General features: G+C 39.0%; 8 protein-coding genes and 1 pseudogene across 9 annotated transcripts; 4 read left to right on the top strand and 5 right to left on the bottom strand.

The window, feature by feature from the left end:
- The first annotated feature begins 6,439 nt into the window (after positions 1 to 6,439).
- LOC140953378 (uncharacterized) lies at positions 6,440 to 18,061 on the top strand. The gene is made up of 11 exons (XM_073402862.1): positions 6,440 to 7,538; positions 8,085 to 8,273; positions 9,595 to 9,764; positions 10,940 to 11,102; positions 11,683 to 11,831; positions 13,151 to 13,223; positions 13,456 to 13,524; positions 14,129 to 14,358; positions 15,285 to 15,618; positions 16,868 to 17,016; positions 17,656 to 18,061. Exons 1-11 carry the CDS (start codon positions 6,672 to 6,674, stop codon positions 18,059 to 18,061), a joined length of 2,799 nt encoding a protein of 932 aa, XP_073258963.1. The 5' UTR covers positions 6,440 to 6,671.
- A 5,777-nt stretch (positions 18,062 to 23,838) lies between these two features.
- On the top strand, positions 23,839 to 26,103 carry LOC140951801 (octopamine receptor beta-2R-like). The gene has a single exon (XM_073401151.1). The coding sequence runs from the start codon at positions 24,327 to 24,329 to the stop codon at positions 25,419 to 25,421; it is 1,095 nt and encodes a 364-aa protein (XP_073257252.1). The 5' UTR covers positions 23,839 to 24,326; the 3' UTR covers positions 25,422 to 26,103.
- A 17,122-nt stretch (positions 26,104 to 43,225) lies between these two features.
- On the bottom strand, positions 43,226 to 52,215 carry LOC140952366 (phosphoserine phosphatase-like). The gene is made up of 7 exons (XM_073401787.1): positions 51,958 to 52,215; positions 49,247 to 49,331; positions 48,375 to 48,424; positions 46,713 to 46,858; positions 45,398 to 45,494; positions 44,407 to 44,458; positions 43,226 to 44,042 (listed from the first exon to the last, which is right to left on the bottom strand). The coding sequence occupies exons 1-7, from the start codon at positions 52,140 to 52,142 to the stop codon at positions 43,797 to 43,799; spliced, it is 861 nt and encodes a 286-aa protein (XP_073257888.1). The 5' UTR covers positions 52,143 to 52,215; the 3' UTR covers positions 43,226 to 43,796.
- Positions 52,216 to 62,281: 10,066 nt separating this feature from the next.
- On the bottom strand, positions 62,282 to 63,470 carry LOC140953377 (uncharacterized; annotated as a pseudogene).
- A 10,447-nt stretch (positions 63,471 to 73,917) lies between these two features.
- LOC140952611 (uncharacterized) lies at positions 73,918 to 75,948 on the bottom strand. The gene has a single exon (XM_073402042.1). It carries the CDS (start codon positions 75,835 to 75,837, stop codon positions 74,605 to 74,607), a length of 1,233 nt encoding a protein of 410 aa, XP_073258143.1. The 5' UTR covers positions 75,838 to 75,948; the 3' UTR covers positions 73,918 to 74,604.
- Positions 75,949 to 78,453: 2,505 nt separating this feature from the next.
- On the bottom strand, positions 78,454 to 94,814 carry LOC140951753 (TBCC domain-containing protein 1-like). Its single transcript, XM_073401081.1, has 19 exons — positions 94,618 to 94,814; positions 93,145 to 93,206; positions 92,605 to 92,667; positions 92,423 to 92,520; positions 90,570 to 90,681; positions 89,992 to 90,049; positions 89,330 to 89,405; positions 88,566 to 88,662; positions 87,382 to 87,448; positions 86,681 to 86,804; positions 85,828 to 85,966; positions 85,263 to 85,311; positions 84,701 to 84,780; positions 84,215 to 84,337; positions 83,425 to 83,603; positions 80,982 to 81,082; positions 80,817 to 80,872; positions 80,476 to 80,569; positions 78,454 to 79,169 (listed from the first exon to the last, which is right to left on the bottom strand). Exons 1-19 carry the CDS (start codon positions 94,702 to 94,704, stop codon positions 79,098 to 79,100), a joined length of 1,737 nt encoding a protein of 578 aa, XP_073257182.1. The 5' UTR covers positions 94,705 to 94,814; the 3' UTR covers positions 78,454 to 79,097.
- Positions 94,815 to 94,889: 75 nt separating this feature from the next.
- LOC140951845 (coiled-coil domain-containing protein 42 homolog) lies at positions 94,890 to 101,434 on the top strand. Its single transcript, XM_073401204.1, has 11 exons — positions 94,890 to 95,021; positions 95,130 to 95,235; positions 95,922 to 96,026; positions 96,134 to 96,219; positions 96,784 to 96,898; positions 97,330 to 97,386; positions 97,773 to 97,847; positions 98,331 to 98,366; positions 99,354 to 99,475; positions 99,965 to 100,049; positions 100,751 to 101,434. The coding sequence occupies exons 1-11, from the start codon at positions 94,966 to 94,968 to the stop codon at positions 100,841 to 100,843; spliced, it is 936 nt and encodes a 311-aa protein (XP_073257305.1). The 5' UTR covers positions 94,890 to 94,965; the 3' UTR covers positions 100,844 to 101,434.
- Positions 101,435 to 102,553: 1,119 nt separating this feature from the next.
- Positions 102,554 to 106,207, top strand: LOC140952592 (uncharacterized). Its single transcript, XM_073402020.1, has 2 exons — positions 102,554 to 103,744; positions 105,267 to 106,207. Exons 1-2 carry the CDS (start codon positions 102,676 to 102,678, stop codon positions 106,139 to 106,141), a joined length of 1,944 nt encoding a protein of 647 aa, XP_073258121.1. The 5' UTR covers positions 102,554 to 102,675; the 3' UTR covers positions 106,142 to 106,207.
- A 2,332-nt stretch (positions 106,208 to 108,539) lies between these two features.
- Positions 108,540 to 140,372, bottom strand: LOC140952033 (kinesin-like protein KIF22-B). Of its 2 annotated transcripts, XM_073401433.1 has the most exons (19): positions 140,179 to 140,372; positions 138,291 to 138,418; positions 136,457 to 136,611; positions 135,425 to 135,511; positions 135,249 to 135,307; positions 134,748 to 134,811; positions 134,215 to 134,324; positions 126,002 to 126,077; positions 125,342 to 125,386; positions 124,041 to 124,185; positions 120,008 to 120,060; positions 119,809 to 119,859; positions 117,652 to 117,719; positions 116,808 to 116,926; positions 115,234 to 115,379; positions 114,341 to 114,401; positions 113,434 to 113,558; positions 110,905 to 110,964; positions 108,541 to 109,202 (listed from the first exon to the last, which is right to left on the bottom strand). In XM_073401433.1, the coding sequence occupies exons 1-19, from the start codon at positions 140,361 to 140,363 to the stop codon at positions 109,170 to 109,172; spliced, it is 1,770 nt and encodes a 589-aa protein (XP_073257534.1). In that variant the 5' UTR covers positions 140,364 to 140,372; the 3' UTR covers positions 108,541 to 109,169. The 2 variants fall into 2 exon arrangements, with proteins under 2 accessions (XP_073257535.1, XP_073257534.1); XM_073401434.1 differs by lacking the exon at positions 135,425 to 135,511 and having other exon boundaries at positions 108,540 to 109,202.
- Between the last annotated feature and the right edge of the window lie 3,338 nt (positions 140,373 to 143,710).

Below are 143,710 nucleotides of genomic sequence, written 5' to 3'. Positions count from 1 at the left end.
ACGGCAAGGAAATGTACAAGAAAGTGTGCTGCAATTAGACCTATTGTTGTTTTTCACAGTTCTGGTCAAGGGCATCCAACTTTTAATTTTTCACATTTCACTCACCGGGTTAGGCTATTTTTCTTAGAGAGTAAAATGGAATCCTAAAATTTTCGGATTCAAAAATGTGATGAAAGAAGGTATCTGAAAAATTATCTCCTTCGTAATACGTTAAATTGCATCTAAAATTTTCGGGAAAATAATTCTGAATTCCTCGTAATTTCGAAAAGACTCAAGTTCCTCTAGAATGGCCGAACACTGAGATGCAAATTTTATAGCGCCACTTAGAATGCATTTCTATAGAGCTAAAAGTACTTTATGAATAGCTACAGAAGTGTTTTCAATTGAAAGTATTTGAGGAAACAGTCGTTGGGTGGCCCTGTCTCGTTGCCTTCTCCGCTTAGCATTACACGATATATTTTATATTTAGTATGAGCAAACTATAAATCATTAGCTTCGCTTTTAGCCCTCCTGACTAAATTTATGTAAGCGCTGTTTAGAATACATTTTTCGATCAAAAGTACCCTGGACAGCCTTAAATGTGTTTTCGATGCATTTAGGGGGAAATCATCGTTGGGTGCCCCTGAGTTTTGAGAATAATAATAATAATAAAAAAAGATATCGCGCACATAAATTTTACCTTACGATATCTTCAGCTGTATCTTCTATTCAGCTGCATAGCGGGGGCCAGATTTTGCCTTTTTCCTGGGCGGAAAATTCTCGTCCTCCTTCACCAGTTTGGACAACATATTATGGAGTAAGACGTTGTTAATCTAAGCAAATAAGTCTGGTAGAGTCAAGAACCTATGCAAGCGGCTGGACGAACAATGTGACAGCAGCTGAGACAGCGAACGTTAGAAGAATTCGAACATGAAAACCAGGGCTGCCCTGTTGAAAACTTACGGACGGTCCCGCGATCGCCTTTTGTTTTCTGGTCAAAACTAACGCAGCGAACCTTCGGTCAGTCGATTGACCTGGAAGCAATAGTACCATCCCTCCCATAGCAAGTGCTGCATTGTTGCGCGAACGCGGTCGCTAAGCTTGAATATTCACGTCGCGTATTAAACCTGGTCGTTTGCGGTCATATCGAAGCGTAAAGGTCAACAGTGGTTGTTGATGAGCGAGCAATTATTGTGCAGTTGTGATGGGTTTTGTGGAACAAGCGAGCCAGAAGCAGGAGCACACGTTACCTGCAGATTAGCCGATGGTTATTTGGAGCGGATTCGTCGATTATTCTCGAATTTATAGCGCTTCGTGTGAAGGCGCGTGGAGATGGTCTGTTTGTTTTGTAGCCAGCCTTTAATTCTTCTTTAGTGGATAGTACCTACAATTTCAAAACTCAACAAAATGCCACTTAAACCGGCCAGGAAAGACAAGGATACGTTCAGTTGAAGGTATCTTAGCTTTGTTTTGTTATATTTTGACTTTTAGACTATTTTAGTCCATGGGAGTTTCGACGACTCATCGCATTAATTTGTCCATGTGGATATTAATATATTCATTCAGTGACACATACTACGTCTGGGCCGCCTGTGGTACATGTAATACCTATATTTAACACAAGATAATCATTTTCTGTATTTAGCAAAGAATAAAGCCTCCTTATTCGGTGGATTGGGACAACAACTCACACAGTGTAACGTCCGTGACATTGAATGTAACGTCCGTGACAACACTTAAAAAGGATTCTACAAAAGGACCTAAGAGAAATGAAATTGCCCACTACATTTTTAGTTAACATGTTCCCAAAGCTAAATATTTATGGAGAACTTCTTATCAAGAACATTCAAAATTCACAGGAATCTTGATTTAATGGAAATGTATTTATAGGAGTAGTTGTTTTTATGTAACGTCCGTGACATACCTTTTTCTGTTTATTTTCTCTTTATCAAAGAGGTCAAATTGGGAAACAAAATTACCTATTCAACCAACCAATGTTTGTAAACACATATATTGAAGATAAGTTGCAAAAAATCATTTTCATATATTATTAGTAAAAGTTTAAATGTATAAAACTGAGTCTGAATGTAACGTCCGTGATGGTGGAATTGCCCCACTAACATTGCCTTTTGGTAAATTTATACCACAACAAAAACATTTTGACAAACCTGATTTATACTGATGTGAAACTCCTATTTAAACCAAACTGTGGCACAGGGGAAGTAAATAAGTACATGTAGACCATTTGAGTAAACAAAATGAAACTAGGCTGGCGCTTCAGTTGGTTGGACAATTTCTTACGTATTAATGTAATTTGTCACCACAATCCTCCAGTTGGTGTTTTTGTTCACAAGAATTTGGGAAAGGCCTATAAACTGCAGGCCATAACATTACCTTTTGCGAAGAAACAAAAAAAGATCTGTAAAATAGCAAAATTTCGCCAATACTGAATAGATTTAAGATAGCATTTTGTTTGAAAATCCATATAACTCAACCTAAGTTCTCAACAGTTACTGGTTAATGAAAAGTTCATTACGTGATGTAAAAAGAAAGTTAGTTGGATATAGTAATCAATTTTAGAGAAAAAAAATGGCTTAGATAGCATATTAAAGTTTTTGTTTCAGTTTGCAACAACAAAAATAATTGTAATCTGGATTTCCATGCAAAATTATGCCACTTCTTGTGTATCGAATAAGACCCTAAAAGATTCCTCATCTAATCTAACAGTTTATTAGACATTGGTTGGGGCTTTATTTCAGGCATCTCTTCAATTTATTGCAGTAACATGCAATAGAATGTTGTATTGGCAACTCACTAGTCAACTGTTAAACTGATTTTGAAATTAAATTAATGTTTTTTACCGGTACTCACTTTGACCAGAACTTAGATTAGATCTTTTTCACTCTCCCTTTTTTTAGCCTGACCTTGGAAAACTTTTTTCTCTTACTATCAAAAAACCTGATATATTAAATACATTGAAATTTGCGTCATGGGTTACATAACCTGTCTGTTTAGAATTCAATAAGTTGATAAATAGATAGAGACTTCGCTACATAGTATCTTATACAGAGTATAAAACTAAGACATGAAAGGTCTAGACAGCAGAACAATATCGATAGCCGCACAAACACAAACTTTCTTTAATTTACCAGACATGTTTCGATGGTACATCCGTCATCTTCAGTGTTACATATTTTGAAATCACCATTGAATTTAAATTGCACGCGATGTTACAAAGTTCATTACATTGTATTGGCAATATTGCGTACTGAAAAGTTTATTAGTATGCTTAGCTACTTACTGGGAGAGAGTCAGGTTAATGTGTTTCACCTGCTGGTTGAGGTCAAGTTTCTCCCATTTTATGAACATAGATTCATTGATTCATAGATTCATTTACAGGACCCTTGTGGTTTATAAATTTTTGTGTACAAGTTGTAATGCTTGTTATGTTGGTGAAACCAGCCGACATTTCTCCACATGAGTGCGTGAGCACTTACTTTCCGACAGGTCTTCAAACGTTTTTAGACATCTGCAGAGTTCAGAGTCTTGCCGAACATCCTGCACACCAGACTGCTTCCAGATCCTGGATTCTGCAGCTACTAAATACCAAGTGAAGCTCAAACAATCTATGTTCATAAAATGGGAGAAACCTGTCCTTAACCAGCAGGTGAAACACATAAACCTGACTCTCTCCCTGTAAGTAGCTAAGTGCCACTAATTTTAAACTTTTCAGTACACAATGTTGCCAATGCAATGTAATGAACTTTGTAGCATTGCACGCAATTAAAATTCGACGGCGATTTCAAAATATGTAACACTGAAGATGACAGATGTACCGTCAAAACATGTCTGGTAAATTAAAAAAAGTTGTTATGTTTATGTGGCTAAGACATAAAACTTTTCAAGTCATGACATATTATTCCTCTTTATGTGTTGTTATACTTCTGGATAAACTATTAAACACTGCATCTGGTGCTCCTAATGCCCTTAGCATTGCAAGACACCTTCTTTCAACTGCAATTTGACGTGGTGTCTTGTGAAGAGTGTTCCAGGTTTTCGACAATCTCTGAGCAGTTATTCCAAAGTTCTCAACGAAATACAAAACAGTGTTAGCAGAACTGTCATCTGAAACAATGAGGTGGAGAAATGTGTCCCCCCTCTTGTTTGCTGCTGATAAGATTTCATCCTTTTTTTCTGGTGGTATGCAAGAGGTCTCTTTGATCTTAACCAACAGAACATTTAAATATAGTCGAGAACAAGGGTTCATGTTGCAACGTCTCGCCAAAAAATGCAGCAAAGTGTCGTGTGATTTCACATCTTTCTCTGACAACACTTCAGGCATATACTTCAGGAATATGGCAAAGACGTTAAGAAAAATGTTTCCAACATACTCAGAAGAACTTCTTGGATTCAGGCTACTGCCAAGATAGCGAATCATAGAATGCAAAGGCCCGTCCTTGTGTCGACCTATTTTCTTTGACAAGTCAAATCCTTTCTCTTTCACAAGATACTCCAAGACTCTGTACTTTCCAAGAATACAGACCCAATGTATTAATGGGAAGCGAGGTTTGCCCTTTTTAGAGGGAACGCAGCTAGAGTGAAGCCATTTTTTAGCCGAATGCTTGTCCAAGCATTTCTTAAAGTCTGCATTTCCTTGTTCCTCTGTATTTGAGCATTTAATTAGAGAAGCAATTATCTCATGGTGTCCTTCAGAAAAGGTAAATCCTGACCAACAAGATTCTGAAGATGAAGGTGAGCAATCCATGCACCAATAAGGCCTTTTATAAGGCCTTGGTACCTGATAAACAAAGTATTAATAGCATGTGAGTATGTCAATCCTGGGAATTTTACTCCTACGTTAACATGGTGTGTGACATCTAAGGACTGTACCTCTAACCCAGCAGCACCTGGTGGTGCCTTGCAACTTACTTAAATAATTAGCAATATTAGTCCCCGAGCCCGAATGGGCTCTGAGTCAGTAGCTTATCGAGACAAAACAACTTAAGCTAGTGAAAGCTAGACTTTAATCCTTGTTTGCAACCAAAAAGCTAGCACTTTTCGCTACTAGTGGGCTATAAGTCTAACGAACTGTCACAGAGTCTGGGCCGCCTGTTGTGTCAGCGAAAAGTTTGTTGTTAAGAAGAAAAGGGGAGATAGCGGTCCAGCTGTGAAGGTGTTACCGTCGTTAAGCAGTTTGTACTGCCTGTTATCTTATCAAGACAAAAAAGCAATAAAGTTGTGAATTTTATCGATTTTGAATCGCTTTAACAATAAAGATTTTAGTTAACTCCAGGTTAATTAAAAACTGCTTCACATTTATACTAGAACGTTCGAACAACAATCCGACCGACTGGGTTCGATTGATTTTTGTTTCAGTTTCGTTCGATTAGCAACCTTGGGACTGTGCAGGTCTTTCCGCCGACTTTAAACATGTTCGCATATAATTTTTACATTGTTGAACTCGCAAATTGAGAATAAGTATTGCTCAACATACCTGTGGCATGTTCGGCGTGTAACCCGCAGTAAAATAAGGAAGTGCTGTCGACATTTATACTCATAGGCAATAACAATGAGAATTTTAAAGGTAATCCAAGTCCAGCTATCCCATAAGACTTTCGGCGTCGGATTATGAACGCTGGAGATCTGGGACCAATTTTCCTAGGTCCAGGCCCCTGAAAACACTGCAGCAACTTCGTCCCCAGGGTTAGGGTTAGGGGTGGCTCTGACCGTCCTTATTGTATTTATCTCTGCTCTGTGACTTCTCGCCGCACTCATGAACGCCTGCCATGTGGAACAGGCTAAGTAATAATTTGCGGAAAAGGATTGACCATTTCAGAGTTTTTAGAGCTGTATCATTTATAAACTTACATCAGCAAATACTTTTCCTTTTTCAAAAATCAATGGTAAGTCTCACTTACATCTGATGGATATCTATTTATACAGTCGGCCTATAAAATGAAATACTTTTGATGAAAAGCCAGTGACAATAACTCATTATGAAAAGTGTGTCAAATTTACATTCAATATTAATACAATTGTACAGAATTCTCCAGAGACTATCGGAGAATTAGTTAAAAGTACCACTTTTATGTTAAGAAGTCCCTTACGTACCGTCTTTGTTTTATGGAAGGATGCAAATCATTCTTTTGTGTTGTAGTATTGAGGGCAATGTAATTAAAACTTTAGTCGTTAGTATTGTTGAATCGATTCCCTCTTAACTCTGTTCAGTTTAACTGACAAGTGTATCGTCAGACTTCGAGTGCTTCAAGTGACATGAAAAACTAAACAGACTGAAAAGCAAACTCTCAGATGGGATGGAATCAGTGAACTATAGGTATATGGAATACTCTTGTTCGACTAGACCAAGTTTAAAACGCGGTGAAGTAATCAATTCTACTATACTGGATTTCAAAGAGACACGAAATACAATTTCAACAGGCTATAAATCCATGGTGATGCATGTTCCTGCCGGATTCACGGTAGTTTGAGACCGTGCGATGCAAGTCTTGAAAAGTCGCCGTACAGAAGTATTGGGAGGTACAGAACTTTCAAAATTCCAGTACAAAAAGAATTACTTCTAAGATTGTTTACTAAAACACAAACAAACAAAACAAACAATATCATTTAGCTGCTGCTCATCAATAATTGTAAAGTTATAATGATGCAAAAGGTAACATCGGACAGTTAAGAATATGGAACCAAAGCTTGTAACAAGGAGAAGTTTATCTGCTGTTCCGATTATAACTGTTCCTCCCCAATACAAAGTAACTAAGGGAACTGAAAGATCTCGACGAGGCAGCCGAGTGATGTTCTTGGACGAAAATGGCAACGAAATCGTTGACGAAGAAAGCAAGGATCCTTACCAGGGACATGTCAAGGGGTTTTCCAAGGAAGGACGGCTATTACCTAGCAGCGCTACGCTCAATTTGAGAAGAAGAAGCACTTCTCTCGACGCCGCAAGGTTCACGGCTTGGTACAACAGCAGAAGGAATAGTAGCTTACGGCGAGATCAGTTTTTACAGTCATTTGGTAAAGCCAGCATTAGATACCCAAACTTAAATGATGAAGATATAATGGAAACTACGGCTCATGTGGCAACAAGGATAGACGTTTCTGCATTTGAGGCAGAAACTCTTGACGGTGATGTTCTCGACTGCAGAAAAAGGTCTCAATCTGCCGGACCGATTTTGCATCGCCCGTCCTCCAGCATGAAAAGTGACTTAAAGGCGCACAAGCATGTGCTTGAAATTCGCGGTACGGAATACACGGGTGATCTACCAGATCTCGCCGACTTAACAGCTAAGATCAGACAGCAATCTGCGAAACGACGCATCAAACGTATCATGGAAGCGGACAAAGAAAAAGCTGAACAAGAAAGACTAAGTAGAGAGGAGGAGGAGAGGCGAAAAACTGAGGCACTCAAAAACAGAAGACGGACTCTCAAAAGCGCCACGTTCGCTGTCATGGCTATGAACGTTTCAGCTGCAGGATTTAACTTTAAGAGTTTTACAGAGAAGAAAAAATGGCTGGCTGAGAAGAGATCGTGGACCAAGCAAATTGTAAGTAAACTGGAAACAACCTTTTTTTTTTTACCTCGACATAAGGCTGCTCTTCACGAAGCTAATTCAATTAATACTGCTTTTTAACAATCTAATTTATATTTTTTGAAATCCAATAACAATTTAATTTCATTCTCAACTTTAATTTTTCTTTAACGCTCGCATTTTGCAATAACAGTTTTAAGAGAAGATTTTATCTCAACTATATTAACTGAATTCAGTCCATCCTAGTCCATCCTAGACCTGATAAAGGTGTCATGGTTCTTTCTTTTCATTGATAACAGCAGTGCAGAGTGTCAAAAAAAGAGAAGAAAAAAAGGCCCCGCCTTGCTTTTCTCTCATAATGGCCGGGGGACAGATCATCCTCTTACTGTTAAAGGCCACCCGATAAACTCCCGTTACTAGCCCCCCCTTAATTTTTCAGTCGTAGTTAGCCCTAAGATCAAGCATAAAAAAACTTTTTTGGGTAGTTTTTGCTTGCTCTATTACTTCCAATACCTCGCTGCGTCCGATCAATTGTGTCATAAAATATCTTCCTTCTCATAGGCAAAATCCAAGTTTAGTTGGGCTATTCGGGTGGTGATGGTTCTTGGAAGAGTTCTCAAGGCTCTGATGTCATACTCCGCTGACATGACACCGGAGACCGCGGCTCAGAGGTCATTTCGGACATTGAGAGATAATTCTGAAGTTAAGGAGATGCTATTCAACAAGTCATTGTACCAGAGAGGAAAATCAGTAAGAACATACATATTGTTTTCTGACCGTGGTGACCGAATACAGTATCTGCGAGTAAATTGCACCACACAGAACATGCATCAGTTTCTTTCAATAATAAATATCAAATGTACAAGGAAAACGTTAATGTCCCAAAAATATTGAAGTATGAATACAGTTTTTTTGCCCAAATGCCCAATACTTTAGTCAACTAGCTATGAGAGATCGGGGAGGTGATATACTGAGAGAATAAAATGAAAGGTCTAATGTATGGAAAGATAACTTCAGTTCACACTAAAACTGAAATCCATAGAAAACAGTACATGAATGGAACGGTCACTAGAAATTTTTAGCGTTCCTCCAGCTATAGAAAATTCCATGAAATTTTTGCTTCTCCGAACAGTTTACAGAAAACAGTCGTTGGTTGCCCCTGATTTGCGGTATACAGTCGAGCCTCCCCTAAGCGACCACCTAAAATGCAAAGGGTTGGTGGTCGCTTACGAGAGTCGGATCGGCGAAGGGGCGAAACTGTTAGGTCAATCTTGAATGGAGTGGCATATTTATTCTAAAAGAATAATGAAAGTTTACTTTCCCCTGCCCATTACTGGTAGTTTTATTGACAAAAGCATTCTATATGACACTTCATTTATAACGTGCGTTATAAATTTGAGGTGAAAAAATTTAACTTGTAATCTTGTACAGAAATGTCCCTAAAACGTCTGAGGAACAAAAACTTAACTTCTTAAACTGAAACCTGGAAACCTGAGTCTTTTTCTCAAGGGTCAAGGTTAATATTGTTGATCTAGATGTGTAGACAAAAATGACAGCCAGAAAATAAGTTCCTTTAATTTTGTCCATTTTCACAATGTACTTCACTGCAAGTTTAGTAAGAACATGTGTCAAGTGGTCGCTTACCGCAGCTTGAAAATAATAGAAAATTCTAAAACTGTCCGCCGAAAAAGTGGTCGCAGTCGCTTACGGGAGGTGGTCGTAAGTTACGTGAGGTTCCAGTATAAGGCCTTGACTGAGAACATTTTCGGTGTTTTGGGAAGGTGGTCGCTTATAGGAGGATACGAGGTGGTCGCCTACGGAAGGTGGTCGCACGTGGAGGTTCGACTATATATCATATCATATCATGTTAATTGTATAGGTAACTTCATTCTAGGTCCCGTAGTTTTCCCAGGTAGCGGTTTCTACCTGCGTGTTTAGCTTGAGTCAACGTTTCGATTTCTGAACATTTTTTTCTTTCCTCTTTCGTCACGTTTTTTTTTTTATGGGCATTCACTGTTTTGCAAATTTTTATTTACTGACCAAAACGTTTCTGTATCATATTCCCCCATAGCAATACGCTTATGTTCCCTCGTGGGCCAAGAAGATCTTGGACAAACCAGCAATGGAAAGGAGCGAGAACGAGTTGAGTCAGTTACACTCCATGCTTAAAGGACTGGCATCATATGATAAATTTACCTACCGCATTCAGCTGGCTATGTGCAGAGCAATGACATATACCAAGTAAGGCTAAACTACAAACTGAGCTATCACAACAACAACAAAACTGACTTGAGGGATGCTATCGCTTCTTCTATTGGCGATGACTTGCAAGGAAAACTAGGTCAAATTTTGTTCCCTTAAATTAATCTATAATAGTGCAATTTAAGACTCAAAAAGAGATACCGTCATTTCGAGGTCCCACCAGCATTGACAGCCATTTTCTGGTCTTGTGCCTCTCCTGATTATTTGCTTTCCACTTTACATAAGGCCCCTCCCCGGGGTGCTACCCAACGACGTTTGATATAGAATGTTTCCCTTTTGTTGGATACATAAACAGACCATGCAAACATCATGGAACAGCACCATCTGTTGCGAAAATTCTTTCATTCAAATTTTTTCATGAGCCCTCTCTTCTATTAAAAGCAAGTGAAGTGAGCACACCTTTTTTTTCTCTGTTAAGTGCTTTCCATCGCTGCGCCAAATCGCATGAATCCTTAACTTTCTTGGTAAAAAGATTTTGGGAAAGTAAATGTAGTTCCAGCTCGAGTAAAATCTCCTTTGTGGTTGCGCTCAGGCACGCAACAACTCGAAATAAACCATATCGATCGACTCAATCGCTAAGACGCACAGTGAAAACAAAGCTCTTGATGCCTAACTATCCTCGCTTTTGCGCAACTAGACCCGGGCCTGCTGAGAGGTTCGCCATATTTGCATTCGGTGTATGCGCCGAGTTCCAGCCCCTTACCCTTTTATATGCCATTTTTGATCGAAAAGGTACCGTGGCGTATACCTTCTACGGACCAATGGTATTCCTTTCACATACCTAAATTAGAACGCTGCATTCCCTTTAACTGCTGAGAATACAGTCTTTAATGACTGCTTTAAAATATGAAGAAATCACTATAACGGGAAGTTTACTTCTTTTTTTTTTTTTTTACAGCCCTAGAATGTGTCTGTTAACCCTTTTAGTCCTTTTATAGATCGAAATAGCAGATTTCTTTATCCTGACATATACCTAAACTCTTGGAATCCCTACACTTTGATAGACCTGCAGCCTGAAAAAGATACTCCTTTCAAGCGGAGCCTCCCCGTATATGACGTTACAGGGAGTACCCCCTCAGGGATAAAGCCTTTACGAGCAGGGCTCCTTTAGGTGATAATGATTCAATGCCATCATATATAATACTTCCTTGCAGAGTGGAACACCCCCGCGTAATATTGCGCAAAGGACATACAGGGGTGAGTTTCTATTTCATCTTCTCTGGCTCTGTGTTTGTGAACGTCGAGGAACTTTTACTCAAGACTGGTCACGTGATGTGGCACACAGCAATCACGCTACAAAGAGGGGATAGTTTTGGGGTAAGCGCTTACAAATTACATATTAGAGAGTTTAAGAATTACGTTTACGGTAAACGGCAAACGGCAAACGTCTGATTCAAGTTGATATTCAGATTAGGAAAATGAGCAGATACAAATTGTCCAAAATGATAATACCTTTTCGTAAAGTCATATAAAGAAGACTAAACGACTCTGAAACGACAAGTGGAGGCGGAAAACTTGATTACACAAGTGATATAAATTAACGTTTACTGTTTTGCCATACAAGTGATTCTAAATCTCCCTTTTCATGAGGATCACTGTTATCAATAGATCTCTTGATAGATAAGTGCAAAGGTTCAAAGGTAATCGATGCCATGGCCTGTGGACGAAGCGTGCAACAGGTGGTAAAACCATTTGTATTTATTTATTTACATTCGCTTCCAGAATACTTTAAGTATTAGTCACTTGCCCATGTCCAGGATATACGGGCTTGGTTGTTCTTGTTTTTTTAAAAATTTCACGTCACGTTCAACAATAGAAAGCTTGTAATGCGTCAATAGTTTCTTTCCAAAGGTTGCATAAGCACTTGCATAATTTGCCTTATCTATGTTTTCTAAAGGAGCTTGCTCTTCTAAGAAATATCAAAAGAACGGCTTCAGTTGTGGTGAGAGAGGACGCCGAACTTCTCGTCGTTGAAAAGGACGTGTTCTCCAAAACATGTCCCAAAATTTTTGACAAGGAGCTTGTAGACAAGATCAAATTTTGCAAGTAAGTGGCAACAAAAAGCATTTAACGTTTTATGAAAGTAGTTTTATAATCAGCTTCAAATTCGTATTTTTTGTCAGTTTTTCAAATAGCCCAAGTGTTTTAAGCCTTCGAATTTTTTTATAGACATCAAGGTTTCCATTTGCTAGTAGGAACAAGTTTGTTTCAGTCGTGAAACTTAAAATTAAAATTCGAAGCGTTTGATCGAACGAAAGGGTTATATACCGTCACGTGATTTTACGCTCCTGATGACATCAATTATCGTACTTGGTCAAATGGGGGTACATTTGCACATTAAATATGTCAAAGTTTTCGAGGTTAAAATAATCTTAGATCCCAGTTAACATAACCCCGCCTTTTAAGGTGGTATCAATTGGTACATTTGTTAAGTCACGTGACCTGTTTTACTTAAATGACCGCTTCCGATAACACATGGACATTATCAAAACGGGCAACAAAAGGAAATACAGTTTGACTAAGTATTCCCCATTTTCGCTACAAGTCGACTGTGAGTCAGGTGACTTGGATTATCAAAGAAAAAATATCAAAAGTATGCAAGCGTAAACTACTTGTAAAGTTTTACAAAAATGAGAGAAATAGTTCTACAGTACTTGAAATCAAAATCCACTAAATCTGTGGTTTACAAGCTTTTTACTGATACACACAATAATTTGACTACTGTCAGTAATAAGAACCGGCACCGTACAAACGACCGTATTGACGGGATCAAGTAAAACTAACTACGAGAGAACGACTGGACAACTGACAATTTGACTAACAATAAACGACTGTTTAACTGTGATAATAGACGGATTGAAACGCACCAATGACATTAATTACGAGTCATCATAGCCAATAACATCACGGCTTAACTGAAAGACGACCAGTAACATTGCGACTTAATTGACCAATCAAGTCAATAACCAGAGTTTAATACCGTCAACTGACTTAATACAACTCACTATGACTCTGAAGATGACTACCGAACAGGTTGTTGAAACGTTAGTCACTGTCAACAACGGTTCTATTCAGGACTATAAAGTTCACCCGGACGATCATACTCAACCTACTTATGAAAAGACTCCTAGGTTCAAAACTTTCACAGTAATAAGAATATTGCTAACATGGTTTCCAACAGGATCCAGTTTAATTAAAGCCAATTCTTGAGTCCTTTCATTGCGCACTTAGTAAGGGCTGCCTCGACCCCCTTCGTAGGGACCTTCCCGATAAAGGAGATGAGGTTGGATAGAACTAAGCGTGTTTTCATGTAAATCCCTAAGAAAACAAAGTCAAATACTGATTCACGTCAATTGGTTTTCTAGGAGTTTGTCTTTATTTCGACAATGGACTGATGATGCCCTTAAAAATGTTTGCATTGAGGCACAAATTCAGGAGGTAAGAAAAGTTGTTGACAAATACTCGGTATGGAACTAGCAAACGAAATTCTCATGTTCGGGATATGGTAGTGTAGTGAAAGCGGTGTTGGACTTCAGTTCTGATTGTTGGGGATAAAAAAAACTCCATTTGATCCAGCATTGTCCCTTCCTACCTTCTTGCCAACTTACATTACATGCTATTTTTACCATTTTAGTCCTATGACTGACTGGTTAATCTTTTCTCTTTTCAGTGGAAGGCAAATAAAATTATCGTAAAAGATAGCAGCAAGGAGGTGGAATGGATTAATCTTTGCATGCAAGTAAGTTTTACGTTTACTCATGTGATGTGTTGATGATAACCTGTTCCGATTTTAAAGATGTATTTATCGATAAAATACTGTACCCTTCGAATCCAGCAGTCAATTTTTGTAGTCATATATATATGAAAATAAAGATTAAGTTAAATAATAACAATACATTAATAAATAGAGAATGCAAGATCTTTCACTTTTGAAGCCAGCCAGCAAGTAAGACAATGAGCTAGTTTGTCAGTCGGTCAGCCAGTCAATCAGCCAGTCAGGCAATCATGTCAGTCCGTCAGTCAGTCAGTCAGTCAGTCAGCCAGTCAGTCTGCGGGTCAATCCGTCACTTAGTCAGCCAGCCATTCGGTCAGTCAGTCAGTCAGTCAGTTAGTAAGTCAGTCAGCCAGCCAGTCAGTCAGTCAGTTAGTCACTCAAGCACGCAGTCAGTCCGTCAGGCTATTAATCAGTCAGCCAGCCAGTCAGTCAGTTAGCCAATCAATCAGTCAGTCAGACAGTCAGTCAGTAATTCAGGCAGTCAGACAGTCGTTCAGTCAGTCAGACAGTCAGACAGTCAGCCAGTCAGTCAAATTGGCATTATTACAATGTTATTTTTCTTTTCAAGGGGAAGTGTTCAGTTATTAAAGCACTTGATCTGCGAGCTCAACTCAAGCTGCCTCGACCAAGACGAGCTACCAATGAAGAATATTTTCCAATGGGTCTAATTGGAAGGAAGCGAAGAACTCAGTCTGACACGTCGAAAATCTGGCTCAGAGAGTTGGAGGAGAGCTTGAAGACACCCTACAGCTTTAACGACAGTAATAAAGTGGATGAACATCGAGATGAAAATGAAAGGTAAAACGAAAAAATATACTACGATACAGAACTATACTATAAAGAAATAAGGCATGTCACACCATGATGAAATCACGCGGTTAGGCAAAAGATTGCGTTGAATTGCAATGCTATGCAATGCAATGCAACGTAACGCTACACAGCTCAACTCAAAGTACTTCAACGTATGAGAAGTAACAATAATTTAATTAGGGAGCTTAAGCAAGAATCTACGACGACGACAACAGTTAAAACGTCGCTAAAAAAATTAATTTGCGCCCTTTCAAACTTTATCGCGTCTGTTTGGACCCGCCAAATTTGTCAAACGTAGGCGGCTATTCTTAGAGGTGAATTGTTAAGGACTTCAGTTGTCCACGGGTCAATTTAATAAAACTTTTACAAGTGTAGCCATTGTTTTAGGGTCCGAAAACAATAGCTACACTTGAAAATTACTGAATCTTGTGAAAGTTTTATTAAATTGACCCCTGGGGTCAAAAAGAGAAAGGAGAATTCGTCGTGGTATGTTCACGTCCTCCATAAAACGTCGCATTAGGAGATTTCGTAGTCGTGCAGGTGACGTCACAGAAATATACTAAAAGGGTTTGCAAATGCAGAGCTTTTTTTGCTCAAAAAACAAATTTTTTGACGTTGTCATTGTCGTCGTCGTAGCGCGTGGTTGCTTGGCTCACTAATATAATACCGACATGAAAGCGTATTGTGATCGGTACTACCTCGCTGCAATCCAGACCAACAGAACAGCAATATGAGCACCATGCATGCGATAAAAGAACCGAACGCAATGCAAAATGATACGATGCTGATGAGCGTATAGCAGATTAATATGTTTGATTGATTTTTGCTGATTTTAAAGTAACTCAACCACCAGAAATGACATGTCGGCAGAAAAATACTATGGCGTTATTGCTGACTTCATTCTATATGTACAGGAATACCTGGTCTGAATCTGAATACGAGTCATCAGACGATGAAAAAAACGGTGCCGAGAAGATTCTTGAGGCGATGGACCTTCCATATAAGGATCAACCGCACGCCAAGGGAGATTCGAGTTACATCCTTAACGAAGATGACGAGGACGAGGAGGAAGAAGAAGAACCAAAACAGACCGAGGCCGCAGAAATCCTACCTGCTGAGCTGGAGAAAAGGGACAATAATATATTCGAGGATTTTTCTGAACTGATTAAAATTGAGTCCAGAGCTGGAAAATTAAATAAAGATGTGGTATATCTAAACATTGCTTCGATGAAAAGTGGCGATATATTTGTAAGTACCAACAGTCAAACAGAAATGTTAAAAAAGCTAATATATGGATTTAGCCGGGGCTAAAAGCAAAGCTCTCAGTTGACTCAAGTAAAAAATAAAATCGTGTAATGCTAAATGACGACGGCAACGAGAAAGGCAAAAAAATAATAGGTAGCAAAAAAACAGCTTTGCACGTGCAGCACACTTTCTTGTACATTTCTTTGCTTTTTTTTGCGCGACAACAACGTGAAACTTCCTAGTTACATGTTTTATAGAGGAAATGTCGTATATGTTCCTGCTTGTTTTTTTTCCCCTGCGGCTCATTTTTACCTTGGTGGCCTCTAGAATTTCTCATTTTCTCACTTTCAGTTTTTCTTCCAACGAAATGCATCTCCTTTGCTTTTTTATCTCTCGTTCTCGCTTATTCTCTGTTATCCACGTCTGGGTAATAGTAATGTGACATTTGACATCGACTTACATGTGGACGAACGAACGGACGGTCACGTGATTACTAAATTTTCTTTCGTCTATACGTTACCATTTTCTTACTAATGGTGCTGCTCCTAATCAAGAAGTCGAAAAGTGAAACAACTTTAACGTATGACTTTGCTATAGTAGGATTAACAGATGGCTAACCCGCCGCGGGCAGAAAAGCGTAGAGCTTGTGTTCCACCGTATCACTATGGCAGTCGGCTAGGTGTTGATGTTTTGTATCTCATCATGTTTAACTCAGCTATCTCCCTAGCTGATAACTGATATAGGCCTAGACTGTATGTGCCTGTCGAACGGATACAACGTGTCGCCAGATCCCGTGCCGTCATTATTTATGTAAACGAGACCGAAAGTTTTAATTATTAAAACCTGATCCAATATCGTCCAACAAAATTCAACACCGTCCAACAAGGTGTTTAAAACGGACCCAACACGGTATCCAAGACTGTTAAATCATAAAGTTCAGTGGACTATGTTATGTGGGATCATCTTAAGCGATAACACATACTGAGATTGCTAGGACGCGCACTAATTATTTGAGTTTTGAGAACACTGCAAATAATAAGTAGGTGGAACATAATTGTCCGGGTGAGCGTGCAGTCCTGAATGGGACTGTTGCTGACAGTGACTGACGTTTCGACAACCTGTGCGGTAGTTATCTTCAGACGTGACGTGAGTTGTAATACGTCAGTTGATGAATGATGATGATGATGACGATGACGATGACGTTGTCCGTCGTGATTATGAAGATTATGATAATTATGAATTTCATTTGCAGGATGTATCACAGGTTCTCAGACCAACAGGGCGAAAGTTGATGTTGGTCAGCAAGGGGGCAGTCATGTTACGAATAAAACGAGACGACTTCTTCCGGTACTCTACCAAACATACACTGAGGCAGGCCAGGAAAGCAGTGCAAGAACTTGAGTAAGACAACGCAGATTACGTTAAAAGAATAATTATTGCATCAGAGAAAATTAGTAACAGCAAACTTGTAGCGAGGAAATATTACAGACGCGGGTCTAGAAGTATCGGTTCGACCAGAGGGGGGAGGGTAGTGGTATACTAACATGTCAATTTTCTCCTCATAAACTGCCAATTCAGCTTAAAATTGAAAAATCTTTGATACCGAATACCTAAACTTGCCTTGCAAAACAACTAAAAATGATTTGTCAAGTTACTGAGGGAGAACACACCCAAATACAAAGTATAACTTTTTGCAGTCGTTCACGAGCTTTTTCCATTTTCTTCTTGACACTAAAAATTGTACAAATCTCGCGTCTAAATACCAAAACTTCAGGAGAACGAGATACTCTATGCCGTATTGCGATACTAGAATACCGTATAGCTGAATAATTAAAAAAGACCTTGGATACCCTAATGCCCTAACCCCCAGCTGGGGGAGCTTCATATGTAGTTTTAAGTCGCATATATATATACTATTAAAGAGTAGAATTAACTTTTGATACAAACTCTTGCTCGGCTAATTACTATTCATTAACTTTGATACAGATGATACTCTCTGTGCTTTAAAATGTTCTTGATGTTTTTTCATTATTATTTCAGCTATCCACCGGAAGAAATAATTTACCGCTCGTACAACGAGCGTTGCGCCTGGGAAAAGCTTAAAAGCACACAGCTACAATCAGTAATGAACAATGTACAAGAGAAATGTATACGCCATAACATTTCACTTACTGAAAGCACATCAGAAGTCAAGAGACCGCTAACACCTGCTAGAGTCGATAGCGCCTGCCCATCAAGACTTGAGAAATTCGATCAATACTTATCATTCGTGTACGGTAGCCATAAAGTTCCAGAGGGCGGGCCTACTTCAACCTCATCTGTAACTAAGACTTGCAGTACTTTGCAGAACTGCGTCACCAAGGAGAAAAACTGCACGTTAAGTCATCAACAAGATGAAGGAAAAAGTGTGACATTTGCTTTTGGTACTAAGGAGAAATCGGAGTGACGGGGGTATACTGGCTCCAGCTTTAATAAAATGCATGTACAAAATCCGGGCAGGATTTAAACTAGTCACATTTCTTTTCTTGCTTCTTCTTAGCTTGCTGCTGAGAGAAGGACACTAAGGAAGAATTTGATGTAGGATAGGATGACGCGATGACCTAACAGATTAAAAATTGTAATTCGTATACCGAAACAACTCATATCAAATTTTATTTCTTGGGAGCAGGGCTAAATCAGCGCTTTAGGGCTGAAACAGACCTTTTTAATTTTCATTGTAATTTTTATTGAGCAGACGTAAAATGCTAGATACTCCCAACAAGCTTTCGTTTGAAAAATCGTAAGAAAAAATTACGGAACGTAAAGTCTAATTACTGTTATAATTTTCCCAGTTTTAACCCAAGTAAACTCAGTAATATATAAAAACGTACTTTGTCGAAATCCACGAGAAGAAAATAAAGTGTGTGTAAATCCTGAATCAAATTTTGCTGGTTGAGAGGAGATGAGACAAAAGTAAAAAGCAACCAATACCTAGGAAAATCGTAGCTAATCGTATCAGCTTAATGAAATTTGTTCACATTTTCACCAACTGATTTTAGTAAATTTCTAACTGACCATGAAACAAAGCTCTTTGCGTTAATTTCAGTTTCACGTACTCACAATTAAATTGTGCTCTAAGTTTTTTTTTTTTTTCAGATATAGAAAAAGCTTAAATAGAAAACATCTTTCAGAACTGCTCCTTGTGATAAAATTATATCAGCTCAAAATTTGTTTGAAGTTTTCAGGGACATCAAGGCCCCTGGCGGCGAATTTTAAAACCATAGGACGTTGTCCTACCCAAAGGAGAGGCTCAGCCCCGAGTTTCGCGCTAATTATAAAGAGCGTTTTCACTTGACGCCACGACGGCCATATTGGTGTTCCAAAACAATGGAACGGTGGCCCACATGTTGGTGTACCAAGACAATCCTGTGAGAGTTGAAATCTTTTCTAAAAACTTTGTTTTGTTCAATAAATTAGCATAGATGCTGGCCACGTGATTGAAAACTCTCTATACGGAGACTATGAACATAGATCTGTACTCAAAAAATCATCAAAAATAAAATAAACTGAACTGAAAGAGAATCAGTGTCATCACGTTTTAACAGAAAAGCAAACGTACTTTAAGTGAAAATGGTAAACGGGTTAGTTATGTCGCGCTATTTGCTAAAACGTGTCCTTGCATCAATTGAATTCCAAAAATAATGGTCGAATTTATTGTTATTTAAGCCAATATTTAAGTGTTGAAACTGTTTCCTGTCGTCTGTTTCCACGGATTGTACGGATGGTCGGGAAAAGGCACTAAAGTAATGACTTCTACTCAGAATTGAACTAATATCCTTGTGACACAGGCCCTTTTTAAAATAGGCCAATGAATTGGTCAATGATTCGTCGAGCCATGTCATCTAACAAAAGAAAGAAATTCTTTACTTTCAAAATCCTTTGACAACATATAATTACCTTATCACTTCCAGACCCTTAAGAAGAATAAAAACAAAGAAAAAAATGTCATCCAGTGTTATGGTGAGTTGCCGATGCGTGAGATCCACAGTAAATGATACGGATTTATTTACCGGTCGTGTTAGACGACTGAGACATCTATCCAATTAGATGATCAAAGGTTTTTTCGGGGCTTTGATGATTTTTTATTGCTTGTTGGTAGCTACGTGAAGCAGCAAGGGAAGATCTCTGGTTTTGCATAGAAGTCGACGAAGAATAACTGAGGTAAGCCTGACTTTTCTTCAGAGGTAAATTTCTCAACAGATGTTGACTTGCAGATGTCGTTGTTCACTATTTTTAAATATTCGATTATGTACATATTAACGTTTACATTCAGACAAAATATCAATCATTTTGTAAACTGTTAAATAGAAGATTATGAAAATAATCTGCAGAGTTTTCCAATGTCATAACTTAGTTTTTTGATAGCCTCATGACCGTTCTTGAAAACATCCGTCTTTTTGTTGAATGTTCTTGTATGGGGGGTCTTTATCAGTTCAATCTCGCATCGAAATATGCAGAAAACGTCGTTCAACTATCGACAAGGGAATGAACATGAATAAAGAAGCGACACTTAATTAGCCTGTTTGAACTGATCGAAGCTAGTAAACGCGCCTTTTTACATAACATTCTAGGTGAAGGCAAAGTTTATACAAGAAGTTTAATTTTGGCATATTTAAGAAGCAGAATTTAACGAGCCATCTTTGAGGATACGTGCTGCGGATGTGATTCATCGTAAATTGTCGTAATAAAATATGTGCTTATGTCACGCGTGGTAGGCTCGATTTCCTCCATCTGGCCTCTCGGTCCTCCTCGAGGAAGGAGGGCGGGCTCATTTCTCGAAGAGCGGATGGTAATCGAGCCTAATAAGTACATCTGACAAATGCAAAGTAAATGTAAGGGTTTATCTGTCGTCGCCCTCACCTGAAACGAGCAAATTTTAAGCACAAAGCTTGTGGGGTCGTGTCTAGGGTTCGTTACGCGTAAATTCAAGTTTTAGATATTATAGCAAGAGACAAGTAAAAGAAATGATTACTCTTGGGTGGGGAGGGGGGAGGGAGGAGAGAGGAGGGGGCTACTCAACAAAGATTCGTGCTGTCCCGCTGTCTAACCCCTTACCATCATTTTTATAAAACATTTCTGACAAAACATGTCCCCCCTACGCCAATACCGTCCATTAAAAATCCTCAAGAAACCTGAGTCTAATCGTAATGACAAAGGAAAATACGGATAAAAGGTACCGGTACAGTCAACTAGCTTAACACCGAAGGGGCCCTTTTGGTATAAGTTTAACTAATTGCTAGAGGAAAACCGGAAAAGGCTTTAACAGCTTTAAGATACCGGATTAAACCTCCAGTGTCGGATCAAAGAAGTCTTTTTCTTACTCTTAATTCTTTTGCTTTATCAGCAGAATGGCTAAAAATGACTCAAACTTCCTGTGTTCCATAATTGCCAGGAGCACATTGCCAAGCAACAATACAGCCTTGCTGATTAGCTAGGATATTTATTGTTTTTTGACCTCAAAAAAAGAACTTTTGTTAGCTTGTGCTCCCTGTCCCAGGAGTACAGTTTTTGAACAAAGGAAAGTGCCTTTTTAGGCCAAACGCATTATGTGATTAAAATTCAAACCTACAGCCAATATCTGCAATCCTGAATTTTATGTGTCATTAATTTTTATGTGTGAATTTTATCTGTCATTAATTATATATCCCTACCAAGGGAAGTGACGAGAAATATGATTTCTTGCAAATGTGAGGTTTCCATTTGCAGTACATTACTGAGACACTAGTATTTTAACCACGCATTTTAAAATTCTTTCGCTATCTTAGCCGTAATCGATGTAACAACGTAACAATGGCGATTTCAGATCTTTAACCAAGTGAGCCCGGCCACGAAAATAATTTTCTTTGGCCCTGTGGACTTTAGTTTGCCTTAAAATATTATGGGGTTACGGCCCCCCCCCCCCCCCCCACCCCCTCCTCCTCCCTTAAATCGAGCCGCGTAATTAAGGACAAAACCGATGGCCTATCATAGAACACTTCATCTGAGTTATCCCTCTCATTTTTGCTTCGAAGGTCTTCAAAATAATTCAATTATTTCAGTGATTTCGGATTCCAACATCAAACTGACAACAGCAAGAATGATATAACAATGCGTTGTTGTTTACAGTGCAAGCAATGACCGGATATAAAGAAGTGACATACTCTGACGCATAAATTTAGTCCGAATCCGCTTCATTTTAAACCGGTTGCACCTGCGGCTAAACGAGACCTTAATCCGAATTTAAAAACTGTTCTTTCTCTATTTGCAAATAGGCTGATATAGAGCATTTGAACGTGTTTCTAAGAATAGATGTTGGAGCCTACACAAACATAAACACTTTTAAGATAAAAGTGGTCAGGATTTGTGGGAGTTATTGATGAGGTACCACTGCATGAAACTTTAAAACGTCACTAGCGATCAGGGATTACTACCCCGAACAAACACACAAAAGAGGCATAGAGCAATACAGGTTCAAAGTAGTCCTAGGAACAGATGTTGGAGCCTGCGAAAACAAAAACACTTTTGGGATAAATGTGGTCAGAATTTTGCGAATTATTGATGAGGTACCAGGGCATGAAACCTATTACAACGTCACTAGCGATCGCCGATTAACCGACAAAGACAATATTGGCAATCCATATCCAACACCACTGATCACTTTTGTCCAACTTAAGTTTGTACGTGCTTCTGTCCACCAATGCGCTCGATGATTTCCGTAATAATTTTCCTAAAAATTAAGGTATTAAGGAATTACTTTTATACAGGAAGGCGGATAGAATACCGTTTTAACATGAGAATTTTGCAGAAACATTACTGATGAGAGGAGCGCCATGACATTTCCTTTTTAATTTGTCGAGGCCACTCTCGAATGATAATTTGCACCTTTTAAAAAACCCAGTATCTGTTTTAACTTTTTATCAGTTGAAACCATTATTGGGAGCGAATATATATCTATATTAAAAAATAAATATATTCAAAAAGGTGAAAGAGATATTCTGCGTAAATTAAAAATACTCCGAACTATCGCATTTAAGTGGTTTGAAACAAATATGCAATTATTTTTTGTAATTAGTGAGCGTCGGAGTCAGGGTGATATGGGCCCAATCAGATAATTTCCTCCTGCTTAATTCACCTTGAGGCAAATAAATTTTACTTAGCTTGATCATAACCATTTCAACTAGTCAAAGTTGCTAAAGTAAAAACTTCTATATGCTCACCAAATGAGAGTGGGCGGTAAGTCCTCAGGGCACTTATCGATGAATTACAGTTATCACTTTTTATTTCTGTTTTCGAAGAATGAGTCAGTTGTAATGGCTGTTTCACTCAGCATTCAATTTTAGAGGCCATCAATATCTTTGTTTCTTAATTTTTACCCAGTCGTAAACAATGTTCTTTCCGTTCTATTTGATACGTAAGTGAATCATCTCAAGGAACATTCATAAATAAGATATTTCTACGTTATAAACCTTTCCATAGAAACAACGTAAAAGTTTGTCGCCCTTCTATAGATGCAAATAAACTTCTGAACTAAGTGAATAATTTATGTAAAGGTTCACTTCAGTTTTAAAACTCTTTCGTCTCTAATCTTCGTAAGTGGGTTTTCACCCGAAATATCAAATTTGTGTATTCAAGAGAGAGGGTATGAGAAACGCTTTATTAAAAGTAAAAACAGAAAAGACGACCCGAAAAAAGACTTTCAACTTATTCGATTTCCTGTGACGTGGTTTCTCTCTTGTTTCGACAACGGAAACATTTCTTTAATACATAATTGCTATGCATTAATAAAAATACTATTGATGCAGCAGGGCAAAAATTATTGTTTATCTTGCGCTGTTTTATTGGAAGAAATGTTTCCTCCCCAAGATAACTGCCTTTATTGTTTTGAAAAGTCAATTACACTGTACGTTATTTTTTCCGACACAGAAAAAAGGTTTTAAAACATGCTATTAAACAGAGAACTGAAAAACGTGACCAGCAAACTAGACAAGTCGAAGAGTCTTTGCTTACGTTTTTTGACACTTGTTTTCGAGTTTTTGAAATCTCTTATTTGCAACATTATACGTTTTCCTGGAGGCTTTTGTGTATGGCACCCAAACATGGCAGAAACCGGCGCCAGCTGCCGTTTAATTATATCCCACTTATTTTTCTACGTGCGTAAACAATTTTTATTTAACAGTTCTTACACAATTTATGAATTAATTTTTGATGTGCTTCAAAAGCCTAATGCCATGTTATTTTCCTTTTCTTCCACGTTTCCTTCAGAAAGTTACCATTCCGCAAGGTTGTGACGTTAATCTCAGCACGTGCCTAGCCGCTCGTCAGTCAAGGAAAGGAGAATCAGTTTCATACTCAAGGATTTGTTATCTTGTCTTAAAACAGTGGCGGAAGTAGTTTATTTAACGTGCCACGTTTGTATATGCATTCAGGCATTCACCGAGCAACAGAACTGTTATAAACAAATCTGCCAAGCTTTAAGGTTTTCGCCATTTTCTGTGAACTGCGCCGAACGACAGTGTTCTCTACGAAGCGGATTGAACACTTTCAAGGTAACACAAACTCGGGATAACAACTTACGCGCAAAACTCGTTTATTGACGAGCTTTTAATATAACAAAAGAAAAAGGTTTCATCTGCCCAGGTATTAAATAAAGGAGTGATTTCGTTGGAACTGAGTTGGTTTCAAGGCGGGACAAGATGTCAAGAGAAAACGCCAACAACACAACAAACGCCACTAAAGAGATTGAAGCGAATCTGGAAGCTTTACCGCAACTTATCCCTATCGGGGTATTTATCATCCTCACAAACTGCTTGGTGTTTGTTCTCTATTACTCCAGACGAAGTCTACGAAAAGCTTCTAACTATCTACTGCTAAGCCTTGCAGTTTGTGACTTTTTTAATGGTTCTATTAATATTCCTCTGTTCCTTTGGGCGTTCGCAGTCGTACCACTACAGAGAACAAAATACCTCCCTCTAATTTGCGCTGTGGAAGTCTCCCACAACTTAGTCGCCATAACAGCAGCTTGTCATATCACCTTGATTACCGCCGAGAAGTACATTGCCATTACACGACCTTTCAAATTCCATGTGATAAAAAAGAAGACCATGTTAGTGGCTCTGGCGGGCGCTTGGCTGATTTCCAGTTTGATGGCTGTTGCTCCTGCTGGTTGGTTTTCGAAGCGCATGGGAAAAATCCCAATCGCCTTAACTCTGGAAATCACTTACAATGTCTTTTGTCTTTTGGCTGTGTTTGTGGTACCCTACACGTTCATTATTTATGCGCATGTTGCCATGTTCAGGAAAGCCTTTCAGAAAAAGAGTCAGTTTCTTTGCAGAAACGCAAGCCGGAAAATATGCAAAAAGAAGAAAAACGAACTCAAATGCCTGGTTATTTTCGCTACCATGGCAACTGTGTTCCTTCTGTGTTGGCTTCCCTGGTTTGTGTTGCGCCTTATTTATTCCTTGGGTAATAAGAAGCTAATTATGCCAGACTCGAAACTCTTGAAGACGGCTTCACAAGTCTTTCTCATCGCCAAGTACCTGACCTCAGCCATTAATCCACTGCTTTACACGTTTTTCAAACACGATTTTTGGATTGCTCTGAAAAGAATGGGAACACATGGGAAACATCCGCGAAGTAGGAGCTTATCTGAGGGTACAGACAGTCGGATTAGAAGACAATTCACAAATAAGATGAGGAACGGAAGTGATTATTCCGACAGCGTGGAAATTCCCAATACCAGAAGCAGCAAGTTTTCTTTCAGAAACCAGAAGCGGCTTCAGAGAGTATAACTCTATTTCTCCAAGAACCTTTGGCAACGTCAAGGCAGAAACAAACTGGAAAACTCTCATATAAAGCCAGGCTCATTATCTGTAGACTAAGAGGAGTCTTAGAGCTACCTCGAAGGAAAATCAAACTATCTTTTAACTTAACACTTTTAGGCTTTCTATAGTTTGTTTCAATTTCATTCAATTTCTTGAGTGTAAGATTTTCTTCAGCTGCTAGTACTTGAAGGAATTTTTTTGAACATAGCCCGTTGCAAGATTTTTTTGTTTTTACATCCTTATATATCCATATCCTTTTATTCAGAGTCGTCAACATTTATTCGTTCCTCTAACAACACTTGCTGTATTCAAGTAAGTGGTTCCAAAACAATTCAAAATGAGCTCTAAGGTTTCCACAAGTTGTATTTAGCCAAACCACAGTTACTTTACTTAACATTGAAACTACTGGCTTTCTAGTAGGCTCTCGGTTGAAATCTAACTTACCAGTATGCGCCAGAAAGTGTTTGCCGATAGAACTCAATTTAGTACAGTCATGAGCCAGTTTTGGGCAGTCAAATACTTTTAAGTAGTCGCTTAAAAGATGATATTTAACAAACGCCGAGTTAAGTTAAGAGGAAAATCCTTGTCTAGTGCTAATAAAAGAATCAGGACATTGAAATAAACAACTAGGTAAGAAAGAAATAACAAGGGTTTTGCACTACTATATAAACAGACTAAGACAATGTACGAAGAGTTTGGTGGGTGAGGACAGCGGGTGAGAAGTAGAGGAGGCGTAAAAAAAGAGCGGCAGGTGGGAGTTCAAAAAGCGCGGGAAGCAGGAGAAATAAGGAAAGATTTTTTGCAACGATGACAGCGATGGCGACGGCAACGAGAAAGCCAAAAAAGCAACAGGTTTAGCAAAACAACAACTTTGCACGTGCATCCCGCTTTTTTGTACATTTCTTTACCGTCCCTGTATTACTACGACGTAAAAATGCCCAATTTCACGTTTTATGGAGGACGTTAACAAGCGACGACGAAAGTTTTTTTCTCTTTCTAAACTTGAGTGCAGTCCCCAGAAAATAAACTCAAGGGAAATGCGCCTACGTTAGACATTTTCCGCTTTGCCGTCGTCGAAGCTAAAACTCCCTAATTCGGCGCAATGAAGAACGAGTTCAAGGGAGAAAGCCAAGAAAAAGGGGCGAGAGTTGGAGATACAAGGAAGGGAGGCGGAATGTTTGGACCCCCCTGTTCTCCAATACTATTCGAGCAGTGGTTTCTCCAGGACGGACGCTACGCTACGAAGGGAGAGACACCACTGCGAGTAGCGCTATGGACGAATAAATTAACTTTAAACATGTAAAACCTGTTTAAAAACAAGTTAAGGCTCTCGCACATTTGCTTGCGCCTACAACTGCTGCCTTAACGCGAGCCTGTTGTAAATTTGCCTTCTGTCATTTCAGTATTTATTGGAATTATTCATTCCTACCTACTTTCTTTGTCAAATGTAGGTGAACCAACTGGAGTTGAATTCCTATGGACCGTATCCAAGTCAGGGAGAGAATGAAATTTCGTCGTTGCTTGTTTACGTTATGCATAAAACGCGAAATTAGGCATTTTCACATTGCAGTCGTGCAAAAACGGCAAAGAAATGCACAAAAAAGCGTGATCCATGTGCAACGTTGTTGTTTTGCTTATCAAACCTATTGTTTTTTTTTGGCGTTCTCGTTGCCTTCTTGTCTTTGGATATTCCCTAATGTTTCCTCCGAAACAAGTGACGTTTTGACATAGGCCTCTCTTGGACGCGCATGCTCGATGGAAAAGTTTACCGTTGCTCGCAATGGTTTCTCACCCTTCATAGCGTAACGTCCGACCTGGAGAAACCACTGCTAGCAGGGTAGTTCCCCAGCCCCTCCCCACAACAAAGCACAGTCACAAAAAAAAACAAACAAACAACAACAACAGAAAACAAGACTAACCCTAAGGGAGCGTTCGATTGATCGTGATTCGGGAATAAGAATACGCAAAAGTTTTGTTCAAATCTCTGATAACATTATTCTTGAACTCGTTAAACGGTACATACAGCTATACATTCATCGGGATTTTTTATTCCAAGCAGATTTGTAGACATATGGAATGCAATGAATTAACAAAACAATTGTTTTCTTGAGTTTATTCCGTTAACTCTTATTCCGCCCTTAAAACAAAAAGAACAAATATGCGGAAAATTGCTGGTAAGACAGGGAAACGAAACTGCACCTCATTGACAAACGGTAATGTTGAACAATACCACCCCCACAGCAAGAACTACGGATCTAAAGCAGTAAGACCGGACAGGGCTAAACGTTTACCATACGAACACAATGAGGTACCGAAAAGTGTAAAAAAGACATGAAGGAAGACCGGTGCTCTTGTCCCGTTCAATGGCTCAAAGAACGGGGCTTATACACGAGTATACTGAGTGGCTTCTCACAGCGCTGAAGCATAAAGAGGGAGGCCTATACATTTGTTGCGAGCTTGTTCCGTAGGGCTCTTTCTCCTTTTTATGGCTTAAAGAACAAGACATATACTCCTGTGGTCAGAGCTTACAGAACGAGCTATTTCGCCACTTAAGACCATTGGTAACTCCCGTGGACTAAATTGGTCACCGACGGAGTCCTTTGGGCGACTATGCTAGCCTGATGGTCTCAGTGGGGAGGTGGCCTTTACGGTTATCGGCTAAAATTTTGGCTCTTTTACGGCTATTGGTTAACTTTTTTTTCAGTTACGGTTAATAAAAAGGTAAAAATTAATTTGTTTTGTTTCAAAGAGTTAAATATTAATAAACCAGTATTTTTCTATCTTTAAAACAAAATTAAGGTCTTAGGATCATCTCGGAATGAAATAAGCTATTCGTTTGAAATTTTTAACATTTGATAGATCATAATTTTTACAAAGTATTCCACTTCTAGTATTATTTTACGCATAGAAATGTCAATAGTCAATTTAAATATAACCTTTGTGAAAAAGCAAAACCAGACACGCCCAACGCCCAACTCAAGGCCGGGGCGAGACATTCATTTATAACAAGAAATGGTCGTTTTCACACTAAAGACGGATTATTCGTGTGGGACGGGTTATCCGTTTGATAATTCGCCTCAGATATTTGTAAATGGAATTGTTTTAATTTTGAATGAACAATCCGCCTGACTTTATCCGTCAATTTGACGGAAAGTTTAAAGATGGATTATCCGTTTCACTGAGAGCCTGTGTACAGCCGCCCCCTCCCCTCACAACAAATCGGAGAAGGGATGTCTGTTGGGGAGGGGGAGACTGGCTAGTCTCAAACGGATAATCCACATTAGCACCTCCCTTAAAATTAACTGAACGAATCTAGGGAACAAGTTCTTTTACGGTTAACTCTTTTTTACCCTATTTACGGCTAACGGTTAAAATTTTTCAATTTTTACGGCTATCGACTAAATTTTTGGCCGTTTTATGCCTATCGGTTAACCCCATTGAGACCCTCTAGCCTCCCTAGCCTCCTTTGCTTGACTACGGACCGAGCGGCTGCGGAGAGGACTAAAAGCCTCCCGACGTTAAAATGTTTAGACTTCCTGTTTCATTTCAGAGCTAGACTTCTGGTAACTTGGTCTCGATGGGTCTCCAGTTGACGCTGTTGAACTCCACTTGACGATTTTTGTACCCTTCCAACTGTTTCTCGATAAGACTACCAGTAACTCCAGTGGACTCTAGCGAAGACTGAAATCTAATGAAGTGTCTTATTGGACACGAATGCGCTAAAGAGTGTAACTACCTGACGCATTCACTTTTTATAAAATAACTAAGATAGTACGCGCGCTCTGATTGGCCGAGAGGAGTGTTTTCATGAGAGTATGTAAACATGGTTGTGGCGTCAAGATGTTTTGCTTTTCGCGAACTAATCACGCAAGCACGAATTTGAAAAAGTTTTCGAGTTCAAGTTTACTTTATTTACCCATTCCTTCGTCGGCTGAAACTCGGAAAATCTTTACAAAGAAGGTGTGTCAATTTTTCCTCGCTTAAGCTGACATTTTAAGCGAAAAAAATCCGTATTTTGCAAAGCATCTTTTTGCAAAACAAGAACTGATTAGGCGTGCAAGACTTCGTGGACAAGATTTTGCGACTGGTAAGAATTTCTCTTTTAATCAGTGCCATACAAAGAGTTTTGCGTTTTTTTCTCGGGAAAGTTGTTTTATAAAAGCAATAGAAAACTTCTTTCCTGTGTTTGTATAGCCTGATATAAACACTCGAGGCGTTGGGAGAATTCTCGACAGTTATGCAAACCCAAGGTCGAGGGTTTGCATAAGTAGTATAGCAACCGCTTGGACATGAATAAATGAATATATAGTGAGGTCGGTAGAGGCAACCGCTTGGGCATGAATAAATGAATATGAGGTGAGGTGTAGGTTATGAGGTGAGGTTAGTGAGGTGTAGTGGGTATAAATTGTGAATAAATTCATATGTAATGAGGCTATGGCGGTGTGTTGACGTCACTAAATCGATATTGGTCACGTGTTCCTTATATTATTTTATTATTGGCTCATTAACTAATCGATTAAAAAAGCCCTGAACAGCCGTCCTTCTGCGATCTATGATTAATGTAAATAAAGTTACAAGTTAATCGAATCTTAGCTTGTATGATTGTGTTTTACAATGTTAAAAACAATTTTTGCAAGAGTTAATGGGTCTTTACATGTGTCTTTGAGTACAATCCTTGCGCCTCCAGTTCTTGTCTCTTTATAACTAGTTCGTCGTACAAATTTATCCTTGTTTCCTTCCAGTTTGCACGTCGTAACGGTCTGTTTTTCCAGTTTTCCGGCTCCTTAAAAGGGTATTGTATCCTCTTTGATAAATCTTCGGAAAAGAGATCCAAACATATGACGATATGACCGGGCGTTCTGTGGAATCCGCCCTGATATGTACCATTGGCGCTCCACTGTTGTTACACCGTCACCGTCACGGTATGTTGGTCGATGTTAAATCGCACAACCAGTCCGACAAGTTATTCTCCAATGCTTGGACGGTTTCACTAGCTCCCTCTTCTAATCCAAACAAATCAAATTCCAAAGTAGTCACTCGTTCATCTCTTTCGACAATCATATCTGAGAAACCACCAAACTGATCTCTATCGAAGACATACCCGACACCTTGATGAAATGCCATAACGTTCTGCTTTTCTTACTCTTTTTCAGAATCTACGGATGAGAACACAAACGCTATTGGAATTAGATGCAGAAAAAATGGACAAACAAAAAGCAACAGATTTAATTACCCAACTTCGCGAGAAACTGTTAGAAGTCAGTTGCATAACAAAAGCCTTGATCGAATGGAAACAAAAGCGGATGTACATATTTACAATATCGGAACACCCTATGACAGGTCCATTCTTTGAACCTTCGGTCATTCAAACCATCTACGAGCAACTACCCACAAAAGGCAAACCCAAAATAGTACACGCCAACTGCAAATTTACGTTGAACGATCGATCTTTAACGAAACATTTAAAAAACGTACAAAATCCACAAGTGGTTTATCTCAATAAATCAGATAACTTAATCTAAGTCAGATACGCGTGCTTCATCTTCTTCATGATCAAATGATCACATTCACAAACTATGTTATTTGACAAAAACTTAGAAAACTGTTCCCCACAGTACTCAAATCGAGCACGGCGAAATCTCCTTGTCCCTCTTTCATATCAGCAAGAACCTTTTGCAGAACCGCATCTTGCCAAGATTCTTTGTTTTGTAAAACCACAGCTTCTATTCTCTTGGCAAAAGAATGACAACAATACATTGGATACAGGAACTCTTCTTTTAAAAACAGAGCAAAATCTGTAGTGGTATGGGCCTTACACACACGTGTAAAATACTTGTAATGAAATCACAATTAACAGAGCAAAATCTGTAGTGGTATGGGCCTTACACACACGTGTAAAATACTTGTAATGAAATCTTACGGTTGATCGACAAATAAAAGTAGTATAGGAGGGATGTTTTACGCCGGTTTTTTGGGCAGGAATCTCATTAACTTAGGCAGGAATAAATTAACGCAAATCAGTCATAGGCTATTGTCTTGATCTCATGAATAAAATGCGCAGGAATCTCACTAAGATAAGGTCGGTTTTCTAGTTACTTTAATGTCGATAGACGTCTTCCTTTTTGATTGGTTAGTTAGAAAATAAGAAATGTTTTCATTGGTTAATTCATAGTGTCTAAGGAGTAAAGTCAAACTTGTCTGTGACTTAAAATCACGGAGACGTAACGTAATAATGCACTTCCTATTTCCTGCTGCTGTGATTGTCCTTGTTCCGGATCACTGATTTTTGGCGAGCAAATCGTGTATATTAAAGAGGGCAAAGGGAAACGAGCTCTTTTTTACACTGCAAGCAATGTTTCACTTTCCCCTCTCCTTTTCATTTTTTATTTTCCTCCTCCTCCACAATTTTATTATTTTCCTTCCTCCAACTTTTTTATTCCCATTTTTCCCTCCTCCTCCTCATTTCTATTGTTTTCCCTCCACCACCACCACCACCACCGCCACATTTCTATTTTTTCCCCTCCAGCACCACCACCACCACCACCGCCACCACATTTCTTTTGTTTTCCCTCCACCACCACCACCACCACCGCCACCACATTTCTATTGTAATCCCTCCACCACCACCACCACCACTACCGCCACTTCATTTCTATTGTTTTCCCTCCACCACCACCACCACCACCGCCACTACATTTCTATTGTTTTCCCTCCACCACCACCACCACCACCACCGCCACCACATTTCTATTGTTTTCCCTCCACCACCACCACCACCACCGCCACCACATTTCAAATGTTTTCCCCCCACCACCACCACCACCACCACCACCACATTTCTATTGTATTCCCTCCACCACTACCACCACCACCACCGCCACCACATTTCTATTGTTTTCCATCCACCACCACCACCGTCACCACATTTCAATTGTTTTCCATCCACCACCACCACCACCACCACCGCCACCACATTTCTATTGTTTAACCTCCACCACTACCACCACCACCACCACATTTCTATTGTTTTCCTCCACCACCACCACCACCACACTTCTATTGTTTTCCTCCCGCAAAAATTCGCGCCTAGCGACGGCAACCTCTTCCCTGTCCCCCTCGGTCATAACAGCCGTCGCAGACATCCGCCGCCATCGGATCTTAAGGTCCCTAGTAACTATGTCGTCCACAAACTCTCTACAATCTTCGTCGTATATAGTTTCCTGTACTTTCGAAACTTTCTTGTGAGGAACGAACAATTGTTCCTCTTCCTCGTCCGAACTCTCCATAACAGAACCCGACTCGTATTCTGCCATCGTGAAATAAAAATAAACAAACATTATTTTCTTATTAATACAAACCTAATTACTGACAGTCTTACCAGTACTGTAACACATCTTCAACCTACCTAATTATATATGAATTTATTCACAATTTATACCCACTACACCGCACTACACCGACCGCCATAACCTACCTCATTCTATATTCATTTATTCATCCCCAAGCGGTTGCCTCTACAGCGCCCAGATAACCGACCTCATTATTTATTCATTTATTCATCCCCAAGCGGTTGCTATACTACTGCATAACTGTCTCGAATTCTCCCAACCCCTCTCGTGTTCAGGCCATGCAAACACTGAAAAAAAAAAAATCAGCGACCTGATAAGTCATTTTAAAAATTAAACGAGGGTGTGCATGGGGTTAGCCGACTAGCGGCAAAGGCCTTAAAATATTACTGACTACCGACAGGAAAATATTAACCGACTACCGACATTATCTATATTTTTTTCAGAAAGAAGAGCATTTTTAATTTTTTTTTCTACTTTTCTGGGAAGTAACAAAGAATACCACCGACTTTATAAATTTTGTTGAAAAGAAAAAGGTTAAAAACCGAATATTTCCTGTTCCGATGGAAGTCACAAGTCAGTCTTTTTACAAATATACCACCAAACGAAGCCGGGTATTGAAGTAGTTTGCAGAGCGCATGAAAATTTCTACAAAGCAACCCACCTATTCCAACACATTACCTGCGAGAAATGTTTAGATTAATCCTCAAAGAAAATTCTTTCTAGTTTAATCATAATGGGAAGCTTCACCTACAAACTCACGGTACCGCGATGGGCACAAAAAGAGCAGTTTTCCTTTGCCAACATTTTCATGGCATATATTGAAACACAAAGTCTAAGCAAAATCGTCTTTAAACCAACTGTTTGGAAACACTACATGGATGACATTTTTTCGCTCTGGGACATAAGTAAACCAGGCATCGTAGCTTTCTTCGAACAAGCAAACTTATATTACCCCGGCCTACTATTACTGAATTCACCACCGAAATTCACTGAGACAATGTTTTTAGACCCAGTTGTCTACAAAGGCACAAGATTCAACGAAAAGGCTATCCTTGATGTATAGACACATTTTAAACAAACAAAGGAGAAGCCTTTAGCCTTAGACATCGTTTGAGGAAAGTATTTCAAATTAAAAAAAACACTTGATGGACAGAGGCTACCAACACAGTAGGGCCATTTATACGAGGAAAAATAAGACGCCTCTTACATAAGACGCGTCTTAAATAAGACGTGAACTGTACCATTTATACGAGCATGTCTTATCTAATAAGACGCGTCTTAGCTAAGCCGCGTCTTATTTCAGACGAAATGTGCCGTTTATACGGAAAGTTCGCGTCTTATTTAAGACGCGTCTTATTTTTTCCTCGTATAAATGGCCCTAGTGTGACAGAAAAACTGCTATAAGAAATACATAAAACTCATAGAAACTGGAAATCTTCGCTCCTGAAACAAAACAGCAAGGAATAAAAAGAAATGTTGCCTTTCGTGACACAATATCAGCCCTTGGTGCCCTTGGTGTCTACTATAAAAGAAAAAGTTGAATCCTCATACAAAACCAACCCCTAATTTGCCAAATTTTTAAAGAACCACCTACCACTTCCTACAAGAAAGGAAAATCATGGCAAAGAGCTACCCCGCGAGCAGATGTTTCTCTCTTGCATGGCTTTTAGCGTTTACGAAGTCGTTCGCGTGGCTTGCCTGTTAAGCCACGCGAACGACTTCGTAAACGCTAAGTTCATTACTTTTTATAGTGCCCTGTAATCAACAGGGCAACCAAGTTCGCATTTGCAATAAAGAGCTTTGGTCATTTTATCGGTAATATATAATATGAAGTTTAAGGTCAATCAAACGATTTATTTTTTACAATTTTTACACGTTTTATAGGGATCAAAGTCTTGAGGTGAGTGAAATACATAGCAAATATTAACAATTAACAAGCATTTTCATTTATTAACTGAGATTTACAGACAACCGACAAAGATCGCAAATTTTAACCGACAACCGACAAGTGGACCCCCCATCAATTCAGTGCTGGCGCAACAACTATCCGGTAATCTTAGAAGCAACAACTCCAACAACTTGAACCATTATTTATTTATTTTTTTCATGAAGGCAATGTATTGAATGACTGTATTTTTTGTCACATAAATAAACTGAAAATGAAATTGAAGCTGAAAACAAAACAAAAGGCAACCATTTCGATAAATTCTATAATTTTTACAGTAGTAGTGCACTATCAAACTCTTACAGTATTTTCAGCCATATTTTAGTCACCTATAATATCAACTTCCACTTTATTTATCAAAAAAGGTTTTTACAATAGACTGGCCCGCAAAATAGCAGTTGCTAAAGGAGGCGGTCCAGTTAAAAGGAAAAATAAATATAGGGAAGGAAAATATTTTAAGTAACAATAATTGCGTTTTCGCATAAAAGTAAATTAGATAAAAGTTGATACTACAGATAGATATATAGGGCAACGACAACTAAAAGGTCCAAAAATCAAAAAACAACAACAATTTATTTGCTGTCATTGATTAACGCAAGCGTTGCCTGCGAACAGGCCCCCAAGTGGAACGCCGCTCCAGATGAGAGCCTGTTCGCAAGCTAACGCAATAGTAGCTAATAGTTGTATGATGTCATTTAAAAAGAACAGCTGTATACACACGAGACTAATCTTACAGCCTTTATTTTATATTGCACATGTTTTCAACGAAGTGTCGTAATTAAACACCAAATTAAATACTGTGGCAAGTCAGGAAACGCTGCAGTTAATTAAATGAAAATGCAACGTCCCACTAGCAAACAAGTCGCCCTGTGCGACCTTGCCTTTAGAAGCTGATCCTAAATCAAAAGCTAAAACGAAACAGTCGATTGATTAAAAAACCCGAATGCACCTCGTGGGGTTCATTTATCGTGACCAAATTTAGTAAAACTAGCGGTTTTTAACCATAACAAACAAGGCAAATATCAAACTCCAGGCCACCGAAGCTTTGAAACCATCGCCACTGCTCTTAGTAGTTGTCATAGCCATAGTAGTTATAGTAGTTATCGGAGTTGTCGATGACTTGATAACTGTGCAAGCACCGCCAGGGCAAGTTAAGGAGCATTTGTCTGCATCACACCGGACAACGCAGTTTCCAAAGGGACAAATCTGATTGCATTGCTTAACACCAGGAGAACAGATCATTTGACAATTTCCCCCAGTGCAACTCTGGCTGCATTCTTCAGCGTTTGACGAGCAGGTCATATTGCACTCACCTCCGGTGCAACTTTGTTCGCATCGCTTGGAATCGCAATGCAACGCATTACATTTACCCCCGGTGCATGATTGTGTGCAGTTCATAATGGAAGAGGAACAGGCCAACTTGTCGCAACCGCCTCCTGTACAGGACTGTACGCATTCATCATACGCTGCCGCTTCCCCGCAGAGGGTCGCGCACGGTTGTGGAGAGCAGCCACCCTGGAAACATGTAACGTTATTTGATATTCCTGGATCACAGCTGGTCTTGTTGCTTTGCGAATACACCAAGGTCCCAGTGCAAGATATCAGGGCGATTATTAGCAGATACTTCATGTCAATACCTTTCAGCACTGTAAATTATAACACATTTTGATCAAGAAAATGTGGTGAACCTAGTTTATATACTCTTAAACCCTTGATGTTTTAGCCTCAATGAATTAGTTAGCCTCCGTAGCAAGCGATTCCGCGCGAGTTCGTTGAGAAAGTTGTAGGACTAGAGCAAAAATGATGAATGAAGAGGAAGGAGGAGAAGGGAGAAAAGAAAACCCTCCTCCTTTATCCATTTTTTTGCTCCAGCTTCAACTTTAGCGCAACAACTTAATTCTATTAGAACTCTTGCCGCACAGGCGTTAGAGTAGTATGATTAGTATAATTATCATCTTATTACCTATTAATGTCAAGGGTGCCAAATTACACTCTCAATCGTGTTCATTTTTTACTTGTGTATCGTATCAAGAACTCCATGCGCTGAAAAGTTTAAAGCATAAATTTTGGCTTGAGTTCACAATTTTCTGAATTATTCGACAAAATACCTGTTAGAATCCTTTCTTGATGTGCTGTTTCATTTTTTAGGTTTTCTAAAGCGTCATTTTATCATGTTTAATACCCTGATATCTTCAATGTTAATCATATCCCTGACACTTTCAATTACAACCACTCTATACTAAGCGAGAGGATTACCACATGCATGACTGCGCAACAACCTACGCGATTTGTATGCGATTTCCGAAGAAAAAAATAGAACACGAAAAGAAAAACCAGTTTCATTTGTGAAAACTCGAGGTAATTAGATAGAAAAGTGTGCGATATTTTAAGAGATAAACGTTTTAAACTGGCAAAGTTGAATTGATAACCCTCAATTATTGAACAACGTTCATTTCACCTTTATATGTTCATTTTGTTCATTTGTTTGTTTATTTGTTCATTTTCCCTTTAACTGTTGAACGTCGCTTCATATATAACTAGTGGATCATGTCTAATTCTGTGCCTTTATCCCTTTACGTTTTAGTTTTTTTTGTTGCGTTGCGTTTCACGCTTGTCTTCTCTGCCTCGTGCTTAGCGATTTGTCTTTAGTGCCTGGCGAACGACTCTAATTTCAGCTTTCCGCTCGGTTTAACACCTGTCAATACACATTATTTCCAAGGTTAAGGTGGTCGCTGATCTTTACCGTACATACGCCCCATTTTGTTGTGTTCATTGCACGGGACAAGCCATTTCTGTCTAAATAAACTTGCTAACAGCTGTGTCCGTTTTTCTTTTCACTTTGGAACATGTACCGAAGCCGCACCGTGTATTGGGCAGATCTACAGAGAATAGCAATATCTGACTCAAGACGCTTTCAGTGAATCCATTCGTAAGCAGACTTGACAGTATAAAGAAGTGCCATTGAGCTTACAATCTCCACATAGGCTTACGCTGCAGGTTGATCGATGGCTTCGTCTGATCACATTCACGTCTATAGTTTATAAGGGACTTTAAAGCAATGATGACAACACTACGGCAATGAAATGTCGGGATAGAGGGTGGAAACGTGTGACATTTCAGACTACAACTACAACAGCAGAAAAGCAACTCAACTGGGTGTCAGTAAAATGCGGGATCGGGGCCTATCTTTTTTTTTAAAAAAAGAATGCTATGTTAGGGTTAGGGTTAGGGTTAACACTAACTCTAACCCTAACTTAACTGTAACCCTAAATCTAACTCTAACCCTAACCCTAAAACAGCATAGATAGCCCCCGACCCCGGCCCCGACCCCGGCCCCGACCCCGGCCCCGACCCCGGCCCCGACCCCGACCCCAACCCCGCGTTTTACTGACATCCAAAGCAACTAGTTAAGGTTATGTTCAAACTAAATCGGGCAGCTTTTGTTGTCAACACGAAAAGCCATCTGGCATAGTATTTTATGTGTCTTTTATTTCCTCACTTTTAAAACATCAGTTGTTTGATTATAATTGTCAGACGATTAAACAAAATTCTGTACTTGAAAATTTTGAAAACTTTTTTTCGCTAACTCGAGCATAAAACTGTAGTTAGTATTATATGGAAAATACATTGCCGATATAGTACTCATTTTTTAGCGTGCCCAGGCTCACGCACAAGCGTTCCTCTCACGGTGAATGACGTCATTCTCGACACGGCGTTATGTGCCCTAACTCACGCACAAGCACTTCATAGTATTACTCAAAGACTACACTGCCGTGCATATTATTATACTGCTGACTCACGGGCGCCGTTAAACTGCTTAAACTAAATGCCCGTCCGAACTATATGATTTACTGGATTTATACCTAAAAACCGCCAAGCGATTATATAAGGCTCAACGGTTTTACATGATAAAGTTGAGTTATTTCGTGGCACTAATGAGCAATTGGGGTGTGACTCACAAAAAGGCACGGTATCCAGGCACTTAATATCGGCAGCGCGCGCTGAAATTTTTGCGACAATTGCCGAATTTCTACGAATTAAAGTCTCGTGTCAATCTCCTGAAAGTATTCCATCTCAAAGCGATCTGAGTCACTTGAAGTCTCCGCGATTTTATTCTGTGCACAAGCGTGCAATACTAGTTAGCTGCGAAGCAATTCTGTTTTTTTTCTTTGTCTCACAATTTTAAAGAAAGTTAGAATATTTTGAGGAGGTTAGGACATGGCTTGTCGTGACTGTTAGGCATTTAGTCTGTTAATTATTTTTAAAGACCCTTCACTCTATAATTGCGACATTTTCTAATTTTCTTCCAATATCCGTAAGAAGTCAACTCTTGCAAAAATTAAAAAAACGCTGTCTTATTTGAAAAAAAAACAACTGCTGTTCCCAGAGAGAAAACATAGTTAGAAATTACTCGCAGGTGCCAAGAAGAAAAAAAGAAGGGAATTGTAACGAGATAAAAGTCGAATGTAGGTGTGACAACATGAACATGTGAAGTTGATCATTACGTAACATTTTGAACATAAACGTTCGACACATGTGTCATACATACTCGCCGTTTCAGTATCCGCCAAGTATTCAAACACAAAGGAAAGGCTTTTCACCGCGTTTGCCTCAGTCTGTATTTTATACCCGGTCTTCATGCATTCTGCAGTCCGGCCGTTTCTTACGGATTCCGTTTCTTACCCAGTCGTCCATTTTATACTCTGAGTGTGCGCCAGCGTTTAACGTTTATACCGACCGGATTATCATATTACCCTCACGGTTCATTCGTTGGATCATTCGTAAGTTTCTTTTGATTTCCTTCACAGCAAGAAGAGTGAATTTCGGAAATATCTTTGCTACCACACGGGGACGAAAAGTCTGAACCACAAGATTTCGAATTGTGCTCCAGTTTTGTTTTGTCATTAGGTAACTCTCTTTACAGTATCCTGATTTTAAAGCCCATGCATTAAATCTGAGAAGCTTTTACTCAAGTACTAAATTGAAAAAATGAAGACATAATAAACATACAGTATTTTTTTTTAAAAATTCTTACCTTGATGAAAGATCGGCGGCTTCGGAGATCTTCGGAATGAGGTCAGGTCCGGGTACGGTCTGATTGGGTATGTTTCAAATATTTAATATTTAAACAACTCTGTTGAATATTAATATAAGCCCACATTGCAGCCCACCACGCGCACGCACGCGCGCACCCTTATTTTTTTATAGCCTGTGCGCAACCTCTACCCAAACCGGCGGTGTCGTGTAGATTGTCTTTGACGATCGTTTTCGCTCGCATATTGTAGTTGTCCGCTATGCATATTTCTTGGAATAAAGGAAAGCTTGAGGAAAGAGTTCAATCCTCACAGCAGCAAGGGTGTTATTTGCCTCGGTCACGCAACGCTGACTTGCATGAATATCGACCTCCAAAAAAACAAAACAACAATAAAAACAATAACAGTTTCCGGCGATCATGCAGTTCATCATGCCCTCCCGTTCTCACCCCTAGAAATAGAAAAATCTCCTGATCGAAAAAGCACATATAAGATTTCAATTTGTTCTCTAGCTTAAACTCCTTTATCTTTTTTTCCTACTTCGTAAAAGGGAATTTTGCATGCATGTATGTATTCACCATATAGTTGGTCTAACCTGCGAGCAGGCTTACTTGTGCGAGTTCCACAAGTGAGGAGAGGGAGGGAAGCGAAAGGGACCGCGAACGACCTCGGACGTCTGAGAATCAGGCTATCGGCCGCCCGGACCAGTCATTTTGAAAATGAAATACTACTTGTTTCTCGAAATTTTCTTTAAAACCCATCATAAAAGCTCCAATAATAATAATAATAATAATAATAATAATAATAATAATAATGTAAACTTTATTTGTGTTTTAAATGTACAATTGTAAATCTCGCTACGTATAGGCAATTTACAAATGCTGCTTGAGATTGGATTATTTATAAAAAGAAAAACAAACAAAAACAAAAAAACAAACAAACAAACAAACAAAAACAAAACAAAAGCCAGAAAAAAAAAATCAAAACTGCATTAAGCCTGGGCTATCCCAGTTCCTATTTCTACAACAAAAGATATAATATGTTCCTCTAATGGCTATATTTATCATTTTCTTGATTATATAACGTTACTGCTTTTTGTCAATGCCAATACTCATTCTGTAAACGCTATCAGGAAGTAATAAAAAAATACTTAATTACGTAAAAGCTCCATGAAAATGATGGAAATTCTATCAGTTAAGCAATATTTAATCCTCGAATTGAGAGGCGGAAGAACTACTCCCATGCACAAATGACCATAAATGCCGGGTTAAAAAATTAAGAATTAACTTGTTAGTGCCTTTATTGCAGTACTGTAATACTCTGTTATAGTCATGCAAATAAAGCTTATTGTTGTTTTCGTTATGCTATATTGTGAAAGCTTAACATAAAATAATCCGCCAAACGTAGCCGTCACTGTACACTCAGTGTAGCAAAGCCGGTTGATATTGCGCCGTATAGCTGCGTTGCGCTGAGTTGTGTAGCGCAGTTTTAAATCAACAGAATGCTATATTTAAGTGGGTGTGTTTAATGGAGTATTCATAACAGCCATGCTTTTTACTTTTTACGGTCTTTTAAAACTCCTTATCTTTATCTATTTAGGTCATAGTCTTTTCAGTCATAGCCTTTTATCTCAATTTTAAAAATACAGGTCACATTTCGATCCCTAAAACAAAATTTCCCGAATCCCTGATCTCGTTTCCCCCTTTTCCGAATCCCTCGCGTCAAATAAGATGAATCCCGAATCCCGAAAAACCAGTTAGGGACCCTCTCTTTTGCAGGTTTAACCATGGATACGTAACAGAAAGACTGGATAAGAAACCAGCTGACGTGATCAATTCCAATATAGTGGAAAAATGTGACGTCATACTGTCGAGAGCAGTTCATCTTTTTAAGCGTCTATTTTTTCCTTGTTTATGGCTCTATCATCGACTATAAAAAAAGCCCGATGTTTTGAAGTAAAAGGATCAACAGGAATGAAGAGGGCTCGGTCTTGAAGAAGGGGAAAACCGATACACTAGTTTCCAACGACAATAGCTTCCGATCCAGTCTTCATATTATCCATGGTTTAACATCATTGGATTGGATACAACATGTTTGATCCGTTTAAAAATTGATCATCTTTTCTTGGGTGTTGAATAATACTAGACCAGTCAATGGTTTTTCACAAGGTGGATCATGTTTCATTATGCCGTTCCGGCTTCCTTCACCGGCCAGGGATCGCACGAGTAGAACTTAAGAAAAGCGTGAGGCATCATGGGAAGCGTAAGATTTAATCTCCGTCTTGCCGCGCCGTCCATAATAATGCGCCAAAATTTAAGCTTACTTAGATGGATCAACTTTGTAGGAAGACAACTATGAACCGTAAATTTTGAGCTTTTCAGTAAATAAGCTTGTGATAGAGACCGACCGAATACCTTACTCGGATTAATCGCTGTGACGCCTGTAACATTTCTATATTCCTTCCATTCACCGGTAAAACTCCCGTCAAATAGTCCCAACAACTCATAATTGCAGCTTAGGCAGGGAAAAGTCCTAACGGCGTCTCTCATCGGACGTGACAGCTGTCTTCACTACATTTGGAAAGTTTAAGCTATAAAGAGGTGTCTATCCATTGCCCAATGTCAGGAAGGTGGCATATAAAACCATTCAAGGATCCTCCTGATTCCTTTTTTAATAAACAACTCACAAAGCCTACCATTTCAAGTTACAAAGATTTAATAGTCAAATGAGCATAATTGGCTATTCAATTTTGCCGTTAAATAGCGATTCTTTGCTCCTTGCTTACAAGGAAGCGGCCAGGAGAAAACTCTGTCATTGAAATTTCAATAAAATCGGTCGTTCAATCACTTGCTCGATTGCAACTAACATGAAACTTGCAAGTGCTTCACCTTTCAAAGGCTGATTAACTCAAATAATTTAATCTGATTCCCTCTGATTTCCTTAAGGGAGAAGACATGTTAGTAAGTAAACAAATCGCCGATCACGAAGAGAGATAATATGGTATTAAAACAAGGTCAAGGAATTATCTCCTATCCGAGGACGACTGCGAGAACGAGATATACACTGTGCACGTATTCTCAAAAATCGACACCACGGCCGAAAGTTTCATCGTACTTTTTTTCACAAGAAGACTTACCACGGTTACTTTAATGAAGAGGGTTGTGCCTTCTCCCGATCGCAAAATGATAAAACTTCTATCATTTAATAAATGTCCGTCACTACGCCATTCTCGCTAAAACTCGTAGTAGAATGACGACGGCTATTACGTTTTCCCACCAAAATGACGCTGGTTCACGTGCACACATTGTATTGAGAAAATCTAGTTCTGGTAGTACAGTCGTCCTCGTGTTAGAATATAAAGCTTTCTACTTTCTATCAGGGAAAGAAATGAAAAGGGTCACCACATAACCTCATAAATCACGTATACTTATAGACCAGCACAGCTGTAAATTAATTTTGGCAGTTTTCACGTTCATTGTAACTGAAACAAAACTCTGTATTAAAATAAATATCGAATTTTGTCTCTTGCAACCACAAGCTAGCTGTTTAAGAATTTTCTTCACATTTTTCAATGCAAGAGGTATAGATAGTAATTACAGCTTACTTAGTTACTGAATATGCTCTATTTTATTTATTAAATTATTAACAGTGACAAAACTTTAGCATATAACAATAAAAGTACAAGTGTTTTGTATAATAACTTAACATTCCCATGTAGAATCGGGGCTGATAAAAGATGTTATTTTTCATTTCAAATACATGCAGTCACTAAATTTAAAAAATTAATGATTTAACTTAATCCGCAATTTAGAAATTTCCTAATTTAGCTACATGAAGGTAAGACTGGGAACTCATTAACGGTAAAAGTAGAATTATAATAGCAAGTGCTGTATCGCTAACAGATTTTCATAACTAAATAAATAATTAGAATATCAACGTGGTAAAATGTGTTGAAAGTATCCTTGCAAAGTAAGGTAATCTTGAAATGTCAGTGTACGAGTACAGGCTAAGGTTTCTAGTATCTAGTTCCGTTAATATGCGTTTCTGTTCCATTCACTGAACTAATGGGAACTTCACTTTCATTTAAGCCATTCAAGAGTCTTTCCCTTCCGTTTAGTCCATTCATATGAACTTCCGTTCCATTTACAGCATGGGATGGCTGGAGTTCTTGCAAAAGTTCTTTAAAGTCAGTAACAAACCACGGGGCTTGCATTCTCACTTTTTCCCGTACAACATTTCCTCCAAAGCCAATAAACATATCCTATAAAGGTTACAAAAAAGTACTGACTGAATTTGTTAAGTGTTCATTGGACGGGCGACGTGGCGATTATTAAAAGACTGTCCCGTTTGAGATCCAATCGAGTGTCGAGAGCCAAGGACTATGGGGTTTATTAAGGGGCAGGACAGGCTTGCAAAATTGGAACTTAAATTAGTGCCGAATAGGGACTGAAATGAAAGTCACTGGAAGCACAAGAAACCAAGAAGGGTACAGAAAATCGGGATTCTAAAGCATGTCCATTTTTTCTCATTCTGAAATAAGACACACCCAAATTTTTGCTTAGCCAGTTTATAGGGAAGTTGTCTAAACTAATGTTTTTCACTTGAGAGATTATAACAATACTCACTGCTGTTGGGTATGTCTCCAGATCTGTGGCTCCATCACCAATCATGACCAAGCTAAAAAGCAGAAAAAAATTACCAATGTACTGGTCACAGAGTACCTATAACTCCTACATATATGGCTTATTAATATTAATAAGTTCTTAGGGTTTCACTAGTTCTGTTTCAAAGCCAAGAATGACGTACATGTTAATTAAGAAACTGGTTTAACATCTTACAGTGTACAATAACGTGTAAGTATAATATAGAGAACAATAATTATTATTATCATTCGCAGCAAATTTTCTTCTGCTCGCCACAGACAAATCACGATATTTTGCTCAACTTCGTCCAATAATTGTTAATGACTGTGACACCTCAACCTTTGGACCTGAGATAAACAGATCCAGCAGCAACCACATTATAGAGGTTTCCATATTATAGAGTTGGGGATTGCGTTAAGTTTTTATACCTTTGGGACTAATGGTACTGACTGTAATAGAGAGGCTTATGTTATGGTTAAATTTATCTTTGGTTTAAATTTTAATTCCCTTTGTTTTAAACTTTTCATTACACATTACCAACCCCAAAACAAAGGGAAATAAAATTTGAACCAAGGATAAAATTGGACCACAACATAATTCTATATGTAAGTTACTTGCGACAAGAATGATATTATGGGTGAATCTTCATCTGCTAGGGCTGCTTCAAAACTTAATGACAACTCCGAGTTTTATTTGCTCCACGTACAAGCCATTTTGAAAGTTTTCACGTGAAAATACTTTAAGAAATCCTTTGTAAAGATGCAGTACTGTTGAGTAATAAAGTTTCCATTGGAATGAACTTTTACAAATCCAGAGTAGTGACTGTCAGGTTGCACATTTTATTAACGCTTACTATGTTTTCTTTCCTTATTCTTAATTGTAACAGTTCAACAGCTAAGCAAAAAAAAATATATACAGTGTAATATAATAGATAAGTGAAAAAAAAATTGATGTGCATTAACTGTAGTCTTACTTTTTGTAGCCATATCTGGCTTTCAAAAGTTCCACAACACGTGTCTTTCCACCAGAATCTGATGTTGGTTCATTCTCGTCAAAACCAGCAAAACGACCTAGCATTGTTCAGCAGAGATACATTAAAAAAATACTGGTAAACATTTGCTAATATGGAAGCAAAGTGCTACACAGCATATAAAACTATATTTGGTAACACAGGATGAAGGAAGGCAGCGGAAGCTGACACAGACCTGCCCTAACTACATTATAGCAGACTGAGTACATGTATATTAATACTGTTATAATACAGTAAACACATGCTAATAAGAACCTACATTTTTTGTGGTCTGGCAAAAAATGTTCTTTTACTTTGGGAGATTTATTGGCAATTCAGGCTAAGTACGTTCTTGGTTAGGTTCTTAATTTCTATGAAGGAGATACAGTTATTGACTACCAGAAAAATAAAGAAACTTGAGTTTGGTCCTTAAATATACAGTACTTGTTCACAACTGTACATTGCAAACCTCATTTTATGCAAGGTCCATGAAGACAATTACAATCTGTACTTTATATGTAAACACGTTTTCGTAGTAGGAATTACAGTAATGCTTCAATTTGTAATTACAGTTTGGTGCAGTATCTTCTTGTAATATCAAGGCAATCTCAAAGTCACACTCCTTGGTTAAACTATTTCTCTCAATTTACCTGTTACCCACATATATTAAAGAACCTGCTTGATTTTGCTTGGCTTAAAACAGGTTCTTATATTTTTGGGTATTAAAGTGCCAAATTTCTGCCAAGAGATTCTTTAGCCACACATTCTTATTAGCAGGTGTTTGCTGTATTGTATTAATTATAAATCATTTTAGTGTTATCCGCAGTATTATAATTAAATAGAAACCTAAAAATCTGTAAACTACACTAAAAAAAAGACTTTTTTACATTAAGATTGTCAATATATAGATATCAAAAGATATAGACATAAATAACGGTATAAATAACAACAAGTGTGATAGGAAGTTAAAATGTGTATCATTCAAAAACTGAATCGTAATCAAATAGTAACAGAAAACTACATCAACATCCAAATGAGTACTTAATTGTGAGACAAATATATCTGTGTGTCCTCTTTTTCCTTGCTAAACATAAAAATTGAATGCACCATTTGCTCAATGAATGATTCATATGGCAGAACATGTGCATTGCATGAAGGACTGTTGACTCCAGAACCTACTTTCCACCCTCACTCCCCCAAGTACATATTGCAACAAAGTAACCTCTGCCCACAAGATATTTATTACAAAAAGCTAAAAAAAGCTTTTTTGGGAACATACCTTCATTGTCAAACAAAAGTGTGTTGGCAAAGATGTTTTCATTGCATATATCAAGTTCTTTTGCTGCTCTTTGAATAATTCTTTTAAACCCACCAGATACAAGATAAACTGCAGTGCCTCGATCATGGAGTGTTTTCACTAGTTCCCTACAAAAATGTAAAAGCAGTGTTGGAATAGTTTTGCTGGAAGTTTACATAAGTCAGAGAAAATAAAAAAGGTGAGGAAGATGTTCATTACAATACATGTAAAACACAGAACTAAAAAATAATCTTGTGTTCCTAAAGCAAATGCCACCTATGACATCTTAAACACTTGGCAACTGATGCACATGTTCTATCAATGGGGCAACAGACAAACTATGGACTATTATACTGATCAAATTATTACAAGAATTGGAAAATTTAGCACCGCAAAATCATTATCTCACTCAGATTAATTTCAGCCTCCTATGCAGATGTTCTTTTGGATTGTCTAGCAATCCTCCCCGAAACAAACAGTAACAAAATGTAGACCAATCACACAAAATGACACTTCCAGATCAGGGAAGTGCACTTTGGACCTTGAGAAATTTAGCACAAGACCCGGGGCACAAGACTCCAGCAAGGGTTAGCAAAGTCAGAAAAGGTCTTTGAAAAGGATAAGCCCCTATATTCTTTAGAACAAACTCCTCAGTTTTATTTCATGAGAATAACGTGCCTCTGTGCTAGAGACTAACTCCAAAAATTTTAAAGAAAAAAGTACCTCTGAGGTTAAATTTGCTGAACAGAAGTCGGCTTTACTACAAACTTAATTTTTGTTATAATGCATCATGCTGCCATTGTCTAACCTTAGGAACACCATAATGAGAAAAAGGCATCTAAATCAAATCCAACTAGACTGCTTGCAGTCTACCTTTTCTGTTAAAATCCATCCAGTCTTCTCCCAGACAGTGCGATTGCAAATAACAATGTCACAATAAGGAATTCATATGCCCTAGCTTAGCCGCTCGCCACTTGTGTGCAAGGGTTACTCGTGAAGTAACTTTGCAACGAAAAATGCGAGTCAGACTGCTTGCAGTCTCTTATCCAACCTTCACGGAGAGAAAATATACAAAGGCCTCCACTTATTTGAACTCTAAGGTCATGTATCACACTAGTGACTTGAGTTTGGCCTGTCATCACTTTATTTTCTACTTATGATTGGCCTTTTATTTCAACAATCACTTAGCGTTCTCTGGTAATTTGCGCATGATCTCCAATTAATATTTAGAACAAAGTGAAAGGAATTTTTAATTTAGTCACTTCTTTTTTTAGGATACGTTTTTGGGGAAGGCATATGTGATGAAACCCTAAGAACATCTGCATGGGAGGCCACATTAACTTCACCATCTGTATTATCATAATTTCCACCATGCACAAAATACATCATTTCCTATACAAACTTGTGACATTTCTGTAATAGTCACACTCTGGTAATTACACTGTATAATTATTGATGGTATTCTAGTAGCTGTTGCAGTTAATTTTGTATTTCAGTTAATTTTTATATTTCCTTTGTTTCAAATTCATTAGCATTCATTACCATACCCAAAAACAATGGAAAAAAATGAATAAAAATTAACTACAACATAGCCATACTCGTGATCCTAGTAATCATGTAAGGACAGCAGGTTTAACAGCTTACCTTATACCAGATGTCAGTCGAAGAGGATTTTGTTCAATAAAACTTTCAAGCTAAGGGGAAAAACACATATAAATTATTAAGGAACACAAGGAACGATTAAGTGCTCAATATCACGTTTGTAATCTGCAGAACTGGTAAGGTTGGAGAAGGACTATGCATGCAATATATATATATGTAATGATTCATAATTGCTTTTCTACATGTTTTGAAATCACTTCACTTTTAAATATAACATAACATCCCCATAAGAATCTGCACTTTTGAAAAAGGTGGAGTTTCTTGGAGGAAGATACTGTAAATCACTAACTTTGTGAAAGGTGAAGGGCACCTACAATACCCTCCCCCCTCCAACCTTTTCTTTTAATTGTAAAAATTTGATCTGTAGTGACAAATTTTTAATAATTATTGTTTCAGGGAGGAGGAAAAGAGTCAAAATTTGCTATCATAAAGTACATACAGTACACTGTGTATTCCAAGTCTTCTAATGAACATTAACACATTCACCGCTAAGAATTTTACTGAAAAACGTGTTTTGAAGCTAGCCAAGCCATATTCTAGTCACCATCAGGCTATTAAGAGCTAACACTTACCAAAAAGCAATTTTCAGGTTGTGCACTTTGTGGCCTTATGTCTAGACACATCTTATCAGCCTCTGAAGTTCAGGCATACCCAGAAAGCAAAATTTCGAGATGGTTTTTGGGTTGAGAATTGACACAGCAGTCTTGACTTTTAATTTTTGCTAGCTCTCCTCCCCATTCTCTTCTTGTTCTGGGTGGTTCAGGGGCGAATAGCTTAAAGCTTGTTATAACTGCAAAATTGCAACAACACCCTTTTTATGTTGTGGCAACAGTGTGACTCAAATTTCTACCCACCTGGTCATTTGAAACATCAATGATTTTTAGTCTCTCCCGTAGGGCTGTTCTGAATGGTATTCCTCCACCCATAGCTCTTACAGTCCTTGAAAGATTTGAAAATTAAACACAGAGACAATTATAATAGTATTTTTTTTTGTTAACTTTGAGAAAACAACAATTTTTAACACTCTAACGAGAGTCCCAGCGTGCAAAGAAAGTAGTGTCCGATAGCCCAGGGCTAGTGGATTTTGCTATCGGGCTAGTGACTTCTGTTTTTAACTTGCCCGACGGGCAAGTGATGTTTTTAAGGAATTCGAATAACAGAAGAACTGTGAAGTCAATTCTGCTTGTCAAAAAGCTTTTGGGGCTAGTTGAAATGACGTCTGGGCTAGTAAATGCTAGCTTCAGCTTGCCCGAATGGCAAGCTGTAAAAATGATTTTCTTTGCACCCTGAGTCCTAAATGTCTGAAACTAAAGATTTTATGTTATCCCTAGTTGTTTTTTTATGCAGATTGAAACTTATATTTTCTTAACAGTGATGAGTAAGTAACCTCTGCAGTCATCCAGGAAGTAGATCACAATTAATGTTTTGACTGCTTTACTGCTGTTCTTCATCAGGAGGTCTAAAGAAGACTAGCACTGAGTTGTCAAAATATCAGGATCAACATCCCACATGACTACATCATGATACAAATTATAACCTTATTATTATTATAATGGCATCTATTACAATGAATAACTGAGGCTACAACCTAAAGGGATTTTTTACTGGTAAATTTTTCAGGCTACAATGGCTCCATGCCATTTTTAACCCATTAACATTAACTGGCCAAGTGGGCCATGACTTTCGCACATAAATATTTATATTTGAGGTTTGTTTAGGGGGTATTAGGGGTTTTCACATGACGTCACCAAATTCAAACTAAGAAACTATTGATTATCTTCCAAGTTTCTACTTTCATGAGGTATCACAGCACCTAAAAACTTTATTTACACAAATTTTCGGTTCTTCATTTTGGGATAGAAGACGTTTGAATTTCCAGGCGTTTGCATGATGCAGCATTTAGCTGGCGGCTGGGAAAGCTCTTATGTGGGTTAAAATGTTACTGATTTTTTTACATTTTGCTATCTAAACATTCCTTGTCTTAGAATAAATATTACTTTAATCTTTATGAGTTCCTCAAGTGATGAATTCATGCATAAGTAGGAAAACTCAAAAACATATGTTTCTGTTGGTTTCTGGCAGCCATATTTGTGCCCCACAAAGGGACACCAAAAACTACAAAATCTAAGTTGCACTGCACATGCTTCTAATCTCTTTGGTGAAGATATCATCATTTTCTTTTACAATTTTTACTTTTGGGTTCATTTTTGGGCACTTTCAGGTACCCAGCTACATGTAGAGTGATTCAATAAATAAATAGTTATACAAAAATATGTTTTACTACTTTATTATACAATGACAATAAGTAAATTAAAACCTTCCCTCTAAAACTACTGCACGAATAGACACTCTTGACAAGCAGTACAGTTTATTTTGCGGACATGAAATTCACAGCCGCGGATTAAGGTGGCTGGTTTTGCGCGTGGTCAGCAGTAACTGGCGTGACAGCGCGTGTTTTAAATTAGACTTGCAAACATGGCGGCGAAAAAAGCAATGGTACAGAGGACACTATTTCTCAAAATCTACTCATTAAAATTTTGTGATATTTGGCAGAATTTTTACTTTTATTGTATTTTAAATAATGAGAACTTTAAAATGATGTCGAACAAACGAATTTTGTGACACATTTAATAATTACAGTACAATTATATTACCGATTATCTGAAAACCCATCTGTTAAAATTTGGTCAAATAAGTTTCAAATGGTAATGATTGATTATAGTAAGCTATGAGCAAGTTTATAGAAAAATCTAATGAGCGAATTTTATGTAAACAGAGCAAATGTGAAATTTAAGGTTGTATTCAATCCTTCATGTTGCCATGGAAATTATGAAAACATCACATTTTACCTGTCAATAAAAATCTTTCATCAGTATATTTTTCACTTGCCAAGTTTCAGCTTGCCATGATTTGGCAAATGACATATACTTACAAACTGCCCAAACTGTGTTCAGCCACCTCAACCCAGTTCCCCCATTTGCCCACTGCACGCGCGACTTTTAACACGTGCACACTTCGTGCCGGGTTTTTTCCTTTATGTGAAAATTTACTCAGTGAGGAATAAATGGACTGAAGAACCGGCGAAAAAAGTCAATATCACTCTTCTTTCAACATTTGATTCGTGTTAGTTAATCCTTACCTACCTTATGATAAAATTGGAAGCTTATTTAGACGTTTAAGACAACGCTTTGCTTTTTCACCGGCAAATAAATTATAGCCTCAAGCTTAACCTCACGTGTTAACTGAAACTTAAAGATAGGTGACCACTTTACTAACCAAATATAAACATGGACGTTTTCAGAGTGAAATGAATTGTAAGATGGTCACACAATGTAAAAAGGTTAACTCATAACCAGTTTCTTGGAAGCTATAAAATTCGATGTTACATGCACATCTTACGTAATTAAACAACAAGCTAATTATCTTTACAGTAAAAAAATTAAAGTTCAGACAAATTTTACTTAAGCTTACTGGCCGATAGGGCTCCACATCTTATAATGGCGGTTATACGATCAAGACTTAAGACAAATTACACGACAATTTAATGTAAAAGCGTGAAACTTACCATTGAGAAACTTCCTTTCCTTTCCCGCAGAATGCTGCAAGTTCGTCGATACCTTCGTCCATGATGACTGTGCTATCTACATCAAAACAAACTGCGTCCGCCTTCTTCCACACCGTCTTCGCTTGCTGAATAGTCATTGTTGAAATAAATCGAACCTTGGTAACACAGTTCTTCAGATGTAGCATCAAATATTAAAGACAAATCGAAGTGAAATTTCTTGAACACCACCGCGCCATTTTATCATTCAAAAGACCACTCGTGTCCAGTCTCCTGGGAAATTACTGAGTACAAACTTCACAGTAAAAATACTGGGGCTATTGAGCAAGAGAACTAATGCCATAACACGAGAACGAACGGAACCGCAAATGCAGAAAAGTAAAACATTGATTTTAGTACTCATCAGTTAACTTTGCTTTCATTAATTAAGTGTAACTTACTGAGAATTTTTTAAAGAGAATCCTGATCCCCTCTGGTATGTAAAATCAGCTGTAAAATAACACAATCCCAGTGCGATTACTAACATGTCTGGTGCCACTCTCACAATGACAACTTGTCTAACTTCTGTTGCATTCATCCCCGCATTGTGTAATCCCTTTTATTTTTACCAACTTTTTCAGAAAAGGAAAATTCAAACTAAAAAAGGCAGAGGAAACTAAATTTGACATCAGTTTTTGTTATATCGAGATGAAACTAAGTAAACAAATGACAGGAACCGCGCGGGGGGGTTTAGGTTGGAGGGAGGGGGGAGGGAGGGGGACAGGTGGGTACATTCCGGACCCGTAATGGCCGAGCATACTACGGGGATTGGGGGGAATGCTCCAACGGAAAATTTCAAATAGACCTATTCGGCTAACTCAATGTTGTACCCAATTCAAACCCTTTGGGAATAAAACGTTTTGTTTCAGAAATTTCCATATCATTTAAATGTGAATGCAACATTATGATGCAAATACAGTACACAAAGAATCTTAACCCCGGGAGATTTGAATTGGGTACAACATTGAGTTAGCCGAATAGGTCTATTTAGGTGTCCTTAAAGGGTAGTATTTTTGTTTGGATTATAATTTCTTGATCATGTTCATCTCTGCATATACAGCCTGATATAGTTTCTCATACATTTAAAATCCAGAATTTTGGCCATCAAAATTGGAGTGTTTTATTTTTTCTATAAGAAGCTATTTTTTATCTGCCAGGCTGAACAGGTTCTTATATTTTTGTGTATTTAAATGCCAAATTTCACCCTGTAGCCTTAAATCACCAGGTTCTTATATGCCGGTATTTACTGTACTATACTAATAGGCTCCTCATGTGTATCAGTATGAAGTATACTAATCCGCAAGCCGCTGATTACCCAGGTGATACCTTTCAGTCTATTCGTAGATTATAAGACTATCATGACAAACTGGACTACCTTGACAAACACTTTTTACTCTGGCACGTTCAGGACCGTAGCATAGGGAGGGGGCCCCCAATTTTTTTCCCAATAAAGTCAAAACATCCACGCATTAAAAGTTAAAATAAAACTTCATCTCCCAGAGCATTAAAACGATATTGTCTCTGCAGCTAGATGACACACTTTCTGGTTTTGAAATACAGAGAACAGTCCAATGGGTCCTCCAGATCTGGGTAGTGACGCGTCATCAGTATGGAATTTCTCCGCTCGTTTCTCAGACGTAATTTTGCGGGGAAACCTGTGGTGGGGTCGCGAAATGTCGGCTGTTTTCTCAGGCTACCTAAAATCTTTGTGCCCCACCTAGTTTCTAAAGGCTTGCTATGGCCCTGTGCGTTAACAATTCAGTTTAACCTCATCGTAGTAGTGTAAAACCAGGTGCACCCAACGTCAATTTTCGGAAAATATCTGTTCGGAAGACGATTTGAGATTTAGAATTTTCGGAACATTTGTTGTAAAATTTCTTGCTTGCCTGCCTCTCCTAGGATTTTCGAACATCTAAAAAATGGTATAATTCCCTATTTTTAACGGATTTTTACCCTGAAAAGATCACGTAGAATTTTCGGGAGCCTTTTTTCTGGCTGAAATTTTCGAAAAGGTAAGTTTTGATCCCTATACTTTTCGGATCGCTTTCAGCTAGGAAATCCGAACAGATGAAAAAGTTTTAGGAATAAAAATATGCCCATATTTACCGTTTAAATACTAAAATACGTTTAACAATGTTATGTTTAAGTTGTTTTGAACTATATTCTCGTTGGGTGCCCCTGTAAAACGACGTCTAAAAGCTTCACACCAAGAGCGAGTTTCGTACGCAGACGACGGACCACCCCGGCTGTCAGTAAACAGCCAGAGTCTTTCTTTCGCTTCCTCGATTTTGGCGTACACGAGTATATTCATTGCTTACGATAGGTGTAGTTTCATGCTATCACCAAGAGCCATTCTTGTCTGTTCTATCAAAGTCAGCTTTGTACATGAAGTGAACAAATAATAGCAGAACATGCGGCGTCAAGTGGTCGCTTACAAGGGGTTAAAAACAGTAATCAACAGTTACCCCTAAAGGTGATCGCAATGGGAGAGCTGGTTATGTTTACTAATGGCTCCATCTGTAGGCTTTGAGTGGCAGAAACTGAAAAAAAAATTGATGGTTTGGATATTGGTGATCGCTTTCCGGGCATAGTCGCATACGAGAGATGGTAGCTCATGGAGATTGAAACGAATTCCAGAACATGCTAATATTACCGAAAAGAGTATTGTTATGTAATATTATGTTCACAGCCCTTGCATTTGGCTCGATTTTCGTTGTTGGGGGAGAGGAGCGCGGGCTCATTTCCCGAACAGCGGCTGGTAACCGAGCCTACCTTGCAGTGACAGTCCCTTGCATTTTCTTTTTAGAGATCGTCGAGCGCGTATCGCGTATGAAAACTGCAGGAGATTTATTGGTCAAAAGCAGTAGGCTCAGTCTCCAGCCTTGGTTGTCTCATGCGCCCGCGGTACTCTAGCCTACGTGTAGCCGCACCCTCCCCCCGGCAAAGGAAAAAACGGGGAGAGCCGAAGCTCTCTCTCTCCGTTTTTCCTTGGTAGGGGGGAGGGTGCGGCTACACGTAGGCTAGCAGTACTCTCAACCGAGGCTGAGCTCAAGGGATAAGCTATTGTTAAAACTGACCAATCAGAAGCCAGCCCGCAGAAATTTGCAGTCTGGTTTCTGAATGGTCAATTTTTAGGATTGCATAAATAAATTAGTGTGAAAGCGGGAGGCTATTTCAGTAAACAATAACGGGCAATGCAAGATTGAAAATGGTTGCTTGTTCGGCGCCTTGAGGTTGTTCTGGATAGTTTCAAGGAAAAAGAGAGTCTGGCTTTGAAGGATCCGGAGCATATTCTGGTTCGAGAAAAATTCCTTATTCTACCAACGAGTTCATAAAAATCTTTAAGTTTTCATCTTTTTGCGTGGTATTTAATTGGATTATATGCAGAAGGCAAACAAACTGTTAACCATTTTTGCATTTTTGTTCGATTGTATAAGTTATCATTAGTTCATTTGTATCAGTTATCTATGGTCACGAACTATGATTAAAGATTAAACTGCAGAGGCTTTTATCATAATGGTAGTCTTTCCACTTCTTTCCCTTAAAAGGCCAAGTAAATTATCTAAACAACAAAGGTTTCAAGGCAGCTAACCTCAGTGAAGGACAATTATGTAACTAAATTGCGTTTAGAAATAGATTCATTCATTTCAATCCGCGGCGCTACTTTGTGAAGTCGGAGTTACTTCATACATAAAACGAAAACTGCATAAAAAGAACCAGAAAAAATGTGCATTATTAACTTAATATGCGAAACATAAACTTATGTTTAAATTCAGCTTAAATTCTGTTGCCTCACGTCCGTGTTTTCAAATAATGTTATGAATGAACAGATACAACAGACAAAGAAATTATTTCTTGCAAAACTTTATTCGTGTGTGGGGAGTACTGCGGGCGCATCACCCAAGCCTAGCGTAGCAGGCGCTGCGTTTGTGAGTGCAAGAAAGAACGAGGCGCGCGAGGGTCTTTCGGGCAGGTGCTTTTTTGCACGACCCTTTCCAAGCGCAAGAAATCAGTAGCAGTTTACTCAATGCCTTTTTTAAGTTTGCTTCACTAGTTTACGTTAGATTGCAGCACAGATCACAAACTGAAATCTCATTACGTTTTATTGACTTATTTATTGAAAAGTTATTTAACCACATTTCGTCATAAGTACAATGTTAGTGTTTAACACTGAGTAACGCTTTATTTGCCATAATAATTGGCTTGTAGAGCTTGTTAAACTGTCTCAGAAGAGATTCTACAAAGCGAGACTGAGAAACGAAAAATATCCCTGAACTGAAAATATTTGAGTCATACCATGCTATTATCCATGGTCATACAGTATTTGAAACTATTTCGTCTTTAACAATCCAAACCTATTGTCTTGTGTATAAAAGTGCAAAAGCTACCTCTCAAATCGTGTATTTGGCTAATAAAAAAGTTTCAAGTCATAAAATATTATGCCACATAAGACACAGTCACACCGATTATAATATGGACAGTTTCCTCACTTGAAAACAGGTCTCAAGAATGTAAAAGTTTGTACATATCTGTTTTGGTTTCATTAACGGTCTCGAGAATTGGCTGGATGTTTTCCTTCAGATTAGTAACACAAATTTCCAGCGCTTCAAGATTTGATTTGCATTTTTCGCTGTGCTTTATGTTATCTGCAAACTTCTTGTAGATCATGTTCAACCCACTGGTCTTGCTTTCGCTCAAGTCTCCTTCTATTTGCACCAACTGATCAGCCATTACCACGCTCCACTCGATTAAGTGTTCCTCGTTCGAGGCGTTAGGCACGTAGATTTGGTACTGCTTTTGATTTTGATTGAAAGCAATTTCGAATCTTCCTTCCCGAGATCTCCTGGCAATCCCGCTCGTCATAGACAGCAAGATACCCACCTTAAAGTAAGGAGAATTGGCGAGGTTCTTCTCAAATTTCTCAATTTCATCTTTAGCTATCGCTACCTTCCAGTCCTTTACCTCGATCATGATCTTATGGCCATTTGGCGATTGAGCCTCAATGTCTCCTTTCCCCTTATCGGAAGATGTGTCAATAAAGGTAAAGTTTGGAAGCTGTTGCTTCAGGACATCGATTACTTTCCTTTCGGCGCGATCTCCTTTCTTTTTGGGCTTGTCCAAAGTGTTAGATATCGCATCGAGTTTCTCATTGCAATCTTTAAGCTTCTCTTGCACTCGTCTTTCTGAGTCTGTAACCTCAAGACGCATCTGGTCTTTGATTTTCTGCGCTGACTCACTTATGGTGTTGCTCAACTCTCCTAAGGGCTGTACTTTCTGGGCTGCTCCGTCAACTTTACTTGTCAATTCATTTGCGATTGAGGTCAAATGGTCGGATAAATTCTGTTTTAAGCTTTCTACGTTCTTCGCAAATTTGGTCATATTGTCGTTGACCTCCATAGTGACGTCTTGCTGTACTTTAAGCACTTGTTTTCTCACCTGCTCCTCGATTTTTTCGACAGTTTCATGAATTGGTTTCATTTTGGAATTCAGAGCATCTTCCATCATCTTCTGGTTGACATCTAAATTCAAGCTGGCGGATTCTTTGACTTTAAGTCCAAACTCAAATATCTTTACCAGGTCCTCGTCTGAGTAGTCTTGAACTGAACTGTCATATTTCTTCATATCTAGTTTGATATAGCGTGTACTGGCCGGTTCTTTCTCTTCCATCTGGCGAAATCGTTTGGGAGCGTGTTCCCCGTTGTTTGATGCCATATTAAAAGTAAATTCTACCAAAGCGTTTCGGCAGTTTCTGTCAAGGTGAGAGCTCGGATGATTCACAATGATTTGAATACTACAAATAAGGTTCTCGGAAATATTAATAGGCTTCTTGGAAACTGATTGCAATAGTTACTGCTGTGTTTTGTCTGACTAGGTGTTTGATTGGCTAGTTAAGGCAAACCAAGCCGGAAGTGTGCCACAAAGTTTCCGAGAACTGTAAACGGTTATTCCGACTACCGCTGCACAACACGTTTTAGTCGGCCAATCACAAATCACGTTCACAGTTTGACTTTGGTCGTTCGTTTGGTATCAAAACGAATTTTTTTCAAAAAAGAGTTTCAAAGTGTCCGTGAAGCCGGTTGAATTGGAAGCACTTAATAATAAGTTGGCCAACCGTGAAAAGAAATACAGGAAAGGCGCGTCTGCGTGTTTTAACCCAGATACACTTTCTCTCTTTATCACCAGCCTATAATGAACAAACTTGTTTTCGAACCAGGCTCAGGTATTAATCACACCTTTCCGCTGACCTATCTTCTAAATTGTAGAAATTGCAGAATCGCGCCGCTCGTGTTCTAGCTTTCTCTAATTATGAATGCAGTACTAGTGAATTGTTTCAAAATTTAAAGTGGTCGAAACTTGTCCATCAGCGCGTAGTTAGTAAAGCAATAATGATGCATAGCATTGTAAATAACACAGCTCCAAAATATCTGGTTTCGCGTTTTGTTCGTCGCTGCGATTTAACTAGTTATAACCTTGGAGAGAATGAATACAAGCTGGCTGTTCCACAACCCCGCACTGAATTTTATCAAAGTAGTCTTTCTTATAGAGGAAGTGTGTTATGGAACAGCTTGGCTCTGGAGGTGAGGCAATTGTCATCCCCTATTAAATGTATCTAAGGGAAAATTAAGGGACCTTAATTTCGATTGTGAAATAATTTAAATTAGCGATATGTTATTTTTACACACGCTTGGGTGATCCTCCTTAAAAAGGAGGTGTTTTCTTTTCATCTTTATTATTTTAGTTTTTATCTTAAATTCTAGTTTTTATTTAGTTAGTTTTCTATACTTGAATGTAAATGTACCTGAAGGAAATACGATGTATAAATAATAAAGTTACCATACCAATACCATACCATACCATGCCCTATTGGCGAATAGAAATTCTACATGCGCCCCTGAAAACGCTTCGAATCCGTTTTGTCGAAATGCGGGGCGTCCCTATATGGTTAAACCCTTTTTTTCCTCGTCCCGTTCATTTGGTGCTTTTAATCGGGAATACAAAATCTCTTCTGGAGATGTAGAAATAGAAAGGTGGCATTGATGTGATACTAAATTATTTAAAGAAGCAGCGGCAAGCACAATGAACCTTTTTAAAGTCCTGCCATATTTGTTCGATAGGTATCACTGGAGTGATACCACAAGCCAATGAAATAGATCTTTTTCTACCCGCTGGTCAGAGGCTATCTTCAACCGTTTTGGACCAATAAGAAAATGAGACAACTAGGGGCGGTCAAAATGAACAGTTCGTACTTTTAAACGAGGCCAGAAAGGCTCATTTATATCCAGCCGAATTTTTGAAAATGTTACCGCCAATGCAAATGGTTGACCTTTGCGTCCAAACACTTAAAAAAGCTAAGAGTAAAAACTAAGAGTTCAACCTTGTTTTCTTCTCTCCTCCACCTTTCTTCCTCCTCGCTTTTTCTTTTTCTCATTTTGTTTGCATAAATCAATTAGTGTGAAAGCGGGAAGCTATTTCAGTAAACAATAACGGCCAATTCAAGATTGAAAATGGTTTCTTGTTCGGCCTTGACTGAGGAGTTTGTTCTGGGTAACTTCAAGGAAAAAGAGAGTCTAGCTTTGAAGGATCCGAAGCCTATTCTGATTCGAGATAAATTTCTTATTCTACCAACGAGTTCATAAAAAAAAAAATTAAGTTTTCACCTTTTCGCGTGGTATTTAATAGGATTATAAGGAAGGCAACCAATTGCAAACTGCAGAGGCTATTATCATAATGGTAGTCTTTCCACTTCTTTCCCTTAAAAGGCCAAGTAAATTATCTAAACAACAAAGGTTTCAAGGCAGCTATCCTCGGTGAAGGACAATTATGTAAATGGCGTTTAGAAATAGATTCATTCATCTCAATCCGCGCTACTTTGTGAGTCGGAGTCACTTCATAGATAAAATGAAAACTGCATAAAAAGAACCAGAAAAAATGTGCATTATTAATCAGTTAATGTGCGAAACATGAATTTATGTTTAAATTCAGCTTAGATTCTGTTGTCCCAAGTCCGTGTTTTCAAATAATGTTATTAATGAACAGATACAACAGACAAAGAAATTATTTCTTGCAAAACTTTATTCGAAAACCCATATGCTTTACAAATCATCAGCGAATCCAATAACATGTAACTATTTGTCCCTCGCGAAAATGAAGTGACAACCCGCTAATTTTTGCTAGTAAACAAATTTAACCTTGGCTCTTCCAGCTCTGATTAAGTCATTATTAAAATTAAACTTTCTTTTTCCTTGTAGTAGGATATATTTTGTTTACTTTTGAGTACTTAGTACTCCCCATTCACGACGAATCTTTCTCAAACTTTGTTGTTATGAAGCAAGAGCTTATGTAGGCTTATGTTACTTTCTCACAGTTTGCTTATAATTCTTAATATAATTATTGCTTATGAGAAAAATTGGATTGAAGGGTAAGTAAATTTCTTTAAAGCAATTAGCGGAACACTTTAATACCGGATCGTGGATCCGATCACGCAAATTTATAAAAGAGCACATGGCAAAATTCAACACTAAATCCGACTCAAATCCCTCAGGGCTCATTTTCTAATTTTTCTTTAAAGCTAAAGTCAAAATGTATAAAACTTCTATGCAACATTTTTAAATAGACAAATTCCCTTTGGAAAGCGTATTTCTTTGGCCACTATGCGAAAAATTTACCTGAAAATTCTTTACAAAAAAAGTACTTTATTCGAGTGTCAAGATATTTAGCACAAAAGTTCTAATTGGGGACACTAATTTTACGTCTCCAACTGGAGACGGGACCGCCATTTTTACGTGGTCATCCGAGCCACGCGAAATCTGGCCGCTTGCAGAGAGCAAAGGGAGTACCTTCATTTCTCAGTTATTTTAGGACCCTGAGTATTGGTCCGGCCCGGGAATAAAGCGCTCTACCGACTGAGCTAATTCTGCCACGGTTAAAACTCCTGACAAATGTTGTAGCCAACAGTTACTAGCGCCGTACAAACGACTTATTGACGAGATCAAGCAAAACTAACTACGAGAGAACTACTGGAGAACTGACAATTTGACTAACAATAGACGACTGTTTAACTGTGACAATAGACGGATCGAAACGCACCAATTACTGACTGATTACGAGTCCTCATAGCCAATAACATCACGGCTTAACTGACAGACGACCAATAACATCGCAACGTAATTGACCAATCAGATCAATAACCACGGTATAATACCATCAACTGACGTGATACAACTCACTTTGACTCATAAGATGACTACCGCACAGGTTGTCGAAACGTCAGTCACTGTCAACAACAACAGTCCTATTCAGGACTACGTTCATCCGGACGATCAAACTCAACCTACTTTTGAAACATTTTTTGGCTGCATCTCAAAACAGGGCAAGCGCTCTGCCGTGACGAAAACTTGGTAGAAGTCATTGAATCAATTTTCCTCGCTAAAAGCTTTTCTTTTTCCACAAAAAGGAAACTGAGTATTCTTTGGAACTTTTCCTTTCTATCTGAGTCCTCTAACAGTACACTTTTAATCCTACTACGCGAAAAAAACTCTCTACAGTCTCTAGGGGAGATGGTTCGCGTTCATGAGGAAAAATCGTCATGACGTCATGTTTAAGAAACTTAGCGCGTGCGTGGCGGGGGGGGGGGGGGGGGGGGGTGTTCTGCGGACGCATCAAGTCACCCAAGCCTAGCGTAGCAGGCGCTGCGCTTGGAACTGAATGAGCGCAAAAAAGAACGGGGCTCGCGAGGGTCTTTCGGGCAGGCGCTTTCTGTCGCACGCCCCTTTCCAAGCGCAAGAAATCAGGAGCAGTTTACTCAATATCTTTTTAAAATTTGCTTCCCTAGTTTACGTAAGATTGAAGCAGAGATCACAAACTGAAATATCATTACGTTTTATTGACTTATTTATTGAAAAGTTATTTAACCACATTTCGTCATAAGTACAATGTTAATGTTTAACACTGAGTAAAGCTTTCTTTTCCATAATAATTAAATGTACAGCTTGTTAAACTGTCTCAGAAGAGATTCTACAAAGCGAGACTGAGAAACGAAAACTATTCCTGAATTGAAAATATTTGAGTCATACCATGCTACTATCCATGGTCATACAGTATTTGTAACTATATCTTCTTTAACAATCCTCCCCAAACCTATTGTCTTGTGTATAAAAGTGCAAAAGCTACCGGCTCAAATCGTGTATTTGGCTAATAAAAAGTGGCAAGTCATAAAATATTATGCCATATAAGACACAGTCACACACTGTATTATAAGATGGGCAGGCTCCTTGCCTGAAAACAGGTCTCAAGAATGTAAAAGTTTGTATATATCTGTTTTGGTTTCATTAACGGTTTCGAGAATTGGCAGAATGTTTCCTTCAGATTAGTAACACAAATTTCCAGCGCCTCAAGATTTGATTTGCATTTTTCGCTGTGCTTTATGTTATCTGCAAACTTCTTGTAGATCATGTTCAACCCACTGGTCTTGCTTTCGCTCAAGTCTCCTTGTATTTTCAACTGATCGGCCATTACCACGCTCCACACGATTAAGTGTTCCTCGCTCGAGGCGTTTGGCACATAGATTTGGTACTACTTTTGATTTTGATTGAAAGCAATTTCAAATCTTCCTTCCCGAGATCTCATGGCAATCCCGCTCGTCATAGACAGCAAGATACCCACCTTGAAGTAAGGAGAATTGGCGAGGTTCTTCTCAAATTTCTCCGTTTCATCTTTAGCTATCGCTACCTTCCAGTCCTTTACCTCGATCATGACCTTATGGCCATTTGGCGATTGAGCCTCAATGTCTCCTTTGCCCTTATCGGAACCCGAAGATGTGTCAAGAAAGGTAAAGTTTGGAAGCTGTTGCTTCAGGACGTCGATTACTTTTCTTTCGGCGCGATCTCCTTTCTTTTCTTGTCCAAAGTGTTTTTTATCGAAACGAGTTTCTCATTGCATTCTGCAAGCTTCTCTTGTACTCGTCTTTCTGAGTATGAAACCTCACGACGCATCTGGTCTTTGATTTTCTGCTCTGACTCACTTATGTTCTTGCTCATCTCTTCTAAGTCGATCTAAGGGCTGTACTTTCTGGGCTGCTCCTTCAACTTTGCTTGTCAATTCTTTTGCGATTGAGGTCAAATGGTCGGATAAATTCTGTTTGAAGCCTTCTAGTTCGTCGCAAAGTTGGTCATGTTGCTGTTGACCTTCATATTGACGTCTTCCTGTACTTTAAGTACTTGTGTTCTCACTTGCTCCTCGATTTTTGCAACAGTTTCGTAAATTGGTTTCATTATCTTCTGGTTGACATCTAAATTCAAGCTGGCGGATTCTTTGACTTTAAGTCCAAACTCAAATATCTTGACCAGGTCCTCGTTTGAGTAGGCTTGAACTGAACTGTCATCTTTCTCCATATCTAGTTTGATAAAGCGTGTACTGGGTTCTTTCTCCTCCAACAGGCGAAAGCGTTTGAGAGAGGGTTCTTCGTTGTTTGATGCCATCCTAAAAGTCAAATGTATACTTATTAAAGCGGTTCGCTAGCTTTTCTCAATGTGAGAACTCGATCGTAAATGGGCTTGGAAATGATTCGGTAATATTTACTGCTGTGTGTTTGCCGTTATGCAAAAACTTAATCCGAACAAGTCCCTTAGGCCTGACAGAATCGCGCCCTGCATTCTAAAATCTGCGCTTCGCAACTGGCACCCTCAGTCACATACATGCTAAAGAAATCGTTTTCCACTGGCCTACTCGCTGAGGATTGGAAATTTTCAGACGTTACACCTCTGCACAAAAATGGCTCGAATTGTTTACGTGAAAATTATAATATCCCTAACTTCGATTGTTTGTAAGAAATTGCGTTTGATAGGATAATTAAATTTTGGCGTGAAACAAGTCTAATCAGGCAGTGACAATCAATTTCGCTTTTTGCAAGCCAAAGTCCTCATATGCAATCTTAAGTCCTGCGGTAGTTGGTAGTCTTATAAGGTTATTGAGTGTCCGACAAATTGTATGGTGTTAAGTTCAAATAAAATCTGTTTGACAAGCCTTTTTCACAGTACTTGTTATTTATTGCTTTTTGACTAGGAGACACTGGAATTTATTCTTTCTTTTTTTCTGTGATCAGTTTCTGAAAAAGTTAAGTCAATGGGCACCGGCATAGCACAGGTTATCTCAATGCTATGGAGGGTATTATGGTGTCGTGACTACATCCAAAATAAAGCCTTGCTACTATTATAGAGGCACCATTTTTTATCATTTGTTAATGAGAGGAAAACAGCGGACTCAGTACTAGCTTACCTGACTTCTTTTAGTTTGATTCAAATTCACTTAAGGCTACAACAGCAAAATTCACCAAATATCATATACTATACCAAATACTAGCAATATACACTTAAGGTGGCTCAAGGGGATTTTTTAGGGCCACTGAATACCTCCTAAGTTTAAGCATTCACTATGTCGCTATTGACAAAGATATGGAAAAACGATTTAATACAGACAAACATGAAAATTTGTTATGAGCAGCGTCTTGTTGACATCAGAGTCGTCATAGCAACGGAATGACGTCATTATCTTTTTTCCTCGCAGCCGTATTTTTTCGTTATGGGGAGCTTGTTCGTCCAATAACTGCCCCAGTGTTCGTGAAGTTTGAGCAAAAGCTACGAGAGCGTTTTCGAGATGTCTTGGTGTAAAGTTTTTTTATGGCTAGAAATTAGTTATTTGTTAATTAAAACTGGATAATCTTCATGGTCGGCCGTTACCTTTAGAAAACAACTTTTGAAATGCAATTTCACCTCTTAGTAGTTTCAGCCTGTGGAAAATAGTTAGTTTTGTTTTCCTGAGGGTTCTGATAAGGAGACAACTCGAAGGTAAACAAAACTGACTAACTGGTTTCCCAAGGGAACCAACATTGAGTGTGTGCAAGAAAGAATACAGTTGACTCCCAATAACTCTAACCCTCGCTAACTCGAACCATAGACGATTTCCCCTGGATTTCCTTCTTACATGTACTGTAACTTTACCCTCGGTAACTCAAACTCTCGATAACTCGAACCTCCTGCTAACTCGTAGTAATTTTTGTTTCCTATACAATTTTACCCGCGATGACTCGAACTATGTTATAAGCGCGTGACAAGTCGGGAAGAAAACCGTGTACTGAAGTCCGAAACATTGAATTTATTTCAAAACAACCGAGTCAATTCATTGTCTTTACCTTTTTGTCACTCCAGTTCAAATTCAGTGTCCGTCCTTGTATACTTTGTTGCTTAATTGCATTCCCTCCCTGTCCATTTGCTTATTTTCTTACTCCCGGTTATTTGCTTCAAACTCCCGATAACCCGAACATTTTTCAATTTCCCTTGTAGGTTCGAGTTATCGGGAGTCGACTGTAAGGCCTCTTTATCCTCTCTTGGTGTTCTGTTATATTCCCAGATTTTCACTTAAACTCTCTTAAACTATTTTTGTAAAGCCCTAATAAAAGAAAAGCATTTCTTTTGAAGCATTGCTTCCGATCACTTTAATCAAACCGAGAGCAGGTGTTGCGAAATACAGTAAATGTCGAGACTGACGTCATGATGCCTCGAACAGTTCGGATGGTCCGCCTGTGGTAAGATTATTCGTGCCACTTGTCAGTTGGATCCTTTTCCTACATGGCTATTGAAGTCCTGTCTTGATATATTAGCGCCCTCTATCTATAGGATGGTCAATCTTTCTCTTCTCAATGCATGGTCACGTTCCAGAAAATTGGAGAACCGCTGTTGTCCTCCCTCTGTTGAAAAAGCCTGGACTTGATTTGGTCTACACACATTTCCGTCCAGTCGCGGTAATCTTCCATTCATTTCCGAAGTAGTGGAAAAGCCTGCATTTCAACACCTTCTCTTCCACTGTGAAAAAATGTCCCTCTTCCTAAATTCCAGTCCGACTTCCGTAAGTAATTCACTGACTCGACGGCGACTGCTCAATTAAAGGTTCAAAACGACTTTTTAATAAGTATGGATAAAAAAGAACGTTGTAGCGGCAACTATGATATCGAATGGAAAAAGCTTTATCACCCGTGCTTCGCCTTTTTACGTCATGTATGTGTCACGGATTTCTGCGCGTGCGCGCTGGTTTTGTTATGTTATGATGCTAGAACCCGGAAAGGCGTAATTTCTTACTTTTCTGCTTGCCGTTTTCCAGTTTTTCTGTATACCAACTGTACATCTGTATATCTAGTTTGACAGGTTCACTTCTTTGGAGATGTATTACGCGTGGGGATTTGCGATTAAAGCTACACTGTAAAAACTGACCAGTTATAGTGACCTCAAAAAAATGGTTAAGGTTTGAATCCCAGGTAACCGTATTTTATTAGGTTACAGTAACCAAAAAAATATAGTTCAGGTTAACCATTTTTTATTCCCGTTGAAATAACTTTTCTTTATGGGTTACATTAACCCTTAAAAATGGTTGTTTCTACCGCAGCCCACGCCACTTCTTATGACTTGTTTGTCATAACCTCTACTTTTCGGCTAAACTAACTTTAAATTTTTAGTTGTTATAACCGAAATAAAAAGATAAATATGTTTCAACCCATACAGATAAGTTATAATAACCATTTTTTGTGGTCATGGTAAACCAGTTTTTTGGGTACTAGTGATGAATCTGTGGTAACCCATTTAAAATAGTCAAGAGGTGGTAGCTTTAACAATTCCATATGGGTTAGAAGAAAACGGTTGTTTTAACTGATAATAATGAATTACATTAACCTCAAAATAATAGTCTTCAGCAACATTTTTAATGGTTATGTTAACCGTTCTCTACAAACAACAACAACAACATAGTTGACCAATAACTTCATAAAAAAGATAATCATACAACATTGCAAGTAAAAAATGCTTGTTTCTTAATACAAGTATTTAAAGCAGAACAAGGAATGATTAAACAATCAGCCCTGTTTCCTAAACTATAGCAAATTTAAATTGGAATACTGCATGTCTCTCACAAGACTGCAAAACAAGACTTTGTACACTGGCATATGATTGTAAAACAGAAACATCTTAAGCAGAAAAAATTCAAGTAACTCGAGGGTCAATAGTGATACAGTACTTTGATTGAATTAAACCCTTAAGGTATAAGTGCCTTTCCTGCCAAAAATACTTTGTCAAATACAAAGTATGCTACGCCAAAAGTGACAAAATATCAAAGATGCAACTTTATACTTCAAATCCACCAAATTACTATCAAGATCAATAAAATTAACATCAATTTGCTTTTTGAATGTGTCAAGATTGTAGAATTTAATTTCAATTCCCACGTGTTTCATGTCATATATCAAGAGACACGTTTTCTAAATCAAGATGCATGTCTTTTAAATCAAGAAGGGAGACGACAATTTTTGATCAGTTTTGTTTCCGAGAGGGACTGAAACCGAGCAGACAGGTTGGAATTCAAGGTTTGAAAGTGTTGAGGGGCCTACACGACTCCTGCAGTTCGCAAATAGATTGGTCTTAAAGCCTTTATAGTTTAGCTCTTACTTGAGTGTCTTTTAGCGATTTTCCTTTGCGATATGAAATGAGGGGAGGTTCCTTAAAGATGTTTCTGAGATATGGTTGGTTCTGTATAAAGTGCCATTTCCCCATGAGTATGTTCTTGAGGTTGGGCAACGCAGGGTGGTATTGCGTTACAAAGGATAGTATTTTCTTACTTGCATTTTTGTTTCTCTGTTCTAATGCTTTCTTTCTGTCTGCGAAAATGACCTCTGAGAGATGTTTTTCTACAGTTGTAGCTGGGTAATCTCTATTCTTTAGGCGTGTTGAAAAATTCCTTATGTTCTCTTCAAAAGTGATTTGAGAGGAATTGTTCTTAGAAGCCTTAAAGCTTCTCCTTTGATAAAGCCTTTTGTGACGCCTGGTGGGTGACACGAATACAAATTCGTGTATTGGAATGTTTCTGTAGGCTTGAAGTGTGTTCAAACGTCAAGGATAGAATCCTTGTTGAATCTGACACCTTTGTACCTTTCGTGTCCAAGAATGTAGTCTCTGTTTCTGATATTTCAGCCGTGTGTGAATTTGATTGTAGGATGGAAGTTGTTTACCTGTAGAAGGAATTCTTCTATTTCGTTTCTGCTTGTGTCCCATACTGATATGACGTCATCGACAAACCTTTTCCAAAAGATGGGCTTAATGCTGCTCTGTCTGAGTGTATTTCTTTTTCTATTTTGGCCATGAAGATGTTAGCAAAGGCTACGGCCATTTTCGTGCCCATGGTTGTTCCATGGGTTTGAAGATAATCTTTCTCATTAAATTGGAACGAGTTTTCTAGTAGTATCAGACTATGCATTTCGCTTAAAAACGGGTAGGGACTGGAGGGTTTCCTTGGTGAAATTTTTCGTATGCAAGGCATACAGTGGTAATACCCTCTCGTTGTGTTTTTTTTTTTTGTATAGGCTTGTGACGTCCATTGAAACATGTATGGCACTTTTAGACAGTTTAATCCGCTCGATGAAGTTAATAATAAAAGTCTGTCGTATCTTTAAGATACGAAGCTTGTAGTTGTGCTTTTGGCTGAATAAGGTGGTCAGCAAATGCTGAGATCCGTTCTGTAGGTCCGGAACACCCTGATATAAAAGGTCCTCCGACAGGTGTCGGTTTGTGCATTTTATTAAGTGTGTAAAACACGGGGATTCGCGGAGGATTGGGCGTAAGGGAGAGCCATTTATAGCCATCCTTTTATCAATGTGGCCTTCTGAGAGCAGTGTTTTAATAAGTTGTTGAGCTTTTTTGGTTGTAGTTTCAACCATTGGTTTGTCTAGAGATCGGTAGTTATTTAAATCATCAAGCAGAACCTGACCTTCGTTTAGTTTGACCTGTCTGCTCATCAATACGGTGGTGTTTACCTTTATCAGATTTCTTAAGAATAATGCTTTTGTTGATCGATAACTCTTTGAGAGCTTGGCGCTCTCCCGTAGATATATTTATCTTTTGGCTTGTCAAATTCAATACTTGCGAGCTCTAATTTTATCTCCTCTAGGAAGGTCTCCAGAGTTACAGATAGCTGGACTGGTGGTTCCCAGTCCGACTTCACGTGGAAAGGATGAGGTTCGTTTCCTTCTCCGTGAAAAATATATTGTAGTCGCATTCGTCTCGCAAATTGATTGAAATCCGCGAGAAGCTGGCGCCTGATAAGATTTTCTTTTGTTTCGAGTGTACGGATAAACTTTAGACCACGCGATATTAGAGTAATTTGCTCTGATCTGTCAGTTGTTTATTTGACAGGTTTTTGAGGGCAGTTTTTATATGGGAATTCAGTTTCCCCCTTGCTTTCCTTTACCTATTGGACTTTTATATATGTATATCTATTTTTATTTTGTACATTGGTAAAAAGAATTATTAAACTTAAACTTAAACTTAAACTTGCGTGATTCAATGGCGTCAAAAAAGCGCTTTTTGTGTTTGATTTTTCTCCGCTCTTTTCTTTTGCGGTTTTTGGCCGCTTTGTTATCTCTACGGTTTGCTTTCCCTTTTCCCCTTACTTCTAAGGAGTCTGATAAGAGACAAGAGTAAGATTCACTTTGTTTAGTCGCACACACATCGACTTCGCTAATCTTGGTCTTCAATTTACATTGTCATCTTTGTTGACAGGTTTCTTTCTAGCCGGTGATTGCGTTTTCTGGTGAGACGTCTGCTTGGTATTCCTATATTGTTCCTTACAGTATTCCTGCGAGATTTATACTGTTAGAGTTTACGAAGCTTGTTAGTTATTCGTTCTGCGCGCCTGTGGTGATATTTCACAAGCGCTTCTACGAGAGCCTGTTCCGCTTTCTTTCTGATCGAGCCTATCTCGTTCTTAAATCGCCGCCTCAGTTCTTCGTCAGGTGTTGACACGCTTGAGATGTGTTCGAGATGTGTTAACTCCTTGTGCTGCTCGAATGATTCTTCTGACAAGTTCTTCGATTCCTAACGCCGCACGGCGGGAATGGGCGGGAGATTCTTCATGGAGCAGTCCATGGAACATGGCAGATTTTTCGGTTTCAGTCCCCCTCGGAAACAAAACTGATCAAACATTGTCGTCTCCCTTCTTGATTTAAAAAACATGCATGTTGATTTAGAAAACGTTTCTCTTGATACATGACATGAAATACGAGCGAATTGAAATTAAACTCTACAATCTTGACACATTCAAAAAGCAAATTGATGTTAATTTTATCGATCTTGATGGTGAATTGGTGGATTTGAATTATAAAGTTGAATCTTTGATATTTTGTCACTTTTGGCGTAGCATAAACCTGTCTGCTCGGTTTCAGTCCCTCTCGGAAACAAAACTGATCAAAAATTGTCGTCTCCCTTCTTGATTTAAAAGACATGCATCTTGATTTAGAAAACGTGTCTCTTGATATATGACATGAAACACGTGGGAATTGAAATTAAATTCTACAATCTTGACACATTCAAAAAGCAAATTGATGTTAATTTTATTGATCTTGATAGTAATTTGGTGGATTTGAAGTATACAGTTGCATCTTCGATATTTTGTCACTTTTGGCGTAGAATACAACATTTTCTGAAAACCCTTAGTTGTTTTTCGAGTAAACTCGCCTAACATGTTTCCAACCATGAAATAGTTTAAGCTTATAAGAAGGTTACTGAGTAAGATTTTTAAATTACTGAGAACATTTAACGCCATTTAGGGTTCGTGACGTGACGAAATAGAGTTACTTTAGGTCACTTCAGACAAATACCGGAAACCCGCTGGAATTTTGTGACCGGTGAAAAACACGAAAGTATTTTTTGAAAACACGCGAGGATAGCTGTTGGCTTTTCGAGGTGCTCAGCATTGATTTGAATGGCATAACCTGTACAGGACATCTTGAAGAATCATTTCACCTAGATGACGATTAGTTCTCTCGGCTAGTCCGTCGAGGGAAACGTCAGAGAAGAAAATAGTCCTCGCGTCACGCGACTTCGCCTCTCGCGCGCGCGTACCAGCCCAGTCATTGAAGCAAGACGCGAGTTGGATGCAAGTCATTTAAAATATTTTAACTGTTGGGGAAAGTTGATTTGGCTATTCAATCTTAACCTATCCTAAATCCCATAATAAATGCTGATTATTTGTTCTTTCTTTAGCGTAAGGGAAAAGTCTGCGTTGAAGGTTGGGTACAAGGCTTTCATGATCTGTCGTTGTAAACTCATACCCGCCGTTTGTGTAGCCATTTCCTTCTGTGGTTTTCCGTTCAGTTTAACCCCTCGGAAAAGTCAGTTTTGATCATTAAGTGTTTAACCTACTTCATAGCTCTAAATAACGGATCGTTATTGGTTAGTCATGACCAACAAATAGTTAATAAAAGATTTTAACCAATTGGTTTCAGGTTAGATGCACATTTTTACCATTTGCTTAACCATTTGGTTTCGTTATTTTGACTGCCATGAAAAGTTATTTTGACCAGTCGATATTCTAACGGAATTATAACCGTCACAACAACTGCTGATCATTGGTTAATCTAACCAATAATATAAAGGTTACGATTTTAACTAGTTTATTTTAGGTTAAAATTACCTTTTGCAACTGGTTATAACCTTTTAATATAGTTACCATAACAGGTCTGTTTTTACAGTGTAGATAATCTAGATCTGTTCAAGTCAAATGGGTGTTCTGGATTTCGGACCCGCGCTGGTATAAAAGTAACACGTACCTCTAATCCTTTTGGACCTTGATGTTACTTCGTTGACACCATTGAACATTCCATTCTTCTGAATATTTTGCAACAGGATTTCGGAGTCATCGGGACTGGTTTAAATTGGTTAGACTTAATTCTGTCTGGTCCCAATAACAGTTGTTGGTGATAAGACTAATGTTGACTTTAATCTGAACTGTGGTGTTCCCCAGGGCAGTTGTATGGGGTCTACTTTATTACTCTCTACGTCTCCCGACTCTTTAAATTATTTCTCAGCAGCTCCCTTCAGTCCGGCCATGGTTATGCTAACCACACACAGATTTACCTCTCCTTTGACCTTATTCTATCGATTCGGATATTAACATGAATTAACGCTGTCTCTGTGATTGAGAAGTGCATAGCAGATGTTCGCTCTTGTCATATTCATTTGCTAATCGTTTAATGATCAACGACATAAAAACTGAGTTTTTAGATATTGGTATCCGTCAACAACTTGAAAAAACATCTATTGAATCTATCAATATTGTTGGTGACACTGTCATTAAACCGTTAGAAGCGTCCGGAACGTTGGGTCGTTGTTCGATGCTCCTATGCGGATGAATGTTCGTATAGGCAAGATTTGTAACAAGGCTTTTCGCCGACTATACAACAAAAGACAGATCAGAAAGTTCCTTACCATGCAATCGACAAATTAACTGGTTCATGCCTTCGTATCTTCGCACCTTATTGTTTTATTTCGATTTATTATTCATCCAGAGTGGTTTCATTTATTATTCATTTATTTATACACGGGAAATCATAAGTTTAAAAAGTTCATGCTGAATAAAAGTAAACTACTAAAATCGAACTGATTTACATGATTGACGTGCAGGAGCCTGAAGAAGAATAAAAACTTTTAAGCTTCTTTTTAAAATCCCCAGGGAGTTACATTCCCTTAGGTCCTGAGGGAGAGAACTCCACAAGTCAGCACCGCCATAGGAAAAGCTGCGCTTCAGGTACTCTGCCCTAGGTTTAGAGAATGAAAATTTGTGAAATGAGTTTATTACATCATAATTAGCACTAAATTAAATTTGCAAAACATTTGGCGAAGATACACTGGAACAATATTACGTAAAGACTTAAAAACCAAGATGGCCTTGTGCTTTAGCCTGTTGGAGATCAAGTTTTCCCATCCAAGTGCTTCTAGAAGTGGAGAAGAACTAATTTTATAACCTCATAACTTTCCAGGTTAAATTGTCATCTATAAGAACAGCAAGTGATTTAGCTTTCTCAACTTGGTTGATATTTTCCCCTTCGATTTGGATTCGTTGTTCATCTCCCTTTCAAGAACATTCAAGTCAGACGCAGCCAAAGTACTATCAGCATCATCAGCATACCTTCTAGAGGTAGTCTTCTCTTAGACAATTTGGGAGATCGTTTTATACATCAGAAAAAGTAAAGGTCCTAAGATGGACCCTTAGGAACTCCACAAGTGATTTGTTTCGCTTATGATAAATGACCGTTGACCTTGCACTTCAGTTAAAAAAGTAAGCGGTAACGTAATCTTTATTTATGCACGGTGTTACAAATTCATCAGGCATAAAATGTTACAAAAAATTTAAAAACCTTAATTACATTTACTGAGTTCCGCTAAATACAGTAATAAAATTATTTAAAATTAAGTAGATACGAAGAAAAAAAAGCCTGTTTGCCATGAATGCCGTGCCTTACTTGATATTATAATAACTGTGCAAAAGTGACTTAAAATTACTTATTCTGGGATTCTGCCTGCCTTAATATATGTTTCAGGAAGACTATTCCACAGAACAGCACCACTGTAGTGGCTGTGGAATAGTTAGTATTTACAGAATCTCGAAAAGTGTATGAAGTGGTATTAGATAGAGCAATAAATTTAGAGCTTATAGGTACTCAGGAGCAAGGCCATTAAGGCATTTTGGATATCACGCTGAGTACTAAGATTTTTCCAATTTAAATTTTGGAACAGCTGCGATGCATCTGCGTCATAGCTTGAGAAAGTTAGAGCTCGCACCGCCCGATTTTGGAGTTTTTGAAGTTTGTCTGCTAGTTTTATGCCACAGCTTCCCCAAACAACATTGCAGTAGTCGAAAAGCGGCTGAATCAAGGATTTGTAGATAAGATGCAATGTTGCTGGGGGAACAAATTGCCTGACCCGTTTGATAGCTGCAATACCAGAGCCAATTTTTTTTTAGCCAACTTCCTCCATATGACTGCCCCCAGCAAGGTTTGCATCAATGAGTACAGCTAGAGATTTGGACGTCGATACCTTATTTACGGAAGTACCATTGATGCTCAGAACGGGAGAGGCAGTTAGGGTGTTTAGCTTTTGTCTCGAGCCGATTAGCATAAACCAGAAACTCATAAACTGACTCATAAAGTCGAAAAGGTGGAAAACTACTGTTTGAGACTCAAATGACAGCAATAAAGCTGGGATAGGATTCGCAGTCCCGCGGGATTTATTTTATTTCGGTTTTTTCGTAGCCGCAGCCGAGTTCCGGTTAGGTATCGGTCGATGTTAGATTGGATTTCGTGACGTGCTGACAATAAATAACATCGACCGAAACCAGCGTTCCTCGGAAAGACCATAAGCCGCGTCGTTCACTACAATAGAGCTGAGTCTATTACAGATTTAACATTTTTTTTACTGATATAAACTGGAAACGACAATATGACAAATATAACATCCTCTCTGCGATCAATCAAGTGAGCGCGATCATTTCAGTCATTTTGTAAGACGCCACTGACATATCGATGACTCATCTGGTTTAGGTCGATGTTATCTAGTTTCTGAAATCACATGGCATACAGAACGGTTACTACTTTGTGTACGGTACACGAATAGTAAGCGTTCTCCTTCGTCGAACGCAATTACCCTATGTGTGTGCCGCCCAGGGTTGTTGCTTTTCACACGAAACCGGATAGCTTTTCGTGGCGCCGCGAAACCTATTCGGTTTGGTGTGAACATAGCCTCATCAGTCTAGCTGTACAGTAGCGATGTTTTTACCTACGACAGGTGCATCAGAATCGATCAACCTTTTCATTTTTTTCCTTGTTTTGTCGATACCATTAAGAATAAAATTCATACTCTCTCTCAAATTTTTTGCCGCCCTTTCGAGGGAATCCAGGTTGTCCCGACAAGTCTTTTCGTGGTCTTTGGTTTCTTGAAATTCTTTGTATAGCTCCTCAAGCTTTTGAATTTGGCTAGTACCAAGGTCTCCCTGCATTGACTGGGCCAACTCGTCGGCCATCAACACACTCCAAGTTATCATTGCTTCATCCTCACCCGCATTCGGCACATAAATTTGGTACTGATTCTCGTTAAATATGATCTGAAACTTTCCATGCGACACTTTGTTGGCGATTCCGCTTTTCATTGATAGAAGAACCCCTACTCTAACATCAGGAGAGCTCGCGAGATTACTTTTGAAGCGATCTATTTCGGATTGGGGCACGTTGCTACTCTCACGGTTTTTCACTTCAATCATAAATTTATGCTGCCGCGGCGATTCCATCAATATATCACCCTTTCTTGGCTCTTTTGATATATCCCTCACATGGAAGTTACCAAATTGCTCTCTGAGAAGATTTATTACCAGTTTTTGACCAACAGAGCCAATAATGTGCGAAGACCGTTTCAGCGAGGTCGACATTTCTACTAGTTGCATTTTGCAATTATCTATGACGGGTTTGATATCCCTATGAATGGTTTCATTTAGCTTTCGTTCGGACTTCTCTACGCATTCAGTTACTTTGTTTAGCGGCGGAACGTTTTCCACAACAGTATTCACTCGGGATACCAATTCTCTCTGGATGGTTCCAATATCCTTCCTTAAATCGCCTTTGAAGGCTTCCACATCAGTCGACATTTGTTTCACTTTCTCAGCGACATCTCGACCGACATTTTCTTGCATTTCACGCAGTTGATTCTTCACTTCTTTTTCAATGCTCTCTAAAGTGCTTTTGACCGGTTGCATTTGTGAAGAGAGCTCTTTCTTCAAGAAGCTTTGGCTGACATCCACAGTCAACATGGTAGATTCTCTTATTTTAAGGCCAATTTCGAATATCATCAGGAGTTCTTTCGGCGAGAGACCTCTCAGCCACTTCGCAGACTCTCCGTAATTTCTCAAATCCAGTTCGATGGTTCGAATGTAGTCATCTTCTAACTCTGATAGTCGCCGAGACCGCTTCGCAGCTGGTTCTGCCATAATTTATGGTGGATTTTCTGCAAGGCGTAAAGTTGTTTCTTTAGCTTCTGGTGTAAAAAGTTCGGGGAATCAGGGTTGTATTGGGTTTCTCGGAAACAGACAATATTATTCAGTTCTTCTTTGTTTGTTTTTTTTTTTCAGTTCAATCGTGTGATTGGTTCTTAAAATATCTCTGTTTTAATGCTCACCCATGCAAAGCCATATGTTGCTCAGTCATTTCTCATCAGCGGCAGCCTCGGAGTGATCACCCAGCTTATGCACATATCAATGTAAAGCCGGCAAGGGGGGGGGGGGGGGGGAGAGGCAGGGCATCGGGTTGGGATTTGACATTTTTCAAAACATTGCAGTAAAATTCCCTGCCCACGGGCTAATCATACCAGTCAATTGCAACCAAATTTCCCCACCCCAGGCTGCACATTGCTGTCAAATATCCCAAAGCAGAACAAGAAAGGCATAATAAGAATATCTCCAAATAAACCTCTGCAATCTTTATTTATATTACGTTGCTCCATCACCAAAGATACAGCTGCAATTATACGTTTTAATCATAATCCGTGTTACACTCCGTAGAATAGAGAAACCTTTAGGAGAAAGTCCACATTTTGTAAGTTTGAATATACCGTTCTTAGTAAAGGGTATAGAGAAAGTCAATTTCATAAGCTTACAGTGATTGTAGCGAATGAGCCATACACTGATCAATTGTACTTGCAAAAATCGACTTCGTTTCTCTTTACTTCCGTTTACTTTGATACCACAGTATCTTAAGAAGTTCAATTGATCAAAAACACGCTAAAACATACGATACGAAATTTGAGGACAAAATAGTGAAATCCACTCAGCTTTCGCTTGTTCTCGTTGGCCTCAATGATTTCCAGATCTTTCAAGACCGTACGGCGCATGCGTGAATCGTGGAAGTGGGGTGAAACATAAGGGTGAAACATTAAGGGTGAAACATTGGGTGAAACATTTGTGAAGGGTGAAACATATGTTCGGTCTCATTCTTTTTCGTCCGAGTCGGCAGTCAAATTTCTCCACGTCAGGCGAAGAAAGATTCAAATATCCCCTCCCCTGGGAGAACAAGATCAGTCAAATGCCCTACCTTAAGGCCAACAAAGACAATCAAATCCCCACCCCATGCCCTGCCTCCCCCCCTGTCGGCATAACATTGATAGGTGCATTAGGTTCTAACGAAAGGCAAAAACAAAAACTGTACAATTCAGCAGTCAAGACAGTCAAATTTCTAAAATTCGACGTTATGGAACCAATACATGCACAAAAGAACAACTTGTGACCGGAACTTCTGTTGCAACGCTGGTTATAAAGTCCGTCTGCGAAACAGCACCGAAATCCTTATAGGCGCTTTTTTGATTTAACATAAATTCCGGTTTGAAGTTCGGAAACTTCACGTGCTCAATGGAACGGTACATTCCGGTTGCACAGACCCGACCCTAACCGACTCAAAATTACACTCTAAAATAGAAGAGTAAATACTGTTTATATCCTAAAGAACACTCGACTGTCGAAAAGGGGCGGTGGAGAACTAAAGGCGGAGGAATCCTATTTCGTGTAGAAAGCCTATGAATGCAAGTGAAGGTAAAAAATTCTCGTGAATTGAAGCGATACGTTTCTCAGAATATTCGAACGATTCGAGGCAATTCCTGGAACTGTACGGTAAATAAATTCGGTGTTTTGGCCAAATTTGTATTCAGCCTGGCTTTGTTGTATTCATTTCAGCGTAATTGATAAATTGCTTTAGTTAAATATCGTGGACAGGTTCAGACAAATACTACGCTGATTCTCACGGACTTTATACACACACTTTTTTCATCTACGTGTCGTGTTGCGTCAGTTATTTGATACTGTTAATGACAAATATCCAAAATAAAAAAAAGTTGCAACTGATTCAAACTATTTGAGATGACATGCTTTACTCAGAGCACTTCACTTTCCATTAGAAACCACTTGTTCTTGTAATCAGGATACAAAAGAGCGGTACCTGGGACAACAATTTTGGCAAATGGAAAGGGACATTTCGGTCCGACCGACCGAAATGACTGACCAGACCGGTCAAAGAGGACCACCTTCAAAGCTGGTCCCGATTATTCCGGTCGGACCAAACCGAAATGGTCCGTTCTAGTTGACGAACCAACCGAAATTTCCGGACTTTTGGGTTGAATGGAAGGCGCGTCTTGTTCTTGGCCCCCACCTCTGTACCAGGATTGAGTACTTCAAAACCTTTCCATAATGAAACACTTAAATAGAGGTTTCCCTGTACGTAATCCTTACGTTCAAAATATGCCATAATCATATTTATCTATCGCGAGAACTATCCACTCTTCCCCTTCAACTGCTACCTGTACGCCTAACAAACATATATCGAACGCACTATCATAAACCCCAATTACTCCTAGTTTAAATTAATAATTGATGAAAGGATTTTACGTTATATATGAACTGTTATGTGTCTCACCTTCTCCTCACGCTGCAAGCATGGTGTTCTGACAAAGATTTACTGTACTCAGTAATCACGCATTGCATTTTACACGCTCCCCAACCCCACCCCTTGGTGACGCCCTCCAACCTCTTTTCTGCGGCACACATAGTGACGTCCAAAGATTTTATTTTAACAATTTTACATTCAATAAACTCAGTTAATTTCTTGCATTCCCTTCTGTTGTAATCTGGGTTAATTTTGACTTTTAATTGTCCATACCACCTCAGTGGGAAGTTAAGGCTGCACAAATCCATTGCGAAGTTTAGGTAAATTTACAATTTCATGTACTAATAGGTGTAGAAGCAGGCGAAGCCATAAAGATTCTCAATTTAAAGTCGAGAATTCATTGTTCCGCACCTCACGGACCATTATAAAAATGAATAAACAAGCATCGTTCTTTCAAAGATCAAATTATCTTATTTGAAGCCTTTCTTAATGACAAACAGCAGAACTTCGCTTGGAACAGAGTGCGTTATAAACGTTCCTTGGCGTTTTTCCCCGTCGTACTTCGTGCGTGCCTTGCTCCTGTCAAATCTTATCTTTTTCGTGAACTTCCCTCACGACCAAAGAAACTTCTTGGTTGAGATCCTGAACAGCCGTACCGTATTCAGTACGACCTCTGTTAGCCCGTTTGATCTTGCAATGGAGGTGGAATAAGTCCCTGCTCTAACATTCCTTACTGCTTTTTTTCGGCATGTTTCTCGAGCCAGAAACATTCACCACGTCACACTTTATATCTTCTTGTTCTTGTTTCACTACTGAAATGCTAAGATTTGCTGGAATGAGGCGGAACAAGACCGTTCAGTTGAGTGGCATGACCACTTTCTGCCAACCATTCCTACAACAAAAACAACAACAAAAAAGATTAACCACAGCAACACATATAGGAGAAATCAATGTTTAGAAACATTGGGTTTGTTATTCAAATTTGTAACAAGTCAAAGAAAAGAATCTTTTGTTACAAAGAACCAATGCGCTTCTGGTTGACACATCAGCGTGAGTATCACTATATTTAAACCAAGACACGAAAAAAATCTTCGCGGAACAATAAATGATACACGAACTTTCAAACCTTTGCGACATCAACAGTGCCGCAGGAAAGTATGCTGCTTACTAGAAGCAACCCGATTTATATATCTTATCTGCAAATCATTAATAGCTAGGTGTTGCTGACCAATGACGTACACTTTGCCGTACTCTTGGTCACATGAGCATGCATGATCGCAAGCGACCATTTGACCAACGTAAGTACTTATGACTAGTCCGCTTTCAAAAAGATATTGAACACCTAGCGATTTTGCCAATCCGGATAGATTCGTACTGCTCCAAGATCTGAAAAAATATATTTACAAATACATGTCATGCTCACAACGTGATTTCAGCCACGAAACCAAGAAAATAAGCACGCGTTCAAACAGTTGACAACGGCTCCGACAATAAACTTGGACAAGAACTGCTCAGTATACCTAGTTTTTACTTCAATGATTATAGTAAGGATTCGTAAACTCCAAACACGAACTGTGTTCTCTGAACTAACAGCGATCCTTGTCTGAGATATATAGTTTTATAACCCCTCTGTCTGTGTGATTCTTTTCTTAACATTCCTTCGATACAGAAGTTGTTTTTTAAAGGTTGCTCGATTGGATTTTTCAGGGCCAATACCTCCCTTTCCAGCAATCGGCTAAAGCTATCCCCATGATCTTTCACACACGTTTTAAAATTGAAACTACGTTAATAAGGTCAAACTGCATTTCAAACGCGCTTTTGTTTTCTAAAGATAACGGCCAAATATCAAGATTGTCCAGTCTGTAGTGTAAATTTCTACCCTTGTAAATTTTATCCCAAAATATCTCGAAAACGCTCTCATAGATTTTGCTCAAACTTCACGAATATTGAGGCAGGTATTGAAGAAAAAAGCTCCGATGAGCAATCGTGGAAAAAAAATAAAAATACGGCTGCAAGTCGTCAACATAACATAACACAGCTCAAAACAAATTTTCATCTTTGTCTGATACAGTTGCGCTGATCGTTTTCCTATATCTTTGTGAATGGTGACGTAAACTTGGGAGGTATTGGCCCTGAAAAATCCAACCAAGCCATCTGAAAACAACTAAACAAAAACAACATTCGACAACAGTTTTTACCTGAAATCTGTCTTGGACATCTTTCTGCAGCTGTCTTCTTTGCGTTTTACTTAGCGACGACGTTTTTACCAGCGAATACCAGTTGTTAATTGCCCTAGAAGTAGAAAGTCTTAAAATTATATTGTTGTAAATTTTTTGCCTAAAATGCTATGGTAAAAAGCGACAGACAACGTGACTTAAACGAAGATCTTCCCAAGCAAACAAATAGGAGTGTTCTAATCGTTTGCCTGTCTACAGCCGCCCGCCCCCTCCCCTCATACAAAATCGGGGAGGGAGGCGATTTTGTTTGAGGGAGGGGGCAGCTGTACACAAGCTGTCTCATTGTACATTTTAATTCTTACTTCTCTCTTTCTTTTAACGCCTTCTCGTATTTTTTGGGAAGTGGAATGGGTGGTCCCTGAAAGATAAAAACAGAAATGAAATTTCAATAATCAGAGGCGACGCAGGCCTTTTACGACCACTACCCCTGATACTTGTTTTTGTTGTTGTTGACAAGCAGTACTTACATCTGTAGATCCTTTCATGGAGAAAGGAATAGTAAACGTGAAGAAATCTCCTGGTGGTAGCTCGCGGTAAACAGCTGACGAACCAACCGTACGATCAGAAGCTGAAATTAATAAAGAACAAAAACAGCAAAAATTTTATTAGCATTCCCATATACAGAAACGGTACTGTCATTAAAGCATCACAATTTTTAAAATAATAATAATAATAATAATAATAATAATAATAATAATAATAATAATAATAATAATAATAATAATAATAATAATAATAGCGGAGCTCGGAGTACCATGGGTAAGAAAATCTATCCATCTCAGAAAATTTGGTAATCACGTGACAGTACACCGACCGAGCGACCGTCCGTCCGCACCACAGGCATACCAGTGTAAAATAACTCAATCAACAGGTATGGCAACCCAAGTGCAACTTGAGGTTATTTTGGCGGGAAATCGCATAGCCATCCGCGTCTTGTAAAGCAGAGGCAGCTAAAGAGTCAATAAAGACGAAAACGGAAAGCGGAAATTGTTTCTGTATCCGTGTTTTTTTAAGTATTAAGCTTAGATTAATTGTCATGTCCACAAATTTGGCATATAGAGCAAGAGAAAGACAGAGAAAAAAGAGAAAGCAAGCGGCAGGCCAGCGAAGCTCAACGAGAAAAAGGGAGACAGAGATCTAGAGCGAGAGATAAAAAACAAAGGAGACATTTTTTGTTGGAAGAACAAATGAAACTTTTGTAGCCGCGGTGACAAAGTGAGAAATGCTAGCGGCTACCAATGTAAGGAGAAAATGAGCGGCAGTGAAAAAAAAGTGAACGAGAACACGTAAGACAATTCCTCCATAAAAAAAGTTTCTAAAAGTTTCGCGTTGCAGTCGTGCAAAACAACGGCAAAGAAATGTACGAAAAAAGTGTGCTGCACATGCAAAGATATATTTTTGCTAATATGACAAATTGTTGTTTTTCACCGTTCTCCGGCGTTGCCTTCTCCGCTTAGCATTACACGATTTTATATTTTGTTTGAACAAACTATAATTATCGAGAGCTTCGCTTTTAGCCCTGGCTAACTCTATATAAACTTATAATAAAAACTAACTTACGTAGTAAACACAAAAAAAGTGGATTAGTTGTAGCTCTCATTAATCTCTATTTCACATGCTTTTATTTAGTTTCTAAGGCGAAAAGATTCGTAAACATAATAACCAATTTTTTAAAAACAAACAGAGCAATACTGTTTTAAAAAGAAACATAACTTTTTTCAGAATTGTTCATGCCTGTGAAACTGGAGCACTTGGCTTCCATATCTTGAAGTAATCAAAAGTTCCAAAAGAAGTTTATTCTTCCCGTTACTAACATCATTAAAATTCCAAAACTCAGAGCGAAAAATTTCGTCCGAATCACTCAGACTTCATCAGCGTTGTGAGTTGACAGGTTGTGTGACAGAAAAGTTAAGAACCTCCAAGAGAGGACTGTAAATTGGTTGGTTTCCTTTGTTCAATAGCAATGGCCTCCTTGACTCTACGCTTAATGGTGTTGTTTTTATCAGATACTACGTTTACATTGTGTGGGTTGATGTCGTGACCCGTTGCCTGGCAATTGATGCTCGAAAACGGCAGAAGTATCACGGGACTGGTGCTCTTTGATCGGGGTACAAAGAGGCCTGGCGGTGTCGCCAATTTAATTTTCCGGGCATTGTTCACATTGGATTTGGTAAACGACCCCGTACTTCTTCAATTTTCTCTGATCGATCCTTTACATGTGTCAATTGATTTCGCAGCGAGTTAAAAGACTTGTGGAATATGTGGAGCCCATGGGATTTAAAGATCCGCTGTAACGTTTCAGATGTTCCTCTCACAATCTGAGTGATTCGGACGAAATATTCGCTCTGAGTTTTGGAATTTTCTGTAATGAATGTATTCGCCAGAGCAGGTGAAAAACCTTTTTGGTAACATCATTAATTTTGTTTTTAATCATAGATGCCACAGAACATGTAAGACCGGGTCCGACATCCTGGGACACTCAAGGGAAGTTAATCAAGATGGAACATATTACGGGCAAAAACATTAATGGAAAACGATAGACCTGATAAAATAATCCCTCAACATAAAATTATGGAGCATTGTAATGGACACACTTAAAAATATATTTAAATGCTATTTTGCGCCTTACAAAAAATTGATAATTATTATAACACAAAATTTGGATTGTACAAAGCGACACCAATAACTTCTTTGATATGACAAATGATCGTGACGAAGGTAACTCTCTTTCAAAGACAATTCTTGCAGTCGAAGCAAACGATTCTGGTACTGATCTAGAAGGAATAAATGCACAGGGGTTCTTTCCTTACTTTGAAAACTATTCCTACAACGATTTTCTTCTGGAAACACTCCGCTCCGACTCTGAACTGGCCATGGGATCTGAGAATGCCTATCCCATCCAAGACTCACCTAGGAGAAGCGGATCATTCCAAAGGTTGGGCTCTATAGCTACTCCCCAAGGGCCATGTAAATGTTCCTCCAAAGCAGGGTAGTGAGTGTGATATGGTGCCAGCAACAATCCTTCGTTGCCTGGAAGTATTACAGGTCTGGTTGGCGTGCAGAGATTAAAGGTACAGTTGTTACAACCACTGAAAAAGAATAACGAGAAATACGTCAGTTAATAACAGTGAAATTCTTCCTTACACAAAGAAAAACGATCCATATTTAAAGAAACAAACAAACGAATGAGAAAAAAAAAAAAAAGAAAAAAGAAAAAGAAAACTCACACGCACTTTTAAGTCACGCCCGAAAGGCTATGGTCTTGAGTGCTGTACCAAATGCCTTTTATCATCTGGCAGGTCTAATTTAGCCACAATCGCGCAAAATTGGCAAGCTAACCTTCCAGTATTTTTACGTTGTAACTGTATTTTTTTTACCCACGAAACACTTAGATGTGCTTCAGAGGAAGTGTTGGTTTTTGAGGAGAAGGGGAAACCGGAGTACCCAGAGAAAAACCACTCGAAGCAACGGAGAAAACCAACAAGAAACTCAACCCACATCACGATGTCGACGCCGGGATTTGAACCCGGGTAACATTGGTGGGAGGCGAGAACTCTCACCACTTCGCTTCCCTGGCTTGCATGCTCCCCCTTGTGGCTTAGGGCTTCACTTGACTCAAGAAAGACTCTGAGAATTATTTACTAGAGTACAACAAACGCTTAGTGAAGTCACACTAAGAAAAAGATAACTACAAACAAACCTGAAAGAAATTCTATCGCAGACTGCAAAAAACGTACAACTATCGCAACCAATGATGTTGACAGCCGTTTTAGCTACTCCAAGAACAATTGTGGAGTTGTGACAGTTTTCTACTGTCACAGCCCTAAAACAAGGGAAAAAGCAATTACATCAAAAGTCACTGAAAGTCATTCAATAGCTTTGGAAAACCACACTTTATTGAAGGCTTTGGTGAGAAATTAGACCATAAGATAACTTCAGTATAAGAAATATAGAGTGGTAGAAAAAAAAAAAAACTTTTTCGCATATCATAGCTAATGCTAAGTTATTAAGTGACGATTAGGAATTGCAGCTGTAAGCCTTCAGACAAAACATAACTAATGAGCGCAAAACTTGGACTAAGCTGTAAGATCGTAGGCTCAAAACGTTTGTTTTACCCTGCCCTTTCTACAAGTGTTGTTCTCTTATCAATACTTGGCCAAAACACTAAACCATACATCACACAAACCTCAGCGGACAAAGGATATAGATGTACGAGTAGTGACATCTGTGTATTTTCACCATACTTCCAGAGTATGAGTCACTCGCCTACAAAAGTAAAAAAAAAAACACACAAAGAAGGAAGTAATTTCCCAGGTATTTTCTCGGTTTTTTGATTGGCTAAGAACTTTGGCGCGCTTCTTAATCAAATCATGACTTGCTGCCGGCACAAGTTTCCCCGCGCTTAGTAACGGCTACCATTGGATCACCCGCACCTGTTTTAATTGTAATAGCCGATCTGTAATAGCCTACTTCCCAGTTGAATGAAGTCTCTTTTTTAAATAAAACGAGGTCAAGTGCGAAGTCTTTAACCTGGAAATACGTTTTTATTCTCAGGTAAAATACGTAAAGGATTTCGCACTTGACCTCAATTTGGAAGTGAGGGTACTGGAACACTGGAAAACCCTTTTTCTTAAATCGGCTTTTTTCCATTCATCTAACATCTAATCTTAAGCTTCTACTTTAAATGGTATTGAATTTATCAAACACACACAAAAATGTAAAACAAAGGGCGTAGTTATTTAATATACCTTCGCTACAGTTTGCTTGCAGACTTGTGAGAGAATTATGACTCTTTGCCTGCCAAAATTAATAATAAAATTGCTCAGCAATTGAACAAAGCAAACTCCTTTTTGTTGTATTGTAGAACAGACAATTCCAATTCCTTGAAAATGTGTACTCAAAAGATTGGGGGCCGTCAGATCGATGAAAAAGATCGAGTTGCGAGCAATAATTGATTAAAGAGCTAGTCTATCACTTTATTATATAATTAAAGATAATTATATATAATTATATAGATTAAAGACCAACTTTCATGTACAATGTACCCTAGTGCAGTGCGCTTCGTCAATAGTTTGGCACGCAGGTTTTTATTGACTGCCTGGAAAATTTACTGCAGGAGTATATTGCCCAAGACAAAGGAAGAAAAATAAATGTGTTCAAACTCAGCAACATCATGAATTGGAAGGAAGTAGGAACTCATGATAAACATGTACTTCGCCAAAACATCTGTCGGGTCTTTGTTGAAATGAGATCACCTAAGTTAAACAAATCTCGTAAAATGCTCCACTAAAAACCCCAGTAAGTTCTACATACTCTGGTGGAGCATAACTGACATTGCTCATAATTCGACTTCTGTTGGTAGAGTGTTCTTTGCTGGCAGAAATACTTGTATCCGCTTCCTGGTGTCGTAAGAGACTGTGTTCATCAAATGTGTCACTAAGGCTTAAAAAATCTACCAAAACAGTAAAAAGCAAGGTCAGGTCACAGCAACAGATACTGACTTGACTTCTATTGTACATGCCTAGAGAAGCTCCACTTAATCGACAGAATCTTTTTTTTGTATTGACCGCTAAAAAGTAGGGAAATAAACAAATGCACTTTATTTATGTCAATGCATTTAGTACGAAATTAACGAACTAATTGAAGACACTATTTTTATGACGGGACCGCAATTTTACATGATTATGGAAGCCATGCGAAAGTCTAGTCGTTTGCAGGACAAAGAAAGTACTTTATTTCTCAGTAATTTTAAGACTAGCCTGTTCCAGGCGTTCAGATAGTGGGGAGCGGTGCGAAGTAAAAAGGAGCAAAAAAAATCATAAAAGCGAGGGAGGGGGAGTCTCTCCCCAGTCCCCCTCTACTTTTCATCGCTTTCTTTACTTCGCACCGCTCTCCACTATCTGAACGCTTGGAACAGGCTATTTTAAGACCGTATCGGTCCCACCGCGGGAATCTAACCCTCGACCTCTCGCTCTGCAGTGAAGCGTCCTGCTGACTGAGCTAACACTTCTTGCCGCAGGTAATATAAAATTCATCAGGACAACGTACAACACAGTCCGTGAAGCGGGGTAACACTGTTTTCATTTGGAGAAGAAATCTAACGCTGTTCAACACATAAATACTCTCTGCCCTGCGTTTTACAGCCTCAAAACAAGCAATTTCTTACTTTTTGTAGGTGTTTCCTGTGGCTTAAATCCTCGAGCAAGTATGGATGACACACCAAAAGGATTCACTTGCAAATTGGATCTCAACCAGGACTGAAGATGACGAAATGAGAACGTTCTGGAAATCTGTGGAGTGATGCATTTTAGGTACACGTACATGAAAAGATTTAACCGCGCAAGTTTAACAACCCCCGAAGCGTGTTTTTGTTTCTCCACGTTTTTTAGTCAAAACTGAGGTGAATTATAACTACAGTTAGTGTAAAGATCCTGTTGGAACTCTAAAAGAAAAATATCAAAATGATTCTATCAAAGGGAAAACAAAGCATGGACTGTTTTTGGTCATTTTTCCACAACACTATAGGGTTAAACTTTAAAACGTTGGCCCATTTTTTTCACGTTGCAATCCGTTTTCATCATAGATACAGAAAGCCAAACACACCATTAGGGTTTTCTTTGATTCCAATAAGTTTTTATGGTAAAGCAATACCAAAAGACTGAAGTTGCACCATCCCTTCAGACAAGCTGATTTTCTCATTTTTGTCTCACTATAACTGTTTTTCTATCCAGATAAATTAGAAGAAAATAAACCACGTAAGAAAGGCTGTAAGTGTTTTGTAATTAACTACTCTGAGAATTAAATTCACCACAAAACTTAATCTAATAAAAGTGTTGGGGTAAAACAGAAAGGCTAAAGTTTAAATACCTTCGAATAACCACTCCTGGGTCTTTCTGGCTGAAGGCGAGCTAATTCAGGCAGTGATTGAATAGTTCTACAAAAGAGTACAAGCAAGTTAATGCTTACGTTAATTGATTACCTGGTTTAAAGAAGGTCAAGGGCTTGCCTCTAATTATTTCCTGCTATTTTAGCCCGCCATCATGCGCTCCTACAATACTTTTATTACTGTCTTAATCACCTTACCCCTACCCCTACCCCGAAAATAAGTGCTTGAAAACTATTTGGACCTAGATAAAGACCTCGACTTTCTTCAAGTTTGGTTCTTTCTGTTTGACTGTAAAGCAAACATAAATGGTTAACTGGGAAAAACAGCCCACTCAAAGTGCTTGATGTCTGCAAAACAGTGGCTTTTCTTTGTAATCCTTGTGTTATAGGAGGCATAACATAAAATCAAAGGTGCAACCATCATAGAGAGGGGAGGGGCAATAGGTGGGCATGTACTTGCAAGCACCTCCATGTGTTGCTGAGTGCTATCTCTGTTGGGTTCATACTAGTTATCTGTACAGCTGTTCTTTGTGTCATCAAGAACAGGTGTATGCTACCAGGTATATCGTACAGATAGTGAAAGAGAAAAATGCAGTTTACATGTTGAATTTCTGGTCACAAAATATCTTTGCACCTCACCCAAACCCTTATGATATGAAAACACAAATGAAGTCATCTGCTAATAAATTCAGCAAACAAAAAAAAGTGAATTATAAGAACTGTTGAAGATTGTTAGTGGATAAGAAGTAGAAGCCATTTTCCACTGTCCAGTTTTTTGAGCAAAATTGTTGTGCACAAAATTTTTACAGCAAAGCCCTTTGGATATACAGAAAAAACAGTCCAAAAGACCAATCCATTAAAAAAATATCATGCCTAAATGGTGAAAATGCATTGACTGTATTCAAAGGACTCCATTGTTGCAGGGAAAATTATTCTATCTGTGACATGCACATTGGACAGTATTTTTTAGATTTTCACTATTTACAGGCAAGAGATGATTATTTTTTTCAAAATCGTTAAAGGTAGGGGGTGTTCACAAACCCCTCAGTAACTCCCTTAGTTACTTGTGCCTCAGACATTAAGATCATCTGGTGCATGCACCTTCCTGAGAAAAGTCTTGGCTAATGGGCCAGCAGCACAGAGTATTATTGCTAGCTATAACCAACCTGCTATCAGTTACTCCTGTTATAAGGAACCCCAGAGCATCAAGAGCTTCAACAGTAAGGCAAGCTTCATTGCCAGAACCATTGTTTGCACTGGATTCTGCGCACACAAACAACCACAAAACAATTTAGAGGATGATTTAACATGTATTGTGTACATGGAGATTGCATGTTTAATACTTCTCAAAAAATTAACCTGACATATTTTTCAGGGATAGAAAAGAGTACTAGCTCTGACAACAAACGTAAGATAGTGCTACCTACGGCATACATCACTATCCACCAACCAATTGCATTATCCACTGGACAGATTTTTATCTGTTGAATACAGAAGCATTATCTAACGTTTGAACAATCAGGGCCCGTTTGGATGTCTGGGACAGATTTTCTCGCTGAGCAAAACCTTTTTTAACCCTTAATCCCCAAGATCCACATACAAATTCTCCAGACTGATCTCCATACATTTCTTTTAAGAATAGTTGAGAGAATTTGGTTAAAGATCAAAGTGTTCTCCCTTTGGTAATCAATTTAGTAATTCTCATAACCTTTACTCTGGATGATCTGCTGATGTTCTTAGGAGAAAATTGATGTTGGTCACTCTTGGGACCTAAAGGGTTAAGCTTACTAGTCTAATGGGCAACGGTAAAAGCAAGTTATTTTGTTGCAAAGTCATTAACTAAGATAAGGAAGCAATACAAGCAGCTTTTTAGCCCTGTTTTTGTTTTGCAGGAAATAGGCATACTAAGCTCACAGAGGAGTACAATTACCAGGCTCCATTAACAGTTCTAAGATATCGTTCAGATGATGTAACACAAACATCATGTGGTCATGTTCATCAAGACTCTGTTGATATGCAAAAACAAAAACTGTCACAAAAATTATTTTATAATACAATATGTAGGGATGCTGCTGATCTGGACAGAGTTGTCAACAAAGGCTAAGGATTTTCCATGGCTTATAAGTGTGCAAAGAAACTATAGTGTCAGATAACCCAGGGCTAGTGGATTTCCTAACATGCAAGTGAATTGTGTTCTTAACTTGCCCAATGAGAAAGTGAAATTTTTTGGGGAATTAAAATAACCAAAAAACTGAAGCAATCCTGCTCATCAAAAATTTTTTGGTGCTAGCTAAAATAATTTTGGGATAGTACATGCTAACTACAGCTTGTCCACATGGCAAGCTGTAAAACTGTCAAAACATTCTTTGAACTCTGCTTGAACAAAATGTCATTCTGGCTTCCTTGCCACCTCAAAAATGACGGCTGTTCTGAGGATACATGAAGCTAGTGTCATTGCATTGTATTGAGTTACATCCTGGTTGACAGGTGGTATTCATATGTGCTGTTAAACTGAGTTATTTTATTGTGGAGAAATGTCTGAATACCACAGTACTGAATCTAACTGTACTAAAAATAAAGCTATCAGCAAACCTTAACAGCAACAGAGCCTTTGTTTTCCAGGTCTGGAGAACGTGAGCGTGTTGGCCATCTGTTAATTTGTTAAGGAAGCATTCAAGCAACTATAATACTGTGAGTCATTTTAATATGCATGCATGGCATACCAATGTTTTAGAAATTAATATTAAAGAAGAAAATTTGCTATGTGTGACCGAAAGATGCACACTCCTTAATCTCAGTCATTTGTATGGTGTATCATACCTATCTATTTCCTTGTGAGTTCTAAAATCTTTTTCATGATCTGACAAAGGTTTCTCCAAAAATAAACAAAGTAAAAACAAACAAACAAACAAAAAAATACAAAAAATTTTCCCCCACAAAAATTAATTTCATGGTTGACAAGATCATTATTCAGTGCAATCAACTAAGTATACATTAAAGAACAGTGTTAAAATTAGTGACTAAGAGTGACACCAACATTATTATAAATATAGTTAAAATTTTATTCTACATTCTGGAAGTTGTTTCCTTTACATTTACAGTGTTTAATCACCTTTTCTTTCAAGTCTAATATCATTTAAATAAAATAATAATTATTATAATCAGGATACTCTTCTCCTCCTAGCACCAGAGATGCCTTGAATGAAATCTTGTGAATTTGTTGAATGTATAAAAACAATATGAATGGCAATGTTCTAACAGAGCCTTGAGATCTAAGATGATCTGTGGAAAGAAAAGAAATGAAATAAGTTTACTTGACATGCAGGGCTGAAAATACCGGACAGCATGTTGCCAGTCATGATGACTAGCCAAATATTTTTTAGCCTGGACAAATCCCGATTCTGGCCGGTCAAATAATGAATACTAATAATTTTTTTTGCCTAGGGAATATCCAATTATGCTGGCAATAGATCATTATTACTACATTGACGTTCACATTTTTGACAGCAAGTTGGTGAAAAATGCATTCGCACATTGTAGAGTTCCTTTCCGCGGTTTTCGTGTGTTTTACTGTTACTTTCTACCTTGAGTATCATTGCACGGCGTTGTCTGAAGTCTCTAGAGGTAAAAAGTGAAACGCAAATCCTTTTCAAACTCTCAAGGTTCAGGAAACGGAATACACATACAGTTCAGCAAACATTAGGAATTACGAAAAAAACAAAAAACAAAATCTCCACACGCTTGTTTTAACGTTGATGTTCCAAAATGAACACCAGTGAAACTTGATCTTTTTCCTTGCCTGGCACGTGATCGAAAGACACCTCCTCAAAGAAGAATCGTCGCTAATATTTTTGTCAAAGAAGTTGATTTGTATTAGCGAAAAGTTTGTTCCACAAACAGCGTTTTTATCATCAGAAGTCAATAAATAAATAAATTTGGGTCATCGGGCAACATTTTATTACAAAGGGCTCAAATGTTAACAGAAATTTGCATAAAGTTGTTTACAAGAACAAGAATCTAGCGCTTCTTGATTAGCTTAAACTTTTATCAGACCATTCTGGAATCGCGTGTGCAAACCAGATTCATGTTTGACATAAAAGAAATTACTATTAATCGATGCCCTAACATTTATTCCAGGAGAAACACAGGACGACCAGTTGAGAATTGCGATCGATTTGCCCGAATTCCTTCGAATTCCCAAAGAAAATCACATTACTGATTACAGCAAAGCAGAAAGTACAGTACGACTTGCAACGTTGCTTTACTTTTCATTTTGTTGCGTTTCATTACGACATGACATCATGAAATTAATTTGTTGCGCCGATCTTTTTCTTAGAAGGGTTTGACCGGTCAAGTCTGCAATCAGGCCGGACATTGTCCGTTGACCGGCCATTATTTTCAGCCCTGACATGTTATAAGAAAGAAAAAAATATATGGTAGTAATTTAACCCTTGGCCTACTGCTGGAAATTTTGCAGGGAAATTGTATTCAAAGCTAGCTGAGCCATTTTCAGTTTGCTGTCTGGCCAAAAAGAGCCAAAACTGCCACAAACATTGATTACAAGCTGAGTACTATGCCAGCTTTGTTGCTCATGCCAACATACAGCTCCTGAATTTGGAAATACATATAAGCTTTCATGAAGGCCCCAAGGATAACAAATTATTTTGATGGAAGTAAGGATTTTTCATGGACTTTCCTCATCCAAGGTACATGATATTATTACATTTTTCTTGTTCCTTTATCTCTTCTGCATTAAAGATGAATCTAATTTGACTTTTTGGCCATGACATTCTCAACAACAATGCACAGTCCCAAGAAAAAGACCACTAGGCATCATAATCTTTGAAGAAACTTATTAACACATTGCCGTCAGTTGTTCTGTGGATAAGAAAGTTCCTCTGTGGATAATATTAAAGTTTAAAGTAAACATTCCACACAGTTTTAGAATTGAAGATATCTTGTTTATCAAAGCCTCAGTAACTTGCGTGTTGAAAAAAAAAAATTGGTTATGTAGCCTACTTGCCTATCTCCTCCTGACTCTTACAGCGAGAAAAACTCTCATTCCAGTTTGAATGCTCCTTGAAACTTGAGCCACTCAGCATATCAAAAGTTTCAAAATATCTTCAAAACAAAATAAGAATAATATTAATTACCATTTTAATAAACCATTCTTAGTCAACATGATAATGCAGTTATCATACTTACAGCCATGCCAGGTCTTCAGAAATGTGTAATTTGTTGCATGCCACATTCTTCCACACAGAGTAACTGCAAGCAAGAGTTAAATAACAGTGTTTGTTTTCTTTCCTATATTCAACGTAAACTGGCAAAAAACCATTCAGTAGCCTTTGAAAGAAAAATGAATACCGTAAATTTTGACCTAATAAATACCCATGGAGTCTATTTATTGTAGGGGTCCAAACTGGTTTAAAGGGGAAAAGGGGGTGGGGAGCAGCCTGAAATCAACATTGAAACAAATCAAACACATCTTTGTTGTGTAAATGACACAGGCCATACCCTGTTTCTTTTGGCCTGTGTGCCGAAATTTAGGAATGCAGGACCCAAAATGAATGCTGTGTAAATGGGACTTTAATCTACCTAATTCAGTGGGCTTATAACTGTCGGCCAATACAGTGAAGTGAGCCCACTCGATGAGTTTTATTTCTCTTAGGGCAAACTTAGCCTGTAAAATTTGTTTAAATAATAAAAAGTAGTATAAACATATACTGGAAAAAATAACTTTACCTTAATTTTGGATAACCTGCCCTTCCCTTGTTCCTGGCATAAATAGACAACTTGTACAAGTTCTAAAATAGGATAACGTTAAGCATTTAATTTTATCAAGGAATTCAAGAAGTGTAATTTTGAGTAGATGATCATGGTGCATGGTTGGGTTGGAGTGGGTTGATTGTTCTTTTATGGTAAATAAATGTATTGGATTTACCATTTGCTTCATCTATAGCTATACACTGTATATCACTGAATATGTAAAAACCTTGTATTACCTTACCTGCTGTATATTGTTGTCTTTTCGCCTCAAAAGGGGGTATTTTGAGTGATTTGGAAGGATTTTGAGTTTGCCATTTACTGTTCCTATTCATAGAAGGACATGGGTGGAATCAATTTTTTTTGAAAGGCTTCAGTGCCGGAGCATTTTCCCCCCAGAAAATCACACTGTTCCGCTTTCGAACTTCTCATCAGAAAGGCTGAGTGATTTACACTTCTTCTTAACCTCCCAATAAAAAAATCAATCCAAACGGCCTGGGGCTAGCCCTCAAAGAAAATTACAATACCACAGTTTTCGAACAATCAAAATGGGTAGCAAGATTTATACACGCCAGCCAGAAATCATCCTGCTGATTGCCTATTTGTCATTGGATATCATTATTAAACAAATGGTTTAACAACTACAGATTAAAGCAGACTAGGTGCAAATTTTTAATCAGTTATTCTTTAATGACATCCAATCAAAAAGAGGAAACCAGCAGGACGATTTCTGCCTGGCAAGTATAATTCTTGCTACACATTTTGACCGTTCAAAAACTGTGGGATTTTAATTTCTTCGAGGGTTCATTCCAGGCCATTTGAATGGATTTTCGATCACGAGGTATGGGAAGAAGTGTGAATCTTTCGGCCTTTCTGCTGCAAAGTTTGAAAGCTGAGCGATGCGATTTTCTGGGGGAAAATTGCTCTGGCGCTGGAGCCTTTCAAAAAATTGCTTCCACCCTCGTCCTTCTATTAAAGAGGAACAGTAAACGGTGAACTAAAAAACTTTCCAAATCGCTCTAATACCCCTTTTGAGGCAAAGATACGACAATATACCGCAGGTTAAAAATAATACAACGTTTAAATTTAATTTACATTATCCATGTACATATTTAGCGATACATCACTATAAATAAATAAATAAATAAATAAATAAAGAAAATGGTAAATCCAATACATCAATCGGATACACAAATGGATTGTGCGGGGTCCCGGCCTGTACATGTGAAATCATGTGCCTAAATAGCTACAGTACGTTGTATGAGACTTAATTATTGATGCTAAAATTCTAAATATAAAAATGAATGAAATTGATTAAAAACATTGCCAAGCAAAATAAATATAGCTGTATAATGATTAAGAACTATATTTTTAGATTTTTTAACTAAAAGCTTTTGATTACAGTAGTTAGCGGAGATCAGAGCTGCTTATACAGAAAATGCGTGCTGTTACCTGCAAAGTGAGTTTAGGTGGCAAAGGGGCGTGAATTGCACCGAAATCAAAGGCATCAGGCTTCACCCAAAGAGCGATGGAGGACATATCGTACACACTTGTCAATAAAAATTGGAGAAGGATATGAAATCCGCTCCATAAGGAAATCAGCAAGCACTATTCTTGACACCAAAACATTCTACCGCCATCTTACACAAGAGCGCTAAGGGTTCTGGGACATTTCAAGTGACTAATGTTTCCCATGATACACTGTACTGATTCAGTTATATCCATAGCAACGCCGCCATCTTGGCGAAAGAAGTTGAAGCAAAATAACACCGTTTTCTACGGCCAAAAAAGCGATCCAAAATGACTGTGAACTTGGAAGAATATTTTAGAACTACATTTGAGGATAAACTCCTCGTGTAAGTATCAAAGAGAACCTAATTGTGGTGAGATTTAGTGAAAATTTGACAATTTGAAGTTCTCACGCGTCTTACATTTCTAAACTTTTACTTTTTTGTCGTTTCTAGCAAAATGCCCGAGCGGGAGGACGATCATCTTACACCAGCCACTCGGCTTCTAGAAAAGAGACGAGAAATGTCGGAAGTGGAACAATCATTAGGAGCTCAGAAAGAGGTTTTAATATTTGGTGGTTTATTTAAAACTTAGCCTTAATACTGTACCTTATTTAAGCTTATCTATCCTGGCAAAATATGTAGAAAGTAAGAAAAAAATAATAAGTCTTAAATTATTAAATAAGTTAGTATTTGATATGCTTATATAGGACAAGGTTTATATTGTAAATTGTAATATTTGTCTTTCCCTACCAGCATTTGAAAATTTGGAAACTATTATTCTTATTATTATTTCTAATATATAATCTAATATATAATCTTCGCATTACTTATTCATTTTGCCTTGAGAATGGTGTCATGATTATACCGAAACGTCGGCTTTTAGCGTTAATATTCGCTTGATTATTATTATTATTATTATTAATTTTATAATCTTTAAAAATAGCAGTGTACTAATAGCAAAGTGAAGAATCTGAAAGATGATGGAAGATTTATAGGCAAGTTGATTTCTCCAAGATTTTTGGCTGCCTGGTTTTTGATACCTGCAATTATCAAAGAAATGACTGTTGCAATTCAACTTTTTGAGCCTAGTATGGAGATGCCGTATTTGTGTCTCATTGAGGGGCGCCAAAATGGCAGCCTGCAACTAACAGAAACAATAGCTCCACCTTTTGAACAACCCGGACCAGTTTTTGCGGATTGTTAGGTTTCAACAGATACAATAATTTGATATTTCCATTTTTGTAGGAATTTCAAATGAAAATGGAAAGTCTTCAACAAAGAGGAGAAGAACTTGAGAGGAAGGAGTTTCAGCTGAAAGAATCATTGTTAAAATTTGATAAATTCTTAAAGGTACGTTGTTCAATCTTATTTGCTTCTGAATACGCAAATAAATATTATAAACTTCAAAACGATACAAAATTAAAGTTAATGATATTCATTTTTTATTGGCTGTATAGGAAAACGACTCTAAGAGAGCAAGGGCTCTAAAAAAGGCAGCAGAAGAAAGGGAGATGAGAAGGGCAAAAGACAGAGAAATTGCAAGGTATTGATTCTTTAGAACAGTTTCTTAACGTTTTTTGTAAAATTTATCAATTGTATTTTTTAATATAGGTTAGTGACAGAATTCAAAGCTAAGGAATATAGATTATTATACATTGTACTTTTCATTTAAGGAGAACCAGAAGGCCTTGCCAGTCTTGTGCTGTTGGCCACTGGCCAAGGCCCAGTTGTTCGAAAGGTGGATAACTCTATCCACTGGATGAATCTCTAGCCAGTGGATACAATAATATTGATTTCCCTAATACTTATCCTCTGGATAATGATTTATCTGGTAGATAGTGCTACCCAACATTTGAACAACCAGGCCCAGGTATTTAAAAGGCTAACTGTACTCTCATATAAAGTATAGCAATGCAAAAACACCATGATCAGGAATCCATAACTTATTTAAGGGCCTGACATCAGAGAGTCACCTTCAAAACTTGGGTCAAGTCCAGACTGGGTCAAGTCTTTGGAAATAAATCTGTAGGCTGTACTGCAACATCACTCCCTATGTAATGTTGTTCGTGTTATGTGCTAAAAGAAATAAAATTATTTTGCTTTCCAGGTTGAAAGAGGAAACATCAGCTTTAATGAAAGAGCGAGATCATATTCAGTATAAGTTAGAAAAGAATGTCATTTTTCAACAGTACCTTGAAAAAGTTCTGGAGGCTGCTGAAGAGGTACCAGACTACTATCCTACTATGTACACTAGCTGTTTTTGTAAAGAGGGGAATTCCCTGATGTTATTGTGGATATAAAGTTACGCAGGCTGAAATAAATAAATAAATTTAAAGTACTGGGTTGCAAATTTGGAAACAAGAAAGTTGTGTGTCTTGGAAATTAACCTTTCATATTGTCTCAGAATTTAGAACTGCTTGTGAAAAGTCTTAAAGTCTTGTTGTTGTGTTGTTTGTTATAAACCTCACCAAAAAAATGACCACTTAATTAAAACTACCATAATATATAGGTAGTAGTTTTGAATTTTATTTTGGAGAGAGCTTTAGTGACATAGGGAAACCAAACAGTGCAAAAAGTACCCTGATCATATGGGTCTAACCTCAGCATGGTAATGCTATTCTCGTACTGAGAGACTGCTGTTTTTCTCTTCAAGTTTCAGGAAATCCGTGAAGTGATAGCTAGATATGATACACTCACAGCAACCCATCAGGTACTGGCCAGGGTATATTTCATACAAAATCGGTAGTGCTGACTTGACAATAATTATTAGTTTTATTTATAAACATTTCTTCGTGACTGCAATAATGTTTTGACCATGAGAATCATTAAATGTGCCTGTCAAATGAGAATAATTATTTCACCTTTTTTATTATTGAAATTAATTGATAAAAAAGAACTATTTTGATGGTAAAACAGGGTTTAAAATATTGCACCACAACATGTTGTCTTAAAATAGTGCTAAATGCTGGTTGAGCAGTCTTATGACAAAGGGAAACATAGGAGAAAAGTAAAAAAGCTTGTGTTACCTGATTCAGTTTGTTGGCAACATAAAAAATGTTACAAGTTGTCTTAAAACCAGATTTTTTTCTTAATCAGGATCTATTAGAGAGGGAAACAAAGAATCAAGAAAAATATGAGAAAGAAAAGGGAAGATTGGTGAAATTCACAGAGGTATGTTTCTTTGTGTCTTGTACTTAATATCATTTTATCTAAATTTTGTTGGAAATAAATGCAAAACAACTTGCAAAAAATTAAGATGCTGCAAACTTAAAATGTAAACAACAATTATATAATTATGACTGCTTATTTTGTTTAACTAAGTCAGCAAATAGTGCGAGTCAAATCATCAGAGGCGGTTGACTTTTAAGATTCCTTCTTGCAAATGAACAGATTTAAGTGACTGAAGATTGCTGATGCGCTAGCAGCAGCCAATGGACCCTAGCATCTTTCTTTTGCGTTTGGGTACCTAGAAAGTGTTAGTTTTTGTATTAAACTCTGGATTTCCAAGACTTGTCATATCTTTGGCTCCTTATAGGTTAGCAACTAAAACGGTTTTTACATTTGTCTTTTTTCTTATTGTTTTACAAACTATAAATATGGTTTTGGTCTGCAGATGACAATATATTCTCTACATATTTTTGTTTTCATTTTCAGGAAAAGAACAACGAAATACTAAACTACAACAACCAGGTAAAAAATTTTTCATAAAGACTTAGTTGAACTTCTTCACTGCAAGCACTGCAAGTAACTTTTAAAACAATGAAGATGAGACCACGGTCATCTGTTTCACTTTGCGTTCTCACTGTGTACTTCATGTAGAAGCTATCCTTGTGTGACAAAACCGAGAATTGAGAGCTAGAGAAATAAAAAGACCAATGTAAATTTCCCCTGGGTTTTCAGTTAACCACTTAAGTTCCGATAGTGACCAACAGCAATTTTCTCCTAACGATGCCCATACATTATCGTGAGATGAGGTTATGCGAATTAATTAAATGATCACCTAAGAGAAAATGCTTTGATCTTTTATCAAATTCTCTTAACTAATTCTTAAAGGAAATGTATAGAGATCAGTTTGGAGAATTTGTATGTGGATATTGGGGCTTAAAGGGTTAAGCGCATGCTATTTTTTCTTGTCCGATCAAAGACCTGGAACCAGTTAACTGAATCTTCTTCTTTCTCTTTGCGTCAGCGGCCATGTATCCTCTGTGCAGACAGCTTGTGTGCATCTTATAGGTGTTGTTCTCCAAACGCAAGGAAAGCCACATGAACGCCTTCTTTCTTTGTCGAACAGTTCTTCTCTATCTAATTTATTCTACAAAGTAAGGCAGTTTCTTGGATGACGTTTTTGAAATAATAGTCGTGAGGCATAACGATACTTACAAATCGAATCACGGGTCAATATTCTTAAATCTGTTTCTTTGATAAAGGCTATAAATTCTGGAAGACCCCAGAATACATCTTGTCATGAGTACAGAATAAGGACAATCAAACATACCCCCATAGCTTTGTGAACCACAAGTCAATGAAAAATGTTTACATATAGCGGACCATGGAAGTAGGTTTTCTTGCGATATGTTTTTAGACGAACATGTGAGTGAGGGACTAAGTAAGTGAAGTGATTCCTCACCATCAGTAAGCTCTATCTGTCATCAAGTTTGTTGTTTTCTGTTTTAACAGTTAGCGCATTTACAGACCAAACTTGAGCGAGCTCAGAGTGTAGCAGTCAAATGGGAATCGCAATGGACTCACATACAAAACACCGCCGCCAAGAAAACTCTGCTTTTAGGGAGAATAAAAATGTAAGTAAGCAAAAGTGCATGCCATATTATATTTGTAAACCTGCAGTAAAAAAAACAAAACATGCATAATAGAAAAAGTTCCATATTTGAATTCAATAAAGCGCTTATCGCTTACAAATTTGTCACTTTCGATCTCAGCGCCTTTCTCAAGTTATATATTTAATGTTTTGTCGTGTTACTTTATTTACACTCAAGCTCACTCACATGACAAAATATCCTGTGGTACAGTTAAGGTGGATTTCCACCATCGCGCGTAAACGTTAAAGTTGAACCTCGCTCCGTATGGCGGGCAGGAGAGAATCCTGGGAACGAGGTTGGAGCCTGCTCTCATACCCTCGTCTTCTCTTTGGGGAGGATCAAAGTCCGCACTTAAAAGACAGCGGAAATCGAGCCTAGGTACGGTTCGCAACTGAGTTCTTTGTTGAGGGTAAGGGCCTGACACTAACAACACTTTATGACTTGATATTTTTTTTTTGTGTTTGATCATAGGGCAACACATAATCTGTTTATGCTGGTCAACAGACATCTAAAGCAAAACACCGTAATAGAAGTCACAGAGAAACAGCTGGAAAAGGTAATGTTTGTGACGACGTGGTTTACTACATTTCCTGTTAACATTACGGCGCTACAAGTTATTCCAAAATACAGATTTGAACCGAAATGTTCAAACGAAGTTTTAGCGAAATGTTCACTAAGCTAAAATTAGTTCTAAACCCCCAGTCAAACAATCATCTCGCAAAATAACGCTTTAAACAGCTCGGGACGGCGAAAAAGCATGACAGAACTATGTCAACTTTTCGCTTAACTTCGCCGTTCGCTTGAATATATTTTCGGTTGCAATCTGTATTTCGGAGTAAACTGTAGCCACCGTAATGTTCGTCTGTATTTCTTCTTTTGAGTACAAAAGACCGATGCTCTGATATTTGCTCAGATTTCTGCCACACGAGTAGAGCCTGCCTGTGGTATGGTCATGGTCGAGCCCTTGACATCTGCGATACCGGCGCAGCGCTCTGTACCACTTGAGCCAAAGGCTTACCACCCTAATAAATGTTCATCTGTATTTCTCCTATTGAGTTCAAAAGACTAATGCTCAGATTTCAATAACAAGAATGGCCGCAATGCCTGTGCTTGAGCTGACAAAAATTATCTCTAGAAAATTTCTCCTCTCCCCCCTCCGCCCCCTTATCCCCGCTCCCCCAAATGCTTTTCTATTGAGAGGTATCGGAGACTTGCGTGTTACGAGTGAATTTTCTTTGTTCGTGTTTTTGTTTTCAGATTCAAGTATTTATCCAGGATCTGACACAAATCACTAATGAAATCAAAAGAGCGGAAACAGCGGCCACTAATGCCCCATCAGCAATGAGCTGAGTAGCAAAGCACTGACCGGCAAACTAGAATGATTGTACAAAGATGTAAATAATGTAACAAGAGTTTTTATTTCATACAATACCTTGCTTATAAAGTTCAAATAATTTAAATAAATTGTTGTATAAATGACCAAAAAAGTTGTGTATTCAAATGATGGGACTTTTGATTACTTTTCACTTAGAAGCCGACAATGATCTAATTTAGGGAACTTAAGCAATCACGACGGCGGCGACGCCATTTCAAACACCATCGCTCTTATTCTGATCTTGCTCAATGTTTGAAATTTTGGCGAATTTTTTTCGGAATTGAATTCTAAAGAACCGTATCTAAGTTCAGAAAACGAAAAGAAACTTGTTGTCTTGAGTTTATGTCCACCATAAAACGTGAAATTAGTAATTTTCGTGTCGAAGTTAGTCGTCAGTGTCAACGACGGCAAAGACGCTTGAACGTACCAGAGATAACAGTGGAACCTATATTGAGGGGACACCCTCAGGACCAAGGAAAGTGTCCCCTGAATAGAGGTGTAACTCTAAATGGAGGTTGGGCTGGGGTTTGTTAATAATTAACCAACAAGTAAAATATTTTTATTTTTCTCGGGATCTGCTGCAATTATTATTTCAAGCAGATAGATGATGTGTAAAAAATCAAGATTATCTTTATCTCTGGCTGCGTTATTGTCTGTTGCATTCCCACAAGTGAAGTACATCAATTTAAGTGAGATAGTCCGTCTTGTGAAAGCTGTCGCCCTTCTGAGAAGTGTAAACTTAAAATTAGCAACGCTTTTTGGGGTCAGTCGTTTTTTGAGTGTGTCCCCTGAGGGGAGGTTAAACCCGGTTTTCGGACCCAGAAAAAAAGTGTCCCTTCAATCGGAGATAACAGGTACAAAGATTACCTGAACATTTTTCCGGGACAAAATTTTCTATCCCCTGAATGGAGTTGTCCCTTGAATAAAGGTGTTCCAAATATAAGGAGAGGTTCCACATGGTTCCTCTTTAAAAGAAATATTTCTACTAAACATATGTTGGCTAATTTGTCCGTCCCATAACGCTACAAAGAAATGATCTCGATATTAAATACAAAAAGCAGACATAGGAAAGGGTCCTTTAAGTCCCAGTGCGATCAAGTGTTTCCTCGAGCTATTTATACTTTCTTTTTTCAGTTTTTAACTTTCTTTTTTTTGAAAGAAGAAATGGTATGCCTACCTGATAAAAAAGTTAAGTTTTTAATTCAAAGAGCGGTGGAAATCCTTTTACCAGCTAAAATATTCTCACTCTTAGACTATGCGACCCTGATTGATTAGAATTGATCGATGTTTGGTAACGCCTACTCGGAAGGTTCCTCGAAACGTTCATGCTGTGCCGTGCTTTTTAATTGGTTTACTTTTCGAAACGCCTGAAAAGGCCAGAATCAGAAAGCGGGTACATTGCTCACATCAAATTTCGAAATGTTACCTGCATGATCAAAAACCACGTTTTAATTCAAAAGCGGCGGAAAACCTGATCATTTTACTAGGGGTAATATTCTCAATCTTATTACGACCTGTACCAGACATTTTGTGGGATATAAATCGATAAAACATTCGTGTGGCACGAAGCGATTGATCAGGTAATGCCCAAAGGGGGGTCCTTGAAACATTCATGCCGTGCTTTTCAATTGGTTTTTTTTTCGAAACGCTTGAAAAAGTCAGAATTCAGAGCGCGGGTACATTGCTCACATCAGATTTCGAAATCGCGTTCAGCTTCTAATTTCGTCAAAGCAAGCTAAGCCACTAGACAATCGCGTGAAGATAAAAAGGAATCAGATCTCGTATTTCCAAGACATATAGCAGAATAATGGCTGCTTGTGGTCTTCTCCTGACTGTTTTGTTGTTAGTCGTGGTGAATGAGGTTTCATCCTCAAATACACGCAAGTCAGGTATAACACTAGATTTGTGTGGTTCTTTACAATCAAGTAAAGAAATAATCATCAACATTGTTGCTCAGAACGACGAAACCAGACAGGCCAAGATCACTGGAGATGGGAATACAAAACAATATAAGGTCCAAATAGACGGGGCAAGTTTACAGCAGGGAAATAAATATCAATTCCAGTCACAACAGAAATCGATCAAGCAAGTGACGGTCACTTCAACCGCCAGTCACATTTGTGTGAATGCTCTTGTCATTGACACAATAATCGTCGTGGACCAGCCAACAGATTTCAAGACCACTTGTCCGACTCCGTCCCCTGATGCTGTCTTAGAGCGTCCCTGCAAACAATTCGGGGTCTCAATTGATGTTTCAAAGCTTTTTGTTTGTCCCGAGCGACTTAAGGACTTGCTTCTTAAGCAAAAAATAGTCACAGCTACCCAAGGATCACAAGCAACAGATGGCGAGCCTCCCACGTATGATATTACGAACGATATGCTCCAAGCATCATCTGCGATTGCTGCGGGCTTAACTGAAGGAGCCGGTACTATTACCGAAGCACGACAAAAATACAGAGAGGCTAGCAAAGCTAAACCCCTGAAAAAACTGGGGACACTTGCAACAACGTTTGAAACAGCTTCGTCGTTTATCAGCGCTATAGCTCCCGTGTTTAGCATCTTCAGCGGAATAGCTTCCATTGCGACAACGTTCCTGACTCCAAATCCTTTTGATGAGCTGGCAAAGTACTTGGACCAAGAGTTCAAACAGATAAACAATCGACTCACAGACATACAGGCCGACATAGCTGACCTGGGCCGCCTAATTGAGGCTAAAGGAGGAGTCTTAGCGATGACAGAGCAACTTAGCGCTATACGGTATACCATTAGAAATTATGGTGTCCTGGTAGATGCAATGTCAAAAAAACCGGTCTGTGGAGCAAGAGAACTATCGAAAATGCCAGAGGTGGAGAGATTCATCAAACAATATGAATACGGTGAGCACTTAACTAACTGCAACGATCAGCTGTATCTTGATTTCAAGCACCTTCTGCATGCTGAAAAGAAGGCTTGTTTACAGTTATCAATTTTGCCTTTCTAAGGAGGTATGGTTACTGACCACGCCCCCTTAGATGGGTTTCGCTCCGTTACAATATAGGTCATATAGGGATGAATGGACACTGAACGATCGCGATCTGAGTAAGAAACAGGAAACTAAGTGAGCGCTTGCAAATTAACTAACGAAGTGACAGATATTTACTATGATTATCGCTAGACGCAAATATGAACGTACCAAACGCCTTGTTGTAAAAGCCATTTAAAAAGCAAAAAAAAAATCAATTTTTTTCAATTAGAGCTAAAGTTTAGTTCTTCTCGTTAATGTGCCAGGATTAAATAAAAATTTGCAGGAAAGCAGAACTATAGCTAACCATATTCCCTTACAGTGGATCTCAGTATATAAGTTAACACCGGGGGGGGGGGGGGGGGTAATACCTATCGGGGGATGCCCGAAAGGAGTACCTATTCCAGGCTTCAGGTATATTAAAAGGTAGATAGTTCACAAGTTAAAGTATAAGAAAGGGTAGGGAAATCGGTTTGTGAGAGGGCCTAAAAAGGCTAACGGACGAGTGAGAAAAAGACAAGAAAACTTTCTGGTTTACTGTGATTTATTCACATTTATTATTCCAGTTCAAAATATTTCTCCATTGATGTTAACTTTGCCAAAGGAAAGATTTACATGGTAGTTTAAATATCTAAGTCGTGTTCTTGTACTAACTAAAGTCACAGAAAAGACTTGGTGTTAGTCAACCAAAAGGGGCGACATCATATAACGGGTCAATAAACGCGTTCCCATGACCCTATAAATAGTACTGCCTCAAAAGGAATGCGTTTTTGAATATCACTGGGAGATAGAAACATGACTCACTTTCAAATGTTTGAAAAAATTCACCAAAAAGGTTGGAACAAAATTGCATTCGTATCGCTTTTTTGAGCTCCAAATATACTGCCCAGCCCCTCCCCAACCTCACATACATACATTTTTCCTTGATTCAAAATTATTCTGAGGTTGGGGAAATAGAACTGCAAGGCATTTCTAAAACGAAAGCACCTCTTCGCACCCTAATGAGCATGCGTGGGTCATGACCATGGTAGGGTCAGATACATTATGCTCCAAAATTTGAGTATTATGCTTTTGAGCGTCACCCTCAAAATAGTAGCATTATGCCGAAAATTATGCTCGAGAAGTAGCACTATGCTCGGGTGATCTTGGTTTTATTTGATGCCCTTTTCCATTCCTGCAGTCAAAAAAATACCTCCATACTAATTCAGAAACACAGCATCTTAGTGCATCATTTGCTGGCAGCCACGATGGATAGAAAACTGGCAAGCCTTGACAGTCTGCAAAATAAGAAGTAGGGACCTTAAGATCCGACGAGGGCGACGGCAATGAAAACGTCACAAGAGCAATAGGTTTAAAAAACAAACCAACAATTTTGCAATTTTGATCTTTTCTTCTAGATTCCGTAGATAATGGTCTCTTGGATCTCTATGGGGTAGAGTTTGGTGAACTGCCAGAAGCAACCTCTCTTCTAAGACCGTACATGCTGGCTTATTGTCACGGCAAGAAGCACCTCGTTCAGAAATTAGCTGACGAGTTAAGCTACTATGGTTATGCAGGTCTGCAATGCCACTTCACGTACCACAGTCTTGCTACTGCGACCAAGTGCTTGAAAAGCGATCTTACAATTGAAGCGGACGATGTTTGGATGACCAAGCTGTACAAATTTGCCAAGAAAGCGAACGCTTTTAGAGAGGCCTCGTTGTCGAAGCCAGGTCGGGCACTAAATTTTGATCTGGAGGACGAGCTTTTGATGAGAATATCACAAGATGAGACAAAGGTTTTGGATTGGTTAAAAAACAGAATCACCAACGCCAACGACTGGCCTTATCAGTGTTTCATGAAAGAGGCTAACGGAAGGGAGCAAAGAAACACGTTGTATTTACTTTATCAAAAAATAAACAGCGCTAAGGATTTTAGTTTGCAAACCGCCGAACAGTTTTTGAGCTCTGAGCCATGGTCTGGTGGCCTGAATGAAGTGAAGTTTGCCTCGAGGGAAGTGTACATTAGAGCACCGACGGAGGTTAAAGCCAAGGGACATCCTTATCGTGAAGGGCAGGGATGTACAAAACCAGCAACGGATATCGGGATATTCGTAAGCTACTGTCCTAATCCTGCTAGCTGTAATGTGAAGAAGAAGGTGTGGGTAGCTTGGAAAAAGTTCCCTATCTGCTTCTACCAAGAAGGAACTTGGTGGCCAGGTCGTTTTATGGGGCTCCGGAAAAAAGAGATATGGATCCCCGAGACAATGCTGAAAAAAGCAGAACGTTTTTAATAGTAAAACATTATCCCTAGTTTCACCACAGGTAACCCAGGCTCTGTGATAGTACCACAGTACGATTCCTCTTACTAAAATTACAGTGTTTGTATGGGGTAAAGTTACAATCCTAAGATCCTTAACTCAAGTCAATTAAAACAATAAAACTTACCCTGCAGTTGGTTGTTCTTAATGCTCACGCAACGTTCCGTGATATGCTCAAATTGCCCCAACACACAATAAAATAGACAAGTTAGGTCGCAAGAGATGAAATCTCAGCTGTCACTGCTCCTTTTCCAACATCATTTTTTCCACGAAATTCGAACTTCAGCAGTAAATAAACACGCTAGGTTAGAAATAGGACTACTCCAGATATGAAATCCGACGAAGCTTTCCCAGTTAGCGAAACAAATCTAGCACACTTAAGGTAGTTAAGTCTGGTTTTCACTAAGGTCATTCCCATCAAATGTTTCGTTTCCCATCGCCCTCCCTCTCGTGAAGGTGGGTCGGTCGGTCGGTCGGGCAAAAAAAAAAAAAAAAAAAAGAAGAAGAATGAACACATGATTGCATATTAAATCTCACGTTTAGTCTGCAAAATATAATCAGATGGTAAAAAATGTATATTAACAGGACTATCAAATGTCTAAAAAGGCTACAAAAACGAAGTATCGATGATATTAAATTTAAGACAATTGGTGTTAATAAGACAAGATCGTGTGCTTGTAAATTAAAGTACTTGCTTCTTTACAAGTGATTCTGGAAGTTTTTTTTTTTACTTCTCCAAAAACATGGGTCAGTCGGGCGATGGGAAACGAAACATTTTATGGGGATGGCCTAACGACGGAGTCGGAGTCATAAGAGCGCTTATGACCTAGTGAAAATCAAAAATCAGAGTCGTAAGCGGAGTAATAAGGGCGACGGAATCGGAGTCAGAAAAATCAGAACGTTTCCATTTCTTCCTACTCCGCCGCTTACGATCTAGTGAAAACCAGATTGTCGGAGTCGGAAGCAGAAGCGGAAGGATAAACCAATCACAATGCACGTTCCCACGCTTTGTGATTGGTTTAGTTCTTCTGCTTCTGCTTCCGACAATCTGGTTTTCACTTGGTGATAAGCGGAACGTAAGAGGAATCGAAACGCTGTTTTCACTAGATCATAAGTTCTACGCTTCTGATTACGACTCCGACGCTAGTGAAAAATAGCCTTTCACCTGCAGAGCAGGCGGTTTTTAACGGAAACTCAGAGGTACACTCTCCTTCTCTCCCTCCTCTATTTTAAACCCACCAACCTCTCCCTTGAAATCAGTTTCTAACTCCCCCAACTCTCTGGTAGTTTCAACGTCTAAGATGGCGGGATAGCATTATTGCTTAAAAAAATCATCTATTGCGCTGCAAAATACAGCTAAATACGCCTACTTTGCAGGCTAAGCAGAGAACCCAAATTTGGCGGATTCGATTTGCGCCGAAGTGATCGAGTCACGGATAAACGCGTGGCGAAGCAAGTTAGGCTTTTACACTGTACAAAATCAAATCCACCCTGGGCTTCCTAATTGACATAATGGAAGTCGACTGGCCCAAAGTACACTGAAAATTAAATTGAACCCTTTCAGCTCCAAAGTGCCAATTTAGCCCTGCAGATCAAAGCCTGCTTCAGCCTTCCTGGAGCCATTTTAGAACAATTTAAGCCAAAACAGCCCCATCAAAAGCCTATTACAGCCTACGCTGGGATTCAATTCAGCCCTTGGGTTCAAATCAGCTCTAGCTAATTAGACTGTATCGGTCCCACAGAAACGGCCCCATTTTTAGGGCCAAGACAGATTTTTCTGGTTTTCTCGAGGGCCTTTGTTCACATTAGCCAATCGCAAATCGCCAAAGCAAATCCCGTGCACGCACTAAAAATAGGCCATTTACGAGTTCCAGAAACCTTCACTTTCAAAACGAGGCTAAGTTCAAAAAATAGGTTTTATTTGCTTGAACCAAAAATCATTTTCACATCATTCCTTCGCACTAAGCTTCACCTTGAAACGGAGGCTTCAGGCTACTCGGATCTGGCCAATTAAAAAGAAAGAAACATATGAGAGCAATCGCCAAATTTTCGCAAATTAAGCAACACGGCCGTCTCTCAGTTTCGTGAGTCGCTGCGCTGTACTCAGTCTCTAGACAGCTAAGTCCAAGGAGCAAGTACTCACCCTCCTCACCCATGACACTTACGACTAGTCAATCACTCCCCCAAGCTCTGCTAGTAGAGTTATGATTATGAGTCAGAGCACTGATTTGGCTGGGTTAGCCCACAGGAAAAATTCATTGACTTTGCACTGCTTTCTGACTTGAAACTCTAATCAAAATGACAAAATCTCCCCTCCCTCCCCCCCCCCCCCGACGTTTGACACAAAACAAGTCAGCCAGCCATCCACAGTTAGGTCTGGGCCTCTGATCTCTGCCGACACCTAGCAAGACGGCAAGCCCCCTGTTTTGTTTCTTTTTTTTCCGGCTACACTGGCTTGAATACGGGCGATTCCCGTGTTCAAGCGAAAACTTAGAGGGCACCTCGGAAAGTTAGTCAAGGTTTTCTGCAGTTGCACAATTTTTGAGGCACGTTCATCGACTGTCACAACAAATCCACTTTACAGTCATGCATGAATATGAACGAGTCTCAAAAATTTTGAAACTACAGAAAACCTTCCGACTGCCCTATGAATGGCCATTGCCTCAGGAAATCCATTCTATATCCAGCGACCGTAACAACAGAAGACAGCAAACCTGACGAGACTTAACGTTGTATTAACTGAACACAGTTTTAAGACCCGCTTCGCGAACCATCCGACTCGAAAGTTCAACGAAGAAGCTATACATATCACAAGCGAATTTACTAGGTAATAAAACAGTGAAGAAAAAAACCGCGAGAAAAAATTCTTCTGTTTGAGTTGATCACAGATCGGTGAAATGTTCGGTATCGTATCGGATTGTCACGGTAATGTTTTTGTTCTTCGCGTTCTAAGCTAACGCCACATGGTCCTGTGCGGGATTTCCTATCAGTCCATCTTCATTCAGCTGAACGTTATTCGGCTCAACAGGTTATTCTGTCAAAGCAAGTAAAAACAAGAAAAACAGTTGGGAGTTATTTTCTCATGAATTTTCTAATTTGTTGGGTGGCAGAGGGCTATCTTCAGGATCCGGGATTTGGCCAAAAATTCAGGGAGGTCACTAATATTTCAAGTTGCTAGGTAAATACAACAAGTTGGCAGGGGATCAAACAGCTAGGGATTTCTTTTGGCTCTATTTTTCTTCTATTTTCCTATGAAAGTAGGCGGGGGAAATCTCCGGCCCCTGCCTCTTAATGACAGCCCTGCCGAAATACAGTGCGGGGTTCGGGAAAACGCAAAAATTGTTGTCGGGATACGAGATTTGACCACTATTCGGGATGCGGGATTCGCCAAAATCTTGGCACGGGATGCGGTATTGGACTCCTCTTCCAGGGGTCAATTCAATAAAACTTTGTCAAGTGTAGCCATTGTTTTAGAGTTCGAGAACAATAGCTACACTTGTAAATTACAGGAGTAAAAGGTTTATTAAATTGACCCCAGGAATGAATGTCCAAAGTCCAAAGTATACAAGTGGAGGGCTGAATGCAATACCTCGCAGGGTTGTCAGTAAGGGCCGGTAGCCGGCCAAAACTGCTGACTAGTCATCCATCCTTAGCCGGCTACTTTCATCTCCTTCTACCACCACATTTATAACTGCCAACAAAAATTAAGCACCGTCGAACAAAATTGTAAAGAATTCGTTTCCCAGTTTCGAATAAAATTTAACGCGTTTTTGAGCAGGTTTAGATCTGCGAAACGTTCGAACCGTGCGATGTCGTGGAATGCCTGGGACATTTCGACGGCATCGTCCCTAGTCTTGCGTGTATTCTGACGAAACAACATGACGTCCGCGGTGGAAAATACCTCTTGAAAACCCCTGCAATCGCCATTTCCGAGACTCTAAATTTCAAAATGTCCCTAGATGCCTCGGCCCTCAAGAACTGTACCTTTGGTGCGAGTTCCAAAGCCGCCTACTATTCATTATCAGACTGCTACTTAAAACTTTTTGACAGCCCTGCATTTAGTACCTTTGATTCATCGCTGCTGCTCCATTGAGCAGAGAGTTGATGAAACTGAAAAGACTGAACAAGTGAAGTGTAATACGTTCACGAAGGGGCGTACCTGACTGTAAGCCAAGCACGGGATTAAAAAGGTTTTTTGGTAAATTTTATTCTCACACTTATTTTGACGATGTCAGTGTCGACAGCAACTCCGGAACGATCATTTAGTTGTATGTGAAGGATCAAGACGTACTTGCGCTCTACTATGCCAGCAGAGAAGCTCTCTGGGCTCGCGCTCATAGTTCTACATGCGTACATGGACAAGAGTATCGACACAGACAAGGTGGTCTGGGAGTTCTGCGCCAGGAAACTCCGCAGATTGGCATTTGAATTCTAAACAAATGTACACAAAACTTTCCTCGGCTTTACATTTTAGAATGCCACGCTAACACAGCTTTGTCTTTCTGTTCATTATATTGTATAGAAGTAGGGAAATACAAAAATTATGTAAAGTGATTGTAACTTAAAGGTCCAACTAAAGTTACTTTACAACCTGTAAAATCCGCCTCTTGTACGGATGTAAATTAATAAGCGTATCCAGCAACATTTTGGTAGCGGGCTTAAAGCTGGAAAATGCCCAGGAACGCCCCTTCGTTCATGTATATCCTGGAAAAAAACTGGCACATTTCATTTCGTACCTTAAGGAATGTAGAGACCATCTTTTCAGTAAATCCATCGATCAGTTTCAACTCATGCACCTAAAAATATGAAGAGTACAGAAGTGGTAAGAGCCGCGGAGCTAGGGTTAAGTTCCATGAAGACCTTCAGATTTGAGGACGAGATTTGACTGAGAGTTTTTTTCAAATTATTCTCAAAAAAATAGACACTCCGGAAAGCTTCATTGTACTTTTTTCACCCATAAATGTTAGACCTGTTTTCTTTATTGAAGGAGGTTAAGCGATCTCCAGATCGTATAAAAACGATAATTTTTCTAACATCTGATAACTTGTTTCCGCCTTCCGGGAAATAAATTTGTAAATTGTCTCGGCATCTCGCTAAACGGAATGGGAGATGGAATTGACGAAGTCCTCGAGATTTAACTCTTAAACGGAGACGGAGTCCTCGAGCTTGACATATTTTGAAGAGAAAAAAAACTCACGACGCTCAACAGTCTACATGCACTTGTTAATGCGCCAAAATAAAGGAAAGATAAAGCTGTCAAACAATGCCTGTCCTGATTGGTTAATTGTTTATCTACAATCCTGACCAAAAGCTTTTGGGACACCTCCCCTTTTTCACGTGTATTTCTATGGAATTTACAGGTAACCTGCGATACACACTCATAAACACAAATGTCTTCTTAAACAAGTACTCTAGGGCACGGCATTCGTGGAAAGCGACTTTTTATTTAATATTTTTTATAATGTAGATAGTGCCATCCGTCCGTCCGTCCGCCCGCCCGCTCACTCACCCACCCAACCCTCCATCCTTCCAGATTTTCCCCCAGCCCCCCTGAGCAAAGTTGAGGTCCTTAGCGTATGCAAAATATGTAAAAAGTGTTTGACTTGTAACACCCAACACTGTCCAGGGAGGGAAATACATTTTCCTCACCCGAACCACAAAGTGTCCCAAACGGATTGTAGCTCAGCTCAAGAGCACTTCGCAGTGCTCTTGAGTTGAGCTGCGGTTCTTTTGAAGTTTAAACAACTCCGCCTTCTTTATTAAGCAAACAAGCAATGCCAAGTTTGGTCGGTCACATTTGTAACAAGCTAGGAATTTGCTAGATAAACAAAAAATGACCAAGCAAGCACGATTCTAGCCCGAGTGTGACCAAGGGGTTAGTATTGAGAAAGTTCTTGTTGTCCTCGTTTTAGAATCTAAAGGTCTTTAATCTCTCTAGGCAGCCAACTTCGTGAGATGAAAAAGGCAACATATTTAAGGAACAGCAAATATTTTCTAATTATTGTCTTTTATCAGTCAGGGCTCGAACTTAACTTTTGAACTTAATAGTCAAATGGCTAGTACATGCTTGGGCTTTACTAGCCAAAAACGTGTTTCTACTAGTCTAGGCACTTCTGTACAGCACAAAATAAAATGAAAAAATGTCAAAAATCCTGTTATTATCAAGGGTTAATAAAAGCTGCATATCCACGACAATCACGCGTGGACTGTGATCGTAGATTAGCATTTCAAGATGGCGGACATTTGTTTTTTGGCTAGCTTTGCATCATGGGTACGGCTTGGCCCATGCTCCCTAGTCGTACAAAATTTCAAGATGGCAGCGAATAAACGCAAAACTGAAAGCCGAATTAACAAATATTATTCTTACGTAGAATTACTTTGCTTTCTTTTATTCATGCCAGTTGTTAATGGGGGAATGAAATAAGAGGTTACTAGAAGGTGCGGATCAACTGGGAAAATGTTGAAAACATTTCAAGGCTTATGTTGTTTATAGGGGCGAAAATTAACTAGCCAAAATGGCTAGTAAATGAGCTAAATCCACTATCCAAAAATCAAAATCTACTGGTATTTGGCTAGTAGACCACTGCCAAGTTCGAGCCCTGATCAGCACATGGCTGTTTGATCAAACATCACCCTCCGATGATGAAGGGAAAAGCCGGGCAGGAGATTACGAACTGTACAAATTTTGAAGTTTGAGTTGACGAACCAAATGCCACAGATCGATGGAGTCCATAGTGGGTCTTTGAGCTCTTCAGTACTAACTTCAATAAATCTTGTGAACTAATTTTAAGTTAAAATCGGTGCATCTGGAAACTCCCTGGATACCTTCTTTTTTAGCAATTGTTCATTCAGGCAATCTCTTTATCGAACCTTTGAAATGCACCATAATATGCAAAAGCAAGTGGCTCTCGCCTGGTCAGCCTAAACAGGTTCTTACATAAAAAAACATTGTAGAGCTCCAAGAGTATTTAGTGGTATTTAGTGGTATTTTTTATGTAAAATCTACACACCAAATTAGTATTTATGTAAAAATAACTGTAGGAAGAACTGGACCACAAGAATTTTGAAATCCTACTTCGGAACGTAACATACATGTATTGTAAAGCCATAAAATAATTGGCCAAGTGTACGGAATATTTCAATAGATTTCAGAAAATAACCCGTTTCAAATTTTAGGCTAAACAGGTTCTTGTATAGAGTGGGCTTAAGTGGTAAATTTTAGCCTAACAGGTTCTTACTCGCAGGTTTTCACTGCATTTGTTTACCTGTTGAAAAGGCCCATGAAGTGTTCTCCAGTCTACAATCAGTCGCGCACGTTTTTCGCCAACACCTTGGAGCTTCTTAAGTTCCTTGATTGTTCCGTTGTTTAATACCGACAACAACTCTTTCCCTATCAAAACAATTAGATTGCGTTGGTGTATAATCCTGGATTACAGATTCTTAGATTCGTTAGACAAAAGTAACCACATTAGTACACAGAGGGCGTTATTTACCCCAGCGCGAGAGAGGAACAGTCGGGGGACAAAGAAAGAAGTATATAGCATCTATTGTACAGGCTACTGCGAAAGAAATGAAAAATTGCAAAAACGGATTCGTTAACCGCCGAGAACGTGGCGGAACTCAAATCTTAAGAAAAAAAAACGGTAACCATTTGTAGTTTTTTTGGATCCGTGCAGGTCAAGAAAAATTCAGACCCGAATTTGGTTCTTCCTTAAGAAACAGCAACCTTTTGTAACAGGTAATACATTAAAGAATGAAATTAAGGGGATATCTGTAGGAAATTACTCGAATTTTTAAGTCGTAATCATCTTGGAATTTTAAGGGTCGCGATTTTACTTGTCAAGAAAATTATTAACCCAGGAGTTTACGCTAGCATGCAAACGCAGACGAATTTCCGGTCGTCGCTTTTCTTCACCCGAAAAGTAAGACCGGAAATACGTCTGCGTTCGCAGGCTAGAGTTTACACAGGCTTGTTGTTTCTCTCAACCATTACTATAAACACTTTCCCATCCAGACTATCCCTGGGGGTCACTGCACCGAAAGGGGTAATCCCACGAAATGTCCCTAACACGCAGCACAACATATTTTGCACTAAACAAGCCCAGCAGGACAAGAACAGAACTTCATGACTAATAGTATGATCGGTAAAATTTAGGTTAATCTGTTTCTTACGATGTGTTTCCTGAAGATGAGGGTTTATCTTGACGTTAAAATTTTCTATCAGAGTGGCTTTCTGTAGAAAGACAGAAAAAAGTGCAAAAACGTTATCACTGACGGTAAGGAACAGGATACTTATACTAGAGGCAGGTCTCAAACTTAAATCACCGGGTCTGTTCTGACAGGACTGCCTGTGAACGACCCTTCTATCAGCTGCTTTCCATGAAAGAACAGCGGAACCGAGAGCCTTCCTTTCGGTTGCACAACGCAAAACAGCAATTATCGATGTTTAAAAATGTGACAAAACTTCAATTTCTGTCAAACTTGGCTTTCCTGACAAAATTACTAAAAATTGAGGCGTTTTTATAATCGGTTCATTAGGGACGACGGCAACGAGGACGTCAAAGGGTTTAATTAAGAAAACAACATCTCTACTCGCTGCACGACTGGGACTTCAAATCGCCTAGTTTTTGCGTTTTATTAGACTGTTCCGGCAGACTCCTATTTTTCCATAAGATCGCCGGGATCGAGCGCTTAGCATTACAGGCGGCCATTTTGGTTTCAAATGTACCGAAGTGTGAGTGAGGCGTCGGGGCTTTATCGAGGTGGGGGAGGGAGGAATGGCCTCCCGTAACGGTACGCGCTTGATTTCGACCATCTTACGGAAAAATAGGGGACTGTGAACAATCCAGCGGTTATGGAGAAGGTTAACAAATGACGACCAATTTCCCTTTCTATTTCTGAACCTGGATATGACTCTTTGAAATCTAATTTCGTGAGAGTTCAAAGATACCGTTTTCTTACCGTTTTCAATGACTATTGCGTTTTTGTGCAGACAGGCAAAAACAATTCAAAAAGTTTTTGGGACCTCAGTCAAGGTCAACCTAATTTCTAGCTTAGCAACCCACCTGCTTTCTTGCTGGTGGTGAGATGATTATACAATCAGGCGAGTCACATACATCTGATCTATTAACTTCTTTAAAAGGAAAACGACCTGCCCTTTGTTGGCCGGAGTTTTGTTGGGAAGGTGTAGTCGGCCGTGTGGTACTAGTCTCTGTTGATAAAGATCAACAAATATTATTAATTTAAATAGATTTGTTCACACTGGAAAGTAATATTGCCGGCTTTTTCGTTATGTTGCGGAAACTATTGTTGGTTCGTTTTTTTTAATCTTTTGAATGACGTCATTTGGTGATGGTACCTGTCCGCAACCATGCAATGCTCACCCTCTAGCTATGTAACGCAGGGCTTTCATTAGAAGCCGGCTACCGCCGGAGCTCCGGCGGCTGCGAGTCATCGAGTCACCGGCTACTTAGCCATGTTTGTCAGCAAATACTTCAAAAATATAACTCTTAAAATGTTTACAGCCTACCCATTTTTCAGTTGAAATAAATCTGATAAAATATAGCGCACTCTTGCCTTGAGAGTTTTGGAATAAAGCATATATCAACACGATTTCTTTACCGCGACGGATCGCAACTGATTGAGGAACGCTCAGCCATTTTCAGCGGTATCATAATGAAATTTAGCCTCGTTCCCAAACAATTACCACGTGGTTGGTTGAACAAAGATGGCGGCCAAGTGTAGCCTCGGACAAAGTGAATTGTTTTCATTCTTTAAAGAAACCACGAACCGGAACAGGTATTTTGAATAAATTTTGACTTTGCAATTTTCAAAACGGTCAACAAAGCTAGAATTAGAACTGTCAGAAACAGTACTGAAATTGTCAAAGTATAAATTACTACTGAACTAGTGGCCAGTGTAATCATCAAAATTATTTAAGGAGGAAGAAGTTTGTCAAGATTTTGATGAAGAAATTAGCTATACTTTCAGTTGAATGACAGCATCTTCTCATAGCTTTACGACCACACTGGCTATATATCATGATGTTTGGTGTAAATTTAAAGGTTGGGGTTGCAGCTTGGGCCTTGGTAAGTCACGTGGCAAGCACTCCTGCCAAACTCAATTACCTTACATGTTCACAAAAGCTCTTGAAAAACACACAGAAATCTTCCAATTAAAGGGTTAATGGTATGCATCATTAACTTTACTTTCTCATGCCAGGAATGCTGGAAATCGCATTTCCGAGCTTCTAAATTTCAAAATTTTCTGGGGGAGCATGCCCCCAGACCCCCCAAGAAAAGGTGGCCTTCGGCCACCTAAACATTCACAGCCGCCTACTATTATATGGGCAGACGCCTACTTCAAATCTTATTGAAAGCCCTGTGTAACGGGGTGACGATGAAATCACCAAAGGATTAGAAGCCCCGTGTAGTTGAAAGCCATTTATTTGGAAGCAAATCCGCACCCACACTGTGAACTAAAGACAATAACGCTAGGAAAGTTCGTACATTTCCTTGTTCACTATAATCTCAAAGCATTTCGCTCTTACATTTCTCGTTATTCTTATTGCGGTAGTGCGCTTGGCAGCAAGAAGATTCTAAATAAAAATTTTACAATTATATCATTTAAATATGCTCACCTTTAGGTAAGTCGCCCTTACTACTCCGGGATTTTGTTTGTGAATCAGCATGCTCAAGGGCGAGTCTTTCCAAGACAGCCAAGCGCTCCTGTAACTTCTGCTGTTCTGCCCTAAGAGGGCTGAGAAAAAAACCAACTTGGCTTTACGTTGAGGAGAGAGTTGATGTCAAACATTAATTACTTAAAAAGGGGATCGCCCCTGCCTCGAAAATTTTACGAGCGCAAGAACTAAATACACTCTGATCACCCAGAGCGAACAACCAGAAATTAATTGACTTGAACTCCGATCTACATTTGATTTAGGCTGTGTTCACCCTATATAGAGTGTTTTCACTCACGTGGCCAGCATCTATGCAAATTTATTGAAACAAAAGAAAGCGTTTGCATAAGAAAGGAGTTCAACTCCCACAGGACTGGTTTGGGACACCAACATGGCCGCCGTGACGTCATGTGAAAACACTCTATAGGATTGCTTTTGCGCCGAATCAAAAACCATACTGGATATGGCTTCTGTTCACACATAAGAAGCGTGATTTCGGTGTGATTTCTGTAACGGAACGAAGCTGCGCCCGCGCTGATCTCGAAAGTGGAGCGTCATATATCGGATAGGTGTTCACTGGACACCTTATGATACCTACACAAACAAATTTCTTTTATGATAGTGAGCACAGACTACAGTGATTAGGATTAAGCAATGACTATATCATTAGGGTTATGCTCTGAGGATAGTGATTAGGGTAACACACTAACTCGAAACGGTTAGTTGTTGCTATATAGCTGCAAATCGAATCATCCCTTAGCGCAATTCTGCAATGAATAATGAAACAAAGTCTCAGGTGACTCACCTCAGAATTCCAGCTGGTAAATTGACTTGCTGAGGGGCACTAACCGCTGTTATGACGGCACGGAGAGGCTACAAATTAGGAACAACAGCACCAATATTAAAGTCAATTTGCTGTCTGAAATTTCGGTGAACAGCGGCTAAAAATATGAAATCAAATCGTCCGAAATTGTTTGAATGTCCTATAAATGGAAAATGTGGCAACAATTGGCCAAAGCAGAAAATACCATACTATTCTTTAGATTTCGGTTTGAGTGGTGCTTCATGTAAAGCCAACTATTGCAATATCTTTTGTTTTTTACACGATTTATACGAGTAGTATCAACTTTTCCTTTATTAGAGACCTTTAAATTAGAGGACGAGGACGACTACGAGAACGAGATTTGACTTAAATTTTTATCGCGTATTCTCAAAGTAAAGACTCGCCAGAAAGCTTCATTTTACCATTTTTCAGTAGAAAAGTTACCACTGTTACCTTTAGTGAAGGATGTTAAGCCCTCTCCCGATCGCAAAATGATCAAACTTCTTACATTTGACAACTTGTTTCCGCCACTTTGACATTCTCGCTAAAACTGGTAGTAGAATGACGACGGCTACCACATTTTCCCGCAAAAATGACGCTGGTTCACGCGCGCGCACTCCTTATTATTGACAATTTCGTACTCGTTGTCGTACTCGTCTTAGAATCTAAAGGTCTCTATTTGCATACACTGTAAGTGCAGTTCAGTAGACCTTGTCACGGTTTTCGACGCCATCTTGACGAGTAGGCAAACGCGTGAGAAATTACATTACATTGTATGAGAATCTAATGTCGAAAAATTTTCGTAGAACAGCTGTTCTGAAAAAATATGATTTGTAAACCAAAGCTTCACTCCTAAGGATTCTCCCGAAAAAATTTGTGGGCGTTACATGCACTAGAAGACCTAGAACCACTTTTTAAAATTTTCTATACATTTGTCTGTACGAAAGTCCCGGGAAAATTACAGACAAATATATGGAAAATCTAAAGAAAGCCTCTGGAGAAATTTAAGCACAGGTACGCCACCAATTTTTTTTAGGACAATCCTATGCTTTGTAGCTTTAGTTTACAATTGATAGTTTTTTTCAGAACAGCCATTTTACGGAAATTATTCGACATTAGATTCTCATACAAACACTGTAATTTCTCACACGGTTGCCTACTCGTCAAGATGGTGTCGAAAACCGTGACAAGGTCTATAATATAGCATTTTCCGCTTTTGGCCAATAGCAGATACAGATGCAAACATCATTTGTATTTTAAAACATCTTCAATAACCTGCAAAAAAGCTCTCTGGAACGCGCGAGGAAGATCCAAAACTGCGAGGGGTGACATCTCACGATAATACTCCAAATGTTACCTAGTCCCTAGGCCTCATTATTATGCGCGGCCGATGCGTTTCGGGTCACGTGGTCCGAGAAAGTTTTTGAGGTTGTCTCCCGGCCGTTCGTCTCGGATACGTCACCGAAATGCATTGACCGAGAGGGCCTGAAAAGACGCCGTACAGGAACTAGCCAACTCCAAATGGAAAACCTGCTCGCAAGCTATTAATCAGTTCCTGACAGGGTTACTATTGATCAGAATCAACCAATTTACTGATTATTCCACGACTTTTAACGATTTTCACAGACCAAATTTATTTCAGTATCTTTCACTTCAAGGTCCAGTTTACATGAGGAAAACTTGTCCTAGGTGGAAGGGTCCTTCGCCTACCCGAGTTACCCTGGGCGAACCACTTTTCATACATCTCGGCTAGAGGGTTGACCCGCATGGCCTTTCACGGTAGCAACAACTTTTATCCCCCAGCCGGGGGGATTCAGTCAAAGCAAGACAACCAATGTATGCCAGAGCATGCTTTATGTACTTTACGCCACGAATTCTAGATTTTGGGACGGGGATTGAAGAAATGAAGGCGATCAACTACTGAATGATGTTCGGTGTGAAATATCTGTTTGTAATCTCCACAAAACCCTGAGAACAAAATTTTGTTGGCTTATCACTGGGTTTTCTCTACCTTGTATGTTTAGTTTCATCAAGGTTTTCTAGCGAGCAAGGCGGGAAAATCCTTGGAGCGAGGGTACTTCTGGGAATTCTGCCGGGCTATGCATTCTAAGGAAAAATAACTTTTTCGAGAGAACGCACCTTTGAAAGGTCTTGTGATGCTTTACTATCATCTGACTTCAGACGCTTAGCCTACAAGAAAAATAAAATAGATGATGAATACTGGTGTTAAGCCACCGTGTTACATAGTTTTTTCCAACAAGCTTCAACGTTTTCCTTTGTAAAATATCGCTTCCGTGCAAAGATCCGTTTCATAAAACATTTTTTAAAACGAGATTACCTGTCTCTGCGCCATAGACTCTGAGGCGGGTCTTTTAAACGCCATGGACTTGTCTAAAAAAATGAAACAAAACATTAGCATCATACAGTAAAATGTAAACCCTGTGGTCTCATTTTAGATCTTCCCCTGGGCGCTTCTAAAAGCGCCGCACTTACGCACCGCGCTATTTTTACTTACAAGTATGTTAATGGTCTTTTTATGCACTTGTGTCCGATTTTGTTCAATAGCAGTTTTTTATTTTCAATACTAGATGTATAAGGGTTATGTCAAAGCTATCTACAAGTCCGAACTTTGTAATTTTAACAGTGTTCTCCTCATTTTATATTCGCTGGACGACTTAATCTTTATAACAAAATTTTAGAGAGAAAATAATTTATACTTTACAGACTCAATAAATGAAGGAAGAGATCACTGAGGTGGAACAGGAGGACATTCTTACGAATAACAACTTACTGTTCTACTTCAGTGGACACAATAAAGACTTACTAGTTCCAAAAACGATGGAAAATTGCATTTTAAAAACAAAACAAACCAAAAAAGCAAACCAAAACAAAAAAACAAACCCAAGCAAGACAGAACAAAAACCAAAACAAAAAACGAATAAAGATGTTGTTCCTTAGCCTCCCATGCAGACGTTCTTCGCGTGACGAAGCCGTAAAAACGTTTGCATTGCAAGGTTCTCGCTCCTCGGCCTTCTAAAAGAATGCGAGGTAGCGCTGCTCGCTCGGTCAATGTTTTCAAGAAGGCCAAGGAGCGAGGGCATTACCTAACATGTAACCTCACTCCATGCAAATGAGTCTGCTGTAGCCAATCAGAGAAAACTTCGCAAGCAGTAACTCGCAGTGAGCGGATAGTTTTCCGGTCAATAGAAATTAAGGTGTGGCAACGATAACCAATCAGTGCGTGGATTTTATCATGCAACCGCGTTATCGGTCGACATATCACTCGAGTGTCGGTTGATAGAACATCGCTGTGATTAAGACTTTGTTAAAGATACAGGAATTAGAGTGAACTGGAGCTGACTGCAGAAAACCAAAGGTTAGACCTTAGCAGTTATTCCGAACAGCCTCCATGAGTGGGCTTCTCCGCTAAAGCCAGGGAATAAAGCCAGACCAAGCCATGTTCCTCTTCTTTCCCAAACATTACACAGTGACCGTGCTTACACTTTAGACTGGCTGGAGTTATATTAGGAAAGGTGTTCTTTTTTTAATAACAGAATATGAATTTTTCAAACCTTCTTGCTTATAAGGCCTGGACTTATACATCTTCGTAGGGGCTTTTAGGAAGGCTCGTATCCGAGTGGAATTCATGGAAAAATCGCTTCGAAACAGGCTATTTACAGCTATGCTAATCAAAATACACTGGCTTTAGTCAAGCTTCAAAACGTCATAATAAATCGAATTTATCACAATGATACATTTAGAGGGTAGCTTATATCCTGAGGGGTCATATTCGGATGTATTGTTTTTATTTCTTTTTTACAGGTAGATGTGGGCCTATAAATGGGGGGCTTATTAGTTGGGGGGGACTTATAAGCAGCAGTATACGGCATCATCCTCTTGGTGCCGTATTCCGCCTTTTTTAAAAAGTAGTACAAAATGTGAAATTTGACAAAGACAAATGGCTTACCCCGGCAGGCCATGCATGACAAATACCACACCATGGGAAGATGCGTTATTAGCAAAATCAGGATAAAAATGCAAAGATTGTGCACTTGATCGCAAGGCCGCCGGAAAAAAATATATATGGAGACATAACAAAACTTTGCTCTCCCTTTTTTTCTTTAATTTCGTACACTATCATAAGGGAAGAAGATCATGGAATCTACTAAAGAACTTGAAGAATCCCAAGATATCGAACATGAAATGAGAAAACAAGCCAAAAATAACAACCACAAGTTCATCACTCTTCAAAGGGAATTTATGGTATATCCCGAAGTGTTTTACCCACCCGAAGACGGTCATGCCCACTTCGTCAATTCGACAATATACAGGATGGCAACCGAAGAAATAGCGGAGAAATCCCGACAAGAATCCATCGAATTCCTGGAGGTAGGCTGTGGCGCCGGCTTTATCGGTATATCAGTGGCTTTGTCATCTGAGAAATGCCACGTGTGGGCAACTGACATCATCGATGAGGCGGTGAAAAACGCTAAAGCAAATGCAAAACTTCATGGCGTGGAAAGCCGTTTCCACGCTGTTAAGGCGAACGTCTTCGATCATGAAGAAATCACTGGAAGGAAGTTTGACATGATATACTGGAATCATCCGTGGGGTGGCTATGGCACGGCCCCAGGGACTAATGTCGAGCCATTAATGAGGAGCCTTCTGGATCCTGGTTACCACGGCCTTCAAAGCTATCTTTCCAAAGCAAAGGAATACCTTAAGGAATCTGGTCGACTTATTGTCACCTTCTCTTACTTTTATGGCTCAGAAGAAAGGTTTACCGAAATTGCAAGTGAAAATGGATGGAATATCAAGGTCATCGACGAAAAGAAGTGTGTCCAGGAAATCGAAGGAAAACGAATTGAACATTTCACCGCGATGGTCATAGAACTTACTGAAGATGTAAAGTAACACTTAACATGTGGCGAACTCAATATAAATACGCAAAGGATACCAAAGGTGTATAAAGAATTACCGGCTAACACGTTAGAACAACAAAAACAACAACAACAACAAATAACTCTAATTAGGGGAAACTAAACAGAATGAAACGACAGATTTGGTGGACATCATTTGTCAGCAAAAATATGGAGCTGAAGAAACAACGATGGCGATGGCTTCGAAAACTTCACTTGAAAAGTGAAGCCGCGCTGCTTCAAACTTTATCGCGCTTATTCCATCTCGTTCAATTCGCTCAAATGTTGGCTTCTGGGGATGAATTCTAAAAGACTGTATCGAAGTTCAGGAAAAGAAAAAGAAAGTCGTTGTCTTACTTATTCTTTACACACCATGCACAAAGTTGCTTTTTAAATTAAAGCAGTCGAAAATGTACAGTGCAAGATGTCTCTGTTGTTTTTTTCTCTGTAAAGTTACTGCACTCGTAATCCATGTACGAGAGCCGCGATAAATGAGGGCGTGAGCCCGAGTCCTAAATCCTTATTGTTGCTTGTAATTGCGCTGGCTGGGATCGTAAGAGAAAAAGGTGGACTGCAAGCAGTCTATCGAAAATCTAGCCTGTATGGCAGACGTTAAAATGAAAAGAGGAGGGGGAATGGAGGTCGGGGGAAGGAATGCCAGCAAGGAGCGTACCTTTTTCCTCCTCCTCCTAGCGCGCTCGAATTCTCCCTCACCCTTCCATTTTTAACGCCTGCCACGCACGCTACCGAAAATATAGAATTCAACAAAATATATGGCCCATCCAATAGAAAGTCAAATGCCAAAAGCTGGGATCTCGAGACTTGACAATTTTTTTTTCTTTTACCCTTTTTTCTACTGCTTTTACCCTTTTTAATATTTGTAAATTAGTTTTATATATTTTAGGGGAGGGCCACAAGTTTACCAGTTTTTAACTGTAATGTGTCACCCTCGGTAAATAAAGTTATTTATTTTTTTATTTCATGTCCGGCAAATGACATAGAGGGTGCGGGATGGGCGTTCTTGGGGTTGACCGATCCATTACAATATTCGCAGAATTTTACCTGAAAATTCTCTCCTGCGGAGTAAAAATATTATGGAAATATCGAACTCTCAATAGACAACCTGTGAAAAAGTACTGGCGGGACCCGCTTTATGGTGCAAGTGACTATCAAGAAAACAGACGCAGGAACAAAGCTTTTTACATGGTGTGCAGCAAACGTGCGTGTAAGATTGAATAAGATTTGACCAAAACGAAAAAAAATAACTCACTAATAAAGCACTTGTAGTAGCTTGGAAAGAAAAATCTCAAGACTTTTCACTACTTTTGCAGATTTCCATTTAATCTTGTATCCGACCCTAAGACAGCGCTCACAGCATGTTTATCTTTGAAGAAACAGAGCACAAGTATCTGTACTACGCTATAGGAAAAAAGATATACAAATACCACTTACCGACTGTTCGCCTCACAAAAGGCTCATTGACAATTGTTCTGGACTTAGTAGCAAAGTTCAAAGTGTTGACTGTATCTGAGTAAAACCTTCTTTCAGGTGCAATGTTTGCAATTACACACGCATGTGCTGATCCACCCAAGGAATCCTAGAAAAAAGGTACACCATAATCATGAAATTTACTATTGACACACACACACTCTGTCGATTCCTATAACTAATAAGCTTCAATGATACAAGTGTATCAAGATCTCAGCTCAGATAAAGAGACATTGTTACGTCCTGCCAGAAACGAGACATTACAGCAAATACTTGAAGAGGAATGAACGTTTACGAGTTGTTTCTAACGATGGAAATCCGTGAAAGCGATGTCCTCATTTCGCTTCGAACTCTTTCTAGTAAATTCGTTGACACTGAATATGTTTAGCCTGTGCCACAGACGAAACTAAACGTCTGGTGTAAGTCTGTCTGCGAGCCAGCGCCGCAGCCATTCACTGCGATTTGACTTCGCGCGATGGTTAGCCTGTTAAAAAAGCCATTGTCGATTTGCCGATCAGTTTGAAGGGAAATTATAAACCGTTAATTCATTGAGTCCGCTGAGGTCCCAGAACAAGGATCGCGGCACTGCTTCGCAGACGTCTTGCCGCCGTTAGATTACGTCTACGAGGCAGGCTAAATGTGATGCTCAGCGGTGGTGAAACAAGATGGCCGCGATTTTTCTTCGTGCGACATTCTAACCTAATTTTCAATATTCTATTTATTGTTTGGTCGTGTAAGTCTGTCTAATTGTCATTTCTGCGTTAATATGTCTGCAAATCATATAAGTGCGGAAGAACTACTAGCGACTTTCGACGAAAAGCTTGCTCCTCTGAAAGTACTAATTTTGGCAATTATCTTGTACTTCGTAACTTCCTTCCTACTTTTTCGCTCTTCTTATATCTGTGTGTTTGTGTGTATACAGTCTGATATGCTGCCATATTGTACCCCGCACAATAAACTTATTTAAATTATCTTACTGAATCTGGCTTCTTAGCATTTTTAACTTATTAGTTATTTCAGGAAGTCAGTACCCCTTTTAGTTAATTGATTAATTTAACAACTTGTAAATAACTATAATATTCTGCTTTGGGTACAATAAATAAATTTGTTGCTGTTTGTTGTTGTTGATGATGAGCTTTTAAAGAAAGCCACCTTTCACATACGCCCAGACAGGCTACAATTATAACATAGGGATATACATGTACGTTTTCGGCATTGCCATAACGATATAAGAAGTTAAACCTCTTATACAGTTTTCTACGTACCTGAAGAAGGCGAGTCAGTTTGCTGTTCCTATACGGTATCCTTGACTTATAAAAAGAAATCAGAAACAGATCGAATGAAATCAGATGACTTGTTGGACGGTTTCAGTTAAAATAGCTTTTACGTACAGTCTCATCCTATGCAGCCGATCTTTATGGTGTAGTGCACCAGCTTTTATAGCGACAAGACAAGTTCAAAAGCAGTCGAGCAGAGCTTCTGTTCCTCTAAATGCAATTCTGAACAGGATCAATCACCATTTTAACATACACATGTGGACCATGATACACCATCCCCCCCCCCCCCCCCTCCCCCAACAATAAAAAAAATGGCAGAGCCATTGCTCCAATTTCACTTGGGTATTAGTTTTACAATCGTGCAAAGACAAAGGCGGCGGAAAAAATAGTGCCTTCATATTTTTGGTTCTGTCCCCAGCCTTTTTTAAGCGAAGCTTCCTACCAGTCTGAAATGTCATTCATCTTTTCGTCATACCCCCGCAGCGGGAGAGACTTACTATTACTACATATTTGCCACAAGTAAATAGTATTCTTATTAATTTTTCCCTTCTTTTAAACAAGCAGAATTTAAGCTAACTTGCGGATACACTTTACATTACTAACAGTGCTGAAAATGTCAAGAGGCGATACGGTGTAGTATAGTCTTACCAGACCCTGGTTAAGAGAATCTACAACTTGACTAAGAGCAAACAAAGAACCATTGATCGCTCCACTTTCTTTTAACCTGGAAAAGAAATAATCAATTCTGTACGTAAGATCTGCTGGCTCTTTACAACAAGCACTGCCATCTTTTACAGCAATTAACAGACATGCAGTAGACAGTGGAAACTGAAGGCGCCTTGAGGAACCTTACATAAGCAAGGACGACGGCAACGGCAGTGAAAACGTAACGACATAAACTGATAATTCAAAAGGGGTGCGTTCGATTGGGAACCTTTTACGCGTGAGCGGACAGCTTTTCATTAGGAGCGGTGTCCATCAGCCGATAGCACAGGTTCAACTGTAGATTTACACTAACAATAATTGTTAGAATAAATTGTTACTGTAAAGGGTAAAATAGAACTTTTGTTTCCGCAGTTCACATCATCTTCCTTCCAAGTAAAGTACTTTTTGGAAGCTTGTGCAACCATAACGACGATGGTAACAAGGACGTAAAAAAAAAACACAATTCATGGTCGGTGCAGATTTTTGGATACAAAATTCAAGACTTTTTTCAAAACAATTTATTTTCCAGACTCAAGATTATCAAATAGGTGATCAGTAGAGACCTTAAGAGTGCATCCACGATACGACCAGGCAGGGGCGGCACAAGCCATCTAACCGATTTCGATGAAACTTGGCCAGTTTGAAGGGGTCCGCCCAAAACTACTTCACTCTAAGTTTAAGGAAATTTGGTCGAAACCGGGGGGAGTTGACCACCCCCCTTGTTTTTTTTTTTTAAAAAATGACCAAAAAACACCTAAAAATTGGTCAAAAGTATTAAAGCTCTACTGCTAAAAGAATACCATCAAATCTTTTCATGTTTTCAGTGAATGTTATCCTACCCAAAGACAATTTATTGTGACTGTTTCGTTCTTCTACGACAAGTTCCTATGACACAAGTCATCTCAGCCAAGACCCCCCCTCTCACCCAATAGTGAAAACTATTGAAATATCCAAAGTTTAGGCCAAAATATCTCCAATGCCGGAGCATGCTTCCACAAACGGAGCATACCGTCTAGAAGACGGGACTTCATACTAACAATATCTGCAAAAAAATCCTTGGGCACTCATTTAATTATTCCACAGGAAGACTGCAAACACGTCATCCACCACAGGGTACCAGTGTCAATTTTGTTTTCATTATAACGCGCTAATTCGGTAATTAACGCACAGCAACGGACAGACAATGCCACAAAATGATTACACGCCATACACTTTAATGAAATAGAACCATTTCTATCTAATTGCCTAAATAAAAAAAGGGCCCACCACAGGGTACCCACGTCAATCTCTTTTTTTTCTTTCATTATAGTGCGCTAATTCGGTAATGATAACGTAGCAACAGACAGAAAATGCCTCAAAATGGTTAAACACTATAAACTTTAATGAAATTGAACCAATTCAAAAGCTTTGGTTTGTCCTAAGCCATTAAAATAAGAATCGGCGGCCTTATGATGACCTCTATTATTGTATAAGTGAACTTCATGACGAAATTTACTCTTCGCTAAGTCAAACACCTGAGTCACAGAACACTATCAAAATTACATTGTCTGTATTTGATCTTCAGAATGATTGTATAATAAAATTTGCTTTTGTTTGTCCGGTAAAGGAATAGTACAATTGCTTGAAACTTGCACGCCACATTGCATCTTGATACAGAAAACGTTATCCAAAAGAATTCCCTTTTCTGAAAATAAATTGATTTGCTTGCGACTCAAGTCGGTTGCCTAATACGCCTGAAAAGGAGAAAAAAAGGAGAAAAGCGTTTGGCTGTTTACAGCCAAACGCTTCTTTTTTTCTAATCCCTGGAAATTACTTCCTGGCAAGCGCATACATCTTTGTAATTTGATAGCTTGATTCGATTTTCCATAATAACTACAAACAGAACAAACGTTCGCTTTAAAAATACAAATTGACGCGAACGAATTGAGTTGTTTTGTTTTCTTCTTTAAAAACGGAGTTTTTACATGTATAAAGGTTTGGCGATCGTAAATGTTGAATTCGGGCTTAGAATATGTAATAGACCTAACAGCCCGGTGTTGAGATACACACGCTTTCTATAAATAGACCGTTGATTGGAAAAAGCGTGCACGCGCATGGATATTTCAAAGTGTTCCTCACATGCGCCGATCGGTTAGAGGTATAGGATGTAGAGGTGAAAAGGTCTCTCGTTAAAAACGATGTCGCAGTTTTCGTGCTCTTTTGCCGTGCACTGTACCAGTGAGTGTGACGTATCAACTAGATACCCCGATCGTACACAGTTTTTTCCTTTGAATTCTTGCGTCAGTGATGTAAAGGCGCACTTGAGAGAATTGCAAACAACACAATCATGTGTAGCCTCTAAGAGAGAGCTGATTCTTGCTCGTGTCGGTTTGTTTGACGAGGGGGGTAAGGATATGGTTATTTGCCCAAAGCATCGCGTTTTACTTGGAGTAAAGTATTGTCCTTCAAGAAAATGCCAGCATCCGCTTCATGGTTGCCGTAAGGGTAAAGTATCCAGAGGGTTGAACTTGAAAATGTCGAAAGAGATAAAGGAAACGTGGGACGTTTTGGTTCCCGTAGGCTCAGGTAAGCGTGATCACTGAAGGTAAATACGGTACTTATACATACTTTGGTTTCTTGATGATTAAGCCTCATGTAAGGGAATCAAGACAGGATTCCAATCACTGTATTCCAGTATTTGTCAGTGGAACTTGAGTTCTTTTTCAATCATTAGTGGGGTTCCGGATTCCACTAGCAAAATTTTCTAGGATTCCGGAATCCGGATTCCCTTACATGGGGCAAATGATTGGCTAATACACAAGTTTAGTCAATTGTTTTATTAATGTATACACAAGTGGGAAAGGAGTTTTTTTTTTCTTTCTTTTTTTTTGGCGGGGGTGGGGGGAAGGATGGAAAATCTTGCAAGAAATTAATTATGAGTTATAGGGTATGATATTTATTTCGCAAATGGAATAACAAACAAACAAACAAATAAGCGATTGTGTGGTGAATTTTGATCTACAAGAGTTTTAATCTATTTTTAAATTTACCAGGTCAATTTGCCCTTCCGTTGTTTTCCTTTTTGTATCTTAGCTAGTTACGTTCTAACGGTAGCCCATAGTTATAGGTTCCTGCTTCTAATCGGTCATTTTTCCCCAGGGGGGCGGGGGATAGGGCAGTTCTCTCAAAAGCTACAGTGATTATACAGATTTTTTTTTGCGAAACCTCAGGGCCAGGCCTTTTAATATAGAGCCCGGTGACAATTAAGAATGAGTGTTCTAGAACGGGGCGTGAAAATAAGCGCCTCACTGAAAAATTATCAGATTTTTGTTTAAAATCCGCACTGGAATTGCCGCTAATTATACATTTACTGATGGCCTACGCTGGCCTACCACATCGCGCGGACTCCTAGTATTTTCTACAGCACTAATCACTAATACTTCCAACAGGGGCCCTCTTTTGACTAGGAATGGCGGCACAAACCTATTTAGAATCTAGCTTGGTAAAATCCCTCCCTCTAGGAAATATTAGAATGCCTAAATGAATGCAGGCAAGCCGTTTATTGCTTGGGAAAAGTTCCAAACAGTTTGTTCTATTCAGCCTGTTACCACAAACTAACAAACCATAATGCTACCAAAACTCATTTGAGGTTTATTCTTGTACGCAGGGGTTTGTAGACAATGCCGTGGTGACCATCTAAGAACTCTAGGTTCTACTGACGCGGATTCCGAAGTACAAGATCCCGGACTGGCGTCCACGTCTCACCCAGAGCCTCAGATTCACGAACCTTCATGTTCTACGGAGTCCGCAGAGGAAATAGTAGAGCCACCACAGTTACTACCGCCTGCTACAGAAGAATCAGAACAATTGTCTGCTACCCCTGTCCTTCACGTAAGATTCCAAGAAGATCTCATTAGTGAGGTAAGTTCTTCTTCGGCAGTGTGTGAATGAGTTTACTGATTTCAAAGGGGCGGGACGTTTGCGTCACTTGCTTTCTAATTGTTGTCATAATCCACTGATCTTTAGAACAAATCAGGAAAGGAGGGAGAGGGGTCGTTGTTGCTTGATGTATTGGGCGTAATGTTGGTTCTCACACTAATTTGCATAGACTTTGAATAAAATCGGAATAATTCGTTAAAATTGGTTGTTATACTGAGAGTCTCTATAGGGTTGAGTCATAAAATTTTCTCCTTTCAAAGAATGCCTGTCTTCGAGTATGCTTTGCGGTCGTGGTTTCGAATGTTGCTCACTCTTATTTATCGAACTTCATTTGAAGCATAAAGCGCGAAATTTAATAAAATATAATCATCGATAACTCGTAACAATTACTATTCAAAGCTCATTCTACTCCTGTTATTAATCTTAGAGAGGTTTGAGCAGATTCATATTGCGTTCATAAACAAAGCCAACGGGCGCAAAGCATACCGGCCAAAAGGAATTCTTTAATGTAAAACTTGTGCACGCTGACTATACGGTAATAATGCCAAACTGATGGAATAATTAGATATTTCCTAGATACACGAGAAGGGGAAGTCCTGGCATCTCTCGGTGGCCATCACTAAAGCAGAAGATGGAACAATTGAGGTAGAAATCATGTCATGTCATGTCTGTCTTTATCGCTCACTGACCACTATAAACTAGTTTCTCGTGAGCGCGGTCTTTGTTGCGCTAACCGATTGCAAAATTGGATAACTGATAAGAATGCCAGGCCGAGAAAAGACGCGAAAGCTTAAATTCCTAATAGTGAATTTCAACATTTCATTGCTTTCCGAACTTATATAAAGATAAAACGTTGGCGACGCACGTAAGCGCGCGCAAAAGCGCATGAGACGGAGTACATTTTTAATCCAAATAAAAGGCCATAAACATTCTCGAAAAAAGCAGACCTTCCCGGGTGTTATCTCTGTTTCAAGTCAAAATGGGCAGGTTAATACTCCATTAGCCCTTGACTGTGACCAGGTTCCTTGGCGCGCTATTCACGGTAAAAAATGCTTTACTATTATGATTTTCAGACACGTACATATATCCACTTATTTGATGAATGCAATCAAAACTGGTTCAGCGTTGCCTCCATCATCGAAGATTCACTAACCACCATGAAGCGAAAGAAACCTAGACTGAATGAAGCTTTCCTAAGATCTGACAACGCAGGCTGTTATCACTGCGCATTTCTTCTTCTCAGTCTTCCAAGCCTTGGACAGCGAATTGGTGTCCGCATAGCTCGCTATGACTTCAGTGGGGCCCAAGCTGGGAAAGACATATGTGACCGCCGAGCCGCCGCCTTGAAGAGCCACATTAGGCGCTACATTAATGAAGGCAATGACGTCAAGACAGCAAGTGACATGAAAGCTGCTATTGACTCGCATGGGGGCGTCAAAGGCTGCTACTCAGTGGTGTGCAAGGTTGACGAAAGGTCCCAAAACATGACCAAGCACTCGCTGAGTGGCATACAGTCTTTGAACAACTTCGTGTTCACTGAAAGTGGAGAGATGATCGCTTGGCGGGCCTACAATGTCAGACCCGGAAAGGTCTTTTCCGCGGCGTCGCTAGCGCGTCTCGGTACCCCTCAAGGCCCGACAAACTTACAAGTTCTCCAGGCATTCAATAGTCCTGACATACTGACTGGTGTCTTCCGTGCATCTTCCAGCACGCAAGAAAAGCAGCCCACAGCACCTCCAACGGACCCTATGGCCGTAGAACGAATTCAGCTTGAAGAAGAAGAGCGTGTGGCCTTTGGCTGCCCAGAAGAGGGTTGCATAAAAGTTTACCAAAGTCACAGCAGCCTTCAGCGTCACCTCGATGCCAGGAAACACCTTCTCGCGTTAGAGAGAGAGTCCACGTACGACGTGATAAAGAAAAAGTGGGCAGAGACCTGCAAGTCAATTTCTGGTAGCTACGTGGAAGCAGCTCAGCCGCCCACATCTGCATCCGCCTCAGTTTCCTATAGCCAGTCGGAAGACCCGCTGCCAACAGCTTACATGGGCTGGGCATTAAAAAAGACCAAGAAGTCTGTTCATTTCACCACTAAAGTGCGCCAATTTTTGCGTGAAGTCTTCCTTCAAGGAGAGGACACCGGGAATAAAGCAGCGGCTGAGGATGTAGCAGCACGAATGAGGTCCGTGCGAACCGCTGAGGGAACGAAGGTATTTACCAAAGACGAGTGGCTGACATCTACCCAGATCTCCGGATATTTCAGAAGAATGGCCGCATTAAACAGGAGTGGGACTCTTCATAGAAGGGAGGAGGTGAGGCCAGCGCCAACAGAACCGGTACCCGAGGGAGGAGAAAGTGAAGATGAGGAGAAAGACCCATATGAGGCTGAAGCTCCCCTTATCAGAACACGGCTTCAAATCAGGGGGGAGCTAGAACTGTAACTTTACTTTCTATGAGAGTGTTTGTCTGTTTGATTATATCTATTTTGACTTTTGTCTTTGATAGTTCTTACAAAGGACAGTTCTTTAGGGCACAAGTCACAAAAACACGCAGTTGATTTTGTTTTCAGTATAGCAAGGTCTTTCTGATAAAGTTTTCTGCATCAAGATGCAATGTGGCGTGCAAGTTTAAAAAAGCTTTTGAAATGGTTCAATTTCATTAAATTTTATAGTGTGTAACCATTTTGCTGCATTTTCTACCTGTTACTATGTCTTTATTACCGAATTAGCGAGCTATGGTGAAGAAAAAAAATGAAGTGGGTATCCTGTGGTGGGCCAAGTTTTTTTTTATTTTAGCTATTAGATAGAAATGGTTCTATTTCATCAAAGTGTATGGTGTGCAACCATTTTGTGGCATTATTTGTCTGTTGCTGTGCCATAATTACCGAAGTAGCGCGTTATAATGGAAAAAATTGACGCGGGTACCCTGTGGTGGACGACGTGTTTGCAGTCTTCCTGTGGAATAATTAAATGAGTGCCCAAGGATTTTTTTGCAGATAATGTTAGTATGAAGTCCCACCGTCTAGACGGTATGTTCCGTTTTTGGAAGCATGCTCCGGCATTGGAGATGTTTTGGCCTAAACTTTGGATATTTCAATAGTTTTCACTATTGGGTGAGAGGGGGGGTCTTGGCTGAGATGACTTGTGTCCTAGGAACTTGTCGTAGAAGAACGAAACAGTTACAATAAATTGTCTTTGGGTAGGATAACACTCACTGAAAATATGAAAAGGTTTGGTGGAATTCTTTTAGAAGTAGAGCTTTATACTTTTGACCAATTTTTAGGTGTTTTTTTGGTCATTTTTTTTTTAAAAAACAAGGGGGGTGGTCAACTCCCCCCGGTTTCGACCAAATTTCCTTAAACTTAGAGTGAAGTAGTTTTGGGCGGACCCCTTCAAACTGGCCAAGTTTCATCGAAATCGGTTAGATGGCTTGTGCCGCCCCTGCCTGGTCCTTTCGTGGATGCACTCTTAAAAACGCAGAAACAAAGCTTATTTTATGGTGTGCTGCAAACAAACAGGCGAGATTGAATTAAAAGATTTTACCAAAACGAAAAAAAAATCCACCTAAGAAGCACTTGCTGTAGCTTCGAAAAAAAAAACTCAAGACTTTTCAGACTTTATTCAGATCTGGAAATTTGTTGGGCAAATTTCAAGACTTTGTCAAGAATTCAAATCTCTGCAAGAGCCCTGACAATTGGTTTTATGAGCAAGACAACAGTTCCATACGCGCATCACTTTTTTGGTACATTTCTTTGACGTTCACTGCGCGCCCCTTCTCCTTGCAAAGATATCTGTGTTAATTTCACCTGCAATTGAACCAATGGCTCAACGTGTCCACCCCAGGATGCTTTGCGAAAGAATGCCTGGGAGTTACTCACAGCCGTCGTGAGTCATCCTCAAAGAACCAAGGGCAGTTGGCCGGTGGAACTAGAAACTACCCTTTGGTCTTCGAGGATGAGTACTTCTTTTACGTGAACTAGTAATTAAGACCAGGGATTCTCCGATTCTATTTGTGCGGCAATGCACTGTGACCAATTCCTCAGAACCGTTCCTTAGATCTACCCTTGTCCCAGTACTTGCAAATTTTCTCCGCGTGAGAGAGAGCGAGCGTGCCACGGAGCGGCGAGGGAAGAGACTTGCGCCTCATTTTCACCGCTTCGTGGCTCGCTCTCTCTCACGCGAAAAAAAACACCAAGGAAAAGCTCTGGGACCAGGGTACTCAGATCCAGTAACTTTGCTGCATACCTTAATCCCTCGTTTCCAGTTCTCCTATTATCCTCGGAACCAGCTAAATCGATCAAGTAAAACTTCCCGCTAAGCTTAGTGAATGGAGCTACTTGCTGGCTCTTTTCTACCTGAAATTTAAGGCAAAATTTAGTGCTATTACCGGACAAACGCTTTAAAAAAAAGAAAAAATAAATAAAACCAGGCACCCTATAAAGGACTGACTGAAATAATATTTTAGTAAAGCTCCAACAACCACTGACTAGCTCTTAGACCACCGAAGAAAAGCAAATGACTTGAAAGATGCGAAACTTTGTGTAAAATGAAAAAACCTTCAACTTCAATGAAGTTGTGAAATTCACAAGCTATTTTTCCTTGATCTCCAAACCAACAGCTTCATATTTACAACAGCCTGGGAAAAATCAAAGCATCAATAGACTACAACCCTGAATTACGTTTTTTCAATGACCACACCCACGAGGCTGATAAATTTGTAGTCTGATGTCGAGAACCTCAATTAGCAACATAATTACATAGATTTCTTGACAGAATACCTTCATTAAGACTATAGAGTGGCTTCTACTTGAGTGTGGATTCAGCTTGGTTGCAGCTGTTTTTCTAAAAACAACAATTATCACATGTTCATACACAGGCAACCAGAGTTCCATATGTGAGTGCTGAGTATTAAAAACATCTACATGTTGTAAAAATTGTGTATTGCAATGATTTGCCTCAACTTAAGCTTAAGGTGAAGTATGCATACAGCCTACACTGTACATGTCAAGTGGCCATTAGGTCAACAGAGTATCCCTGTTTTAAGTCCTCTTATTGTTATTTCTTACAGTGAAATACAAAATTTTTAATTTTTTTAATTTAATAGCTTTCTTATTTTTTTTCCTTATACTGTGACATCCAGACAAATGACAGGCACTATGGACTAAGACTGATCAATATAATAATCTTTTTCAACGCATCTTAGTCCTCATTTACTACTACTGTGCTTCCCTAGTCTCGAGATGTATGTACAACACTTATGAAAACAGAAACAAACCAACCTTTGTTGACTGGCCTTTTCAAATAAGACCATATATTCCCTTAGTGAGGGTACAAGTTTCTTCAAAAGAAATAAAACAGTTAAATTTCATTTTACAAATGTATCACATTTACTGTATTTAAGCAGATTAACAGTACACTTAAACTAAAAGTGTGTTAAAATCTTTGAAACTCTTACCTCTGTTAGGTTAGGGATTATTATATTTTCGTGACGATCTTGTCTTATTGGTAAGTCAGTCTTCTTGGGGTCCAACAGATCATTAATCTACATGAGCATCAAATATACAAAGGAGAAAAAAACTTCAAACGTTTCCCTAACTTTAAAGAAAGCTCACGGAAATCAAGTGCTAAGTAATCAACACTACCAGCACCGCACCAATCAGAAGCTGCGTTTGTGTGCGAACGCAGTTTTTCAAAATCGTGGGGTTTGCGGGCAAGCGTTTCCTTCGTTCCCCTCCCCCTCCCCCGTCATTCCTTTTTTTTGCTCTCGTCCCAACTTTTCTCGATGAACTCGCGCGGAAACGCTTGCTACGCAGACTAAGAGAAGCTGCCAAATAGTAGGTTCAAGCAACCGGAACTTTGGTTGTTGACAGCTAATGAGAAAGAGACGACTTTCAAGTCCATTGGTACGTTTTTCTGCTGATCTTTATGGCAAACACCAAAGTGATGACGATGCAAAGTACAACATGTGTTCTGTATTTGATGACACTTCCCATTTCTGATGTTTCATAACAATGCATAAATTAAATTTTGAATTTACGTCACGGGAAATAGGCCACTCCCAGCTGTCTCTTCTCAGGGAGAACAGAGAGGGCGGCAGAAATCAAGCCTAGGCAAAAATTTGTTGGCCATTTATGGCAAGTGGTCATATTCAGCTACTATACAGGCATTTAAAAGTCATGTTATTACAGTGCATCATAACATTTTGGTTTTAGGCAAGGGACGTCAAACCTCTATGCTCGACCACCTTAGGTGGTCATTCAGGGGTTTTGTTTCAGGCTGGATGCCACATACAGCATCTGATTCTTTGACATACGTCCGGTAGTTTACACACAATTAAATAATATTTTCTTTTAAGAATGACAAAACAAACAACTGCAAACCAACAATTATAATAATAATTATTATAATTTGTCACCTATGGTGAAAAGTATGTGTATGCATTCTTTTCACTAATGTATACTGTAATAGCCAATAAAAATGTTATAACCTTTTCTTGATATATCTCAAGGTAGGAAAACAAAATCTTGTATTTCCAGTCTGTTGTTGCTGCATGCTGTGAATCTATCACTTTAAAAAGTTCAGCTGCACATCTTGGAATCAATCCTGGGTTATCTGGGGTGCCAACCATCGTGTGTGTTTTACCTAAATTGCAATAATCCAAACAACAAAAGTAATCAAAGCAATAAGGAGTTTGCCAAGCCCTCCATTGCAGGCTGAAATATTATGTAATCATTATATATGTCCAGGGCTTTCAATAAGATTTGAAGTAGGCGTCTGCCCATATAATAGTAGGCGGCTGTGAATGTTTAGGTGGCCGAAGGCCACCTTTTCTTGGGGGGTCTGGGGGCATGCTCCCCCAGAAAATTTTGAAATTTAGAAGCTCGGAAATGCGATTTCCAGCATTCCTGGCATGAGAAAGTAAAGTTAATGATGCATACCATTAACCCTTTAATTGGAAGATTTCTGTGTGTTTTTCAAGAGCTTTTGTGAACATGTAAGGTAATTGAGTTTGGCAGGAGTGCTTGCCACGTGACTTACCAAGGCCCAAGCTGCAACCCCAACCTTTAAATTTACACCAAACATCATGATATATAGCCAGTGTGGTCGTAAAGCTATGAGAAGATGCTGTCATTCAACTGAAAGTATAGCTAATTTCTTCATCAAAATCTTGACAAACTTCTTCCTCCTTAAATAATTTTGATGATTACACTGGCCACTAGTTCAGTAGTAATTTATACTTTGACAATTTCAGTACTGTTTCTGACAGTTCTAATTCTAGCTTTGTTGACCGTTTTGAAAATTGCAAAGTCAAAATTTATTCAAAATACCTGTTCCGGTTCGTGGTTTCTTTAAAGAATGAAAACAATTCACTTTGTCCGAGGCTACACTTGGCCGCCATCTTTGTTCAACCAACCACGTGGTAATTGTTTGGGAACGAGGCTAAATTTCATTATGATACCGCTGAAAATGGCTGAGCGTTCCTCAATCAGTTGCGATCCGTCGCGGTAAAGAAATCGTGTTGATATATGCTTTATTCCAAAACTCTCAAGGCAAGAGTGCGCTATATTTTATCAGATTTATTTCAACTGAAAAATGGGTAGGCTGTAAACATTTTAAGAGTTATATTTTTGAAGTATTTGCTGACAAACATGGCTAAGTAGCCGGTGACTCGATGACTCGCAGCCGCCGGAGCTCCGGCGGTAGCCGGCTTCTAATGAAAGCCCTGATATGTATGTTCTTACTCCTGTATAATGACCCAAGGGTTTGTCGTAATGATAGCCTGTTCCAGGATCCCAGACAGTGGGGAAAGCAAACATGGGAAAAGTTGCACAAAAACTGCATGGGGGCTGGGGGGTACGGAGTAGTGGACCCTGTAGACATCGTTTTCAATACCTCATTCCAGTATACCAGCTCCTAAGATACACTGGCTATGATTGGTCAATATTGTGACAGTTTACTTCAGCATTTACATCATCATCTGGCTTCACACGCACAGAGTCTAGTACAGACATGTTAAACGTGTGAAACCCTCCTTCACTGCACCTTTTGACGAATTGACATTTTTGACACAAGAAACAGTTTTTCAGGAAATGGGGGGAGGCGATAGTGGGTGGATTGAGGTGTTTAAAAAATGCTAACAGGCTCTCCCCTTGTGTCTCTCCACCACTTTTCCCTCATATGCTATTAAACCGCTCGCTTGCTTTTTCACTTGTCTGCGCTGACTGAGGACCACTGGCTAGGCAAAAGAAGAAATACAGTTATATGATTCTACTATGATTAGCTATGGAAATAAATGTTGCAATAATACATTTTGCTCCAACCTGCTCCCGTAGGGCCATATGCAAACACACTAGCATTTTGACCCTGTAGCACATATGGAATGAGAGGACAGACTGAGTTGTGGTACAGTGTCTCTTGGGTGCTTTCTTCACCAAAAAAACCATTGAATCTGGAAAAAAATGCAGATATCGCAAATGAATAATAATAAACAATTTTTCCTCGTAATTTATAGTTGTTGTAATGACTAAAACGATTTTAGCATTATTTGTTTTCCCATGAATGAACGCACACAAGTAATGTTTTTTTCATAGCAGAATCAGATTAAAAGGTTTTACAAACATCTGAGCCTCCGTTACTACATGTATTGAAAAAATCTGAGATTTTAACCAGTTCATATTTTAAATGTTTCAAACCTATTGCTTAAATCAAAAGACGAAAGCAGCAGAATTAAAAAGTTTCAACATGTATTTTGCCAAAAGCAGTTAAGTCGCCCAGAGATGAGACAGATCGATCAAAATCCTTTCTCCATCATGAGAGTAGAAGAAGCATTTCTCAAACAACCAAGCCTGTTCCAGGCGTTCAGATAGTGGAGAGCAAGTTAAATCATACGCGGCGAGCGCCAAAAGAAACACGAGGGGAAAAAATAAGGAAAGTTCCCTCAGCAATTTTTTGCCCGTGCCCAACTAATTTTTTGCTGGCCCTCCACCATCTGAATGCCTGAAACAGGTTACAAATGACCTGAAAATATTATTAAGAAGCATTGACTGAAATAACGGATCAACATCGCCAGTTCCGGTCCGTTCGGAATGATTATTTACGTCTTTAACAATCTGTTCGAGCTGATTTTTGCTGAATAATAAAATTCATCATGAGTGAACTAGACTAAAAGCTATTATGTCGCCTGGCGATTAGACAGAAATCAAAGCACTATTTTATTTTTCGATCACAGGAATTTTTATAATAATTTGAACGGATAAACCTTCTGTTCAGAACTATTATTTTGCAGCCAGTTTATCAGCACCTTTAACAAATCCATTCAACAATTTTATTAATCCCTTCAAGTGGTTTTCCCATCTGTTTGAAAATCTTATTCATCCGTTCGGCAATTTTATTCATCTGTTGAATTGGATTGTAAATCCGTTCAAATAATTTATTCATCTTTAGAACGGTTTGCAAATCCGTTCAAAATCTGTTAGACAAACGGTTAGTCAAACCATTTGAACACCTTCTACACCGTTCGTTAATTATCCCTGCTTTTTTCCCATACAAACAGTTTTCCGTTAGCGACAGTTTTACCTTTCACAGTCACAAATGCTAATTGGCCATGAAGCTATTTTATTTCACAGAGACATCAATGCAGTTTGGATGATAAGCTTCAAAATAAGAGCAAAAAATTGATATACATGTAAAAGAACATTAATTCTGTTAGCTTCTGTTGGCAATGTGTGTTGGAGGAGCATTTCAGTACAGCTTCATACCTTCAAAACTTTGCTTTCATTTCCTTGAAATCTACCATTGAAGGGACCAAATTTTGTCGGCTTCTTTGAAGAAAAATTCCGAACCCCCCTATTCGAAAACCCGTCATCCTTTGAGGGGTGCGGATAAAAAATGGAACGTCCTATGGCCAGTCCTACTGATAACAGGAGAGGGTGGAGGCGGGAAAAACCGGTCGTTTTGATACACAAACTGCACAACAGTTTTGATAAGAGCGTGAATAAGAAAAACATATCATGGCCTGAATATTTCTCGTTCTATAAGGCAACTACGCCACTAAGCATGAACTATTTACAGCTCTCAATTCATCGCAGATCAGAACGACTTGTAATGAAAACAAACCTTTACTGAAATGAGCAATTACGGTTCAGGCTATCCCAAGCCATAAGCTCATCCAAGGTAACAAAATAAAGCCAGAAAGTTTTTCTTTCCCACCTGTAGCGAATCGATTCTTCAGAATTTCTACAGTTCCACAGCTCGAGTGTCGAGGAATCGACAGCTTGAACACATCGATCAGGCATGTCACTGCGATTGTCCCTTTCATTTGCCTTGAATTCAGAACGTTCCGGTCGCAAACGAACCAAAACCCGGACCTTGCTTCCTTTCTTAAATGGAGCCATAACCGATCGAACGATAAAAGGATTCAACGTTGGAAAGACATCATGGCCGCTTGTTTCAAATCAGGAGCCAAAGATGCGACTGGAACCAAAGTAGCCAATCAGATACTCTCCTCAATTCCTCGCGGTTTGGGCAACACAGGCAGGCCAGAAGAAAATGCTGTCGACGGTAAGAGGAGTCAAAAAATTGAAATATTTCAAATACAGACAAATAATGATACTTTACGACTGGAATTTAAATCGGACTAAAGAAAGCCTAAAAATCAAAATGATACAGCAATTACCTTTTTTTTATTAAATTATTATGGTAATTTGACCTTCCCACGGTACGGTTGACGAGTAGGCAAACGCGTGAGAAATTTCAGTGTTTGTATGAGGATCTAAAGTCGAATAATTTCCGTAAAACGGCTGTTCTGAAAAAAATTCTGTTTTCTCTCTCTTTATTGAGATTTCAAGGAAAACGTCAATCGAAAGCAAACATTCATCCGTAAATTTATTTTTCAATTTTCCGTGGAACTTGGACAACTTGGATTACTTGGTTTTGACGTCAATGTGAAGAATTTTAATAGGAATTATTAGTGATGTGTGAGTCTCAATACTCAAATGAAAGCAGTTTGTAACGAAATATAGCTAGCGGGCTCTCAGAAAGTGGTTTCATCTTTTTTTTGTTAATTTCTAACCTTCAAACCGTGATTTTTCTCTGCCGAAAACGTTGCTCTCTAACCGGCTTGAAACCTTGCAGCCAATTCCCTCAGATCTTTACAATGTATGATCTTTCCCAATCATCCGTCAATCGTGAAGGACTGGAAAAACTTCTAAAACTGCGCCAAAACGAAACTTGACGGAACTTGTATAGCAATATCGGTATCGGGATTGATCAACGTACCTATTCTAGTCTTTGGTTACTGAATCAAACTTCTGAACATGATAATAAAATGTAGTTGTGATGATTCTAATAAGTTATTATGATCTATTGTAAAATTCTCCACACATGTTTATGGTATTTTTCCTTTCTTTTACATAACAGCAATAAAATGAGCATCATACATTTGTGCTGTCTAGGATGGTTTTAGTACAGACAATTAAAACTGAGACGATAAGGTGAACTTACAGAGACAAAGTTTTGAAAAGTTCGTGGAGCAAAAAGTGCTGGTAATACCTCATGGAATAAAACCTAACTCTAACTTTAAGACAACAATATTTAGCAAATCACAGACAATGATATTTTCTTAAAAACCTCAGTGTCTTCTGGCATGACTTTACATTGGGTTGTTTGAGCCCAGACCGCACAAATTCAGCGGCTTCTACGCTCCGAACGGTACTAGTTTGCCAATTAATTTGGAGTCAGCAAAAAAAGCCATGTCAACTTTTTAGGGTTCGACCATAACAAAATCAAAATGTAAGGAACGGCAGTTCAGGTTCTAGCTGCAACGCCAACGGGTCGGGCCGCCATTATGTTTCATCATAACGTCGACGAGATAATGTTGCAGTGTATTTCAGCTCCCGAAGGGAACTAACACGCAGAGACTTTGATCAGGATCACGACTTATGATAGTTCAGAACGGCTGAATTTTTTCGATTTGTGAAATTTACTGAGAATATGGGACTGCCAGCCATTTAGTGTTTTGAAAACCTTGACCGGCAGTCGAGCTGAAAAAAGTTCTAAGTGTCACAAAACACGGTTTCGTCTTCTGAGCCCAGCGTAAACCAAACACTAGACTTGAAATCTATAAAGCATTTTAGGATCGCTTGACCTGTCTTAATCGACATATGATAGTTTAGATTAGCTAGAATCTTTCGATTTTGTGAAATTTACTGAGAATATAGGACAGCCGGCCATTTAGTGTTTTGAAAACCTTGACCGGTTACCGGCCATATAGCCACAGCGTAAATTGTTTTCTGAAGTTATAGATTCTCAATAACAAAAGCCCACCACATTAAAAAAAAGTTCAAACTGCCAGGAAAAGAATGGAGATGAAGTGCTTTGAATGTTCTTTCTTTTATCAATTCCCGCTAAGGCCAAGCGGCTGGCTGGCAAAGTATATTCATCCTACATTGTTGGTAGAAAGCGATGACAAATAAAATATTCCTGGCTGGGATTATGGTCCTCAATGAATTTGCTTGCTGGCAAAAGGGATCCTTTGGACTTTGTCTTGCTGTCTCGGAGGGGCGGCTATTTTTTTCCCACGAAAGTTAATTATCAACCATAAACCGCTTCAAAGGTGCCAGTTTGTTGTTCGGAGACGAAATAAACCTTATTTGAAAAATTGGTCGTTGAGCACTCCTGATCTGGCAGTACATTTACTATAAAATAACAATCGGCTATACACAAACAGATTGTGTGGGCTCCCTGTGCTAAAACTCACCCACCTTTGCCATCGCATAAACCAGGTCCAACCAACCCCCACCTCTCCCCCCGCCTCCCGCGGCGAGCAAAACGGCAAGAAATTAAATTCATCCCACAATTTTCTCAAATTCGTTTCTGAAAATACCATATGCCTTGTTTAAGTATGTACGATTAAAATACAAAGGTAATACCTATTCAGGTGCCCAAATTTCCACCATTTCTTTACGCTTTGGTGGGCTAGAAATAACTTTGGTGTGATTTTCGCCTTTGTGTACACTATCGGTTTTCGCTTTGTTTACATTTCACGCTCTGGTCGCTTACGGTGGGCCGAGTAGCCTCTCCCGCAGGCGTTTTTAGGGGAGCTCGTCTTTCATCCCTCCCCTGGGTGGGATGAAAAACGAACTCCCCTAAAAACGCCTGCGTGGGAGGCTATGGGCCGAGGGGCTATATTTAAAATTTTATTTTGCGCAAGCGTTTAAATTCTTATAGCTGAAACTTCAGTTTTTAGTTAAAAGAATCACAGCTCTTTTATGTAGTATAATTCTACTTTAAATTCGAGACGTACCAGAATCGACTTTTTGCGTGCGTTATATCGACCGCCAAAACAGCACGCAATCAAGGGGCAAGCAATGAAAGCTCAAAACTATATTACAAAAGTTATTTTGCGAGACTTTTTTAAGCATTCGTAAAACTTTGGGTAACTGGTAAATGCATGTCCAACATCAAGTCAATAGGAGCCTTTGCGCGCTTGTACTGCTTCCTTGAAAATTGTTGAAATTTGCAGCAATTTCGCGAATAAAAAAATGTATTTTTATCGAATTTTCAAACTTTTCCAAATCTCTTAAATTGTAAAGCGCTTGAGGATTTCTTAATATCATTTCTGGAAATAGTTCACCTAAAGAGTATGATGTGTTTGGTTGGTATTAGCGAAAAATTTTGATAGCTGTTCATTCATCTTGATACGGATGGCTTATATAACTGACAGGCTATGTTCAATATATGT

The sequence above is a fragment of the Porites lutea genome, chromosome 11, assembly GCF_958299795.1.
Source record: "Porites lutea chromosome 11, jaPorLute2.1, whole genome shotgun sequence".
In the NCBI taxonomy this organism is placed as follows: Eukaryota; Metazoa; Cnidaria; class Anthozoa; order Scleractinia; family Poritidae; genus Porites; species Porites lutea.
This window is presented reverse-complemented; position numbering and strand designations above follow the sequence as displayed.

Excerpts from the sequence above, each read along its gene's own strand:
- LOC140952033 (XM_073401433.1), bottom strand. The coding sequence starts at position 140,363 with ATGGCTCCATTTAAGAAAGGAAGCAAGGTCCGGGTTTTGGTTCGTTTG. Across the intron at positions 136,612-138,290 it reads ATATGGCCCTACGGGAGCAG|GTAAAACACACACGATGGTT; the intron begins GTTGGAGCAAAA and ends ATTGCAATTTAG. Across the intron at positions 134,325-134,747 it reads ACTCTATAGTCTTAATGAAG|GTAGAAAAGAGCCAGCAAGT; the intron begins GTATTCTGTCAA and ends CTTAAATTTCAG.
- LOC140953378 (XM_073402862.1), top strand. The coding sequence starts at position 6,672 with ATGGAACCAAAGCTTGTAACAAGGAGAAGTTTATCTGCTGTTCCGATT. Across the intron at positions 11,103-11,682 it reads AAAGAGGGGATAGTTTTGGG|GAGCTTGCTCTTCTAAGAAA; the intron begins GTAAGCGCTTAC and ends TGTTTTCTAAAG. Across the intron at positions 11,832-13,150 it reads GACAAGATCAAATTTTGCAA|GAGTTTGTCTTTATTTCGAC; the intron begins GTAAGTGGCAAC and ends TTGGTTTTCTAG.
- LOC140952592 (XM_073402020.1), top strand. The coding sequence starts at position 102,676 with ATGGCTGCTTGTGGTCTTCTCCTGACTGTTTTGTTGTTAGTCGTGGTG. Across the intron at positions 103,745-105,266 it reads CATCAAACAATATGAATACG|ATTCCGTAGATAATGGTCTC; the intron begins GTGAGCACTTAA and ends CTTTTCTTCTAG.
- LOC140951753 (XM_073401081.1), bottom strand. The coding sequence starts at position 94,704 with ATGTCCTCCATCGCTCTTTGGGTGAAGCCTGATGCCTTTGATTTCGGT. Across the intron at positions 81,083-83,424 it reads GAATGATCCGCTTCTCCTAG|CTTCTGATCGTACGGTTGGT; the intron begins GTGAGTCTTGGA and ends TATTAATTTCAG. Across the intron at positions 80,570-80,816 it reads GCGTTAAAAGAAAGAGAGAA|GGCAATTAACAACTGGTATT; the intron begins GTAAGAATTAAA and ends TTCTACTTCTAG.
- LOC140952611 (XM_073402042.1), bottom strand. The coding sequence starts at position 75,837 with ATGGCAGAACCAGCTGCGAAGCGGTCTCGGCGACTATCAGAGTTAGAA.
- LOC140952366 (XM_073401787.1), bottom strand. The coding sequence starts at position 52,142 with ATGCTACATCTGAAGAACTGTGTTACCAAGGTTCGATTTATTTCAACA. Across the intron at positions 45,495-46,712 it reads ACTTTTGTTTGACAATGAAG|GTCGTTTTGCTGGTTTTGAC; the intron begins GTATGTTCCCAA and ends GAACAATGCTAG. Across the intron at positions 44,459-45,397 it reads GCCAGATATGGCTACAAAAA|CTTGGTCATGATTGGTGATG; the intron begins GTAAGACTACAG and ends TCTGCTTTTTAG.
- LOC140951845 (XM_073401204.1), top strand. The coding sequence starts at position 94,966 with ATGACTGTGAACTTGGAAGAATATTTTAGAACTACATTTGAGGATAAA. Across the intron at positions 96,899-97,329 it reads TTCTGGAGGCTGCTGAAGAG|TTTCAGGAAATCCGTGAAGT; the intron begins GTACCAGACTAC and ends TTTCTCTTCAAG. Across the intron at positions 97,387-97,772 it reads CACTCACAGCAACCCATCAG|GATCTATTAGAGAGGGAAAC; the intron begins GTACTGGCCAGG and ends TTTCTTAATCAG.
- LOC140951801 (XM_073401151.1), top strand. The coding sequence starts at position 24,327 with ATGTCAAGAGAAAACGCCAACAACACAACAAACGCCACTAAAGAGATT.